Raw genomic sequence first — 101,129 nt, 5'->3', positions numbered from 1 at the left:
CTGCCCGGCGGGCGGCGTGGCCGTTCGGGGCCGTTCGGGGCCCGGGATGGAACGGGCGCTGCCCGGCGGGCGGCGTGGCCGTTCGGAGCCGTTCGGGGCCCGGGATGGAACGGGCGCTGCCCGGCGGGCGGCGTGGCCGTTCGGGGCCGTTCGGGGCCCGGGATGGAACGGGCGCTGCCCAGCGGGCGGCGCGGCCGTTCGGGATTTTCCTGCCCCGCCCCGCCCGGCCCCGCCCACACCGCCCCCGCCCCGTCAGGCCCCGCCCCGGCCCCGCCCTGCTCCCGCCCGGCCCGTCCCCGGCGCAGACGCCGCGCAGGCGCAGGGGCGCGCGGGCGCGGGCGGGGGCGTTGCGCAGGCGCAGTGCGGGGCTCGGTGTGCCCCTGGCGCGGCGGGCGCGGCGGCGGGGGCGGCGCGCGCTCCCGCTTCCGGTGAGGTGTCATGGCGGGCCCCGCGCGCTGAGGGCCCGCGACACCGACCCCGCCCGCGCGCTCCCGCCGCTCCCCGGGCGGGCGGCGCCGGGCCATGGCGGCGCACAAGCCCGTGGAGTGGGTGCAGGCCGTGGTGAACCGCTTCGACGAGCAGGTAGCGGGGGCGGCGGCGCGTCCCCCTCGCCGGGCCGCGGGGAGGGCCGGGGGCGCGCGGCGGGGAGCGGCCCCGTTCCCCGGGCGGGGAAGGCCTCGGCAGCGCCGCCGCCGCCCGCCCGCGCCGGGGCCGAGGCCCGGGGCCGGCGCCCTTTGTGCCGGGCGGGCCCGGGGCGGGGCCGGCGCTGCCCTCACAGCCCGGGGCTCCCGCCGCACCGGGCTCCCGCCGCCGCCCGGCCGCTCCAGGTGCGGCGCGTCCGTCCTTGTGCCGGCGGCGGCCCTGAGGAGGGGCCTGGCTCCCCTCGCCGCTGCTCCCCCGCCTCTCCGAAGTGTCTCCGCTTTCCGTAGACGTTCGTGTGGAATTGCCGTCCTTGCTTTCCATCCTCTGGCTCTCCAGGGCAGGGAGAGCCTGGAGAGCGGGTCGGGGCGGGCCGGAGGCGCTGCGGCCGCGGTGCTGCCCATGGCCCCGGTGCAAGGGCGATGTCGGTGTGCGGCCCCGGCCCCGCGGGCACGGCTCCGAGCCGTGAGCTGTCCCGCTTGCTATTGCAGTGATGGGCATTTACATCTTGCAAAAGTCAGCGCTCGTAGTTTGGAGAAGGATTTTCTGAATGGAAGGAAGAGGGATTTGTTGGCCTTTGGGTTTATATTTCCCTGATCCAGCAGCAGGAAGTGCTTACCGGGATTAGGTGGGTGACTCCCAGTGGGGCTAAGCTCGGTGCTTACGCTCCATCTCCATCCCTACTCCCGAGGTGCTTTCCTGGAGTGGTGTCCCTCCCTTGGGGCTCAGTGATCAGCTCCTGTGATGTCTCTCTCGTTTTGCCACACTGTGAGTGCAGCCTTTGTGTCACAGGAGGCTCAGCTCTGGGAGACCCTGCTTGGTGTAAATCCATCAAAAACTGGAGCTGCTTCTCCAGGCTGAGCCCTGTTGTGTGCTGCATCTGTCCCTCAGTGCTGCTGGCCTTCAGCAGCCTGCAGGGACATGTGGCCTGCTGCAGGAAAAACAAACTGTTTCTTCTTACGTTTATGTGAGGTTTATTTTGAAGAGGAAAACATCACACTTTGTCTTTTGGCGTTATCATGAGGCAGATTTTTGCAATACATTATAGACATATTTGCACAGTTACCTTATTCTCCCCCTTGTCTTGAGTTGTAGATTGGTTTTTCCATAAGCTGAGAAAACACAGGATTGATTATTCTCCCAGTAATGCAAGAAGATACTTCTTGATGTGCTGGTGCTAAAAGGCTTTCTCATCTTCTTTGTTGTGTATGCTGTGGAATGGGGCTTGCCAGCATCTGTTAGGAATTACCAACTTCTTAGAAGAGAATTATCTTTCTGTACTTTCTGTGGCCTGGTTACGGGTAGGTGTAGGGGAGGAATCCTCTCTGGGCAGGGAGGAAGCCGTTGTGATTCCTGAGATGCTGAAATAGAGGAGTTACAGCGATAATGTGCATCAAATCCATCGCTGTCAGTCACAGCTGTGGTGTCTTACCAAAGCACACTGAATTTATGCACTATATTTCAGTGGTGTTCATGCGGTGAGGGTTTGCCTGAGGGCAGGAGCTCTGGGCTCAGCCCTGCCTGGCATGTCACAGTGGTGGAGTGAGGAGGGGGAGAGGGGCAGCTCAGCTCTGTTGTGTTTTGGCTTCTCTGCACAGGGGAAGACAACGCTTCTCCAGGGTTTCTCCCTTCCTTTGCAGAGAAGGAAAGTGTAACCATCCTTCTTGCAAATTTACAGATGTAGACAGGCTTTTCATTCATTTGCTGAGTGCTTGAATTCATTTTAGAAAAGATGAAACAGCAAGCTGAGAGGATGCTAATGGGTATTGAAAACAAGGGAAATCAGGGCAAACCAGTCTGCTCTGCTCTGCTCTTGTTTATTGTTATAAATGCTGCTTTAACCAAAATCTGCCTTTGTGTGTACGATTCTCTTCTCTGGGCCTGGGGGGACTGGCAAGCAGAGTTGTGTGAGTTAACCAGCGCCTGGCTCACGGAATCAATCCCTGGAGCTCCTGGCAGTGCTGCCCCGTGCTCCATGAGCCCTGGCCTGCTGCAGGGCTGTCCTGGGGCCGCCCCAGCCTTCAGCTGCTGCAGAAGGAGCTGTTCCTGGGCCCTGTGAGGCCCGGCCACACTGACAGGGAGCGCGGGGAGCTCTCAGCAGGGCCTGCACAGAATACTGCTTATTGCATTTTTCACAACTTGGGGTGGGCAGGGTGAAATTAGACTGCAGCAGCACAAAGAGCCTGGGAGTTTGTGGAGTTCCCTGTGATTTCAGACGTAGCCAGGGCTTTGGAAAATAAAATTCTCTGGTTTTCCTATGGAAATATTCACTTCCGGTTTTGTGTGTAGTGTTTTCATGGTGCTTTAAGTGTGTTACAGTGCGAAATCACAGGAGGGATGGCGCAGCACTGGGATGGTTGTGAGCATAGCTGGAGGAGTCAGACTGCCCAATCTACATCTAGATTGGTTTGAAACTCTCAATGTAATAAAAGGCATTAATCCTTTATAACCTTGTGGCCGTGGTGGTTGTGGTGGAGTGCCCACCGTGGAAGTGTTCAGGGAATGCCTGGCTGCGGCTCTGTGCTGGTGACAAGGTGGGGATCAGTCACAGCTTGGATTCAGTGGTCTCAGAGGTCTCCTCCAGCATTAGTGATTCTGCCATGCTTCAAAGAAAGGAGACTCTTGTTCTGTGGATTTTGGTTTAGGCTTCCCATTTGCACTTCAGGGGGTGTGATGGCTCTCAGTTAAGAAAGTGCATAAAAACTGGAAGCCAGTGTGATGTTCCATCCTCCCTTTAATTAAGAGGTATTAAATGAAAACAAATATTCCCTCCTCCTGTTGATTTTTCCCCACATTGTTTGAAACCTGTTCATAACCAGAGACCCGCAAAAGCCGCGGCTGCAGGTGCCGGCCCTGGTTGTCCTCGTGGCTCCTTGGGAGATCTCCGGTGGGCTGTGTGCTGGGGTGTTTCTGTGCTGTGCTGGGCACAGGGTGCGGCCCGGGAGGCGCTCCGTGTGTGCGTGGGGCGGATTTCCCCAGGCCTGGGGCTGGGGCAGGCCGAGCCTGCCTGTGCTGGGATGGCTCTCAGAGCGTGTGCCCGCAGGTGTTACCTGGCTGCTGGAAGTGTCCAGGTGATCCTGGCCCTTCCTCACCTCACACGCTGTTTGTGTTGGCAGGGTGGGTGAATACGGGATTGGTCACAGCACCAGCTTCGCCTTCTGACACTGCTTCATTTTTACAGCAATGTAGGGAAAAACTGTGAGAGTCGTGTGTTCCTGGGAAGGCTGAGCCGGGAGCTGCTGTGCTAGGGGTGTGTTCAGGGCGGGGAGGAAGGTGCCTCTTGGTTTTGAGGGCTCTGTGTCTGGTTCTGGCAGTGCTGGTGCTGTGGGGATTTTCTGTCGCCAGCACACGTGTGTTGTATGGGCTGCTGAAAAGCTCCAAGAAATTGTTTGGAAGGATGAACTGCGGTGGGTTTGGGGGCTGTTAAGGACAGCACATGGGATTTTTTCCTGCGTGTTTTGTGTTTCTCCAGACTGCTAAGCACAGACTAAGTGGAGGTGATTTAATGAACTTTGTGTTCGTTAGTTACAAGTGATAAAGCAAAATCCATGGCTCAGTGTGGCTTTTCTCAACAGCCTGAGTGCACAGCGTACAGACACTCAGCCTGTCAGTGGTGGTAGTTCCAAACCAGTGTCCATGGTCATTTAACAAAAGATTGGACCTTCTTACAGCAGACTAGAGGATACCTGAAGCAGGTGCAACTCACTTCACAGGCTTGAAAAACACCTTTTCTGAATAAATAGTGTCTGTGACTAGGGCAGCATTCCTCAAACTGAACGTGTTTGGCTAAAAGTAAAACAACCCCAAACACAATCAATCTCTTTTTTCCTTTCTCCATGTCAAAGATTTACAGTTTGGTGGCTGAAAAGGTTCCAGATTTCATCTGCCCGTTTTGTCTTTGTCCAGTGCATGAGACGAGGCAGGCCTGAGCCCCAAATGCCGTTGTTCCCTGTTCCCCGTGGTGTGTTTGGGCCCTGGAGGGGCTGTGAGGGTGCTCCGAGGCTGTGGGCACCCCGGTGGGGCTGTCGCTGCCCAGCGCAGCTCCGGCCTCGCTGGCAGTGCTGCCAGCAGCTGGGCTGGGCTCGGAGCAGGCCATGTGCTCAGAGCTTCAACCCCCAGTTATATTTTAGCTTGGTGCTCTGATTCCTGGTTCTAATTCAAATAGCTCTACAGGAAACCGTTTGTCAGTATTTCTTTTTTCTAAAATAAAATCAAAGTCAATGGAAGTAAAATTTCAGCTTCCCCCCCCCCCCCCCCAACGTTTAGATTAATGGTATTTGTAGAGGAGTAAAGTAGATTCTCTTTAGTCACTCAGCACTGGCACTGCATTCTTTGAGGGGAAATAAAGTGTTCCAGCGTGTCAGAGAGCACAAAGAAAAGAGCTGAGAAATAAAAAATCCCAAAATAACACCGCTAATATTTCCTTTTTGTATAGTTTCCTATTTTAAAATGATAGTATAAAAAGCAGTTTTACTTCTAGGTGACCTTGTTGTAGTGGCTGTTGTGGCAGGAAGCTCCAGAAGTGTGTAATGTGCTGTTTCTCTGGCATGGGAGTACACAGAACTAGATCTATGACACACTTTCTTTGAGAGGCTCTTCTCAAGCGTTTTAGCACTCAGTGGTACTGAGCTTTGCTGCTGCTGTCAGCACAGAGACTTGAAAATCCCAATAAAAAGTACTAGCAATAGTGAAATTTTGAATTAAATGTATCTATCATCCACCAATGACTTCCAAAAATGTATTGTAAAAATAACATCTGCCAGTGCAAACAAAGCTTGAGTCATAAATGCTGTTTATTCTGCTCTTCCAGGGGTAAAACCAGCACATTGGAGCTCCTCGTGCTGCTGTAAAGCCCTGCAGCCCAACGTGCCAGGGCATCCAGACTGGGCTGGGAATGAGCTGGACTGCCCATGGAGGTGGTGCTGGGGGTGTCTTTGCCGGCAGAGAATGAGCCCTGTCCTGGAGAGCCTTCCCTGGGAGCAGCCCTGGCTGCTGAGCTCCTGGAGCCCGGAGCCAGGGCTCCTCAGGGCCTGCTGCAGCTCCTCGGGGTGTTTGCTGTGACTGCAGTGCCAGCTGTGGGGCCAGGGCTGGTCAGGGCCTGCTGCCGCCCCTCGGGGGGTGTGTGTGTGTGTGCCCAGAGTGCCAGGACCATCTTTTTTCTGCAGTAACAGTGAGCCATTCTCTTAGGAAAGGCCCAGCCAATGTCCAAAGGGGTCCTGGTCCATGGTACCAAAAGAATTGAGCTTGAACCCAGAGCGCGGCTCAGCTTGTCCAGAGCGGGAGTGACCCCGTGGCCTCAGGGCGGGATGCTGTGTCAGTGCCCTGCTCCCTGCCGGGGGACAGCTGGGTCAGGCACGCTGCCCTCAGAACTGTTGGACACAGGTGACAAAGGTGCTCCAGCTCATCTTTGCACTTTGTCTTGGGGCGCTTGGACTTTCCCCAGCCCGTGTGTCAGGTGGCTGCAGGCCCGGTGGGGAAGGGTGCCCCTCAGAGCCCTCGCCCTGGCAGGTGCCTCCTAAGGCACTTTGCAGCTCTAAAGCTGATTGTAATTCCTTGGAATCCTCCTTTTACCCTCTCTGCAATTCTCTCTCTCTGCTAATCTCTTGTAATGCACAGATACTACACCATGGCATTTCCATTGAGCTCTTGCTGTCTGTCAGAGTACACCTTTATCCACAACTCTGATCAAAATGGGTTAAAACTCGTAGTAGCAATTCAACCTATGGATAGGGAATCCCAAGGTCACACTTTAAAATACAACTGGCATAAACGTTCTTGTATTTGTTTGCTTTTAAAAAACCGAGATCCCGAGTGGAAGGCTTGTTTGTGCAGAGTGGCATCCCAGAGGAGGGGCAGGCAGGGGAGTGGGTGTGTGCCTGGGAAGTGACTCCGTTGTGACCCCTGAAGAATTTGGGTACGGCGGGAAACAAAGTGCCCAGTGTTCACACAGCAGCAGGAGCATCTCGGGCCGCGCAGTCGCTCTGAGTCTTCTCTTTCTGGGCAAAGTTGGGTCTGGCTCTGGTTTTCACCACTGGATGTTGGCCAGGGACAGGTAACGTGGGGCTCACAGGCGCTCCAGGCATGTTTGAGGATGAGATTTGGCACTGGGAGTGTTTGTGGGGACCCCGGGGGGCTGCAGGGTTCCTCCTTGGCCAGTCCTGTCCTGGCGGAGCAGGGGACACACCTGGGACAGCTGCTGCCCTCAGCTCACCTGCTCTGTGAGTGTCTGGGCTTCTCCTCCCCTCGGCTCCCAAGATGCATTCTTTTCTTGCAGGTATTAGCCTTGGAAGGTCTTTGGTCTTTAATAAGCCCATTTTTAAAATAAAGACTCTTTTCTCAGAATTCTGTCTTGTATTTTTCTGCTCCTTTTGATGGCTTTGGCATTCAGGTTGTAGAGAATTCATCACGAAGTAGAGGTTTAGTTTCAGTTCAGGAAAAGGGACAGGTGAACTTAAGCACTTTGTTTTATAGGTGACTGATGGAAAGATGAATGTCGAGAGGATGGAATAATGTGTTCAGTGTTGTCTCTTGTAGAACGTTTTTCAAGGTGGTTTCTGGTGTGTCACGAGTTTTTAACCCATCTTTAAAGCTGGAAATTTCAGTGTGCAAAACCTTATAACAGTTTTCTCTTGCAGCTTCCAATAAAGGCTTGCCAGCAGAATACCCACACCAAAGTCAGCACGGAGCACAACAAGGAATGTCTCATCAACATTTCCAAGTACAAGTTTTCCCTGGTCATCAGTGGTCTCACCAATATCTTAAAAAATGTTAATAACATGGTGAGTTTTCTAATTCTGCATTGTTTGGTGATTTTTTTCAAATAGTTGTTACCTATTTGTATTGTACAGTCTGCAGAGAATTACTTGAAATTTAGTCAAATTGTTGATTTCCTTTTACACTTACTTATTTTCTGTTCTGAAGTTCACCAGTAGCATCCATCAGAACCATGTTCCACAGAAAGGCATTGGGATTTTGGGGCAGGGAAAGGATTTAAAACTTGGGCTGTTTGAATTTCCCAGGCTGCTTGGGTGTTTCACTGTGTGCCTGTGTATATAAAATAGATGTATTTTTAACAAGCAGATGAATTTCAGTCAGAACCTTTGTCATGAGAAAGGTTTAGTTCGTTGAGTTTTGAATCCATGTAATTTGGGATAATTTGGAAGCTCCCCAAACAGGTAACAGGCCTGGCCAGGCTCTGACAGCCCTTTTTTAATGCTTTTAGAGACATTCTTTGGAGAGAGCCCTTGGCTGTCGCTTGTACAGCGATGTGCATCTGCTGGAGCTGCACAGGACTGATAAAATGAGAAAATAGGTTGCCCTGCTGCTAGGGATTTTCGGCTGCTTAAAGCTACCTGTAATCCCTTTGGAGAGAGAATTGATTTTAATTAAACTCTACAGGCGTGAGGGAACATGTTGATGTGCAAGATGATTGGCTGATAAATGAGAAAACTGTACAGTTCAAAGAAGTTTGTGTGTGTGATACAGAGCTTTAGAGAGGGAAGACCTAGCTAAAAGTGTCAATTAAAAAGTCAACTTTTGCCCTGAGAATGTTTGTCACGTGTGATGGCCTGAGCTGCTGTGGGCATCAGCAATAACTGGGGAGGATTTCTGTAGCTGAAACAAGCAAGAGACGCTCAGTTATAATGGTCCTGGTCTCAGAAAGTCTCAGCTGACGCCTGGGCTGAGGTGAGCCACCCCTGCTGTGGGGTAAAATGAACTTCCCTGGTGCTCTGTCTGTGGGCAGTTGGCCCTGTGTGTTTGTGGCTGAGCTTTTCCTGCTTTATTTTGCTGTCTGAGTGTTGCTGGAGCCAGTGGCTGGGGGCTGGCTGACACACCCCGGGGAATCCTGCCTTCCTCCCGTGCCTGCAGTGGGCATCCTGCGCAGGACTGGGGAAGAGTCAGCAGTAATTGATGCCAAAAGAGCTTCTGGAAAGGTGCAACTGCATCTCTGAGCAGCCCGTGGAGGTGAGGGGCTGCGGGGCACCTCCAGTCTGACTTGGCAGGGATGTTTGCTCCTCGCTGCGTTTGGCACTGCAGACTGGACAGAGAGATTTCTTTGGTGATAAGGTTTTAATTCCTGTTTTAATCTGATTCTTTGCCGGCTTTATGTCTAAACTCCAAGCCAGAGCAGTAGAGGAGCCATAATTTGCTGTGCCACTTTGCTGCTTCACTTTCACGCGTTACAAGTCAAATATCTGTGTCTCAGATGAACCCATATCCTTTCTACTTCTAGAGAATATTTGGAGAAACTGCTGAAAAGAATTTATATCTATCTCAGCTGATTATCTTGGATACACTGGAAAAATGTCTGGCAGGGGTAAGTGGGCTTGCATAAGCAATTCGAATTGGAATCCAGTGGGTTGGAGAACACAGGTTAAATGCTTGTGTATCTGTAGTTACTGGTACTAAAAACTCATCAGATTTAGAGCAAAGTAGGATTAATGCCATTTGAAAAATACTAAAACCTCCTATAAGTGAAGTAGTTGATGTAACCGATGCATTAACAATTTGGAGGGTGCTTTTTATTGCCTAAAATTAATGATCTTTTTTCATGTTGAAAGCAGCAGAGAATTCAGTACAAATTTTTCATTTTGTGCTGCTTAGTTCTCTGCATACAGCGCTGAATTTTCTTTAACTGTCTTCAAGCTTTCATTTGTTGAAGTAATTTTCCATGTGCTTTTACATACAGCAGAAACCTTGCTGCCACTGCTCTGGAGATGATTTCTGCAGGTGTTTCCTAGATTACATTAGTTAAGCGTGTCCAGGTCTCCACTGGGAGTCCAGGCCTGAGGTTTCCAGTCCGAGCTGCTGCGAGGCAGTTTGCTGCTCCCTTTGGGAGGAGACTGGTGCTGCTTGTACAGCTTACTGTGCTGGGCTGGAATTGCAGAGCCAGACTTCACTGAGAGTGAGACTTGCAGTGGTTTATTCTTTTAACAAGAACGGGGTTTTATTTTTAAGCTATATTCAATTTCCAGCTTTTACAGCTGAGGGAAACACTTCTCTTTGTCTTTAATGCATTGAGTCAAAACCCCAGAGTTTTAACTCCAGAATTCACTTATTTTTAAGTTCTTCTTCTATGCATAATATTTGAAACAGTGGTTTTCCTGATAGATCATCATATTTAAATAGCCTGAAATTGTGCTGAATGTTTCTTGCTCTGTCACTTCAGACGAGAGCAGTGTGAGGCAGAATATGTTAAATGAGAGTGAGCCAAAGCTCTGTACAAAGCGTGTTGTGTTCTGTGGTATCTTCAGATGAATTTCTTGCTCAATGTTTCATCAAGTTCTCATGGCAACAGGACTCAGATCAACTAAGTGGGAGTCTCTGAAACTTCCCAATTCCCTATGGAAAATTCATTGGTAGAATTTTAGAAAGCTTTAGTGCTGACCCTTCTGTTAAAAGTTGCTCTTAGTAGAGCAAAGTTGCACTTCGAATTCTTTTGTAAATAGTTTCCTTATGTCTCACACTGTGCAAACTGGCAAAAATTAGATTTTTCTTTTGCAGGGAAATTAAGTCATTTTTGACTCGTATAGAGCAATTCCTGGTAAGAGCGAGGGAGAAGCACCTTTTTCGGGTTCATTTTTTAATACAAAATACTCGCTGTCAAAATATGGCCACCAAGCCCCTACCCAGAGGGAGGTGAGGGTGGGCTTTGCCCCTTAGCCCTCAGTGCCGTCCTGATCCTCGACACAGAGCAGCAGTCATCAGAGCCAAGTGTGTGCTGCTCCACAGGGTGGTTTGCTGTTCTCCTGGATGCTGGGTGGCATTGCCCAGCCTGGTGTGCCGCGTTTCTCAGCTGGAGCTGTGGGGTGGTTTGGCTGCTGTGGGCACGGACCTCTCTGTGCAGGTGGGGAGGTTGGGCCCAGGCCCTGCTGGGGGCTCCCGGCTCTGCCTGCCCAGCAGAGCTGAGGGGAGCACTGTTCGTTCGTTTGTTTGTTTGTTTGCAGCAACCCAAGGACACCCTGCGCCTGGACGAGACCATGCTGGTGAAGCAGCTGCTGCCCGAGATCTGCCACTTCATCCACACCTACCGCGAGGGCAACCAGCACGCGGCCGAGCTGCGCAGCTGCGCCTCGGGCGTGCTCTTCTCGCTCAGCTGCAACAACTTCAACGCCGTCTTCAGCCGCATCTCCACCAGGTGGGACAGCCCTGGGCACGGGCTCTGTGCTGCTGCCTGCAGCCCCCCGCGCAGGGACGGCACCTGCGCTGCTGCCTGCAGCCTCAGTCTGCCACGAGCTGCAGGCTGTTCAGAGGAGCCAATGCTTTAAATGCTCTTTAACGGGGTAGTTTTCAAGTGGAATGCCCTCAACCTTGCACAGTTTTACTTGGGGTTCAGGTTATGAAATGAGCTTGTTTCAGCCCCATCCTGGGTTACTGCTGCCTGCATTTATTGCTTTTTAAAGCTGCTTTCACAAGGACCAGTGAAAATAGTGAATGAAAATAATGCAGTGGAAAAAGTTGAATAAGTTCTTGCGGGTGTAAGGTGTCTTGGGGAAAAAAAAAGGATGCTGAAGCTAATGGTTGTATCCATTTAGTTACAAATTTGGAATGAAAATTGGTGATTGTCCACAGCTCTGCTGGAGCCCCATGGTTGTTTTCCTGCTCGGAAGCTTTTATGTTAAATCTGTCTTATGCCTGAAGGGGACAAACAACTGGGCTGTTTGTTAGTTGTTGGAAAAGACTCATTTGTCTTCTGACTGACTTGAGTTTCACAGCACATTTACTGTAAAAATAACTGGATTTTCTGCTTTTCTAGGTAAGAATGGAGACAGGCCCAAAATTTCCATCTATTCTTTGCTCTTTTTGCCCTGTTCCAGATCCTTCTGATGCTTCAGCATTTGTCAGTCCACTAGAGTGGTGTGCTAAGCTTTTTACTACTGAGATACTTTCATGTTTTTTGAAAGGTGCTTGAAGTAGCTTAGCTCTTGTCACACAGTGTTGCAGTTGACATATTTCTTCATTTATTAGAAGTGGAGCTTGGGCAGCCTTACGGGGTCATATGGCTGTGAGTGAGCCAATTGAATTGAAACAAAGATTTATATTTTCCTCATATATTTATGTATCTCTCTGGAAAATGTTAATGTTTTAGAAATCAGTCTAAAATGATTGAGTAATTTGAAATTGAAAGTATTTTCAGAGTTGTTACAGAGCCTTTGATAACTTCTATTTCAAGAACATAGACTTGGCAGCCGGCATGGGGGATATGGTGTTACTCTGTAGGTTGATTGTGTTTTGTTGCTTATGGAAATGGAAACAATTTATTTTGCTCCTTTTATTGGGAGCATTTTTCAGTTGAAATTTTCTGAGAATCTTTGAATCTAGTCCCTGGATCGGTGTGTATTTGTGTGCCTGTAGCGTGGTTTGTTCCCCTAGTCCAAAGCCCTCCTCAGCATCCCTTTGAGCTGGAGCAGAGTGCTTTTCCCCTAACCTGTTTTCCCTGCAGATGACTTCTAGAGCAGCAGTTAAATGTTTGACCAATTGTTGCTGGTCTCCACAGGGGTCAGCCTGCTGCCAGTCAGCACTGCTGATCCCTGACCTGGGTTTCCTGTTCAGGCTTATTTCTGGCCCTTGCACAGCAGCTGGGGGACTTCAGGCACGGAAAGCACAGCAGTGGGGACCTTCCCATTCCCAGGGAGGGCTGTTCAGTTTCCCTGGCGCTGAAGACACGAAGAACTGCTTTTGTGTCTAGTACTAGAAATGACATTCCGTGTCTGAAGCACATCTGTAGCCTTGGAAGGAGCCGCGGCAGTCCCGAGTTTGTGGGAGCAGATGCTGCAGTGGTCAGTGGCTTGGTGTCTGGGAGGTGCTGAGGAGATTCTCTGAGACACCAGTGTGAGAGATGCTGTTGTGTTTAAACTGGTGTGATTAAACTTCGTCCTGCGTGCTCAGGGCAGAGAAACGCGGGCCAAGAATGGTTGTAGCTCACTGCAGTGATATCCAGTACCATCAGTCCCTGCTGTTCTCTCCGAGCTTACCTGGGGCAGGACCTGCTGTGGAGGAGCAGCAGCCTGAAGGTGTCAGGAGTCCGTGACCTTCATGTTTAGTTGAAAAGATGACAAGGTCACTGCCACAGGAGAGTGGGTAACAGGAGGGCTTAGCCAAATCTCGGGCACAGTCAATCCACAGCACGTACTGGCACCTTGTAAGACTCCTCACTGGTTTTCTAGCTCCATTTCCAGTATGAGGATGGCACGAGACTGTCATATTAAGTCTTAATCGTGCAGGATCTTCTCTTTCTAGATGGGGAAGTGTTTTTCCCAGATGATGGAACATTCCCCTGCTGTTGAAGTGCATAGTCTCACAGGTGTGCTCATACCTGTCTGACAGGATCTGATGGAAAAGTTCATGTACTTTGTGTATTTTTAGGTTGCAGGAGCTGACTGTTTGTTCAGAAGATAATGCTGATGTTCATGATATTGAACTTTTACAGTACATCAGTGTGGATTGTTCCAAACTCAAGCGACTCTTACAAGGTATGATCTGAGCCTGTGTTGTGAAATCTTTCCATTTGAGTCTGGTTAGTCAGAGATGACACCGTGCAATTGATATATCTGAGTTTCATTGCTCTGTTTTACTCCAAACAGTCATGTATTTACTGAAGTATTTAAAAATAGTTGAGTACTATTAAAACATTGATTTGAGAATTGCTTTGCACTTCAAATGTCTTGTATAACCTGTGTTGGTTTTAGAACAAGTTTCTGTTCTAAATGCAGAAATGTTTTATCTTTACAGAGACTGTATTCAAGTTTAAAGCCCTTAAGAAAGTAGCTCAGTTAGCTGTTATCAACAGTCTTGAGAAGGTGAGTGTTCAAAACTTCCCTTTCATGGCTTGTTTGCAGACTTCCTTCTGGTTTAGGAGTAGTTGCAATTCATAATTCACTATAAAATAAAAATTGCTGCCTCCGTTCGTGCACATATATTTACAAGAAATTCTGAGTGATTAGATATAAGGATCAAACCTCTCTTTGTTTAAATGTGTAATTCAGTAAAATTGTTGAAGCTCTGGACTGTAAAGGTGTTTCCCATTGTCTGCAGGCATTTTGGAACTGGGTGGAAAACTATCCTGATGAATTCACAAAGCTGTACCAAACCCCCCAGACTGACATGGCTGGTAAGGCATAACACATGACAGTGTTCAAGGTTGGTTTCTCAGACATCCCCAAGTGCATTCACTTGCATTTTGTGCTCTCTTTGCTCCTCGTGAAGCCTGCAAATAAATAAATTTCTGTCAGCCTTTGTCAGGGCAGGCAAGGATATGTTCCTGTCTCTTTTCTTTCCTGACTCCCCTCTTAAAAGAGATTCATTTTGTGCGTCACAACACAAAAAAATAAACGCCAAAAGATGGAGACTCTTTAAATGTATATTTTTCATCTTGATACAGGGTAAAAACTTAGAGAACATCACCTTTACTTGTCTCTAGTGAAAAAGAGAGGAGAATTTATATTTTCAGGTAAACCATGTCTTTAACTGGGTTGAGACCATTTGATCCCCAGTAGCATGTCAGTAATGTGCAAACCAGAACTTTCCTTCTGTGTAGGTGGAACTATCCCTCCGCTCTTTTATACCTGTTCTTTACCTCTTCGTAGTCAAAACTGGTATTGAACTCGGGCTTATGTTTTATGCAGATTGTGCTGAGAAGTTGTTTGATTTAGTGGATGGCTTTGCTGAAAGCACAAAACGTAAAGCAGCAGTGTGGCCACTGCAGATCATCCTCCTGGTCCTGTGTCCAGAGATAATCCAAGATATAGCAAAGGATGTGGTAGAGGAAACTAAAATGAACAAGGTAAGAGAAGGAGCTGAATTCTGGCTCTGGTTTTTAGAGTATGCTTGGTTTTGCTGATTCTGTATTTTGGGAATGTTTAATTTTGTCTTTGCTCCTTATAGAGCACGTTGCAATTCCATATGTAAATTTATGCACTTTTTTTGAGTTCTCACCTTACACATGTTCTTTTACTGTCAGTAATTCATACGGATAGTATGTCCCAAACAATGTTATTTCAGAACTTCTCCATCTCCTTGGAGATTCGAATCTCTGTGCTGTGATTTCCTCTGCCTCCCCCCGCAGCAAAGGGCTGTGCTGAGGTTCTGGGGTCTGTAGCCCCCCTACAGTTACAGCACCTGCAGCAGCACCTGCTGCTTTGGTGTGGCTGCAGCATCGGGGCTGAGAGTGAACAGCCCAGCCCTTGTGCTGTTCTGACTGCCCCCGGTCAGTCAAAGGGAGGGTCTTCAATAATGACAGGGTTTCTCCAGAGTGCTGCATCCAGGGGGCTTTTGCCATCACAGTGTCTGGTTACAGCTGTGCCTGGTTTGAATTCTGCAGAAGCTGTTCCTGGACAATCTCAGGAAGGCCCTGGCAGGACACAGTGGGAGCAGGCAGCTGACTGAAAGTGCTGCTATTGCTTGTGTTAAACTGTGCAAAGCATCTACGTACATCAACTGGGAAGATAATTCCGTCATTTTCCTGCTAGTGCAGTCCATGGTAGTAGATCTTAAGGTAAGAATGTCTGTTTCCTAACTGCAGTGAAGAAATTTGAAATAATGGAGTGAAGTCTGAGTTTCTTCTTAGTTGAATACCATTGGTTTTCAATGGAAAGTTTTGTATTAAAAGTAGCCAAGAGTAACCGTGGTATCTGATTTATATGTTTATATTTTTCTGAATTGTATAGAATTTGCTGTTTAACCCAAGCAAACCTTTTTCAAGAGGCAATCAAAATGCAGATGTAGACCTGATGATTGACTGCTTGGTTTCCTGCTTCCGCATAAATCCTCACAATAACCAACACTTCAAGGTAAGAACAGTGCTTCTGGTAAGTCATTCTCTACATGCTATTGACGACCTGTCAGTTATAAAAGCTGTGCTAACAGCAGCTTGAAGCTCATAAATGAGTTCAACTGTATAAATATCCCTTAGTAATAAATCCCTGCATGTTTTGATAAATCTTTTCACAGCTGATTAGGCTTCTCTTGTTCAGATTTGACAGCTTTGTCAATTTAATAAAAAGGCTTCAGAATGTTTTTCAGGGTGATAAGAAAGATGGCAAAGACAAAGATATTCCTAAGTGGCTTTTATGTTTTTTTATTGTAGATCTGCTTGGCACAGAATTCCCCATCAACATTTCATTATGTGCTGGTAAATTCACTCCACCGAATCATCACAAATGTAAGTTCTGGCAGTATTTCATCAGTGTCTGGGGCTTCTGTTCAGATCAGTATCTGCTTAGTAAATACCGCTGGGATAGCAGACCAAATCTTGTGAGTGCAGAACATCTCAGCGTTGGTGCCTGTTCAGGAGACAGAGTGATGTCGTGAGCAGCTAGGTTGGAATCGTTGCTTCAGTTGCAGCCTGTTTAAATGTTACATGTTTGATAATGAGCATGCAGAATGATGATGGGCAGACTGGTAAGAGTGTGCCGAGCACTCAGGGTGAGGGTTGGGTACACTCACTGTCACAGACCCAGGGCTCAGGGTGTGTAGAGCACTCAGGGAGGGCTGTGTGTCACAGCCATGGCTCAGGGTGTGCGGAGCACTCAGGTGAGGTTTGTGTACACCCAGTGTCACCGAGCCATTGCTCAGGGTGTGCAGAGCACTCAGAGAGGGCTGTGTGTCACAGACCCAGGGCTCAGGGTGTGCGGAGCACTCGGGAAGGGCTGTGTGTCACAGACCCAGGGCTCAGGGTGTGCGGAGCACTCGGGAAGGGCTCTGTGTCACAGCCATGGCTCAGGGTGTGCGGAGCACTCGGGAAGGGCTGTGTGTCACAGACCCAGGGCTCAGGGTGTGCGGAGCACTCAGAGAGGGCTGTGTGTCACAGACCCAGGGCTCAGGGTGTGCGGAGCACTCAGAGAGGGCTGTGTGTCACAGACCCAGGGCTCAGGGTGTGCGGAGCACTCGGGAAGGGCTGTGTGTCACAGCCATGGCTCAGGGTGTGCGGAGCACTCAGAGAGGGCTGTGTGTCACAGACCCAGGGCTCAGGGTGTGCGGAGCACTCAGAGAGGGCTGTGTGTCACAGACCCAGGGCTCAGGGTGTGCGGAGCACTCGGGAAGGGCTGTGTGTCACAGCCATGGCTCAGGGTGTGCGGAGCACTCAGAGAGGGCTGTGTGTCACAGACCCAGGGCTCAGGGTGTGCAGAGCACTCAGAGAGGGCTGTGTGTCACAGACCCAGGGCTCAGGGTGTGCGGAGCACTCAGAGAGGGCTGTGTGTCACAGACCCAGGGCTCAGGGTGTGCGGAGCACTCGGGAAGGGCTCTGTGTCGCAGACCCAGGGCTCAGGCTCAGCGCTGCCCTTGCCTTGCAGTCAGCCCTGGACTGGTGGCCGCGCATCGACGCCGTGTACTGCCACGCCGTGGAGCTGCGCAGCATGTTCAGCGACACCCTGCACCGCGCCATGCAGGGCTGCGGGGCGCACCCCACCATCCGCATGACCCCGGTAAGCCTGGGCCCTCCTGCCCTCCCGGGCCCAGCCCGGCCCTCCTCTTCATCACTTTGCCCTGCAGACACGGGGGGGAAGAAGGTGGTGGTGCACAGAGCAGCAGGGAGCCAGCCGTGCTCTGCAGCCCTGCAGCGCTGGGGCATTGGCTCTTCCTAGGTCGCTGTCTCTCGGTTTTCCTGCTGCTTTTAAACTGGTGACACACAAGTATTTGTCCTGTAACTGTCCTCTGTGGCTAACTGTCCATTTTAAGCTTTCTGGCTCCGTGAATAGCCAGCTAACATGTCCATCCTTGCTTAATGTGAAAAACCAAAGCATTCTGTATGTGAAGATAATTGCTGAAAACTCTGATACTTTTACCACGATTGGCATCTTCGTTTGTCTTGCTTTATGTTGAGCAAGTTGACTGTTTGGTCTTGGTGACAGCAACAAAATAAAAGCTTTTTCAACCATTATGAAATACAGTCAATATTCTTGGCTGTTTTGGAGAAAGTCTTGAGTAAATTCAGATTTGTAGTTCATCCAAATTCTTCCACTAAGTCCACACACAGCTGTGTTGCTGCATTCTCCTCTGAGCATTCCTTGAGGACTTCTGCTGTGGCAAGTGATCTTGGTGGGTTGGTTTAGAAAGCCTAAAATGATATGTAAAAATTCTCCTGTTGGGCTTCTCAAAGGAGAGCAAATGAGCACAATGCTTTTGGTTGAAAGCTACTCCATGTTTAACTTGCTTTTCACCTGTGTGTATTCATCTGTTGGAGAATAGTTGCCCTGACAATACCCCTGCTCTGACTGGTGGTGCTTTGTCTTCTGCTTCTCACTTTCCCTGTGCCTGGCTGCTGTCGCCCACGTGGTCAGACGCCCGCCAGCCCCTGCTTTGCATGGCCCTGGGCCTCTGCTGCTGTAAGTATGACCCGTAACTACCGCAGAAAAGCCCTTCCTTGCGCTGACTTTTCTGTGCATAGTTACCCGCAGGGCCCGCAGCCCCCGCGCAGCCCCAGTGCAGCTCCTGCCCCCAGGACGGCGCTGGTGGTCCCGTGCCCAGCACGATGCTGCTCCCCGCTCCCCCTGCTCCGGTTTGGAACTGGCTGCCAGTTTCCAGCCTGAGCTCACTGCTGCTGAGCTCCTGCACGTGTGTCCCGTCTCGTGCTGTCTGTCAGTGTCCCGCTGCTGTTGGTCCCTGGTGCGCTGCACGGAGCCTGGCCTGCCTTTCTCACTGTCACTCTGTAGTTTGCATGGTGTGGAGGCAATTAGTGACTTCATAGAAACACGTCTCCTTTCACCACGTGCCTCTTCTGGAAATCCCTGAACTGGGGCAAACTAAGGCTTAGCACTGAGTTGCCTACCTCTGCCACTGTGCTGTCAGTTTCTTGATCAGATGCTTCATCTGGTAGGTTTTATTCCATATATTTGCACAATAACTAATTATTGAAATAACACGAGGTCTTAATTTCTTGTAGAATTTAATCATACAGTGTCATAGCTCATCAGTTACCTTGAAGGTGATTTCAGCCTAGGCTTTCTCCTTTTGTTCAAAACACTCAATTAGTTCACTGGTTTTTCTGCTGGAGGCAGATTATTTTTTATATTTAAGCGATGGCCTGTGTGCATTTTAGAACGAAAAGGTTCATTTTCCAGAAGTTGTTGGGGTGAACATGCAAACATCTGGCCTGGGGCTGTAGCAGAAAATAAAGGTATTACTTTGCCTTTGGAAAAAATTCCCTCTCATGTAGTCAGAACAAGCTGGAAATGTTTATTTTTATTTCTCTCAGACCAGAGAAGTACCCAGTAATTCTTTTTGGTCCTTTTTCTTTCGCCACAGTTTGTCTCTTTTTTGAAAAAAATTCTTATGTCCACACGCAGCTTACTGAAATAATTGTTAAGGGAACTTTAAAGATATAATAGTGTTTGCCTGTGAGAGAGGGGATTTTGAACTGGAAGGCTACGTGACTATACTGGAGTTTTGCATTCTTTAAAACTGTTTCTTGAATTATAGATGATAAAAGCAATACATTTCCTAAGATGTTTAATTATAACTGTTATGTTTGACTACCTTCCTGACAAGGACTGATTTTTTTCCTTCCATCAGAGCCTTACGTTTAAGGAGAAAATGACAAGCCTTAAATTTAAAGAAAAACCTACTGATTTGGAAACCAGAAGCTACAAGTTCTTGCTGTTGTCCTTGGTAAAACTGATCCATGCAGATCCAAAGCTTTTGCTGTGTGTAAGTAAATCCTGCTGTCATACTGTTCAGTCGTAGTGGAATTTACTTTGGAAGCTGCTAAATTTATAAAAATTAATGATCACCTGGCCATCTACTTACCTTTTTCTCTGGTTATGATGCTCCTGTGGTCTTAAAGGAATAAGAAGCTGTAAGAGACTTTACAGAATCAGAGCTACACAATGAGAGGGAGCATGAAGTTTGCAACTCTGAAGGGGAGGGTGGGGGAAGGAGAGGGGAATAGAAGAAAATTAAAATAAGGGGGTTGGAAATTAGTCATCATTTCAGTGAGTACTGTCTTAGATCTTCCATTTTCTCAGGTCTGTGATGGTTTAATATAAAAATATTCCAGTTCCGTCAGAGACGTGATGTGCAAGGCGTGTTACAGATTAAAAATAAAATGACAGATCCCGAAATCCCCCTAGCCGAGCAGCAGGAGTGCTGCAGTCGGGGTCAGCAGTGTGGTCAAGCCGGGCAAGGTGCTGCAGCTGAGGCTGTGTTGTGTGTTTGTGTGCAGAACCCCAGGAAGCAGGGCCCCGACTCGCAGGGCAGCACGGCCGAGCTGATCACGGGGCTGGTGCAGCTGGTGCCGCAGTCCAGCATGCCCGACATCGCCCAGGAGGCCATGGAGGTGAGGGCACAGCCAGGGCTCCGGGGGGACACTGCTGCTGCGCAGCCTCTCCTTCACAAACTGTCTGTCTGTCTGTCTGTCTGTGTGTGTGTGCTCAGCGGGGCTTTGGACACAAACACCAGGGGAAACTCTGGGTCTGCAGTATGAGCGTGAAGTGAAGACTAAAATGAAATGCTGCTGACACAGACTAACAATGAGCCCCTGCTCTTCTATGGGAAATGCTTTTTAAAGCTTCTGTTGTTCTTAAAGCAGTGTAATGAATAGGTGACTGCACCTGTTTGCCTGTGCTCAGACACTCTGTAAAGTTCTGCCTTCAAGTGAAACTCTCTTTGGCTTTAGGCCTTGCTGGTTCTGCACCAGTTGGACAGCATTGACTTGTGGAATCCTGATGCTCCCATAGAAACGTTCTGGGAAATCAGGTATGTAAATTAACCTATATAGTTGAGAAATAGCTGTTTTGATTTGTCTTCTCTTTTGAAATAGCTGTGAGCATTTTGGGAAAGCTTTGCAGCAGCAGGGAGTTCACGGTCTCTTCGGGCGGGGGGAGAACCCGTCACACCTGACACTAATTTGGACCCTTTGGCAGTTTTAACAGAGAGTGTGAGGCCTGACGGGATGTGAAGAAGGAACATCCCTAGATGTGTTCCTTCCAGAGCAGAGTTGACACGTTGTCAGAGCAGTGTAGGTACCTCGTGCTGCCCTGTCTGTGCTGTCTCTGTCCCGGGCAGAGCTGGAGCTCCGGGCCCGGCGCGGCTTCAGCTGCTCCAGCCACGGGCGCTGGGAAGGGTCCCAGGGGAGCTTGGCCTGTCCATGCACACTCACACCTCTCTGTTGTACTGCTGGAAGCCCAGGGTAGTGTTTGCACAGGGTGTTCATGCTGAGTGCCTATTGCTATGTGAAACGTAGTGCAATACCTTCAGAAGTGTTGGTGCTCCGGCAGAAGGCTGATGCTGAATTTCGTTTTGCTGCAGTTCACAAATGCTTTTTTATATCTGCAAGAAGCTTACGAGTCATCAGATGCTCAGCAGTACAGAAATCCTCAAGTGGCTGCGAGAGATTCTCATCTGTAGGAATAAATTTCTGCTAAAAAATAAAGTAAGTGAACATTACGATCTCCCTGTTAGGATCAGTAACATGAATTGTCCTCTCTTGTGTCACTTCCTTCATTTACCAGGTTATTTTTGATTGGAAGAGATTTAATAGCTACTCCTACACATTCTGTTCTCTGCTTTCCTCTCTCTGCTTTGTGAGGCACCTTGGTTAGAATTGGTAACCAAAGTTAGGTTTGGGATTTTTATTTTTTTTTCCTTCAGCTGCACAGGTTGCTGCACTTGCCTAGGAAATGAATGCTTCACAGAAACCTGTGCCTTGTGCCTCTTTGCCTAAAACAGGGAAATAGTCCCCAAGGTGAGAGAAAGGAAAGGCAGTTAATGGTAAAATACACATGTTCACGAACAAAGGAAGTTCCTTTTGGATCTCAGGTTCTTCTGAGTCCCAGAATTATGACTTGCTTCTTTCCGATACTCTTCAAGTATCAAATAATGTATTTCTTAAGGGGAGATATCAGTCTAAGGTGCCATTAGCACAGGAACTTGATAACACCCTGAGAGCAGCAGTGGAAAAAATACTGTGTAAATGTCCAAGAGCTTTCTGCCTTCCTCAGATTTATGCCTTTTACTCTTTTAAAGTATCAGTTGATATTCCTTTCCTCCCCTCTCTTTATAGCAATCAGATAGGAGTTCCTGCCACTTCCTCTTCCTTTATGATGTCTCTGGAAGTGGAACTAGTCAAATTTCTCTTGACCATGACGAAATGATACGCTGTGCTCCAGGGGCCACCCTGAGGAAAGGAAAGGGGAATTCTTCCATGGTAAGTAAGACATATTGATAGTAAATTTTAGCACTTGATAAAGAAACTGCGGGCAAGTAGAAATTAAATTACTTTTGGAGTAATTTTTGACAATGAAATTAATTATTTCTGAGGAGGAAAAGACGTGTATCCTAAATAATGTATGAATTTAATATGCTGGTTAACCATGATGTTTCAGACTTCACAAAGTCACATCTTTTCAGTTAAAATGTTGGCCAATATTTTTTGGTTAGGATTGCGAACAGCATCGTGACAGGATGTAAGAGCTCTGATCCTTTTTAGGATGGCTTGTTCCTACTAGAACAAAAGCAGTCTCGAGCACAGTTTGGCCGGGGCTGAATTTTCACAAGCCGTGTTCCCCAGCTGGGCGTTGTGTGTTTCCCAGGAAAGCACAGCCGGATGCAGCGGAACGCCCATCTGCCGCCAAGCCCAGACCAAGCTGGAAGTGGCCTTATACATGTTCCTGTGGAGCCCAGACATCGAGGCAGTCCTGGTGGCCATGTCCTGCTTCCGTCACCTCTGTGAGGAGGCCGACATCAGATGTGGAGTCGATGAGGTCTCGGTGCATAACTTTTTGCCAAACTACAACACCTTCATGGAGTTTGCGTCTGTGAGCAACATGATGTCAACAGGTGAGAGTCATGAGTCAGTTAACGTAACTTTGTACCTGGACAGAAGACTCTTACTTGTGTTTGAGTACTTTCAACAGGTCGAGGTTCTTGATTTCATGCTGCTCTGGCTTTCTTAATTATTGGAATTGCTATAAAGTGCAAGGAGTTTGGGCGACTGAGCTCAGGAGGATTTTACAGTTGTGCAACAAGAAGCTACCTTTCTAAAGACTTTAGGGGGATATGTTCCTCTTAATTCAGTAATTACTTTCAGAGATCACAAATTTGGCGTAGGTGTGTTTTCAAAAGCTGGGTTCAATGTTCTGTGCCCTTTGCAGGGAGAGCAGCTCTTCAGAAGAGGGTGATGGCGTTGCTGAGGCGCATTGAACACCCCACTGCAGGCAACACCGAGGTGAGCTAGCTTCTCACTGTATGTGCTCTGTGTGCGTATTAAAAAACCACTGAAATGTTGCTGCAGGTAGTTTGGAAGTTAAATCTTGATGTATCTTATCTTCTTTCAGGCCTGGGAGGATACACATGCAAAATGGGAACAAGCTACAAAACTAATCCTTAACTATCCAAAGACCAAAATGGAAGATGGACAGGTGACTATGAATTTTTCCATTGGCTCAACGTTTAGAAATTCAGAACAAGTCTTTGAGCTTCTTTGTCTTAAGGAATTTGAGTTTCACTGTGTGAGGCCCCCGTTGTCCCCCAGGTGACCGAGAGCCTGCACAAGACGATCGTGAAGCGGCGCATGTCGCACGTCAGCGGCGGCGGCTCCATCGACCTGTCGGACACGGAGTCCCTGCAGGAGTGGATCAACATGACGGGGTTCCTGTGTGCCCTGGGAGGCGTGTGCCTGCAGCACCGCAGCAGCGCGGGGCTGGCCACCTACAGCCCCCCCATGGGCCCCCTCAACGAGCGCAAGGGCTCCATGATCTCCATGGTCTCCACCGAGGGCAGCGTGGAGACCCCGGTCAGCAAATTCATCGACCGCCTGCTCACCCTGATGGTCTGCAACCACGAGAAGGTGGGGCTGCAGATCCGCACCAACATCAAGGACCTGGTGGGGCTGGAGCTCAGTCCAGCGCTTTATCCCATGCTCTTCAACAAGCTGAAGAACACCATCAGCAAGTTCTTTGATTCTCAAGGCCAGGTAAAGCGGTGATTCACGTTTGCGGGGTATTGTTGGCATTGGTGTCAGTCCTAACTTTCCCCCGTGTGACCAAAATGGATCCCTGTTTGTGTTCTGTGCACACCCCCTGTGAGCAGAGTGATCGTCACAGCACACGTTAGTGATTGTTGTGGTTGTGATTCTTTTAACGTTCTTGAATAGTGAGCTCTTGAGTGCAGAATCTGTGAGATTGTGTGTGGAATCCTTGGGGCTGGCAGTGTTCACACACTGAATCTTGACATGTATTGGAATTCTCTTGGCTTGGTGCTAACTAGAAAAGTGCTTGTCCGTGAGATTTTTGAAATGTTACAGTATATTGGGCAAATACCCTTTCTTTGGTTTTATGTGTAAAACAATTAACCAGAAATTTTCATCCCGTAGGTGTTGTTAACTGACACCAACACCCAATTTGTAGAGCAGACCATTGCTATAATGAAGAATTTGCTTGACAATCACACGGAAGGGAGCTCAGAGCACCTGGGACAGGCGAGCATTGAGACAATGATGCTGAATCTGGTTAGGTAAGGAGCCCTGTTGGCCTTCCTGTACACGGGAAGGTGTATGGGCGTGTGGTGTTCCACAGCGTGGCCCTGTTCCCGTTGGCATTCCTGGTTACCTTGCTGTACACTGATGTCCGTGGTTAAAAACCAGCTGAAGGGCAGGTTTCTGTTCAGTTTTACTCTGCTAGAAGGCTTCTTTGGCCAGAAGAAATCTGCTGCTGATGCAGGGGCTTTCTTGGCAGGGAGGAAGTGAAGTAGCATGGGGGATTTAATGAATCTTTTTGGTTTTTTCTTCAGGTATGTGCGAGTGCTTGGGAATCTGGTGCATGCCATTCAAATAAAAACAAAGCTCTGTCAGTTAGTAGAAGTAATGATGGAAAGGAGAGATGACCTTTCATTTTGTCAAGAAATGAAATTTAGGTAAGGATGGCATAACCTAACTGATAGGGTAGAGAACTGTGGACAAGCGTAGCTTTCTTTGGTTGTGTGGTTAAAAAAGAGACCAAACCCCTGTCACACCAGTATTCCTGGTACAGGGATAGCTCCCTTGTCTTTGTCTTCAGAATGATCATGAGCCTGGTTTATTAAATATTATTTAGTTTGTGGTGATACCGAACACATGTAACCATTTAATGTGTGATACAGACTGGTAAAAAACCCCAAGAAAGCTGAAACAGTCTCTTTATGTGTAACAGGAACAAAATGGTGGAATATTTGACAGACTGGGTAATGGGAACATCTAATCAAGCCACAGACGAGGATGTGAAGTGCTTGACAAGGTAAGGGGCACTCCTCACCTGGAGCAGCATTCCAGGTGGTGTCCATGGGTGAGCTGGCATGTTGGGCTTGCTACGACAATAATGATGTTAAGGAAAAGACAAAAATTGAAACTGAAGCTTTGGTGAGCGACAGCAGAACTGTATTTAATGTTTAGTCTTAAATGTCTTGGCTCCTTTTAATGCTTTCTCTAATTTAGAACCTCTAATTTAGTACCACAAGATGTAAGTGTTGTTTTCCTGATGGGCAGAACTTCAGTAGAATACATTTCTATTATTAAAAATGTTATTTTTCATCTGCAGGGAGAGCTATAAGCAAAAGTGACTTATGTTTTTTTTGTTAAATTTTATTTTTCAGAGATTTGGACCAGGCGAGTATGGAAGCAGTGGTGTCTCTGCTTGCTGGGCTTCCACTCCAGCCTGAAGAAGGAGATGGTGTTGAGTTGATGGAAGCAAAATCTCAATTATTTCTCAAGTAAATAGTGACATAACTACTTCTCTATGCAATCACACTAAAGGGAAGCCCTGTATGACATTTATTACAGACTGTGCTTTTCTTCCAGCAGAAATAATTTCATTATCCCAACAGGAATTCCTTCCCTCTTCTATGGCCCGTTTCAAAATCTCTGCCTTGTAGGTTTATGGCAACTTTTTCTTTTAGAAAATAATTAGAAAATTTGGCTTTGTTTCTGCTTAATGCAGATGTGTGTTTTCAGTCATGGCAGGGATTAGCTGGATTTGATACAGTATTTTATTTCTTTTTATCCACAAAACTTAAACTCCCTTTGAAGACATCTGTTGATAGAGGAGCACCAGTGTTGGGGAGAATGGGCGCACCAGGTTTGGGACTGAGGGAGGTTGTTGGAGCACAGTCCAGGTTTGGGCTGTGCTGTGAGGAGGCTCCTCGGTTCAGGAGTGAGGTTTGGGGGAGTTTGTTGTGTGATTGTTCCCACAGGTGAGGTTTTTGCCGGGTTTGTGGTGCACTGGCTGCCATGGTGGGGTTTTGGGGGGTCTGTTGTGCTGTATCTCCCGTGGGTGAGGTGTCTGGGGTCTGGTGTGCCTTATCTCCCGTGGGTGAGGTTTCTGGGGTCTGTTGTGCCTTATCTCCCATGGGTGAGGTTTCTGGGGTCTGTTGTGCCTTATCTCCCGTGGGTGAGGTGTCTGGGGTCTGTTGTGCCTTATCTCCCGTGGGTGAGGTTTCTGGGGTCTGTTGTGCCTTATCTCCCGTGGGTGAGGTTTCTGGGGTCTGTTGTGCTGTATCTCCCATGGGTGAGGTGTCTGGGGTCTGTTGTGCCTTATCTCCCATGGGTGAGGTTTCTGGGGTCTGTTGTGCCTTATCTCCCGTGGGTGAGGTTTCTGGGGTCTGTTGTGCTGTATCTCCCATGGGTGAGGTGTCTGGGGTCTGTTGTGCCTTATCTCCCATGGGTGAGGTGTCTGGGGTCTGTTGTGCCTTATCTCCCGTGGGTGAGGTTTCTGGGGTCTGTTGTGCCTTATCTCCCATGGGTGAGGTGTCTGGGGTCTGTTGTGCCTTATCTCCCATGGGTGAGGTTTCTGGGGTCTGGTGTGCCTTATCTCCCGTGGGTGAGGTGTCTGGGGTCTGTTGTGCCTTATCTCCCGTGGGTGAGGTTTCTGGGGTCTGTTGTGCTGTATCTCCCATGGGTGAGGTTTCTGGGGTCTGTTGTGCCTTATCTCCCGTGGGTGAGGTTTCTGGGGTCTGGTGTGCCTTATCTCCCGTGGGTGAGGTGTCTGGGGTCTGTTGTGCCTTATCTCCCGTGGGTGAGGTTTCTGGGGTCTGTTGTGCCGTATCTCCCATGGGTGAGGTGTCTGGGGTCTGTTGTGCCTTATCTCCCATGGGTGAGGTTTCTGGGGTCTGTTGTGCCTTATCTCCCGTGGGTGAGGTGTCTGGGGTCTGTTGTGCCTTATCTCCCGTGGGTGAGGTTTCTGGGGTCTGTTGTGCCTTATCTCCCGTGGGTGAGGTGTCTGGGGTCTGTTGTGCTGTATCTCCCATGGGTGAGGTTTCTGGGGTCTGTTGTGCCTTATCTCCCGTGGGTGAGGTGTCTGGGGTCTGGTGTGCCTTATCTCCCATGGGTGAGGTGTCTGGGGTCTGTTGTGCGGGGCTGGGCCCCTGTGACCACGGGGCTGTCGGCAGGTACTTCACGCTGTTCATGAACCTGCTGAACGACTGCAGCGAGGCGGAGGAGGACGGCGCGGCGGCGGGCGGGCGCAAGCGCGGCATGTCGCGCCGGCTGGCGTCGTTGCGGCACTGCACCGTGCTGGCCATGTCCAACCTGCTCAACGCCAACGTGGACAGCGGCCTCATGCACTCCATAGGTAACCGCCCCACCCACAGGCCTGTGCCCGCTGCCCTCGCATGCTCTTAGTGCTGCTGCCTTCTCCCCGCCAGGCTTGGGCTATCACAAGGACCTCCAGACTAGAGCCACGTTCATGGAAGTGCTCACCAAGATCCTGCAGCAGGGGACAGAGTTCGACACCTTGGCGGAAACGGTGCTGGCGGATCGCTTTGAGAGGCTGGTGGAGCTGGTGACCATGATGGGCGATCAGGGCGAGCTCCCCATTGCTATGGCTTTGGCCAACGTGGTGCCTTGTTCGCAGTGGGTGAGTTCGTTCGTGCCTTTCATTTCCTGCATTTTGTTAAAATAATGAGACTTGAAATAAAAAGTGTGACCACAGTCTGGTCCAGAGAGAACAGAGCTACCACTGACAGTAGCTAGCCTTTCTTAGTACGTTCTTTAAAAATCTCCTGAATCCAAGTTCAGATCTTGATGGTAAACTGCGTGTTAGTTAATGTCGAGAAATGATTTTATATACAGTTATTATAATAAATGCATCTGGGCTGGTATTTATTACAGGTGGTGTGTGCTGTGATGCAGACACACAATTGTATTTGTTCTAGATTTTAGCAAGATGAGTTGGGCTTTGTTGTACAGCAGAGTAACTGCTTGTCTGTCTGGATAACCATTATGACTTTGTAAGACTGGATTTCCTGAGGCAGATTTTTAGACAGGCAGTAGCATAGGAAACGTTTGCAGAGAGATTGTGTTTGTGTAATTTGACATTTACCTGCCAGAGCCCCTGGCAGATATAAAGCTTTATTGCAAAGTGCTTGGTGGTTTTGTCATAATATTGGGGTTTCATCCTTGCCGTGGCTCCTGCAAGGCAGATTAACACTTCCTCCTCCCCTTAAGGATGAGCTGGCTCGTGTCCTGGTCACACTCTTTGATTCCCGGCACCTGCTCTACCAGCTCCTCTGGAATATGTTCTCTAAGGAGGTCGAGTTGGCAGACTCCATGCAGACACTCTTCAGAGGAAACAGCTTGGCCAGTAAAATCATGACTTTCTGTTTTAAGGTACACTATCTCTTTTTTTTTTTCTCTGCTACAGATCTCTTCAATAGCAGGAAAGGTTTAGCAATATGAAAATACAAAGCTGCCAGTCTGTGGGGTTAAGCACTTGAGTAATGGGATTAGATAAAATCCACAGAGACTTGCCTTTGGGTCTCAGTTTGAGTTAGCCTCAGCTCTCATATCTGTTAAGTGTGGGGAGTTTTCTTTTTGTGTTTTAACATTTCATGAACTGAATCTTGTTGAAAACTCTCAGGCCCTTAAGAAGTAGGTGTCCCCCTGGCAGTAAACTTTTGCCTTTCTGACTAGTTCAATTATATGAGTGATTCTGGGCCAGTGCCAGGTGGAGGACTGTTCCTGGTAAATTCTGAGGTCTTGTTTGTGCTCCCGTTCCAGTTCAAAATGTTGTGCACAAACAGAGGTGAAGTGTGGAGTCAGTGCTCTGCAAAAGAATGTCTGCTGGTTAGCAGGGTTGTTATTTTTCTCTAGCTGGAAATTAACTAAAATACCTGTATAAACTGATCTTGGTTGTGTTCCAGAGGTGAGGGTATAAAATGCAAACCCGAATTTTACAGGAATTTGGCTTGTGCCAAAACAGATCAAGAGTTTTCAGGCTGTTGAGAGCTTCCACAAGTCTGCAGCGTTCCTGTGTCAATCTGGCCTCTGTCCTTGTTTCTCTGCACACAGGTCTATGGTGCTACATATTTGCAGAAGCTGCTGGAACCTTTGCTGCGGACTGTGATCACATCCCCTGAGTGGCAGCACGTCAGCTTTGAGGTGGATCCAACAAGGTTTGAGATTCAGGGCCAGCAGCGAATGTATTGATCTGTAAATGTGATTCCCACTCATTGAGTGTAATAGGATTCCTTTTTCCTTATTGCAGATATTTTCCTCATGCTTTCATCCTGTTACACCTCTCACTTTCCCAGACACGTTAATTGTCTCTGCAGCCCTCTTGCTCTGTTGCTTTAAATTATTTCTAACTCTTCATCTCTTTCGTAGCTTACCCAGTGATAGGCCTTCTAATTAATACTTTACCATCAGCTATCTGTGTCTACCTCAAAAATTCCTTTCAGATAAACCATAATGAGCTGATAATGCAGTTATCAGTTGGAATTGTGTATGCATGTGTTTGTATGAACGGGTCTGAGAGAATGCCACCTACAGCTGTCTGTTCATGACTGAGTTTTACATGACCTTTTATTTGTACCTTATGTGGTTTAAAGTAGCGACGGGAACTTTTGTGTACGAGATCAGAAGTATTTCCATAAGAAAAAGAGGAAATGAGGTTCTTACCAAGGCTGTAGGTGCAGCTTGTGTCGTGTTTGATTGCTGGTCATACATGTGTGGGTCTGTTTCAGGCTGGAGCCCACAGAAAGCCTTGAAGAGAACCAGCGGAGTCTCTTGCAAATGACAGACAAGTTTTTTCAGGCAATCATTAATTCCTCCTCGGAGTTCCCACCCCAGCTGCGCAGTGTGTGCCATTGTTTATACCAGGTATGCCTGCAGGGGTTGCCTGCCCCTCAGCTTTGGGGTTGGTGTGTGAAATGCCAGCGGTTTGGAGCTTGGTGCTAGCCACAGGGGGCGTCTCTAAAGACTCTTCTCAGAGAGTTTGTATAATGAGCAGTCTGAACGTGGGGCTAGGTGCTGTTCTAAGACTTGTGTTGGCAGTTAGGAGGTGTCCGAGGTACCCGGGTTCCCTGACCCCCATCCCCAGCTCCTCTGCTCTGTCCCGTGGCTGCTCAGCCCAGTGTCCTGCTGGACCTCCTTGTGTGTTTCTGATGGGTTCAGCTGCTGCTAAAGATCCAGGTAGTTCCCTTGGGCTCACTGGGAATACAGTTTCCAGTCCAGTTGGAGGACTGTCACAGAAATGCTGTGCCTGGTGGAATATTGGAACTGTGGTCTCAGTGAGGTGCCCTGGAAGAGCTGCTTCTGCCCTTTCAGCCATAGTCTGATTCAGGTTTAAGCAAATGGATTTTCTCCCCTGTGTGAGCTAATGATGAGTAACAAAAATCCCGTCCAGTCGCATTTGCACGGGGGTGATCGGGGCAACTGCTGCAATCCCAGACCGTGGGAGTGAGAACAGGGAAGGTGTGTTGGGACTGTTGTGGTCGGGGTTGTTCTGTGAGGCCTGCACTGAACCAGGTGTGCAGGTGCTGAGCCTGACAGCTCTGCAAAGGGCCTCTGAAGGCTTTGCTTTCTCTTCCTGACAGTGGCTGTGTTTGGGTTGGTGGCAGAGTGACTTGGGGGTTTGGGTCTTCTGATCAGGAAGTGAGGTGGGCAGGTTGGTCTCCTTCATGGCCACAGTGGCACAGACATCAACTAGAAGAATATTTGAGTGTTACTGAAAATACCACCCGCAGCCTTGGTTGTTCCTTCTGTTGGTGGATGTTACCTTCTCCCACACCTCTTCCCAGAGCTAGGTTTGTATGCTGTTCCCAGGCTGGATCAGGTTATTGCCATTTCACTGGTACAATGGTAGCAATTATTTCTGTGCAAACCGTTGGTAATTCCTTCATGAAATGGAATTTCTAAAATGTGCTCACCAGCAGGCATTCCCAGAGATCCTTCCATGGAAGCCTTTCCAAGTCTGTTGGCTTTACTCTTGCCTTTACTGTGTGTGGTAATAAGGGTAATTTGTTCCCAAAAGAGATGATTTACTGGCAGATATACAAGTGGTATTAACTGATATTTAGCTTCAATATTTACTACTTTGACTGTTTCTAGGAACAGCTAGATTTCTGTACAAGTGTTTGTTCATCACAAATAGTGTTAGTCATTCTGTCCTTAAAATTCCAGAGAGTTTTGAAGAGTGTGGCCTGACCTGAAAGAAAATAACCAAGGTCTGATTCGGAGGCATTAATCCATTTTTATCATAAGAACCAAATAGGTGATTTTTGTAAGATAACTTCCCTTTTAAAAAGGTGAGCGTGTTCCATCCCAAGCACTAGAGTGACAGTAAATGGGACTGAATTTTTTGGTGCTTTTTTCCTGCTTAGAGTTTGGAAGTGACTGTGTGCAAAGAATGCTCACCAGATGTGTTCTGTAAATGATCAGTAGCTAATTTTAATCACTGTAGCAACCTCACAGAAACAGTGTCTTTGGTTGGTTATTGGTGTCTTTGCTGGCTGGTGTTTCTGTTTTGGGAGCAGAGCCCAGTGAGTGTTTTCCTTTGGAAATATCAGTAACTGGCCACTGGGACAGATTCACCTGGCTCCTTACAGGTAATGTACGTTCAGGAGTGTGGCATGGGAACAAGCGTGCTCACGGTGACTCCTGCAGAGGACCTGTGCTGCCTCTTCCATAAACCCCCACAAACACACGTGGGTGTTCTTGTGGAAGCAGGGTGGGCGTTCTCCTGTCGCTGCAGAATCCCCGTGGGTGGAGTGTGTGTACAACTGCTCCAGAAGCCACTGGTGGCAAGGACACGGGGGAAGTTGGCAGAGGTGCCGCTGGTCAAATGTTGATAGGTCCTGCCCAGGTTTCAGTTCAGCTTGCCTAGCAGAGAGTTTTACTGGCTGCTTTGGGTTGGGGTGTTGGCTCTTCATTCTGTCCATCCTGGACGTGTGGCAGCTCCCTGCCAGTGCCAGGGTGTCCTGGGGAGGCGGCTGGGTGCTGCAGGCTGGCTGTCCCGGTGCTGGAAGTGTTGCTGCACCCCTGCCCGGGCACCAGGGGCCGGGGCTTTGCTCAGATCCTGCTGCAATAGGACAGGTTGGAGTCTTCTTGGGGGGTCCCTTTGCATCTCAGTGAAATGCAGAACTAAGCACAATCAAGTCAGATCTCCTGATTTGGAAATCTCTAATAAATCAACATAGACTGTGGCTTTTTTCTTCCGTTGTCCAGAGAGTGTTTTATGGCAGAGTTACCTCTTGCAGTGGTGATAAACGCTGATGGTTCACAGGTCTAACCAAATTGAAGGACACACAGAGAAACATTGGGAAGATTTAAAACTCTAAATTTAATTTAAAAACCGATATGTGTTTCGAAGGTGTAACACTACTATTTGTCCTGTTGAAATTATTTGGGGATGGTAAAATACTTTTGAAAGCTGAATACACCATTTAAGGCCCAAGATTGTGTATCATGAGCACACTGATGTGGTTTGACTTCTGATCTAGCCAGAAATAGTAGAAATGATTGAAATTCAACATTTGCTTGTTTTGTATTTAGTGCTTTGTAAATAAGATGTAATAAAACTGTGGAATAAAAACTCCATCATCAGTCTTTAGTTTATATATTTCATTTTCTGTTGGTTATGTTTGTTACATTTTACTGTGTAATTTATGTACAAGTCGACATTGGTTTTTTGTTGCTGTATGTAGTTGGTGCTGTGACTTGTTTGTGCTCATCTCTGTTCTGTAGGCAACTTGCCACTCTCTACTGAATAAAGCTACCGTAAAAGAAAAAAAGGAAAACAAAAAATCAGTAAGTTTGGAGACCTTTTTATTAGCCATTTCTTTCAAAGCACAACAGAAATCTTTTGCTGTTTGTTCAAAATATCTTCACTTCAGTCTATTTGACCTCACTGTAAAATCATTCTACTAATTCTGGCACAAAATAGCTTTCATTTCAATTAACACTGGAATTAAGTTAGATTTAAAATATTCTCTGTGTGCCTATTTGAGTAAATGAGACATTTTTAACATTACTGCTTAGTATTTAATATTCTGACTCTTCTAGCCTTGCCACCATCTTCAAATTAAAAAATTGTGGAAGAAAAATGTTTTCTTTGGTTTTGAGAAAATCTGGGTCTGTTGAGCTGCTTTAACACTCTGGCAGATAACCTGAGCTTGCATCCTGGGCAAAGAACAATTAATGTATTTGTGGGGTACTGGAAAGAGGCTCTGAAATGGGACTTACTGCTGACACATTTTCTTTTGTTTGCTTTGTGATTAAGTAAGAAAACCCCTACTTTAGCGCTTGTATTATTTCCTGAGAAAAGCAGGTTTTCCATTTTAAGTAACTTGCTGTGTTAGAGTTTAGATCCATGGGTTGCTTTAGAGTGTTGTCTTTAAAAGTTCAGACTTCTTTCTGTGGCAGTGACCTCAAAATATAAAGTATGAATCAACCAGGATGGAAATTTAGGCTTTTACTAAATACTCTCTTATTTTTGCTGTAACTGAGCAGAATAGTAATCACGTTTAAAACGCAAAAGCTGTGGGCAAAGCAGTGTTTTACAAGATAATATCAGAAATTGCATCACAAGGTAACTGACTGGAGTTGCTACTGAACCAAAGCGATCTTGGTGTATTTTGTACTAATGGCTTTGTCTGGTTTAAGCAGCATGATCTGAGATTGCATTAGTTCTGTTTTGAAGTCTTTTACTAAACTGGGATTTGTTTGGAGGATTTTTTTTTTATTTTGAACTATACAGGATAGTATCAAGTTCGCTGATTTTATTCTGTGAAAAGGAAGAATCTTACTCGTTTTGATTAACCAATTTTACTCATTGCAGTGTAGACGTACAGATATTGATGTTTTATAGAACCACGTGGTGCATATCTAAGAACTTTGTTTTTGTCTTCAAAGTTAAATGAAAGCTATCAAAAGAACAACTCTCCTCTTAGTAATGCATAGTTATTTCCTAAAAGAAAAGAGGTTACTTTTTTCCTTACAACATCTTCAGAATTATTTTTTTCCTGGATGGCAAAGGACAGTATTTTATATCTGCTCAGTGGTTTTACACAGCGTCTGTGCGGACAGAGGAGTGCTCTGGCCACTCAGCTCTGGCTCCTTCTGTGCTGCTGTGGACAGACGATGGTTGTGAAGGGTATTTCTGCAAATAGCTCCTCCTCACAAATTGCACATGACTCCTGAAGCTGCACAGCGGTGTTCCTGCTGGAGAGGCTCGTGCCTCAGCTGTGCAGTTGCAGACACGCAGACCAAAGGCCCACTAGGTGGGCGGTGTTCCCCGTGCTGGGGAGGGCAGTGCACACCTGAGTGTCCCTCCAGGGGCGCGGGGTCAGCTCTGAGCCGCGGCCAGGAGCTCTGGGAGCCTTGTCCCTGCCCAGGGAGCCGTGCAGCAGCTGTGGGAGGCCAGCTGTGTCTGAGCCGCGCTCCTTTCGCTCTTGTTCTGCGTCCCTGGGATGCAGGAGAGTCCCACTGCACCGTGCTGAGCGCGGCCGGTGTGGAAAGAGCGCTTAGGCTTGGCGTGCCGGGCGAGGCCGGGCAGGCGTGGCCCTGTGCCTGACCCGGGGCCGTTGTGTGTGGTTGCCCTGCACAGGTGGTGAGCCAGCGCTTCCCCCAGAACAGCATCGGGGCCGTGGGCAGCGCCATGTTCCTGCGCTTCATCAACCCCGCCATCGTGTCCCCGTACGAGGCCGGCATCCTGGACAAGAAACCCCCGCCCCGCATCGAGCGCGGCCTCAAGCTCATGTCCAAGGTCAGAAACTGCTTCACGTGCCCGTGCCTTACGTTCTGCTGCTTCAGCACTGCTCTGTGACCTGTGTGAGAGAACGGGGAAGGCGCGCTTTCCTGTAGCAGGCGTCGCGTTTGCTGGAAGTGCCGGGTCTGTGCTGTGTGAATGCATCGCGGCGTTGTTGGAGCTCTCGGCCGCGTAAGGATGGGGGCAGACACTTTGCCAAAGTGGTGGATGAGGGAGCAGAATTCCAGCCCTTCGCTTGAACTTCTAAGCTAACAAAGGGGCCGATGTTCCTGTGGGCACAGCGAGGGTAGCGGCAGCCAGCATCTAGCAAGTTCATCCCACTGCTAACGAAGGGATTTGGCCCGTCTTTAGTCACATTTGGTCATATTTCCTGTAAGAAGCCTTTTGAAAGGGTTTGATGATGGCATGCCATTTCTGTGGCCTGTGCATATTATCCATTGTAAAGGTTGAGAAATGATATTTTTCTTTAGGTAGGGGTGTGCTACTGCTTTTACTTACATAAGTTCCAGGAGAAATATTTAATAACTTGTGGTTTGAAAGATGATTTATTTTCCTAGCTTTAAGTTCATAAACAAATGAACTGGTTTTTAGTATTTAAGAGCATGAGAAACAAAAGGCTTTGGAAGTGAATGTATTTTAAATTATTTGACTGACTGGCCTTTTGTTGTGAAACCTCAAGACAACAAGTGAAAAGAAACTTGTTTCTGCCAGTTTAACTTCACTGGCAGAAATATTTGTGTCAATTACACAGTTAATGTACCAGTTAATACATGAAACCCTTGTGTGTGTTTGCCCTGGCTTTTTCCTTTAGATCCTTCAGAGTATTGCCAACCACGTGCTGTTTACAAAAGAGGAGCACATGCGGCCCTTCAATGACTTTGTGAAGAGCAATTTTGACGCAGCGCGAAGGTGAGGCCTGGGGTGAGGCCTGTGTGCAGGAGGAGCCCCCGGTGCCCCCAGCCCTCGGCTCCCCTCCCCAGGCTGATGTTTGTTCTGGGTTTGGATTGCAGGTTTTTCCTGGACATCGCCTCCGACTGCCCGGCCAGCGACACCGTCAACCACAGCCTGTCCTTCATCAGCGACGGCAACGTGCTGGCCCTGCACCGCCTGCTCTGGAACAACCAGGAGAAAATCGGCCAGTACCTGTCCAGCAACAGGTGGGGCTGCAGCCCTGGCACCAGGGGAAAGCTGTCAGGAAGCTGGCTTTGGCTGGAAGGGACCTCAGAGCTCATCCCATCCCACCCCTGCCATGGCAGGGACACCTCCCACTGTCCCAGGCTGCTCCAAGCCCTGCCCAGCCTGGCCTGGGACACTGCCAGGGACCCAGGGGCAGCCACAGCTGTGCCAGGGCCTGCCCGCCCTCCCAGGGAAGGATTTCTTCCTAATAGCCAATCTGAATCCCCCATCCCTCAGCTAAATGCGGCTAATACTTGGAATTACTCCCTTCTGTTGCTTCTGTTATTACTGAGACTATCAGTCACCATTGGTGGTTTCTCAGACTTCAGGAGAAAACAACCCAGTTTGCTCCAGTGGAGGAAGGGTAGTGGGAACTGCTGAGTGAGGAAGGGCTTTCCTGACAAAGAACACGTTGTTTGCAGGGACCACAAGGCTGTTGGACGACGACCTTTTGACAAGATGGCAACCCTCCTTGCCTACCTGGGGCCTCCTGAGCACAAACCTGTGGCAGATACACACTGGTCCAGCTTAAATCTCACTAGTTCCAAGTTTGAAGAGTTTATGACAAGGTAATGGGATTATTGTGGTGGGGACACACCATGTGGGTGTCTGGACTTTATCATGTGAGGAAGTGTCTGTAGTTCCTAAGACTCTGCTATCAAAACTCTTTCTGTTTTAAAGGGGAATATAAAAAGCTGAGTCTACATAAACCTTTTGGGTTTCTGAGTAGATTTTAATAAAAAGAACTAAACTGAGAACCAGAAATGCTGGTTACATGTGATTTAAGGAAGGCTCAGGGTTTTGTGAACTTAATACTTTTGTTCAGAAATGGAAGTAAAGAGGGTTTGGGATTTTTGAAATTTGTTTGAAAGGCAGTTGTGGAAGTTGATGTCGATGTATTGCTTTTTAGGCATCAGGTACATGAAAAAGAGGAGTTCAAAGCACTGAAAACATTAAATATTTTCTACCAAGCTGGGACATCCAAAGTTGGCAATCCTGTTTTCTACTACATCGCTCGGCGGTAAGAAACCTTTCCCCTTCCCGATCTGAAATGAGCCTGTCAATCAGAGTATCACGTGTGTGCAAGACACCCCAGCTTGGTGACACACAAAGGTCTGAAAATAGCTTATTTGTTAAAATTTGCTGACAGTATTTCTGAGTTGTTTCCTAAACCCAAACTGTCATTTTGTAGTGATTGCCCTCATGACAGGAGCCATTCCCAGAGGTGCTACGGAAAGGGGGATCCCTGTGCTCACCCCCAGCTGTGGTCAGAGGCAGCTCGGGGCGTTGGATGAGCTGCTGAAGCTGCTGGGTGTGCTGAGGGTGTGCTGGCAGCCCTGGGGAGGCTGGCTTGGCTCCGGGGCTGTGGGAGTGCTGCGGTCCAGGGTCACCCTGGGGTGCTGATGGTCATTGCGGGTGCACTTTGTGCCTCGGGGAGCTCAGCCCTGCCTGGGGCTGCCCTGGGGTTTGTGCTCTCTGGTGCCCGTGCTGCCGCTGGCATTGCCAGTGTCGTCGTGAGAGGATGTCATCAGTGCTGGCTCTTTGGATGGGGTGGGAGAACACAAGATGAGCAGCATCGCTTGTCTTATGTCCTGATTTTCTGTCTTGAAAAGCCACACAACAGTCTGTGAAACCTGCAGGCGTGCTCACAGAAGGGGCTGCCTCAAGGGCAGCCTGGATGCTTTTTCCCCCCCTTTAATTATTTTTTTTTTTAGCAAGATCCTAATGTTTAAGCCCCTTACACACACAGAATTAGAGGCAAAGGCAGTCTTTTGAATTCTCTTTAAAAAACTCGGTTTGCTTGCCACATTTTTCTTCTCCATTTTGTTCCGTTAGACACAATCTTATTTCATGTCAAGTCAAACAAAATGCCTGCATTGTTATCCTGCCTTGTTCAGACAAGAAATTAGGCATACAAATGTAGAGTAGTGATAACCCATCTGAAAAAGTGACTGTGCCTGGCAGTGATCCGAGGCATCCTTATGTATTCTGTGCAGACCTGACATGCAGTGTTTCCTTGCTTGCAGAGCAGGAAATGGTTATTTCATCTGCAGAGAAAGAATTTCTGCAAGTAAATCAAGACAAAAGTTTGCACCACGTGTTTGTTAGGCCTAACTCACCTCCCTTTCCTTTAAAAGCAGAAAAATTCATTTATCCAAAGGTGCCTCACTGGGCTAAACTGTCATGGTCCAGTCAGCCAAGTGTTCCTGCCTTCAGAGAGGGTGGGAAGGAGCAGATTTCTGACCATTTTATCCGGGTGTGGGATATTAATGAAAATATTCTTGTACTTCAACGTGAGCCTTGCTGCTAGGTGAGTTATTACCTTTGTTTTCAGCAGCTGCACTATTCAGTAATCCTGGCAGGGCTGCCTTTCAAACAGGCAGGAAGAGCTTTGCTCTGGGAGGATGCTCAGGCATCACCTCTTCTCATGGGCGTGTGGCCAAGTGGAGCTTACTTGGGGTGTTTGTCTTCTGGTTCTGAGCCAGATGTTGTGTTTTCAAGGTGTGAAATTTGGAAAAATTGCTTAGATTGCAGCTGCCAGGCTGTTAGAGGACTTGTAACAGGCCAGGGTTTTTTGGGGTTTGTTTTCTTTTCGCTTTTTTATTTTTTCTTTTGTTGTTGGTTTTTTTTTAACTTGAAGATCTTGTTGCTAAGGCATTGTTGAGTCATTTTACTGATATATCTGGATCAGTTTATGTCCTTCTGGTGCTGTGAAATTTAATTCCTTCTGTCATCTATCTTCACATTTTGTTTCCTGGGCAACAGCCCAGCTTCTGGAGCCGGTGCTCTTCTGTTTTTAATCCCTACCCAGTTACAAAAATGATCCATAAATCAAAAAATATTGATCCTGAACTGCTGCCATTAGGTTTTAAAGCTGATCCCAAACTAATTAATAGGAATAAAACCTCTGAGTTATTGCTGCAGACCACAGCAATCCCCACAGCAATTTTACCCTTTCGAGAGCAAGCACAGAGCTATTAGAGGTGTGCCAGCGCTTTTCTGGCTCTTTTGAAAATTGCCCTGCAATGGTAAATAGTTGTTTTGGATGCAGTTTCAGCGAGAGCAGGTTATTTGGTGTTTTGGAGGTCTGATGCGCAGCGTGTTTACAAACCCGGCGCTGGGCTCAGCTCAGGGAGGCTGCGCAGTTGCCCAGCAACAAGTGCTCGACTCCCACACTTGTGCCTCCTCCCTGCTGCCTTATCGACTCATTCGTATTCCAGAAAAATACCAGGAAGCCTAAATTCCAGCCTGCTTCGCTGCAAGCAGCCTGAGCGAGCGGCCCTGGTGCTGCAGCAGCTCGGCCGGGGTTTGGGGGAGCAGAGCCCCGAGCTGCCGGCTCACCCCGTACCCAGCTGCGGGTCTGGCACCCAGCTTCCAGTCCTGCCCGTGCTGTTGGAAAACCCCTGAGCCCCACATCCAGGCTTTTACTCGCCTGCTGAGGAGCTTGAAGGCTGGATAGCAGTCCTTGAGGGTGGGGGCTTGCCGTGTGGCCCGGACAAACTCTGGAAAGCAATGTTCTCCAGGTTGTCTCATCACGGGTGAAACGTTCTCAGAGCCTTTAAAATTGATTCCACGTAGGATATTTTAGTGCAATAGAATTTGGCATGCTGTCCCGGTTCTGCAGCAAAGACACATGCAGCATTTCCTGTAATTTCCTCAGATCAAGCAGTTTAGCCACAGCACCTCGCTTTGTGATGAGTCCTGCCTTGCAAGCCCAGCTGCTCCCACTGTGTGGGATGAGGTCACATGAGAGAGGCAGTTCTGGGAATTGCTGAGTTCTGAGCATGGGAAATAGGTTGGTGCTGTGCTACAGTCGGTCAGCACTTAGCTGACACGGGGGCTGTGCAAGGAGAGCAGCAGCAGGGGCTTCTTCAGTGTTTCTAAGTTCTAAAGGGTAGGAAGGGGAAGGATAGTCCCAGTGTTGTGATCATCTCATCAACTTACTGCTAAACAGTGTCAGAGATGCATCAGTATCTAAATAATGCAGTTTAATATAACCACAATTTCCCCCATAAGACATGACAGTGGAGCCAAATGTCTGCTTTGAACAGGTTTGTATAATACAATGCTGTCTATTCCTATTACTCTGCTCTTTGGAAAAGAATCACAGTCACTAGTTCAGTTCAATACAAACATAACTTTATTTTTACCTAAATGCCAATGAAATAACTGTACAAATCCATTGTGTAACGTTTACTGTTAGAAATTAAAACACGTTTCCGGTTATAGAAATACTGTTCACAATTGGAAAGTTGTCATTTCTCTGATACCAGTGGTTGTAAATGATCTACAGCCCCCACTGACACCTTAGGAGGGACAGGTAGAGGACTCCAGTCTCAGTTGTGAGGTTTTCTGGGTTTTGCAGCACCTTCATGCTACAATAACTGGAAATTAAATGGCCTGGAATGAATGGAAAACGTTGTATAAGATCTGTAATATTAAGTGGATAATACTTTTTCAATTAACTTGTTCTTCAGTTTTCATTTCATGCTGTTTGCAAAACTTCATCTGTAGTATATCAGGTACCTTTGCCATAATTTAAATAGTTTTCCTAGAGTGGAGAGAACCATGCGTGCAGCTGTTTCTACTGGCTGACGGTGCAGATGTTGAGGAGAAGAGCATCCATGCTGGCCCTTAGAAAGCAGGGATTTGGGCATGTTCAGTGCCATGGACTGCACTCATTCTCTTGGAAATCACAAGAGTCGGGATTGTTTCAATGACAGCTCACCAGCTAACTGCTCATTGGTTTGGTACATGACTTGTGTTGGGAATCGGCTGATATTCCATTTTGCTGGTAGTAGTTGCTACGTTCGGGCTGATTTGTGGTATTCTTTTTAGCAGAATAATATTAACAGGTCAGGATGTCACTTGACATAAAGTCAAGGAGTTCCAGGTCATTAATTTGGGTAGATCAGTCCTTGGTGTTTGACAGTGTCATGGCATTGAACATCTGGCATTTTTCTCTACTTTAATCTTTTTTTTTCTTCTTTTTTTTCTTTGTTTTAATATGGAGAGAGCACTAACTTGCCTGCGGTCTCTAAGTCAAGCCAGAGCAGAAGGATACCGGCCCCTACCACTGTCCCATGCTGGAAGTGGACCATGTTGCCATCTCAGCTTACACCCTCTTAGCAGACATGGCATTGCCATATTTAATTCCTAAATTCAAAACTGTTGTTCTTCATATTTAAGATACTCTAATACATATGAAGCAGACATAGATACACATGCTAGCGATTTTGCTCAGGAATAACTTCTGATTAGTGAAACAGTTCAGTTTAGTTCCTTTATTTTTTCCCTCTCTTTTGCATGTCATCATCACTTACAGAGAATCTGCGCTGCTATATTACAGGAATTGCTTACTGGCAGATCAAGCAAGACAATGCAGATATGATACAGGCCTTCTGTTTTTTTCCAGTTGTTCAATGACAAAATCATACATAAACCGGTACTTAAAATTCTGATATGTTTATTCTGTGCAAGTAAAAGGAAAAATTTAAATACAAAATAAGCACATTTTTAAAAACAAAATAATAGATTAGTTGTACTCAATTAAGACATATGAAAATAAGTAGCAGCTTAGTATCAAGACATTAGTGTGCGCGTCTTTAAGAACCGTTACTTTCTTTAGATCAGAGTCGGGGCTTTGAATTTCTTTCGTTGGTTGTTTCAGCTGGATGTGCGGAGCCCAGCTGCGCCCGCGGGAATCACTCAGTAATTCCCCCGGGCTGCAGCCCTCGGTGCACGGCCACGGCCAGGGCGTGCAGCAGCGGCAGCCACAGCAGCCCCACGTGCCAGCGGCCGGCGCGGGACGGCACGCGCGCGTCCGGGGCGCTCGGCGTGGCCTCCTCCTTCCTCAAGGCGGCCGTCGTGCTTTGAGGCATCTTGGAGAGGTTTGTTGGCATTCCGCTGGTGATGCTTAAAGTCACGGGAGTGGTGGAGGCCGCGGTGGCCGGCGCCAGGCTGGCGTTGCCCTCGCTGGAGGCCTGGAGGAGGATTGTGCGTGTGGCCGCGGCCTCCTGCGGGCCGGCGGGGGAGCGCGGCGCGGGCCGCTCCGTGCCGGGGAGCGGGCCCGGGGGCCGTTGGGTCACCAAGGGAGGCGCTTCCTTGGCTTTCAGCTGCTTGTGCGTTTTGGTCGCTTTGGTGGGCCGGGGCGCCGCGGCGGGAGCCTCCCTGTCCGCTGCCCCGGCGCCTCGGATCGTGGCGCTGGAGTCCGGGGCCGTGGGCAGGGCTGGCGCGGCGCCGGCCCGGGGCTGCTCGGCGCAGGGGACCCCCACCACTCGGGCAGCTGTGCCCTGCGCCCACTGCAGCACGTAGGGGATGGTTTGGTTATCGCTGCACGACCAGGGGTTGCTGTACAGAGTTATTACCTGCAGCTGGGAGAGCTGGTCGAAGGCTTTGTCGGGAATGTACGAGAACTTGTTGTTGTGCAGGTAGAGGCTTGTGAGGTGTTGCAGTCTCACCAGTGTTCCTGGGAGGATCTGGGACAAGAAGTTATTGGATAGATCCACCGTCTCTATGTTGTAGGGCATGTTGGTTGGAACTGTCCAAAGTTTGTTGCTGCTGAGATTGAGAAACTTGAGGCTGCTCAGTGTGTTGTTGATCAGGACGGCCCTTTCCACCATATTCCTGGAAACATCGAGCACTCTGAGATTCCACTGGTAAGCTGTGTCAAGTTTCTGAAGAACTTTAATGTTGTTGTTCGTGGCGTATAATTCCCATAAGGACTTGGGCAGGTGAGCAGGAACGTTCTTGAGCCAATTATTTGAAATATCAAGGGTCCTCAGATTGGTGAACCTCGTTAGCTGATGATCGAGATCTACAAACTGGTTAAAGGACAGATTTAAATATGTAAGGTTGTCTTGAAGTCCCTGGGGCAGTACAGTTAAGTTTCTGCCTGAACAGTCCACATTCCTGTCGTTTCCTGAGCACTTACAGCTAGGAGGACAGATACCCAAACCAGTGGGTATGAAAACCAGAAGGACCAGCAGACAGGTAGATGTGTTCAATATCTGGTATTCCATTGTTGCCTGGAAATAAATACACCAAAATGACACCCTTTAAATCCATGTAATACATTTTATCTCTGTATAAGGGTTGTCTTGGCAGTGGCCACTTGCAGGAGAAATTAAGTAAAAATATCAATAACCCCCTTTGTGGCACGGTCCTTTTTAGAATTGTTCAAGAGAGACTTCACAAAGCATCCCTTCAGCCTGTCATGTTGTCTGGCAGAATGAGACTTGTTTTTTTCATCTCCCTTTCCCCCTCCAGCTCAAATGAGGGCTTTCTTCCGAAAACGCAAGTCTCTTCCAAACGTTATACAATGTCTGCTTCTTGTTTTTAGTGATTTCAAGCCTATATTATGTTTGGAATAATGTGTTCATTTATAGAGGATGAAAAAATGGCTGTCAACTGGATCTTTGCAAATCTCTGCAGTAATGTAGCAGTCCCCCCCATCCAGGCACGCTGTTTGCTTAAGTAAATTGGTTAAAATACATCGTAGGAATTGAGCTTGAAACCCAAATTCCAGCGTTCATGCTAACATGCACCGTAGCGTTTTCCCCTCCTTACAGCGTTAATTACGGTCTCAAAGCTGGAAACACATGTTTAGAACCCGAGTTACCGTTTGTAAGAAATCTCTGACACTGCAGCAAATTTCTGGTGCAAGCATCTGTCACCAGCTCCTGATTCCGTTCCCGTTTCCGTCTCTGGTTTGGTAGCCGGATTTTGTCAGTAAAATCAAAAAGCACAAACTTACCGTGGTGTCCTGCAGTATCAGCACATCGTTTCTGTGATGGATTGGAGCTTAGAGGTCGCCTTGTTCTGGAGAGCAGCTCCAGAGGCTGCCGGGGGCTGTGCTTGTCTCAGCTGCATCGTACGGCTGCGCCCGGCTCCGCAACCACCTGATCCTCCGGGCACTGCAGAGCCGGCCCTGAGCCCTGCCAGGACCTGCCGGGGCCGGGAGTGCCCTGCTCCACAGCCCTGCTGTGCCCCGCTCCCTCCCGAGCCCTGCCGCGCACAGAGCCGGCTCCTGCACACACACACACACACGCACACGGCTCCCCCCGCACGCCCGCAGGCTCTGGCAGCTCGGCCACTCTCCACTTCATCTTTCTGTTGGGAAAGTCAGGTTAGCTTGGCTGCTTTTTGCCTGCCGTTCGCCTCTCCTCCTGTAACGGGGCTCAGTGTGGATTTAGGCTTTCTAGCTTCAGCTTTTTTTAAGCTACGCTGCCAGAATATATTTTTCATAGTTTTAAAGCACGCTGTTTTCTGCTCCTGGGATCAGGCTGTCGCTGTGTTGTCAGGTATAATATAGCTTGGCTTGTGGGATTTTACAGATTCCTACAGGAAATCGCCGTCTGATTTTCTCAAAGCGATACGAGAGTGAAAGTGTTCATAGAGCTGTTAATTTTAGCAGGGTGTCATGCAAACAAGCCTTACAAAAATCTTTGTGTAATTGTAATGCTGTTCTTTAGGCATTCCCAATTATACAGCTTATGTAAACAGTAAAGAAAATATATTTTCCTATGACTGTTGTATGTGCAGCAGCCTGGAATTGCATTTGGATAGCGTACTACTCTTTATCAGTGATAGTTTGAAAATTCCCAAGTTTATTGTGTGCAAATCTTTGTTCTGTGCTCCGTCCGCAAATCTGCCATTTTGCAGAGCTCTCACGGAAAGCCAGCTTCAGCGTCTAGCAGCTTCTTTATGTAAATATAAATATTCAATACTGGTTAAAAAAATAAATTCATTTACTTCTGTCAGCAGCCTGCTACTGCCCAGGTGTGCTGGTCCTCAGGGCCCAGCGAGGAGCACGTAAAGCCTTTGGACACTGGGATCTCAAAGGAGTGTTGGTGTTAGTAACTGAGTGCATTCTGTATCTAAGCAAATACTCAGGTGGGTTTTAAGTGACCAAAACATCTTTGGCTTAGAAAGCTTTATTCACATGTCCTGGAATTGTTTGCATTCACTTGCACAGCGCAGTGGAGCAAACCCCGGTGCGAAGCCGAGTCCCTCTGAGGCTGGGCCGCCTCTGACATCTCCACGTGTGTGCTACCTGTGCTGGCACACACAGCTGTGCCCTCTGCCTGCTGCAAGCTCTAGTTACCGCTGATCACTGGGCGCAGTTTGTGTTGTAGGCAGAAATTTGCCTCAGGCAGAAGCAGGTTGTTCTCCCTTGTGAAAGCTGAAGTTGGGAAACACCAAGGAAATGTCAGGGAAGTGCTGGGGCCTCACTGTTCTTGCCTGTGTCAACTTCTCCTTTTTTCATCTTTTTTTTTGAAAATTACTTGATTTAAGAAAGATGTGGAGTACTTTGGAAATTAATTTGGCAGTCTACCAAGGGTGTTCTGGCTGGGGCAGTGTTTGGTGGATCTGGATCAGCGGCCCGGGTGCTGAGGACCGCGGTTCCTGTGCTTCCACGGGAGGTGCCGAGTGCCCGCTGGGATCCGAGCGGGGCTCCTGGCTGGGTTCCCTGAGCCACTCCGGGGGCGGTGGCAGGTCAGGGCCCTCGCCTGGGGTGTCTGGGGGAGGACAGGGCTCCGCTGCAGGGTTGGCTGGCTCCGGGCCGGGGGCTGGGGCTGGGGCAGCGCCGGAGCAGCCCCCGGCCGGCGGCGGCGGCCCCTTCTCAGTGCTGGTTGTGTGCTGGGCTGCGTGCTCGGAGACGACGGCGTCCTCCTGCAAGTTTGGGCCTTGTTTCAGTCTCCAAGGCAGCATGGATAAGACTGAAGAACGCTTGGTCCCGTGGTCAGAGTCCGTGAAGAGGTCCGGGGTGTCCCCGTCCGTGAAGGGGGACCGGCCTGCCCAGTGGGACTCGGCCAGGGCAGGCCTCATGCAGCATTTCCACAGGAGAATCACGGTAACTGCCAGCACCATCCCGATCAAAATGATGCCAAGGATCAGAGCTGCCACCCAGCTGCCATCGCCGGCGCCCTCCTCCCCTGGGGAGGCCTGGGGTTCTGTAGCAGCCGGGGCTCTGTCAGGCTGGTATAAACTGGGCCCAGGTGTTTGCACTTGGTGGAGAGGGAGTTTGTCTGCTCTTGCACTCGTGGCCACGGTGCACAAGTGGATTTCAGTCGTGGCGGGGTAGTGAGGTGCTGCTGCAGAAAGGGAGCTCCAGATTTCCCCACAGAAGAGAACCAGCATGACCTGGTTGCTGGCCATTTCCCTCCAGCCTCTTTACAGGGGTCCTCTCCTATTGCAGAGAAGAAGTAAAACATGGTAACTTGCAAACTGTATTTCTGCACTTTGCTGCCACCAGAGAGTTCTGTGTTAACGCCATCATAGTGGAAATAATGCTCTCCCCAATATTTTCAAGCCTGTTCCCATCTGCATGGTCAGCAGGTTTGGCACTGACTTTAAAAATAACAGCAGATTTTCAACATTATTGATGGTATTAATAAAGTGGCTTGTTTGAAGGTGATGGCTTATTATCATCTTTTTTTGCCTTATCAGAAGAAGGCATTGGCAGAGCAGTCGTCCCAGGGTTTCAAAACAGCATTTATCAATCATGTAACTGGTTAGGGACTGGAACAAACTCTGCAGCATTGATAGTCAGGTTGGTCAGAAGTGAAGAAATGGCTTGTTGTGATATAAGCTGAGGCAGAAGTAAAAGGCTCTTTACAATTCTCTTAAACTTCTATTTCCTGTTCTCATATTTGTTCAGCATGGCAAAATATTTAAAAGTTTTCCAAGTACTGGTGCTATTATGACACAGCATTCTAATGGTAAAGTGTTTTATAAATAAATTCCTGCATGCAGATTGTGCAAATGTTGAGTTGTTGGCATGAAACAGACTTCTTTTTCCTGTACTGATTAGAGTTCAGCTCTCTAAATGTCTCCATCTGAAGCCAATGATACAAAATTCATCCCCTGCACAGCTCTTTTCCTTCTGAAGTCGCTTTCATGCAATTTGAGCTAATTCATTAGTTACTGTAGTGCTGGTCCTGTGAAGCTATTTCTAGGAAATTAATATGCATGAGTCTTTATGGGTTTACAAATACACAGAATTGAATTTTAAATGCAGCAGCGTAAACACACAGGAGCAGTAAGTTAATGACCATGCTCTAAACTCTGTCGGGTTGGTAACGGGTTAAAATGATTCAGTTCAGTTCTCATCCTGCTCCGCTCTATCCCAAAGTCCACTCAGTACTTGAAGTTGATCCTTACCTGTGCATTGATGTCCTGGGAGGCAGGCGCCGTCTGCCCGTGTTGTTCGGAGGCTCGGGAGGGCTGTGAGTGCCCGGAGCCACAGGGGTAAAATGGCTCTTTTCATGCAGAAGTTTGTGCAGAGAGGGAGGAAGTTGCCAACACCGGCAGGAAGCGTCTGCGCCGGGCAGCTTGGCGGCTCTTATCTCCCAGATCGTGTGTTCTGCAGGCAAACTGCTGCTGTGCTGGCCTCCTGGCTAAAGGTGCTTGTGGCTCTTGCCACGGGCACCTCTGTGTGTTCATGTGGAAATTCTCACATACCTGTTTGCCCCTCCTGGTAGGAGATAGTTACAGTTTCTTCTGTGTGAATCAAAACCCGCCGGTTTGGGCTGGATATGAGTTTGCTAGGGTAATTCAGTGGTGGGTTTGCTGTGCTCTCGGGATTATTCGTGGGAAACCACCCCTGGCTTCCTTGGTGAGTCATGGAAAGTTGTGGTCATGGGATGCTGGCTGCTTGCACATCCTCTGTTGTGTGGCTGCAGCGAGAGGCAGAGGGCAAAATCTGATTTCACCCTCAGCCCGTGCCTACTCGCTTGGTTGTTCCTCTGTGGACCAGGTGGGGACCTGCTGCCGTCCCTGGTGGAGGGCTGTGCTCTGAGCACTGCCTGTCCCTGTCTGTCCCCGTGCATGCCATGGAGTGTAACCCCAGCGGCTCCTTGGGGCTCCGTGAGCACTTTGCCTGCAAAGGCTGCGTGGCGGAAAGAAACCCACCCCAAATGTGTCCTGGTGGCATTTTGCAATTGTGTTCGGCCAGCAGCCACTGACAGATTGCTCTGCTGCCCTTCCTGTTGTGCCTCTGGCTGCCCTGCTTCTCTGTGTGACACTGCCTGCTCCTGCAGCAGCCACACATCCTGATCCCACACTCAACTACCTCAGTGTTTCTCTGATTTCTCTGTCTCTTTCCCGTTCTCTTCAGCCCTCATAATTGATTCCCAGTTCTCGGCTAAGCCTGCAAACCCCTTCCAGCTTCGTTTTCCTCACCACACAACCCAGCTCTGAGCCTGGCAGTGGCATTTTTTGAGCTCTGTCTGTCTCCTGGCTGCCACGGTGCTGTGCTCCTGCCTCTGCCCTGCCAGCCAAGTTGGTGGGTGATCTAGTGGAGCTGGGGTGGGGGTTCAGTCATCCTGGACCTCTCAAACTCCCACAGCCATCTTCTGTGTCACAGCTGTTGGTCACAGCTGCGCAGGATGTTTGGAGCTTTGGCACTGTGCAGTCTCAGCACTTGTAACCGCAGTGCAACAGAGCTTCTTCAGCCCAGGGAGCAGCCTGTGGAAAGCTGCTCACGTTTCCTTCACAGAGCAAAGCTCTGCTAAAGGAGAGCAGCCACAGGCACCTCCCTGGAACTACAGGAAGGCCAGGTCTCTGAGAATAAAGAAACTAAAAGTCGTTGTGGTTTGGAGGAATTCCTGGCATGTTCTGTTTGGTGTCGGGAGAAAGTGGAGTGTGTTTCCATGGTACAGGAAATGACAGCGAGTCATCAGGGACCTTTACTGAGCTCAGCCAGTGGTACGAGAATGAAACATTCCAAAATGCCTCGTCATATTTTTTTCTAAATTTTAAAAAATGCACTTAAAAAACAGTATCACGTAAGTCATTTAAAAACTGATATGGCAAGTTTATTGAAGATAACAAATACTACAAATGCTCTTATTCTAGCAAATACTACAAACTTCATCTATTCATCGGCAATGTCAAAACACAATAAATACTGTTCAAATCAGTCTGCTTCAAAAGTAATTAAGCTGGTTTAAGAAGTTCTTGGTGGAAAATCCAAAAGGGCATTTTGAGAGGGACTAGATCCTGGATTAGTGGTTGAATCAGAGTCGTGACTAATGTATGGTTTTCTTTAAAAGGCAATTTGGTTATGCCTGTGCAGCTTCTTAGTGTTCAGAGTGTTGGTGAGGCTGACAGTCTGTTCCTTGTTCCTCTGTGGTTTTGGGGCATGGGCCGATTCTCCCCTTTTGGTTTCTCCTGTTCAGCTCCTGTCACCCTGATTTCTGGTCAAAGGGGTAAAACCAGTCTTGACACTACTTACAGAAAGCAATTTAGCACAGTCTTGCTGCCTTCTGGATCCACATGTGGCTGCAGCATTCCCACTGGCATAAATGGGAAAACTCTGAAATCTGGATTTAGCTTTTCTGCTAGGGAGTTCTTGTTGTTACTTGAAATCCAAGTTTTTGTCTTACATTAATGGTGTAACAAAGGCAAAAGACGAATTTTCACCTGAGTGTGAACTAAATCTCAACTACAAAATTGGTTAAAATGGGTTTGTGTGACTGGGATGGTTCTTTGCTTTCTTGTTCGTTATCTGCTGCTTTGGTGAGCTTCTCGGTAGTTCCATCCTCAGATTTCCCTGTGTTCACAGCATCCAGCTCCTGCATTATCAGCTCGGTCCCACTTGCCTCCTTGGGCATCCTCTGCCACGTTCCTGCTGCCGTGGGCCATAAGCTGTTGGTGGCCAGGAGGTCACCGTTGCTCCTGGGCCTGCGCTTGCCCTGCTGGGCTCTTTTGAGGTAGGAGATTTTGTTGGCCACGACGACTGTGGACAGAAACAGGGAGGTGCAGATGAGCACAAGAACTGCTATGACAATGAAGCAAATCATTATGAGAGACTTATTGTCGTCACAGGTTTCTTTGGTCGTCGGGCTCTTGGGTTTGCTGCTTTTCCCCAATCCTCCCGTGCTGGAAACTGCACTTGGGGCAGGGGAAGTCGAATTTTGGGCCGTTGGGAAGGAGAAGGATGGCAGGGTGCTTTGCATTTCAAAAGTAGTCATTGGGCTGCTGAAATTGAGGCTCAGAGGAGAATTTGTGCTTGCTTCTGTCCTGTTCTGGCTCCCACTGAGGTTACGGCTGATGGGGCTCCAGATTTCTTCCCTGTGGTGAGGGTAACCTGTGTGGTCTGCACTCGTTTGCAGCCACAGGGAGAAGATGATCATGACAGGGAAGGTCAGGTGTGGGTTACTGCATCTCTTTGTCTTCATCTTCCTGTTGAGCCCCCTGCAGAAATACAAATTATGGCGCTAGTTTAGCAGATGCTGGTTCTTAGAGGTTTGGGTTGGACTTCTCAGGGGGTAGCAGGCTTCTTGGTGGAAAGCACATTCCCTCGTTTTGGGGGATAGGAGGACGAGTTCAAGCGGCCAGATTAGGAAAGAATGGGTTGGCTCAAACTGCTGGCAGTTTGAGTTTATAGAAAACGCTCAAAGATCAAAAAAGAGCATGGAGCAAAGAGAAAAAGAAAAGTGTTTCCTGCTGAGGGCTTCGTGATGTCAGGGCAGACGCTGGGAGTTCCTTCTCTCTGAGGCTGCCCACCCAGTCATCACTTCTGCTTTTACACAAAGGCCCTGTGGAGGTTACAGATCGTTGCCTGCTTCTCACCCCCTGAATTCCCCTGGGGCGGGCAGGGGAGCCCTGCAGGGAGCAGATGGGCAAGGGGAAAACTTGAACCCAAAATGTTCCTGTAAGTGACAGCAGTAACTTCATGGGAGTCGTGTGTAGTTCCTAGCACAGCTGTCTGGAGTACTCTAAATGCCCTGGGAAACCTTTGTTCTCTTATTTTTCTGCTTTTTTGTACAGAAAGCTCTTTATCACAAAGGTACCTCTGGTGGTTTTCTCCCGAACATTCTACAGATTGTGACATTTCCTTTAAAACACCACCGATAATTACGCAAATGAGAGTAACCATTCATTTCATATGTTCTGTTTCACGTTTGTGGGGCATTCAAGCCTGTACCTGTCGAATTTTTCTGGAGGGTAGGAATGTGAGAATGGGGTTGGTCTGATATGAAGGTGATAACCTCAAATTAACAGTGACAAGTCAGCCAAGCAGTGACCCAGGCAGTGCTGCTGCTTGGGCCGGGCTGCTCCTTCCAGGACCTTCCCAGGGCAGGCCTGTGTCCCACCAGTGCCTTTCTTCTGACCCTGGTAACTGATCCAAGTGTTTCCTTTGAGTGTTAAACGCTACAGAGTGGCCAAAAGTAATGCTGCTCATTTCCTGTTTGTTCTGGAATGAAATGTGTGTGTTGCCTGTAAAGGTAACAAGGTGTGTGTGTAAATGTGAAAAATGAGAGAAATCAGGGTCCTGGTGTGTGACCAGCTGAAGGGAAGGCAGGGATACACCTGCCTGCTGTAAGGGGATCTCTCCTTACACAACGAGGAAGCCACAAAAGATCTGTGTCTTTAATTTTGCAGTTCACCCATAACATAAAATTATTCTCCATCCTGAGCTTAATCCTGTTTGTTCAGTTTGAACTAGAAACCATCTTAGTCATGAACTGCAGCTCGGGTAGGATTTTTGTTTGTACATGGTAGAAGTCACCTGGATGATTCCTTGTAGCATACTTTGAAAAGGAAAGGAAAAGCAAACCCAGCACAGCTTGAGGTTTTTTTAACATTTCAGCTCTTTTGAGCAGAGCAGGCAGAGCCAGCACAACTACAGTGCAGAGTTCCTGTCCCTGGCCGGGCTGCAGCTCCCCGTGCCCCGGGCACACTGAGCCCAGTGTTCATTGTGGCCTTCCAGACCAGATGTGCTTTTCTTGAAATCAGTGGGCTCGTGCTGTGAGGGGCTGCTCCTGAAACCACGAGGGCGAAGGATCTGATCTTTAAAGAGAGGGTTTTCTTTTTAGTTCAACCCTTCGTGTCTGGGTACTGACAGGGTCTCAGCAAGATCTGCAGTGCAGGGACAACAGAGCCAAGTAGTGGCTGTCACTGTTAATTCCTTGGAGTCTGACTGTGAATAACCTTTAACATGATGACAAATACAGTTTATCAGCTTCAGTTGGAGATAACCATTTCTACAGTTTATCAGCTTCCCTGATTCACTTGGAGATGCCATTTCTACAGTTCGTTACTATTTTTAAATACTCAAACTTCTGCAAAAATACTTTTGCCTATCATTTTCTACAAAATGGAAGAAACTTTGAACTTAAAACAGGAGAAGGAAAATGTGTACTCACCTTGCCAAGATGTAGTCAATCGTGGATGTTTCAGCTGTTCAGTCCTTTGACAGTCAGGTTTCTTTGTGCATGTGTTTGCTCCTAGGATGCAAACCAGCATCAGTGCAGTGGGGAGGTACGGCAGTGCTGGTGTTTTTTAGGCAAAGCCGTAGCTGCAATGACATGTGGCTCTAAGTGGGGAACTAAAACCACAGTGATGACACACTTCCTTTGGGTAACAGCTATACCATGACACCTTGGGGGAAAAACACCAACTTGCCCAACTTAGCTCTCAGAACCACAGGAGGTGATGAGGGGAAAAGATCTCTTGTGCAGATAAATGTTCTGTGTTGTGTCTCCTGGGCTGTCCTGCACTCGGGTGCTGTCCCAAAACCCCTAAAGCTACACCTGTGCTTAGAGCATTTATCAGCTCTTCTGTAGCCTGTTGTTTGCCTTGGAAGAGTTGAGTTAATGACAGCTCAGAACAGTGACAGCTTTTTAAAAATACCTTACATTTTCACAAGCTGCTGATGAATTTATTTTTAATTAACTCTTCCTGCTAGAATTCAGTCTGCTGTGTGAACCCTGGAGACGTGGTTTAGGCAAATGCATTGCCCAGTCTCAAAATTCAGAGGGTCTTTAAGTGAGAAAAAATACTCTCAATTATGTGCATGTTTTTGAAAAGAGCTGTATCTGTAGGCCAATCCTCTGTGCTCCTCAGAGGACTGACCATTCTTAGAAACACCTGCAGGATGGAGTAACTGGAGTAGCTCTGGACCCTCTGCAAAAGTTGAGGTGTGGATGTTTGATTATTCTTAAGAATCCTGAGATAAATATCTTTTCCCACATACAGATACAGCTCTAATTTGAATCTGTAAGGCTGTTACAAGCTGGAGGCGCTTAGAGGTTGTGGGGCACTTCGGGATGAAGCTGCGCGCAGTCCAGGCCCCCTCGCTGTGGGCACTGCGCGTGGCTGGAGCGTGAGCGGTGCCTGGGCCGGCGTGGTGTCCCTGCTGTGCCAAGGGCCGGCCTGGCTGCTGGACAGGACTGGGGCTGCTCCTGCTGTGCCTGGGCACTCGGGGCTGTGTGCTGTGGGCCTCAGCCGTGACCCCGCCACGTCTCTCCTGTCTTACAGGTTCAAGACTGGTCAGATCAACGGGGATTTGCTGATCTACCACGTGCTGCTGACCCTGAAGCCATACTATGCAAAGCCATATGAAATCGTGGTGGACCTCACACACGCTGGCCCCAGTAATCGCTTTAAAACAGACTTTCTTTCTAAATGGTTTGTAGTTTTTCCAGGCTTTGCTTATGAAAATGTCGCAGCGGTTTTTATTTATAACTGTAACTCTTGGGTCAGAGAATACACCAAATACCATGAAAGACTCTTGACAGGTTTGAAAGGGAGCAAAAGGCTTGTTTTCATAGACTCTCCAGGGAAGCTGGCAGAGCACATCGAACACGACCAGCAGAAACTCCCAGCAGCTACCTTGGCTTTGGAGGAGGACTTGAAAGTGTTTCACAATGCTCTCAAACTGGCTCATAAAGACACCAAAGTTTCCATTAAAGTAAGTGCTTTTAATGCTCTTCCTAGTGATCTGTCACGTTTGTATAAGGATTGGAACGTGATGTTACTGTCTGGTAATTCTCCTCCCTTGTCTCGAGGAGAAAGCCCAACATTCTAGTATGCCCCATTAGGAAGAACGAGGTTTCATACATCCATCTTTCCTGGAAGTAGAAGTGTGAGGCTTTTCCCTCTGTGTGGCTGCCGAGAGGTGCTGAGGCAGTTTTCTCTCCTGTGCCCAAGGTTGGCTCGACAGCGGTGCAGGTGACGTCGGCCGAGCGCACGCGAGTTCTGGGCCAGACTGTGTTCCTCAATGACATCTACTACGCCTCCGAGATCGAGGAGATCTGCCTGGTGGACGAGAACCAGTTCACCCTGACCATTGCCAACCAGGGCACGCCGCTCACCTTCATGCACCAGGAGTGTGAGGCCATCGTCAGGTCCATCATCCACATCCGCACGCGCTGGGAGCTGTCGCAGCCCGACTCCATCCCCCAGCACACCAAGATCCGGCCCAAGGACGTGCCTGGGACGCTGCTCAACATCGCCCTGCTCAACCTGGGCAGCTCCGACCCCAGCCTGCGGTACTGAGCTCTGCCCCTGCTGCTCCCGGCCCTCTCAGGGGCCTGCCCTCGCCTGCCTCGCTCACAGGAACCCTCTCTGCAGCAAAGCTGTCCTGCTGCCACCGCTGCTCGTAAAATGCGGTGTTTAATAAATCAGGATTGAGTTTCTGTGAGTGAGGACGGGCACACACTGTCAGAGGAAGTGAAGGCGTGAGGGAGTCTTAATTCCTCTTTGCGAGGAGGCTTAGTTCCGCTTTGCGCTCTGTGCTGTTGGGTGCATGCAAGGTCCATGGTGTTGAGCTCCTTGTTTAAGAACATGGGAGCTGTAGCCCTTAGAGCAGTTTGTGACTTGTGTCAGAACAGGCTCCCCCGGGCTGGCTGCTGACCAGGGGCACCCCTGGGCTCCGGGCAGGCTCTCCCCCAGCACCTCAGTACACCTGGAGGGATTTAGAATTTCCCTGAACTCCAGGCTGTTCTGACAAGTCCAGACCAAAGCCCTTCAAACATACCCTGTCACCTTCTCAGAAATTGTTCAGAGCACGTGAAGGAATAATTTCCTCTGTTTCTCCAAGGAAATTCTCTTTTTTCCCCAATTGTTACCAGTCCAGGGGAAAAAGATTTAGATGTAATTTCTCCTACAGCAGCACTGAACTGATTTTTGCGATGTCAGTACTGTGGTGTATAACATGTATATGTTCGAAAGTGCAAGAAAACTCTAACAAATCACATTGTTTGCTTCGTTACAGGTCTGCTGCCTATAATCTTCTATGTGCCTTAACCTGTACCTTTAATTTAAAGATTGAGGGCCAGTTACTGGAAACTTCAGGTCTGTGTATTCCTGCCAACAACACACTCTTTATTGTGTCTATCAGTAAGACTCTTGCAGCAAACGAGCCACACCTCACCTTGGAGTTCTTGGAGGAGTGCATTTCAGGATTTAGCAAATCCAGTAAGTAACTCCATTCTTGTTAGTGCCAACCATGAATAACGTGAGGAGATTCTAATCTCTGAAAAGATTTTAGATCTAGCTTAGTCAGCTGAGCTTCCTCATCGGCCCTGTTGCTGTCTCCTTGTGCCGTGCCCTTTGGAAGCTCCTCTGTTCGCCCGGTGTTCTTTGCTCAGCCCGGACAGCGGTTACTGTGGGCACTAAAACTGGAAGGAAGAGGGCTGAGGGAGAGTTCTTTGTGAGGAGGCAGCGGTGGCTGTCGTTGCAGGCATTGAGCTGAAGCACCTGTGCCTGGAGTACATGACCCCCTGGCTGTCCAACCTGGTGCGCTTCTGCAAGCACAACGACGACGCCAAGCGCCAGCGCGTCACGGCCATCCTGGACAAGCTCATCACCATGACCATCAACGAGAAGCAGATGTACCCTTCCATCCAGGCCAAGATCTGGGGCAGCCTGGGACAGGTACGAGCTCTGCGCCGTTTGGAAACACACACGTGTTTTCTTGCACTTCCAATCGGGTTTGTTCTTGCTGGGGTCAGCGTTTTATAAACAGTTACACCTTGAAGTGGAGAATAAAAATAGTGCTAAATTATAGTTCCTAGTTCTAGATCACTGGTAGTAAAGCCTTACGAAATTCAGCTTAATGCTTCTGAAATTTACATGGGGCTTTTTGCCAGAAGGGTAACGAGACACTAAAATGGATGCTTCAGTTTGTGACAATCGTGCGTCTTGAGCCAAAGAAATGAACGATTGCTCTTGGAAGGGTGGTTCGCTGTGGAAAAGCAAAGTTACTCAGACTGGTAAGAAAGGATTCTTTTTCTGTGTCAGATAACAGATCTCCTGGATGTAGTGCTGGACAGTTTCATCAAAACCAGTGCCACGGGGGGCCTGGGCTCCATCAAAGCTGAGGTGATGGCAGACACAGCTGTAGCACTGGCCTCTGGCAATGTCAAACTGGTGTCAAGCAAAGTGAGTTCCCTCCTTGCCTTCATTTCCTTTTACAGAATAATTTCAACTTACTTACTGGTGTGACGCTGAGATGCTTTCTGGTAACTCAGGACAGGCAACAATGCAAAACCCATGATAAAATAGGTTCCAAGCCATAGAGTAATTTCAGTGTTAAGTGTTGATGGTTTTTACTGAAGCTTTGAGCGGTGCCCCCCGTTTGAGTGGAACAAAACGGCTGCTTTCTTTTCAGGTGATTGGGAGGATGTGTAAAATCATTGACAAGACCTGTCTGTCCCCCACGCCCACGCTGGAGCAGCACCTGATGTGGGATGACATTGCCATTCTGGCCCGGTACATGCTCATGCTCTCCTTCAACAACTCCCTGGACGTGGCAGCTCACCTGCCCTACCTCTTCCACGTGGTGACTCTGCTGGTGGCCACGGGGCCCCTTTCCCTCAGAGCTTCCACTCATGGGCTCGTCATCAACATCATTCACTCTCTTTGCACTTGTTCACAGCTTCACTTCAGTGGTGAGCTTTTTTGGATTTTCAATGAAGCTGATTGCTCCTTAATTTGTTTAACAAATATTTGAGTTGTCTTTCTCTGCAAACTATTCCGAGAGTTTGAAAATAGTGGGTTGTAGTTGAGCGTGAATACAAATCAGAATGAGGATATGATCAACAAGAAATGAGTGTGGAATTAAAAAATATCTTACTTAGAGCAGGTGCGTAATGTAAATTGTTTGTATAATGGGTTTTAGAAAAAGAGAAGAAAGTACCAGTGATTTTCTGGTAAGGCAGAGGAGAAAATACATCTGTGCTAAAACTGGCTCGTGTGCATCTTGTGAAGGGTTGCATAATGTGGTAACAAAAACACCAATTACATAAGGGAATTGTGAAGTTACAGTGTCAAAACAGGTATTTTGTCTGCTGTTGTATTTTAGCAGTCCTAAAATAGTTGGTATTTGCAATCTGGCATTTCTTAGCCCAGAAGCACAGTGTAAAACCAGGCTGAATTTTGTGCAGAAGAAAAAAAATGAAAATTGCTGTGGCCTTGTCTTTTTTTAAGTGTCTGAAGTCTCATTTTGTGTCTGTAGATATCAGCAGGGAGAGTGGGTGCACACACACACGCAGAGGTGTCTGTGTGTGTCTGAGCCTTCTGCTCACACGGTGGGTTTGAAGCGCACTGAAATCAGCGGAAAGGTCAGAACTGTGAAGGTATTCAGTGCCAGAGCAGGGCCATCATCTTCTCCTGCTTTAGGTGTCCCTCTTCATGTGCGTGCCAAAGCCAAAAGCAGAGGCTGCTGCAGTTTGAACTTGAACTTGTGTCGGTATTTCAGAGCAGGAGCACTCTGGGTTTCCATTTTCTGAACCACTGTGAGGAGAGCACACAGAGCCACAACTTTAGGCACGTTCCTCTGTAGCAGTCTCTGGAATCCGTTCCTCGTGCCAGGTTGCAGCAGCCAGGGCAGGGGAGCAGAGCTGGGCAGCAGCAGAGGGAGCAGGGTTGGAACCGCTTGGCTCCTGGTGTCCCTGCGGGGGAAAACGGGGGTTTGAACTTCCCTGGCGTAAATCTAACGGGTGCAACTTTATTCAACAGAGGAGACCAAGCAAGTTTTGAGGCTGAGCTTGACTGAGTTCTCCCTGCCCAAGTTTTATTTGCTGTTCGGGATCAGCAAGGTGAAGTCGGCGGCGGTGATCGCGTTCCGCTCCAGCTACCGCGACAGGTCCTTCTCGCCCGGCTCCTACGAGCGCGAGACCTTCGCCCTCACCTCGCTGGAGACGGTCACCGAGGCCCTGCTGGAGATCATGGAGGTGCGTGGGACGGGGGGACCCTGGGGGACGGGGAGAGACCCCTGGGGGACGGGGAGAGACCCCTGGGGGACGGGGAGAGACCCCTGGGGGACAGGGAGAGACCCCTGGGGGACAGGGGGGACCCTGGGGGATGGGGAGAGACCCCTGGGGGACAGGGAGAGACCCCTGAGGGACAGGGAGTGACCCCTGGGGGACAGGGAGAGACCCCTGGGGGATGGGGAGAGACCCCTGGGGGACAGGGAGAGACCCCTGGGGGACAGGGAGAGACCCCTGGGGGACAGGGAGAGACCCCTGGGGGACGGGGAGAGACCCCTGGGGGATAGGGAGAGACCCCTGGGGGACGGGGAGAGACCCCTGGGGGATAGGGAGAGACCCCTGGGGGACGGGGAGAGACCCCTGGGGGATAGGGAGAGACCCCTGGGGGACGGGGAGAGACCCCTGGGGGATAGGGAGAGACCCCTGGGGGATGGGGAGAGACCCCTGAGGGACAGGGAGTGACCCCTGGGGGACAGGGAGTGACCCCTGGGGGATAGGGAGAGACCCCTGGGGGATGGGGAGAGACCCCTGAGGGACAGGGAGTGACCCCTGGGGGACAGGGAGTGACCCCTGGGGGACATGCAGCAGGTGCAGGGGATGTGCCTCCTCCAGCTGATTTCTGAGAGCCAGCCTTCTGCACATTCCCAGTTGTACAAATAAATTTTCTCCATGCTCCATCTGTTCAAACAATCTAATTCTCCGTAGGCTTGTATGAGGGACATTCCCACGTGCAAGTGGCTGGACCAGTGGACTGAACTAGCTCAAAAGTAAGTCCTGGACTTCAAACCCTGAGCCCTGCCTCTGCAGTGCGCCCAGAGATCTCATCTTTTTGTTCTCTATGTTTTTTGTTGTCTGTATGCTGTTGAATGCAGTGTGCTCTGTTCCTTCACAGGTTTGCATTCCAGTACAACCCCTCCCTGCAGCCAAGAGCACTGGTTGTCTTTGGCTGTATAAGTAAGCGAGTGTCTCATGGACAAATAAAACAAATAATCCGAATTCTCAGCAAGGTACGTGGGTCTGTCTCTTTTCCTTTGTGACTCATAGTTATTTTCAGCTTTATCTTCCCATCAAATACAGAACTTGGCATAATTTTAGGATAAATGGTTTTTTTCAAGCGTATTCCTAACTGATTGGAAATACACTTCCCATAGGCCAAGCTTCTGAATTCAAATTGATTTGATAACTTCTGAATTTAAATTGAATGACTTTCATCACTGCTGTGACTCCTGGAGCATCAGTTGGTCTCAGTATTGAGTTTAGAACTCCTGGCACAGGTGGATCCAGCAGTCAGTATGTGAATAAAAGAGAAATTTTCTGTTAAGGCATTTACCAGCATGCACATGATTCACAGCTTCCTTTTTCTTAAAGGAAGTGAATGACCTAATGTGTTGTAAGTAAATATAGTAAAGAGCTGATTTGTATCAGAAAACTTGACGGCAATGTTCCATCCTTCTAAAGCAGGTTGTGGTCCACAGCAAGTGAGCAATGTACTAAATATGTATCCTTTAAGCATTCCATTAGAGTTTTATAGACACAAACTTTAATTGAAGAGTGTCTAAATGGTAGAAGAGCTTTTCTCCAGCACTTACAACCCCCTGCAGCCTGATAGTTAGGATACATGTTGTGCAGCAACACATTTATTTCTGCTGTCTAAATCTCCTTTTGCAAGTTTGTGAGACTTGGTTTAAAATGCACTCAGGCTTTGTGAGTAATTGAGAAAAACAGTTATTGTGCAGAGCTTTGATCTTCTTTTTACAAAGCAAAATGTAATTATGGCTGTATTTTTAATTGCTCTCTTTTTTTCAAAAAGGGACTTGAGAGCTGTTTAAAAGGTCCTGATAATTATAATAGCCAAGTTCTAATAGAAGCCACAGTTATAGCCCTCACCAAGCTGCAGCCTCTCCTTAACAAGGTAAATCGCTGGCTCTCTGAATGAACAGAGAATGTCTTTTGTAAATTACGGTTGTGGGTATAATCTCAGAAATACAAGCTCAGTATTAGGGGGTTTCTGAAGCTGACACTCCACTGTGACTCAGGCATGGAAGGAGCACATATGGGAAGTGTGGCAGACTGTGGGACCAGTGCAAAGGCTTGAGCAGTGCTGGGGAATGTTCTGTTCTGCTTCCCGGAGAGGGGCCCTGGCAGTTGGGCAGAGGCTGTGCCCGGGCTGTGCCCGTTCCTGCGCCAGGCTCCAGTGCCGCCCTCGGCTGCGTGTGCTGTGCCCTGCCTGCCGGGGCCGGGGGCTGTGTGTGCCACGTGTGGGGAGCGCTCCTTCGGCCACGGGGTCACTGCCAGGCTCCTGGCTGAGAGCCCCCCGGGGGCACGGCACGGCAAAGAGCCTCCTGCGGCTCCTGTGGTGGACGAAACTTGTGCTGGAAAAGCTCTGCTCCAGGGACCCAGGAGGTGTTGAGTGCCCGTTCCTCCTGCGTGTGGGTCTGATTTTGATGAGGAAGTGCCTGGCCAGTTCTGTGTGCAGAGCTGCAGTTCATGCCCACATGGAGAGCAGAGCCTTTTCTGGGCAGGCTGGCACGGGGCAGGGCGGGTCTGACACTGTGAGCAAGGGAGGGATGTCGGTGAGGAGCAATGGCTTGGCAGGTGCAGACAAGGCTTGGAGTTAATTTCCTTTCTGCTGTTGACCTGTGAAGTGCATGAACAGGTCCATGTGAGCGTCTGTTCCCCTGGCATGGATGTGGCTGAGGACAAAACCTGCTGCCAGGGGGGCAAAGCCTCCCCTCCGTGCTGGTCGTCCCTGGGCTGCAGGGGCTGACTCTGACGTGCCGTGGTGGCTCTTCCTCTCCCTGCAGGACTCCCCGATGCACAAGGCTCTGTTCTGGGTGGCCATGGCCGTGCTGCAGCTGGACGAGGTGAACCTGTACTCGGCAGGGACAGCCCTGCTGGAGCAGAACCTGCACACCCTGGACAGCCTGCGTGTGTTCAACGACAAGGTGAGACACAGCCTTTGCTCCTGGCAGCGGTCACAGCTGAGAGAAAAGGGGAAAACCCACCTTTGTCCTTGGGAGCACTTGTTAAACAGTTAAACCCGAATTCGTGTTTGAAACTGTTTCACTTGGGTGATGCCCACAGGCAAACGTGGAGAGCAGCTGTCATTACTTGTTTGAAACTGGAACAGAAATGTGCAGATGTGATCTGTGAGAAAGGGCTGGATGCTTTCCTGCAGCCTCTAAAAGAACTGTTCTGTCACTTAAACAAAAAACCCAACAAACCTGAGATGTCCTGAGTAACTTCCAGTGAGGCGCTCTTGTGTTTTGTTTTTGTGGGTCAGAGCCCAGAAGAAGTGTTCATGGAGATCAGGAGACCACTCGAATGGCACTGCAAGCAGATGGATCATTTTGTTGGGCTGAATTTCAACTCCAACTTTAACTTTGCACTCGTGGGACATCTCCTGAAAGGTAAGAGTGCATACTGCTCCTTGTTTGAGATGGGAATAAAAACAAGTCAGGGGATAAAGGGGCCACACGGGGTGGTGGATTTTGAGTAACTTGGATTACAGAGTAGATAGAGAATTAAACACTCTTGGACTAAAGGACTTCACCAGATTTCCTTTAGACATCTCCTGTGAAGGTCTTTGGCGCTGCTGCTGAAAGTTCTGAAACTGTCACAGGGTGCAGAGCTTCATTTGCTGCAGTCTTTTATTTCTTCCTCCAAGAATGTCTCTCCCTGTTTGCCTGTGCTCAGGCTCGCTGGGTTTTTAGAAGACTGATTTGTGAGATAACAGATACAGTGCATGCACAGACATTTGAAATGGTGCCGTTTTGAGGGGAGGCAGAAAGAATTAGTCTTAAATGTAGCACTTCTGGTAGCACTGTGCTCTCTTCCCCTTGAGGTGGAATGTCTGAGAACGTGCTGGACAGTATTGATAAATGCTTTCAAATCATTAGTGCTTCATAAATACGGATTCCAAAGTTAAATACAGTCTTCTGTTTGTTAGGGTACAGGCATCCTTCCCCTACCACTGTAGCAAGAACAGTGAGGATTTTGCACACACTCCTTGCTCTGGTTAACAAACACAGGAACTGTGACAAGTTTGAGGTGAACACCCAGAGCGTGGCTTACCTGGCAGGTAATGAACCAAACCTCCTTTCCAGGTTGGGCTGACTGAAAAGGAGGGGATTATTGTGGAATTCCTTCAGGTTCAGATTGTTAAAATTGTACCAGCACAAAGAAAACTTGTGAGTGGTGAACGGGGGTGTGAGCAGGGTGGACACATCAGGAAGGCCTTTTGGGGACTGGGTGTTTTGCCAGCACACCACATCCTCTGCAGCTTTGGGGTGTCTTCAGGGAGGCTGGAGGCTTCTTGCTGTAAATACTCCACTGTGTGCCTGACAGCGTTCAAGTTTCCAGTGGTCTGGACATAGAAATGGTGACATGTGAGGGCCAACTTGTGAATCGTGTCATTGTAGCTGGATGGGAAACAGAATTCTTTTTAAATGATCTGCTTTTAATCTGTACGTTTCCCAAGGTGTAACTGCAGCTCAGTGGCGTTGATGTACGTGTACAGTGATGTGTGTAAGAAGCGCAGATGGATGGAATATTGTTTACATTGTTCAGTGTGTTCCTGCTGTGGAAAGCTTCCCCTGCCTTGCCTTTGTTTGCCCTGCAGCCCTGCTGACGGTGTCTGAGGAGGTGCGGAGCCGCTGCAGCCTCAAGCACAGGAAGTCTCTGCTGCTGACGGACGTGTCAATGGAGAATGTTCCCATGGATACATACCCCATCCCTCACAGTGACACTAGCTATCGGTTGGTTGTCTCACTTTTAGAGAAGTTGCCCACACTGCAAAGCCTGTTTCCTTTAGTGGGTGAGCTGTGCTGAGAGCTGAGCCCCACGGGCAGCACTGAGTCCGTGGGCTCTGGTGGCTCCTGAGCAATTTGCTCCTTACGCTGGGATCAGGAATCACAGAGAGATTTGGATGTGCAGTTTGTACAGGTTTAATTTTCAGAGCCTAACTGCTCTGGAGGCTGTTAAAGCTTTTGTTAAAATCTTTCTACAAGACCTGATTTAATCTCATTTATATTTTAGAAGAACATTTTGTTTGTCCTTTTAAGAGCTCCAGGGCATGTGCCTGTCTGTGCCACTGGGAAAGCTTGACACCTTGTTACAGCCTGTGTGCAGCCAGAGGGATCAGCCAGGAAATCAACTGGAAGTGCCATGGAGAGCCTGTGTCCTCCACAGGGAGCACTTCACTCATGATCTCTCCTTTTAGCGTTGAGATTGGAGTAGCTGATTACTAAATATATTCCATCCTGCCCAGCAGGCTGATCTGCTTGTGTTCTTTTCATTGCTTTATTTTTTATCTCTGGAGCATCACATTCACATCAGATTGTTTGTTTTCACTAGCTCAGACATCTTTGCAAGCAAAGTAATGACTATTTATTATTCTGTGTTTCGGGGAAATTAATCAGGTAGGAGAGATGGGTTTATGAAAGGATAGTTTGGCTTCTTGAAAGACCTCTGCCTAAATAGCACAGTTTTAAGATTTTCTTAATTGACTTTCTCTGCACTTTCAGGACACTAAAGGAACACCAGCCCTGGTCATCCCCCAAGGGGTCAGACAGACACCTGGCTGCCAGTTACCCAACAGTGGGACAGATCAGCCCTCGCACCCGGAAATCCATGAGCTTGGACATGGGGCAGCCTTCACAAGCCAACACTAAAAAGCTTCTAGGTTATTAACATAACTAATTTATTGGTCTGTCTACAGAATACCCTGGGAAGCGGTACTGGAGAACATTGTTCTTGTGTTAGTTCTGGCTTTAAGGGCTTATTCCTGATTGAGAGGAATAAGTGCAGTTTCTGCAAAATGCAAATTTCAGGGCGCTGGGCAGTTAAAGAGGACTCAGTTCTTGTGGTCGTGAAGGGGGGCAGCGAGAGTGATGCTCAAAATGTGCATGTTGAAGTGGAGAAAAAAGATATTGCAGGTCCTGAAGATTCCTAGTGCCAGTTTTGTGCTCCCAGCCCTTTGAGCAAACCCAGGAGGTGGATTTTTAGCTGCTCCATTGAGTGCTCTGGCTGGGGCTGGAGGAGATGGTCCCAGAACATGGTAGATGTGTGTAAACAATCTGATTCCTACTCATGGCTTCTCAGTGCATCGCGTTGACAACAAACCCGTGTGTCAGAGGAACACGCTGAGTCGCTTTGCAGAACTTGTGGAAGCCCTTTGGCATTACACAGGTGGAAGAAGAGGGGCATTTCCTTCATTCCAGCCCTTTCCTGCTTCCTTTTCAGTAACCACGTCCTGGCATGTGTATTCCGTGTGGGGGCCAGGAGTCCATGGCATGCCCCCTGACTAATTGCATGCTCCCTCCTGTGTATTGTGAAGCACTTTGGAAGCTGTGATGGAGAGCGGCATGGTGTGATCGTACTTTCTGTCCCATCCCTGAAAATGCTGAAAAGGTCCCCAGATTCCTGTCAACACACGGTAGATAGGGGACTAGCTTGGCCAGAAATTCAGAAGAAGTTAGAATATGGATTTAGGTTTAATGTTTTTAATTGCCTGATAAATTGTTTTTAGGTACAAGGAAAAGTTTTGACCATTTGATATCGGACACAAAGGCTCCTAAAAGGCAAGACATGGAATCTGGAATCACAACGCCTCCCAAAATGAGGAGAGTAGCCGAAAATGATTATGAAATGGGTGAGACACAGGACTAACATTTTAAGAATAATACTAATTATAAACACTTTGTATATCTATACAAAGGACTATTTCTAAATTCAGTGTTTATTTACCAAGGTTGCTCCAAGGTAAGGGAGAAGCACCTCTCTTAGCAATGGCTTCTGCAGGGTGCAGCCTTCCTATCTCTGGCAGCTGCACTGGAGCTGCTCAGTTTACAGGTGCAGAGTCAGAGGCAGCTCTAAAGGACTGCATATAGGAGTGCAGTGAAATAAATAGCATTTGGCCTTCAGCAATGAAATAAATAGCATTTGGCCTTCTATAAGTCAACAAGCCCCAGGTGCAAATTCCTGCAGGAGATGGAACGTGAGCTGATGCCTGGAATGCCTCTCTTCATCTTCTCCCCCATCTGCTTCCTGTGCCCCCACCCCCAATTGCAATGCAAGACCAGGGTTCTTCTCTTGGATCTGCCTGACCCTAAATTTGGTACTGACACCCCTGGGCCTGTATTTCACTGAAGAGGAAATTGGGGTTTTTGTTTGCCATCCGATAACAACACATCCCATGTAGTGGTCCAGTGCTGCTGCACCTCAGCGCAGTCGTTGCTTTGACCTTTGTGACGAGGCCGGTGAGCTCTGAGGTTTGCACACGACTGACTCTGGTGTGCAGAACCTGATTCTGTCTTGCTTTGGGTTTATTTTGCTCTGGATGAGTTGCTCTTTTTTATCTGGCAGAAACCCAGAGAATATCACCACAGCAACACCCACACCTCCGGAAAGTTTCCGTTTCCGAGTCAAACGTCCTCCTGGATGAAGAAGTTCTGACTGACCCAAAAATTCAAGCACTGCTGCTTACAGTTCTTGTAAGCTTTCTTCTGTGTGTTGTCTGCTATTTTCTGATGTCCTTTTATCTCCCAGCAAAACAAACATGTTCCTTGGAGTTTTTCCTGGCCGAGTTTATGACAAACTATTTTGTATAATAAAAGATTATTAATACATCATAGTTTAAAACAAATTAGCATGATTGGAATCCCAGCATCATTCAGTTTAAAAGTCATTAACTAGTAATAGAGGTGCAGTCTGATAGCACTTTCTGCAGCTGTACCACCGCAGTTCCCACTCCAGGTACGATTTCAGAGAGACTCGGTTGTGTAATAAGCGGATGAGATGAGTTTATTGGCAAAACACAAGTTGTTGCCAACTGGTTCAGTTGTTTCTCAGCAGAGACATAAATCAGTCTTTTCTAGTGCTGCTCTCTGCTACTCAGAAATGTTAAACCCTTTAAGCAAGGCTGTAGCCACCCAGGTGCACTAATGGCTCCTTCCCTGCCAGGCCACGCTGGTGAAATACACCACGGACGAGTTCGACCAGCGCATCCTCTACGAGTATTTAGCAGAAGCCAGCGTTGTCTTCCCAAAGGTCTTTCCTGTTGTGTGAGTACCTGAAGTTCTGCTTACAGTAACTCTGTACCTGGCTCCTCTTCAGAGCTCTCTGGTCCAGGACAAGCATCTGCAAGGCACTTGCTTGTGTGGAGGTTCCAGGCTGCAGTCTGTCCGTGCTGGTTGATTTTAATTTGTGCCCCGGGTGTTTCAGAGCTGATTTAAAGCCTAGTGCAGGTGCTCTTTGGATGATTCTTTAGACACCTGCTGTAGTTTTGCTGGAGTGAGTATGTGCAAAGGAAACCAAGCTGTCAGACGTTAAGGTGAGCAGATGTTCACAAACTGACCTGAGCACATCATTAGCATCCTTATGGAACAGAGCTGGGAATTGTGTTCTGAAATCACTGCAGGGGTGGAAATCCCACCTGGGCTGCTGAATGCTGAAGTCAGTTGGGAACTGCAGGTTTATTTTATTTAATGACCAAAAACTAAGCCACTTCTCCTTTCTTCAGGCATAATTTATTGGATTCCAAGATCAATACCCTTTTATCGCTGTGCCAGGATCCAAACTTGCTGAATCCAATTCATGGGATTGTGCAGAGTGTTGTCTACCATGAGGAGTCTCCACCCCAATACCAAACGTCCTATCTACAGAGTAAATATTTTTCCTGTTTAAAAAAAATGCGCTGTACTGGGGGCAGTGTGTTGTTCTCTGTCAGGTGAGGGCTGGGCTTTCATGGTGGTGTTCCATTTGCTGTTGCAGGTTTTGGATTTAATGGGCTCTGGAGGTTTGCTGGCCCCTTCTCCAAGGTAAGAGCTCTGTGGGTTTGGGCTGTTTGGCCTTTCTGGGACACGTTGGTGCTGCAGCAAGGGTGCTCCTGAGGAGCATCATTCTCCTGTGAGTGAGCAGAGAGTGTCAGGGGCACCTCCGGGGCTAAAAGCAGCCCTGGGCCTGCAGCAGCTGCTGTGATGGATGAGTTACCAAGCAGCCAGGTGTGTGAGTGCAGCTTTTCCTGCTCCCAGGTCACTTCATTGCATGTGTCTGACAGGGTAGGGGGTTAATTTGATAACAGTGATGATTCCACGAGGCTAAATTTCATGTTGGAGCAGAGCCAGGGGAGTCCAGCCATCCCAAAGGAGGTGGCCCAGGTGTGGGGCTGGGGCAGGGGCTCTGCAGCCCCTTTTGCTGCCCCTGGGCTCCCACACACTGAGGTCACCCTGACACCTTAACATCAGAGTTTTGCAGGCAAAACTATGGGAGAGTGAGCTCTGGAGCAAAGCTCAAACTGACAGGAAAGTACTAAGGAAAGAGCAATCTTTTTTCCCCCCATCTCCCACAGCAAACCCAAATCCCAGACTATGCTGAGCTCATAGTGAAGTTCCTTGATGCCTTGATTGACACATACTTGCCTGGAATTGATGAGGAAACCAGTGAAGAATCTCTCCTGACCCCCACGTCTCCGTACCCTCCGGCGGTGCAGAGCCAGCTCAGCATCACTGCAAACCTCAACCTCTCCAACTCCATGACCTCACTTGCCACTTCCCAGCACTCCCCAGGTCAGTGCCTCTTCTGGAACCATCTGTGTGGGGAAATGTGGGAATCTCCTGGTTTAGGAGCCTCATTGGCTCTGTGGATGTGTGTGTGTCAAACATTGTGGAGTCAAATGAATATTAAACTGTTCCTGAGCTGTTACGCTGTTGGTTCAGATCCTGGATTTTATCCAGCACAAAAACTGTCTCCCAAGTCACTCCATGTGAAGGGAAGAGAACTAAGGGCATCAGAACAGCGGCACTTACAGGTGGAACATGTGCCCTGCAGGGGATCCCTGGCTCACAGGCACTGGGATGGTTTGTTCAGCGTGCAGAGGAGTAAGGCTGGGCAGTTGAATGATTTGGGAGCAGCCCTTGCTGGCAGTGTGGAAGGACATTCTGGGCAGCATCTTCCTGTTTGGAACACAGCATCGGTGGCAGCTCCAGCAGTTGTTTCCAAGGATGAGGTGACGGTGCTGGATTGGGCTCTGTGCAAGGGAAAGAAACATTTTGCTCTGTAAATGTCCTCCTTCCTTCTGCCCCACTTTCCATTCCCTCTTCCTTTACAAGCTGAGAGGAAGGAATTAATCCAGCTCGTCAGACATTCCTTCCAAGTGCTGTGCAAACAGATGGCTTTTGTCAAAGGCTGGTTAAGAGTCTCCACAAACAGTTGGCAACTAGGGAACTTGTTCAGGTTAATAGTGAGTCTGAAACAACGGCCTGCTGGCACTCTGAGCACTGTTTGCTTGGAAATTAAATTTAAAACACCAGTGTGAAGGCCACGTGTTCAGCAGCACTCAGTTAAAAGAAACATTTTCAGCCAAATGAGGGGGTTTTTTTATTATGGCTACAAATACTAAGTTGCAGATACATGAAAAATTCATTTCCTGCATCTGGAAACAACTAGGCGGGATCATTGTTTATAAATGTTTTGTCTGTCACCATCTCTGTTCCTTTTCCTCCCCTTCCCTGTCTCATGGACATTATTCACTTACGTTTATTTCTTTCATTCTGTGTCTGTGAAGCTTCTCTGCCTTGCTCTAAGTCTGCAGTTTTCATGCAGCTGCCTCATCCAGGTACTCTCTTCTTTCATCATATTTGCACGAAATGCTGCTTGAGCTGCGTTAGGGCCAGGCTGTGGCATGAGCAGCAGTTTCTGACACGGGAATGGCTTCAGCAAGCGCTCAGCTGGTGCGTTTTCTTGGGGAGTGCCGATAATACCTGGTGGTAGAGCAGGCAAAGTCACCCATGGCCCTGAGAACAAATGTGGTAACAGACAAGTGGATGCTTACTGTGGAAATCACTGTGCTGCACGTGTGAAGCTGAAATGAACTGTTCGGTGTGAGCTCTAGATTCACTAGGACTCGGCTCTGACTGCAGGGTGAACAGACACGAGTTCCTTGGTCTAAACTGCGGCAGATAGTGGGGCAGTAAATCAGGAGCTGCACACTTCTGCATTTCTGCGTTGTGTGGAGAAGTAAGAGAAAGCTGCAGAAGAGGGTTTTTTGCTCATGCCCATGGGTTGTCCCTGTCCTCAGCACAGTTTGGGGGTTTTGTGCTGCCGCCTGCACAAGGAGAAGTAGGTGCAGCCTCTGGCTGGAGCCCTCACGTTGTCCCTGTGCTGAGTGTGGAGGGTGTTCTTTGTTTTCACTAATGCCAACACCAATCAACCTCTTCCACATAATTATGGATATGTCACTTACAATAGCAGAACTTTGTTCTAACCTTTGTATTTGCTGTCAGACATCCTAATTTTTGCTGCTGATTGTAGCTGTATCCTCTTGCATAAACCACCTGCCTGCTCTTCGTTGCTGGTGCTGCACCTGTCCCAGGGGTGTGAATGAAGTGTTGGTGGACACTGAGTGGCAGCTGGAGAGGCTGCTGCAGGGGGTTAACTGACAGCGGTGTCAGCACAAAGAGCAGCAGCGGCTGGGGAGCACTCTGCCCCAAGGCCAGCTCTGGGCTCTGGGGCTGCAGTGACAGTGCCCAAAGCCACTGCCGGGGGCTCCAGTGCCGGGCATTGGGTGCTGCTGTCGTGTCAGCGTGGGCTCTGCACCAAAGCTCTTCACTTTTGAGCTTTGTTTGATCTGAGACTTAGCCAAGTGTAACAGAGTCTTGCTCTGCAGGACCTTGTCCTGCACAGGACGTGCAAAGCCTCTCAGAAGGGTCTACGTTTGTGGGCACAAACGTGTCTGGTGCCATCCTCATCCTGAGCCCCACAAGCCTCTTCTGCCACTGGTGGGGCTGAACTCAGCAGTCAGAGTTCTCATGAAAAATCCCTGCCCCGGTTTCTCTGTGCCTGTCTCCTGTCAAGACCCTCCTTAGGAAACTTGTTTCTTTACTCATTAAGAGTCAGTTTGGTGGTTTGTTTTATGTTTTTCTCCTTCCTTCACGTAAGCAGACTTTAGTTTTCAGCAGGACAGCCGAGTTTTCTTGGGTTTACTCTCCCTTTGCCCTCCGCCGGCCCCACAGGCTGGAGGGCAGGGGCGAGCGGCTCTGCAGCCCTTGCCTGCCGCAGATCCCATTTGATCCTTTCCAGGCCGGTCCCGGCGGTGGCGGGCGGGCTGTTGGGTGGCGTGGGGCTCCGGGGAACCCGGCCCCGGGATCAGCGCTCCGCTTGTGTCTCCGCAGGGATCGACAAGGAGAACGTGGAGCTCTCGCCCACCGCCGGCCACGCCAACAGCGGGAGGATGCGCCACGGCTCCGCCAGCCAAGTGCAGAAGCAGCGAAGCGCCGGCAGCTTCAAGCGTCACAGCATCAAAAAGATCGTGTGATTGTCACTTTTTAATTTTCTTTTTTATTTTTGGACCTGACTGACACGCGCGGCCCCTCGCGAAGGGCCCTCCACCGGGTGTGATGCTGCACTTGATCTGTACAGTTCCCATCCCGTCAGCCGCGTTGCCAGATGATCAACTCCTGACCCACTGCCTGAGTTAACGCCTTCATTCCCCCCGCGGTTGGTCTCAGCCGGTGTTCAGAACCACGGTGTGCCCCGCGGGAGGCCGCAGTTCTGGAGCGCTGCAGAGCCGCCTCTGGTTCGAATCCAAAGCCATTCCCCAGCCCCGCCCTGTCTGCTCTGGCCTCAGGTGTTCCTGCTAAGGGAAGGGTTGATCCTTCACCCTGTTTGCACGCCTCAAGGTAGTAGTGGCTTCCTGAGCCGGGGAAGTTTCTCTAACCCTGGTTTTAATCCAAACCTATAAGATTTTAGCTGTGTACTTTTTTTTACCACACTGAGAAGAAGTTCACGATAGCTGCAGTAGAAGGAGCTTAACAGAAGTGGTGGTATTAGGTTAAATTTCAGGTAATTAGCAATAAAGGGGAGAGGAAAAGGAGGCTGCAGGAGTCCCTCATTCCCCAGACCAAGCTTCACACACTTGGACTGTACATGGACCAGACTGGACAAACTGGCTTTTTTCCCAGAGCTTTTTTTGTTTGGTTGGTTTTTGTTTTGTTTGGTTTTTTGGGTTGTTTTTTTTTTGCTGTACTTTATCTGCCCTGAGGAAGTTGTACGGAGGGAAATCTCTGGGAGCTGACCCTCGGGCTGTCATTGTAGCACCTGCTTTAGTTCTGCCCTTCCCAACAACGCACACCTGCGAGAGCTCCTGGCAGAATATCCAGTGGGGAATGGAGTGGAAATGGGATGGGTTCATTCCCAGCTCTGGAGGATCGTGTGTGGCAAAGCTGCCCCTGTGCTGCCCGAGCAGGGACAGAAACAGCCCCGTCTGCTCAAGGTACATGCATTTAGATGAACCGACACTGTGTCCAATCGCAGGGACGCCTGGCCGTGGCGCAGTCACTCCCGGGGCTGGGGTTGGGGCTGGCACAAACCTGAGCTGCCCTCGCTGTCAGGGCTGGGGACGGGCCCGCGCCGCTGTGCTGGCCAGGGAGGAGCTCCCGGTGCTGCCGCCGCGGGTCCTGGTGCCGCCGCTCTGGGTCCCGGTGTTGCTGCTCTGGGTCCCGGTGCCGCCGCTCTGGGTCCCGGTGCCGGTGCCCCGCGGGCACAGGCGGGGTGTCTGAGTTGGGGCGAGCTGGAGTTCAGGCAGGGGCTGTGTCCCTGGGGGCTCACACAGCTCCTGCTCAGAATCAGATCTCCTTCCCAGTTTCAGATGCCTCTGCTGTGGTAGGAGTTAACAATCCTTCAGTGGCTTTAAAGGAAAAAACAAGTATATCCATTAGGTAAAAGCCAGTCCTGCAGTGCAATCGTTAGTGGCTTTCAGTAAATCAAACTCCACAGCTAAATTATTAGAGAATGGTACAATTAAGGATTCCAATTTATTGCTATAGCACATAATTCCCATGTATCCACACAGTAACAATGTAACATTTATGTAAATAAAAATACCTTTATTGTATTGATTCATAAAATAACAATTTCTTTAATTTGTTTACAGTCCTGGAAAAACTATGAACACAAACTTCATATGCAAATAGCTTGCCAAAACAAGAGGAAAAGTTAGAATTAGCAGTCATGGAATAAACAGGATAGAAAGATGAAGTGGTGCAATTAACCAAATTCCCTCACTCGGGTGGTGCAGGCGCCAGGGCAGGAACGTGGTCACTGATGACACAGTGGGCTCTGAGCAGGGCCCTGAGGCTGAGCTGGGCTCAGGGACAGAGCAGGGGCTCAAGCCTTGGGTTTGGGGTCCCCAGGTTAGAAACCGTTGTCATCCCACAACTCAGACTGTGAGGAGCCACCCCTGGTGTCACTGGAGTTTGCACTGGCTTGTGCCCAGTCGAGCTGGTTCCAGCCCTTCCCGTTTTGCTGAGGACAAGGAATTGTAGAAGCCTGAGGATTTGTATGTAGGAGGACAACAAGAATCTCTTGTAAAGGTGGTGTGCTGTTTTCAGTTGTTTCTCGTGTGAGCAGGTCTCCTGCAAACAGGAACAGGATTTCCAGAGGAACTGCCTGACTGATGTTGTTTGGGCAGAGAGCAAGCCCTTCACTGTTCTGCATCACCCATGTCAGAAGTGTCCCTCCATCAGAACTGCTGTGTTCCCTGCAGCACAGAGATGTGGGAGCAGAGGGGACAGGGATGAAAGCCACCATCCCTGTGAGAACCACTCCAGGCTCTCAGTCCCAGCTGAAAAATCTAGTCTCTTCATGAAGTCAGTGAACAAAACTGAATTTCCTCTTTCCTGGAAGGAGGGAGCCAGTTGGAGTTTTCCCTGTATGAGAGGTTCAGTGAGAGGGCCTGGACTCTGGCAGAGCAGAGGTGTCAGACACCTGTGTCAGGTAACGAGTGAATTGGGGTGTAAGGACTGCTGGATGGCCAAGGTTTCATTTGGGATCGTGTGTGCTGTGATAGACAAGAAGGTTGTGTCCTAGTACTGGTGCTTGGGAAGCTTGTGCTTGGCTCCCAGGGAACCATGGCCTTTGTGTAATGATTAAAATCCCATCAGTAATTAGTTGTTGAGTGCCTTACTGTCACTGTTTCGCTCTCCTGCTCCCTCCAGCAGCCGCTGCTGGGATTTGCCTCTTTTTCTTTCTCACATCCTCCTTCCTTTGTTCTTCCCCCGTTTGAGCACTCTCCATCCCATCCCATCCCATCCCTGGGAGCTCTGCCCCCATCCCGGGCTGCTCCATCCTTTGTGCACCTGCTGCTCTGTTCTCTGGTGACCAGCAGGTTGTTGCTGGTGACAGTGTGGGGGTGAGCCCTGACCTGACACACAGGAGCCCCATCCCAGGGTCCCCAGGGCTCTGGGCAACCCACGGGCCACTGGCGGAGGCTGCTGCTCCAGGCTCTGCTGCAGGGCTGGAGCTGCAGCCCCGGAGTCCCTGTGCTCTGACATGAAAACTTAAAATTCAGAAAAGTCCAATTGGAACACGTGGACCACGTAACGCCCTCCTGGGGAGCGTGTGTGACCCCCCTGGCTCAGAGCCCGTTCCCTGCCCCGCACTGACCACAGCCCAGTACTGTAAAGACAATTCACATTCTGTTTGTGTTTGTATTTTCCCTGACTTAAAGATAACTCAGTAGTATTTGAATAGTGCATAACCTACCTGTAACGATGCCGATGTTTCTGCTTTACCGTGCATGAGGTTTCCCAGGACAGGGAACATTTCACTGAGTCTCGTGGGCTGAGCCCCCGGCGCGTGCCAGGCCTGGCTCTGACCCGGGTTGTAGGTTTTAGGGCTTTTCCTGTTTCATTCTAAGGTTAATTTTTTCCGAAGTCACAAAGCACGTCCTATTGTTATGCAACGAACCACAGACAGTCACTCAGAGTGTTGGTCCCACCTTTTTTTTTATGCAGTATATTCACCTGTAAATAGTTTTTGTGTAAAATTTGACAGAAAAGTATATTTACTACACTGTAAATACATGTGACAATATATTGTATTATTTTGCTTTTTTTGTAAAGCAGTTAGTTGCTGTATATGTATAACATACAAATTTGATTATTCTAGTGTTAGTAACTGTTAACTACTCCTCCTCCCTCCTGCTGGTGCGTTCCATCATTTAAACCAGAAGCTGTGTCCAACACACTCACCCTGTGTATGATCTCACCGCTTCCATCCAGCCTGGGCTGCCAGGGGTTTCCGTGCTCCCAGTCCCGGTGCTGCTGTCAGCCCAGGGTGTGAGCCTGGAGAGCCGCTGGCCCCAGCGCTGCCGGGAGCTGTGGGTCACACTGGTGGAAACCTGGTCTCAGATAATTATTGTTCACCCCATTCTCCCCTCATGTATGTACTTCCCCCTTTTTTTTTGAAGTAAAATGTAAATTCAACCTGCTCCCAGTTGTTCGAAGGTCATTCCCGGGGACTGTGGGGTAAAGGTGGTGGACACTGGTGTCCTCTCTCTCCGTTGGGACAAGTTTGGGTGGGTTCTTTGGGGCTGAACCAAGGGATCCAGTCCAGTTCCAGAGCCCAACCCTCCACTTTCTCTGGGGAAAATTAAGATTCCAGTTAAAATCCAGTGTCTGGAGTTTGTCTTCCCAGACTGGTGCTGCTCTGGGTGTGGGATCCTGCACAGATCTGAGATTGCCTGCGGTGACTGAGGAAGAAGAAAGCCCATTGTCATGAATTCCATGTCACTTCAATAAGATTATCATAACTGAATAATAAATCAGAATATTTCTTTTTAAAATGTAAATTTAATATTGTAATAAAACAGCTGCTTGGTCTTTAAAGAACAATTCAGTATAATTTGTCTATTTGAGCTTTTCTTTGCCTAGAAGCTTGAGGTTTCAGCTGTCAGGCAACTTCTCTGACAAATGATTAATCACATCTATTTTTCTTCTAGGGGGATACATTACTTCCCCATTAAAAATGTATAAGTACTTATATTCTGCCTTTGTGAATCGTAAAGGATGTAAAGACACATTAAAGTGTGACTGCATTGACTTCTTCTGAGAAATCTTATTGTTCCTGCACAGTGAACAGACAGACCTGCAGACACCTGGACAGGTGATTCCTGTCGTGCCCCTGGTGCCAGCTGGGGCTGCAGGAGTGGAAGAGCAGCAGTGTGTGAACTGCTAAATTTCATTTTCTTTACTTTAGAGGAAATGTTCCTTAGTTCTGAGTTGGACTTGGAGTGGGAGCCAGGCAGGAGCCAGCTCCCGAGCAGCACCTGCTCAACCACTGCTGTCAAAAACATTCCTGAAGTTCCTCTTTCGGACACTGGAGCCTCCCTGCTGAGATCACAAAAACACTGTAGCTACAGGGAGGGAATGAAAGGAGAGTTTTGTTTTAGTTATGTATGCAGTTGGAAAAACTGTATTTTGGGGGAAATTGCACTGTTGGAGCAGGCAATTCTGTCAAAATCTCTGCCCAGCTGATGCTGCGGAAAGGAAAATAATAAAGTAAAAGTGCAGAACTTACTTGAACTTGGGGAATGAATTCTCTTCTGGAGCTAAAAACTGCACAAGGAGGAAGAGAAAGAAAGTTGTTGATGGCTGAGCACAGGATGGCTCAGAGCTGCTGGTGAAGGTGGCCCAGCACTGTCCCAGGTGAGATGGGCGATACCTGTTCCCTCAGGTCCTCTCATAGGATTGGATTCTGCTTGGTCCCTTCTGCCATTACCAAATGTGTGTCCCTTAGGCCCCCCTAAGGACAGGGGACACAACCCCTGAACTCAGTTCCAAGTAATGGATGAGCCACCTGTGTCACACAGCTGCCAAGGCCACCCTGCTGCAGCTGTGCGGTGCTGGGTCCCTCTCAGGGCAGTGAAATGCCTTTCCCACTCCCCGAGTTAGGATTTGCAGGTGTGAATCCTCTGTGCCTTGCAACAGGGGCTCTTCAGCTGGCTACTCCTCTGGTTAACAAGCTCTTAAATGAAAATCACTCCCAGGCTTGTGTGGGTGGAAAGGGTTTAAAAACAACTCCCATTATGTGACTTGTTCAAGTAAGTATGGGTTTGTTCTTCAAAGGAATCATGAAAAAGCCTCTGACGACGGAGCTTCTGGGATATTTAAATGACGGTGCTATAAATAGCCAGGAGTAACTATATGCTCAAGAAAATCCCCCTGAACTATTAAATTGTATTTTAAGTTTTTTTTTCTCATAGCACGCTGTCCTTCAGACAAACTGGAAATATCTGTTCTGCTGCTTCCACCCCCAGTTAGGTACTGGGAGAGCAAGGTCTGCCCAGGAGAGCTGGCTGTGCAGCAAGACAGGGCACAAACGCTGAAGAGCTGCTCCTCTAGCCCTCCTCCTCCTCCTCTCCTGGGGCTGTGAGGAAATGGGGGAATGAAAAGGCCAGGTCCACAGGAGGTTTCAGCAGTTCTGGTCCCCACGTGTGTCTGACACAGGCTGTGGCTGTGACCTTGACAAATCCCTGAATGTTAGACCACCAGGCACTGTAAATGCTGGCATTGCCCAACACCAACAGCCAAGGGTGGCTGTCGGTTGGGAAGTCTTTAACGGACAAATTTCTGAGATCCTCAGATTAGGGACATCAAAAGGGCAAAGTCCCAACACGGACGTATTTTTCCACTTCACGTATGGCTCAATTTGTAGTTTTAAAATGGGTGTTTAGTATTAATTCCCAACTGCTCTAAACAAAAAGATAAGAGGCAAATCAGGAACTTCTCTACAGAAAAATACTTCCACAAATCAGTGATTTAGGAAGGACAATCCTGCTCATGACTGTGATTTCTCCAAGTTACTCATTTACACTCTCACACACCAACTGCCTGCTGCCGGCACGTGTCAATGAACAACAGGCAGGTTTGACTTGAGCCAGCCTGGTGAGCACAGCACTGAACTGCCCCTGTGGCTGCATTACCTGCTGCAGAGCATGCTGCTCACAGCCAGGTGAGCTCTGGGAGCTGCTCCCTGTTCCTGCCCCACAACATTTCTCCCTGGCCTCCTGCTTCCCTCTGATTTTGCTGCTAAAGTTCCAAAAGATGAACAAGCAGCTGAAGTTGTTCTACTGAGAAATCCAGAGCCACCTGTCCCCACAAAGGTCCAGTGACAAATGCAGCAGTCTCCTCAGAAGCCCTGAAGCAGCAGAGCATCCTGTGCCCTCCAACCTGCCCGGCTGCAGCACCCACACCTGGCTCCTGCCGCTCCATGTGCTTCCACACAACCCTGCTGGATTATTTGGAGAGAACACATCACTCCCAAACAACACTTCCCACGCAGACCCAGGGTGGATGCCAACCCCCTCCGGGTGCCACAGTAACACAGAATAATTCCCAGTGATGCCCCACAAAGGTCAGCACAGACTCTTCCCAAGACCTGCCTGCTGCTTGGGCTGCTCCTGCCGCACCCTGGGGCCTTTCCCTCCCTCACCAGCCTCCTCTGGAAATTCCCAGCCGCCTTAGGAGAGCATCGATGATTTCCCAGTCTCCTGCAAGTGCCTTGCCCACAGCTGTCCTGGAATCTGCTGCCACACAGGCCACAGAGCTGGCAGTGCCAGCACTGACCAGCCATGCTTCCCTACTGTGTATCCTCCCCAGAACCTCAGGGCTTCCTTGGGACAGAGAAATCATTTACACACCGGATCTTCTGCAAGGATGCCAAAAACCCTGGGGGGAAATGTCACAAGTCTTACACAATAACATGAAAAGTCTCTATTAATTCCAACTTGCTGCTGCTGTAGCTGAGCAATAACCTTGCCTGAACACAGATTTGCATTTCTCATTCTAGTTCAGCCTTGTAGTTCCAATCCATTGCTGTAGCTTCTGGCTAATATTCGCTCACTAATGTGTCACCACCAGCCAAACATTTGTGTAAAACTCTGTCTAAAGCTCAGATTCACCTGCTCGCGTGTCTGGCCGTGTCAGCAGGCAATGAGGCGCTCTGGCTCCGAGGCCGAGCCCGACGGTCCCAGCAGAACACAGGGCAGGCGGAGGGTGCTGCAGCAGCCTTGAGCAGCAGTGACAAGAGCCATTCCCCGCGATTTGTGGAGCTGCCCAAGGCCCGACCGGGGCACCCGGCAGAAACCCCGGGAGCAGGCAGGAGCGGGGCTACGGGGACCCGCGGGGCTGTGGGAAACAAACCCCCATCGGGGCAGCGGCCGGGAGAGGCCCGGCATGAGGGACACGGCGGGAGTGGGCCGGGCTGGGCCTCGGCGGCCCCACCGGGCCTGGCAGCGCTGTCCCGCGACCACCGCGGGAGACGGAGGAGGTGAAGAAGGCGGTGCGTCCGGACTCCCCCCGAGCTTCGGCCGCGGGAGCGATCCCGCCCCTCACGGAGCCGGGGAGCGATCCCGCCCCTCACGGAGCCCGGGGAGCGATCCCGCCCCTCACGGAGCCGGGGAGCGATCCCGCCCCTCTCGGAGCCCGGGGAGCGATCCCGCCCCTCTCGGAGCCCGGGGAGCGATCCCGCCCCTCTCGGAGCCCGGGGAGCGATGCCGCCCCTCACGGAGCCGGGGAGCGATCCCGCCCCTCCCGGAGGCCGGGAGGAATCCCGGGAGCGATCCCGCCCCTCTCGGAGCCCCGGAGGAATCCCGGGAGCGATCCCGCCCCTCTCGGAGCCCCGGAGGAATCCCGGGAGCGATCCCGCCCCTCACGGAGCCCCGGCCCGGCCCCCTCAGGGCACGGGGCGGGGCCGCGCGCGCGCGGGGCTCTCGCGGCGCTCTCGCGAGAGGGGCGGGGCGGGGCGGGGCGGTGTCGCTGCATGTCCGAGCCGGGCGGCCCGGCCGGGGGCACGTGGGGCGGCACCGGCACCGCTCCGGACCGGGCCCGGCACCGCTCCGGGCTCCGCCGCGGCTCCGGAACATCCGTAAGTACCGCCCTGGGCCGCCGCCCGCCCGCTGCCGGAGCGGCGGGGCCCGCGGCTGTCGGCGGCGGCGCTGCGGGGCGCGCTGAGGGTGCTCCCCGGCCGTGCCGCCCCGGGCCCCGCGCGGGCCGTGGCGGGAGCGCTCCCGCACCGCCCAAGGTCAGCGCTCCGGGCCCGCCGTGACCGCGGGGCCCTGGGCTGGCGCCGGCCGTGACCGCGGGGCCCTGGGCTGGGGCCGGCCGTGCCGGGGCCGTGCGGGGCGGGATGCGGGCGGTGAGGGCCGGTCCGCGCCCCGCCGTGCGTTCCTCTCGCGGTCTCCCGGCCGGAGCAGCCGCGTCGGTTCCCCCGTGCTGAGGGGAGCGCTGCGTCCGCGGCTCCTGACGTGAGGGCGGGAGATGGCACGGCCGGTGCAGACTCGCCGTGGAGATGAAGGCACCTTGTGCTGTCTGCTCCGTGTCTGGTCTGGCGAGCCTTGCCTGTGTTATGGTAATGACCGTAAAAACTGTTATTAGCAAGACTTCTAATGTGCCCTAGTGACTCCTTTTGTTTGTAAGCCAGCGTGGAATACAGGTGGGAGCAAAGGAATTAAATTATATTGCTACTGAGGAAGTGAAGCTGTAGCCTTGCTTTCCTGAGAGAATCCGTGTTGTTTGCTCTCTCCTTTTCTGCTTCCCCCCGATGGAAGCACGGGAGGTCTAAGTTACTCCTGTTCCAGAACTGGGCACCTTGGTCTGAGCCTGGCCGAGTTCCTTGCTGCAGTCCAGTACCTCCGCGAGGCACTGACACAGGATGGACAGGCATCTCAGCGAGGGCATCCTCCTCATGGCAGTTATCCGGAACAGCAGGAAACGGCCCCAAAAGCTGCGTTTGGCAGCAGCCCACCTGCGGGATGGCAGAAATCGTGCCCGATTTCCTGTGTGCCAGGGCTGTGCCGCACCTGCCGAGCGCTGCCGGGCGCTGTGGACTTTGTCTCAGGTGAAGGGAAGCGGCTGTTGCTGGGGAAGGCGCAGCGCTGGTGTAACTTGGCTTTCCGCCGTTGGCTTTGTGGCTGTGAATGATCCACCGGGCGCGGACAGGCGGAGCGGCCGGCGGGAGGGCAGCGCAGCGCCCGGGCAGCGGCGGGGAGAGCAGCTCAGCAGGGCCCGCTCCTCTGCCGGGAGCGCCGTCCGGATCCTGTCATCTCCTCCTTCCTTAACGAGCTTCTTGTGTGAGGTGAAGGACCGTGCAGGCGCCTGCTGGCCTGCTGTACCTGTCACCTGGCGGTGCCCGTGGACCTGCGGTTCTGGAACAGGGCGGCACAGCCTCACTGTGTGTGTCTCGTTCTCGATTCCCTGGTGTGCTCCCACGTGCTGCACAGTGCAAAGGCGCTGGAGGGAATGACAACTCTCGAGTAAGCGAGGAGGAGGGAGAGGCCTGTAAAGCTTGAGCAGTGCTCGAAGGAGGATAGAATCCACTGGAATCCATTCATGCATCGATTCCTGTCCTGGTCTTGCTCACCTGACAGTCCCTCACCTTCTGCCTAAGTCTTTCATTGAGTCTTGAAGGACTTTTAAAAGCTCTCATGGGGTTTATGCAGGTCAGTCTCTCACCACAGTCGTAGCAGTGTCTTCCACAACAGGCTGTTTGCTCTCAGACATGAAGCGTTGTATGTTGGGGCTGCAGGGTCTGTGTGGATGGCACTGCGGAACTCAGATGTGTGTGTTAGTAGCTGTTTCTTACTTGGGAGTGCTCTCCTTATTCACCTGTGGTTCAGAAACCCATCCTAGAGACCAGATTCCTTCTTAAAGCACGCTGGAGTTGCTTTGAGATACTAATACTGAAAACTGCGAAGTGCCTAGAAAGCCTTGGCTTTAACCTAGACACTCCACAATGCCTGAAATGAGGGGACAGGAGTTCTCTCACTGCCCAGGGCGTGAGGTGACAGGAGCTGCAGGTGGATCCACCACGGTTTGTCTGTTCCTGGAGGTGCAGACTGCCTGTGGAGTTAACTGTGACAGGAGTTTGCTGCAGGAGTGCAGCCAGAGCTCTCAGAGCCAGCAGCAGTTCGATTTGTGATGGCTGAGACTGTCTCTTCGCTTTGAGAACATTGCAGGCTGGCTGCAGGGGCATTGGAGAGCAAGTGCACTTCTGCAGGAGCAGTTATCTGAAGAGCATAATGCCTTTAAAGCAACATAGCCCACTTATCTGTGCCTCTCATCCTTCATGTGCTCTTAACGGGTGTGAAAAAATGATTTAAGGTATTTCTAGCGTCCAGGGAGCCTGTAACAGGATCAGGGCTGGTATCCCAGTTGCCCATAGCAACATCTAGAGCTAATAAAAAGCATTAATTACAGCATTAATTACTTATAATTGTTTCATGTTTCAGATCTAATGATTAGCCTTTTTAAAATCCTGATTTCTAACTGCAGTGCTTCTGTGGAGCTCTTAATGCAAATGACTGGTTAGACTTCATGAAGTGATGATTAACTTCAGGCAGCCATGCTCACATAGTCAGAAAAAGCTATTTTATTCAGCAGGTGTTTAATATTTCCTGGAAGTTGAAGCTGTTGCATTTGTTTCTCATGGGGTTTGCTAGAAGGGGAGATATTTGCATGTCCCAAACTGCTTTTTCAAATGTTCTGTCTTCAGCTGGTTCGCTGTACGTTTTTTTTATATGTGCATTCTGGTCCTGCATTTTGTCAGCTGGAAGCTGACTGGGTTTTGGGGTCCTGTACATTACTGCTAGCAGAGATGAATATTTCATAAAAGATCATTTAAAATCATTCTTGAGCAGACAAATCACTGCTGCAGACCTGTCCTGGTCGGGGTTGCCTTTGACCTCTGCTGCCACCTGGCACTGAGGATGAGAAACTTGCCATGTGCTGTGGCTGGTTTTTGACTCTGGGTATAAATAGCAGCAGCTCCTGGCAAAAGTTCATGATTTTCATGTGCCTCTGGTATCAGAGGCCTTAGCTTTGCTTGGGAATGAACCTGGGAGTTGGGAATTTTGTCTGGGACAATGACTGCGGTGTATATTCCCATAAATGTCAGGGCTCTGACCCTGTGCTTTCCTGTTCCTTAAAGAAGAGCCTCTTTTGTTACAAACTTGGGCTTGTATTTGATTTCTTGTTCAAATGCAGGGTTAGGAAGGATTCCTTGGTGTTCAGGCGTGCAGGAGAAACGAGCACATCCCTTCCCTTAAGTATTTCAAGTTGAGGGTGGGCTCCCATCTCTCCAGACAGAATACCAGTCTTCCATTCCATGTTTCCCCCAGCTCCATGTGACTGTAGGAAGGCCACTTGATCTGTGTCCTGGCCTTCCCTTTGGAGAAAAGCTGAGGAGAGGAGCAGCCTGTGCTGTGCTGTGTGTGAGAGCTGCCCCTCGAGTGCTTTGGGCAGGGCTCAGGGGAGCTGGGGTGCTGTGGGTCGCAGTGATGTGATCTCCCTGGTCAGGCTGGAGTGTGCTGTGCCACTCCTCATAGCCATTGTTGCTGCACACAAGTGTCTTCCTGCTCATTCCCCATGAGCTGATTCACTCAGCTCTCAGTGAAGCCTTGGCTGTTCCCTCTCAGCACAGGTGGATTCAGGGCACCCTCCTCACGGATGTTTGCTGTCTTCCCTCTCTGGGTGCTTCTGCACTTTTGCCACAAGGCTTCCAACCAGCCTGCAGTGCCTTTTGCTTTCCTGCCTCAGCCTAGCCCAGCTCTTGTTTTGGGAAGCTGTTTGTCAAGGTCTGGTGACTGTGCCCAGCAAACATCCCGTGAGCAGAGCCGCTGCTGCTCCCCACGTACCTGGAGCTCTGTTTGGTCTTTGCTGCTCTGGCTCCTGCAGCCCTATCAGCGTGTTTGCTGGAAACTCCCCGCTCTGTCTCCTTGAAAATTCGAGCTTGTTTTTTGGCTCCTGTGCAGAGTGTATTGGAAGCCCTCGGTTAGTTTAGTCTCTGCTCTGTGGAAGTTGATAGAGATGCCAGGCATCTGACTCAGGTGGCTGCTTTTAAGTTGTCATATGTAAGCTGTACATGTAGTGGCTACTGCACTGCCTTACCCGCAGCAAGGGCTGCATTGGCTTCCTTATGTAGAAGCAAACACAAAAGGCTGAGTGTTGGATGTGTTTATTCTGAAATTCTGGAAATTACTTTGTTCTGTTCTCCAGCCCGAGTGAAAATGCAGAAAGAATGAAAGATGATAAAACTTCTCCAAATCCAGACTTTTGCACTGTGTTGATGGGTTATAAAGGTAATAACAGCTGCGCTGCCTGTACTGTGGGGGTACAGGTAAAGTGGTGCAGAAGCAGTTTTTGAAGTTTGCTGAACTCTCTGAAAGACTTTTCTGGGAAAGTGGAGAAAAAGCTCTCTTGCCTCCCTCTGCAGTAGAGAGGATTCACAGGGAGACACTAACTTGGGTGAGGAAACTATAAATAATGGAACAACTGGAGCAGGGAGGTAATAAGATATCCAGAGCAGTATGGAGCTTGATAACTTGATAGGGTTAATGTTAATTACAAACTGTTCATTTCTGCAGAGCAGGAGCACTCAAGGCCCTGCCTGAGTCCAGGAGAGCAGTGCTGAGGGTTGCTGAGGGTCAGTGTTTGTGTCCCTGTGAGCTTCTTGATAATTTCTGAAACATCTATAAAAAAAACAAAAACCCTACAGGTTGGCCAAGCTGATGCTTTTATTGTAAAGCTCTGAGTGTGGAAATGAACAGGAACTGTTCTGAGTCCTGCTTTGGTCCAAAGGCTGCTGCAGGAGCTGTGCTGGGCCAGGCTTGGGCTGCTGAGTGGGAGAAAACACACAGAACCAACAATCAGTGTGGCAGCTCCAGCTGCGAGGGGGGACTGAGCTCTTGTAGGAACAGCACTGATGCTGATTACACTGAAAGCAGTTTTTATCTCAGAGATAAAAGACAGCCTGGTGTTAGTGGTGTTTCTTGTTCCAAAGCACCATTTAATTCTACATCAACCAGCTTTTTCAGCCTTTTATTTAAGGCACAGTTTATAATTTTGCAAATAGGAGACTGCTGGTTCTTAAATATTCTAAGGTTGTGAAGTGGCTTCAGCGGTGGTTTTCATTTGGGGGGGAGCCTGTTTCTTGGGTTCATAGCCCATGTTCACTGGGCTGTGGAAAGGTGGTGTTGCTTAAGGGGTGTCTCTTGCTGTTCTAGTCTTTCACTGCTACTGTTTGAAGCAGAAATTGCTGCAGAGCACTTGCCTTTAATTAGTTAAGTACAGAGAGACTTCCCTGTTGGCTTCTTTTAAAGCGAGTGCCACCCAGTTTGAGATCTTGTTGGCCTGGCTCCTACCTGTCTCAGGGTGTTTGCAGCTCCTGAGTCACTCTGTCTGAGCTCCTGGCTCTGGGTGTGATGGGGGCACTCCACGCTGGCGGGGAGAGGACTGTGCAATCCGGTGGCCAAGCGACACCCTGGTGATCCTGGGTGTGTGATGCAGGGGCTGGCAGGCTGCTGTGGCTTCACAGCTCCCTCCTGTAAGCTCAGGCCCGGGGCTGCTGCTGACCTGCACGGGAGAAAACCCCCTGTGCTCTGCAGCTGGAACAGCTGGGAGCACGTGCTGCAGCAGGACCTGGCAGGAGGTCCCTCCCTTGTGGATGTTCTGCCTCCTTCATCTTGTATGAAGCACAAAGAAGCTGCAGTTAGATAATGCAGTGCCACGTGCCAGTTCAGCTTTCGATGAAAATATGCCTCATGCCCAGGGTGGGTTATGTAAGTCCTTACGTCTGTCTCAGTGCAGCAATTTTTCTTATTTTAATCTTACCAGTAGGGCCTCCAGTTCCTTAGGTTTTTGTTAACTCCTGTTCTTATGCCTCCTATAAGGCAGAGCATGTGCTACCAGTTATTTTTAGCATGGAAAAATTTAAGAGCCCACGTGGTCCCATTTCGTTTGAACCCTGCCAGCCTGTCCAGTTCTCTTTCACCCAGATAGTATTTATTTCCCAAGTGCTGCCTCCCTAACTACAGGGCTCCTCAGGAGGCTTCTTGGCCTTGCTGCTGAAGCTGCATCTCCAGTTTGCTCTGTGATCCTTTCGGACGGGCTTTAATTGCAGCCTTGATTCCCACAGCTCTCAGGGTTTGGAAACTCTCCAGTGCAGGGGCAGAGGGAAGCGGAGCAGCCAGGACCGGCCGAGGGTACGTCCCTGCGGAGCATGGGGGCTCAGTCACTTGGGAGTCGTCCTGGCCTCTCTCCTGGCGGAGGCTCGAAGCAGCTCACCTCCAGAACAGACCTCCTGGTGTGCAGAAAACCCTGAAATTCTGAGCAAGTGCTCGCTGAACTCCTCTCGGACCTGGAGAATGAATGATCTGGCGTCCCCGGGAACCTCGTGCTGCAAACATTTCTGACCTTATAAGGCTGTCAGTGCTGAGGGCTCTGTGTCCTGGCTGGGAAACAAGGTGGCCTAGAACTGCTCTGGGACCCTAATGTAAACGAGTAGAGTAAATTGGCTGCCCTTGGCTTTTTTCTCAGGTAGGTAATGTGTGCGTTCTTTCTTGTCTTCATCTCCTTGCTCTTTACCAGCAGTTTTCCGTAAATCAAGTCAGGACACAGACTTGGAGAGCTGACTGACCCCGCTGTCCCCTTGGTGCCTCGATCTCAGCCTGACGTGCGGTGGGAATTATTTAGCAGGCTGGAGAAGTCCCATGCTCTGGCTGCTCTTGCCCATGATCCAAGGTGTGACATTTAGGCCAGATTCCCGGCGTGCCAGGGGGAAGTGGAAGTGGCTGGTGCTGGGCTGAGCACATACAGTGTGTGAGCTCCGCACTATTTTTGGTGCAGGACTGTTGGGGCCCTGCTTCTTGGGAATGGTGCTGGAGATGCAGTGTTTTCTGGGGGCTCTGGCTCCTGCAGGCTGCTCCTCTTCTGTCCAGAGCCTCTGGAGCTGCTGCATTTCCCAGCTGGCTCCTCCTGCCCGGAGAGGGAGAGCATGGGGCGTGCTGGGCTGGGCTCCCTCCTGCTTGGCAGTGCTTGAGGGCATGTGATTTGACAAGTTGCCATTTTCTGTCCTGCTGCTGGCAGGAAAATCGCAGGCTTTCCTCCCCCAACACGTTACAATGATCCCGTTGCCACCGCAGCCCTGAGCTGGCTGTCACATTGGCGGCAGGGAGAAGGCTTGGTTGCACTGGGACAGGCTGGGAAGTGGCTGTGGGCTTTGGGAGCTCTCCTGGGGGGGAAGTGGGGGTGGAGCAGTGTCACAGCCCTTGGGATGGGCAGGTTTGACCCGCTGTCCTCAGGCATCACGCGCAGTGACCAGCATAGCAAGGTCTGGCCGCAGAGCCTTCCTGCCAGGTCTTTGTAAGGAGATGTTTGTTGGTGCTGAGCTGTTCCCCAGCCAACCCGGCACTCCGGGATGTCTGCTGGCCTCCTGTGCAGAGCCACTGCCTTTCAGCCTGCTCCAGCTGATGGGAGGATGTGCAATTCCATTTGACATGATCCTGGTGGTGATGCAGCTCTGGCAAAAATAATAAATCAAAAACATGGGGTCAAATGAGCACTGCAAGGAGCCGTCAGCTAATCCAGCAGTCCCCACTCATCCAGGTATCACAGAGGAGTGGATATCTTTATCCTAAGTGATGATACTGTTCAGAATGACTCACAAAACTGTTTTGTCTGCCAGACTTCAGGACAGGCTTGTCCCTCTGGGGCATCCTGCGACTGTCTCCCTGTGCTGCAGAGCTGTGTGGGACTATGGTTTGGACAGTTAGTGCAACTTAGTAGGGAATCAGATAATAATAGGGCTGTCTGTTTAATTGGGAATGCTTGCTGGGAATGGACTTATGTGAGCTACTTTAATTTGGGTTTGTAGTACGCCTGGGAGACAGCTTGTAGGGTAGTTCTGCATTAATTACAACAACTTGGGCACGCAGCAGATGAGCACTCTCAGCTCACAATGTGCCATTGTGCTGGGCAGCATAAAGGGGGACCTTTTGTCTTGGGAATGTACGGGCTTCACCCTTTCCATTTGCCAGCTTCCAAACACAGAACAGCCACAGTATTGCATAGGTTTGTTGGTTTTTTAATTCCAAGATCCCAGATGTTGCCATTAACAGAGGATTCACCCTCAGCAGTGAGCCCTGCTCCCTGAATGCACACAGCCAGCTGGGAGTAACTGGGATTTAGTTGCTTCTTAGTTATTTAGTTTATTTAATCAGATACAAATGTCTGATGAAGACACGAGTCTCCCGTGTAGAACAACCTATGTGCCTTATTTGTGATGGACTGGGACTATTGCTGAACTTAAATTGTGTCTGCAGCTGACCTTTCATTTGGGATTGAACCAGCAATTTTCTAGTCCCTGCCTTTGCCGTTAGCTCATTCATTTGTGTGCCTCAGTGCCTGGGCCCTGCAGGAAGCCAGGCAGGGTCTGAGCTGGCGTGGGTGAAGTTGTGTGGAGGCTCCCGTGGAACAGAGAGCGTGGCTGGAGGAGGTGAGAAATCTGGGATGAATGTGAAATTATCTGAGGCTCTGACACTGGGTTTGAGCCCGAGGGAGGCATGGTTTTGTCCCTCAGCTAGAATGTCATCAGCTCCTTGTGGAGATTGTGGCCTGAAGGAGTGTTGTACTGGGGGCTGTGGTTGGGGTGTTAGTCCTGATAACAGAAGGGGCTTTTTTGTTGAGACACACTGAGCATCAGGCCAACTGCCTTGGCTGTCCTCTCTTGTCATAGAAATACTATGCTTCTAAAGAGGAACCAGATAATGCTCTTTTCCAGTGGGTGGCTCACATTTCTGAGACTTTGCTATCTCCTGAAAACAATCTTTATTTTTGTTGCTTGCTGGCGAGAGTCTTGAGGGCTGTTTGGATTAAAGCCTGTCTGTGTGAGCACCCTCAGACACGTGGTGTTTTGCTTTAATTCCTGTGCGGTGAAAATATAAACTGTAAGTGCTTTGCAGCAAGGCTGTTTGGGATGTGGTAGCTGTTCAGCTTCGCATTCCAGTTGCAGACGTTCCTTAAGGAAAAGGAAAGGCATGGCAGCCCTGCCTCGTGTGACCCAGGTGAGGCCTGCCAGTGAAGGAGCACAACTGGCTGTCCAGGTGGGCAAGAGGTGACAGGCCTTGCAGAGGAAGAGGGAGAGCTGTCAGCTTGCGAGTCAGGGGAGTGGCAGCTGTCAGTGTAGTGGGTTTGGATGCAGAATAAACTTTGGAGCTGCGTTCCTAAGGCTCTACAGAAGTTTGTGTTGTCAGAGTCCAGAGCCCTGGGGAATGGGGTGCTGCCTTTCAGGGGGAGAGCTGGGGGAGCCCTGCTGTGTGCCCGGCCTGTGCCATGGAATGCTGTGGTCCAGCTGGGCTGTGAGCCCAGCCCGCTGCTGGAGGCACCTGCTGTGCTGGGGGCAGGACTGACCTGCACAGCTGTGAGGCAGCGGAAGCGAGGGGAAATTAAGTGCAGAGGTGAGGAAGGGTGAAATCATGGAGTATAACGGTGAGACATGTCCAGATATCCCTAGTCTTGGATAAGGATCTTGTTCTGTGCTGTGCTGGCAGAGCAGAGATGTGAATTTCTAGAGCAGCTGGAAAACAAGCCTGACCATGCTAACAGCAGTAGCTGAAGGCGGTTACGGGGCCTCAGCCTTCCTGTCACCTTCCCTGTGACCATTGTAACGTGGTTTCTGTTTCCCCTAGGTGTAACTGCTGACGCTCTGGAAGATGGCTCTGCGCTTCCGCAACTTCGTCCCGTACGCCATTCCTGGAGTGCTGGCACTTCTCAGCTGCTGGTGGATCTATTCCTGGAGAAAAAAGCACTCGGGCTATCGCAACAAGCAAGCCATAGCCATTGAAAGGGAGCAGCAGGAGGAAGTGTCAGAGAGCGATTTGCGTCCCAAGCCAGAAGCATGCGTTCCCCAAAGACTGCCTCTCCTGTCGGGAGAGGAGTGCCTGGAGAAGCCAGCCCTGACCTCCCTGCTGCCCGCGGGGCTGACGACGCCCTCTCTCCTGTGCCCAGCTCACGAGAGGCCGGATCCCTCACGGCACCTCCCAGGCCTGGCAGCGACAGCTGGGCCCAGCGCCCTGCAGGACGACAGCGAAAAGCTGGAATCGATAGGATCCCGAGAGGGCGGCGGTGTCCCTGCTCGTGCCTCGCTCCCTCTGCCTGCTGAGAGCACCGAGTGTCAGCAGAGCACAGGGACAAACCAAGGCCGGCAGCCCCCCCTGACACGGGAGTCTTCAGGAGTCAGGCAGGACATCAGCAACACGGAGCAGTCGGATGAGTCTTCGTTTAAGCCCCCTAGGGAAAAGCAGATGCCAGGAGTTGTGCAGTCAGATACTGGCTCTGTGGCAGCCTGTTGCTTGGGATCGGAGACAGAAGCCAATGCCCCACTAGCCTTTCTCTACAAAGCTGAAGTTGTATCAGGTCACGAGGATTCTGCAGCGAGTGTGTTACCAGGGAGTTTGGACTCTGCCTGTCCAAAGCAGTCCGGGGAAGAAGAGATGTCCGAGTCAATCCCTGATACTACACCAGTGTCTCAGAAGGACACACAGCCAGAAGGAGATGAGCTGGAAAGAGAGAAGATTGAGGGAGTGAGTTTGGAGAAGGAAGTTGAGAAAATTGAGCAAGTAGCGATACAGATCATTTCCAAGGTCATCTTGGCAGCAACTGAGGAAGTGCTGTCGGGTTCTGCAGGCGATGCATCCCCTTGGCTCTGCCAGGCCGCTGCCAGCCAAGCTGAGGCTCCTCTGGGGATGGAGGGTGTTGCTGCCCCTGGCCAGGTGCTTGTGCAGGGAGCCGCAGCAGCCGATGAGAGCGTGCCTGTGGGCGCAGAGGGGCGGGGTGTGACAGACTGCTCATCACACGGCTGTTGGGCCAGCCCTGCTCAGGACAACACAGAGGACTGTCAGGTGAAGAGCCAGGCGTGCAGGGAGCCCCAAGGAGTTGATCGGACTCATGTGGAGAACTCCCTGGAAAAGTCACCTTTGGCCATGGAGGACTCTGGGTATGGCTCACACACACCCGGGGGTGGGTCGAGCCTAGAGGAGCCCCTGCAGAGCACGGTGCTGTCTGTCACATCAGAGCAGCACTCGGACTCACTGAGCACATCCTCAGCCCCAGACACGTCTGCTGAGCACAGCTTGGTGCCAGGGGAGACCCCCTCTGCCCCGGGGCTGCCCCAGGGCAGCACGGAGCCCTACAGCAATGGCATCCTGAAGGAGGAAGGGCCAGACCTGAGTCAGGAGTGCAGCAGCGCGCCAGGGACGGATGGAGATCACTCGGAAGGTAAGGGGCTGGAAAATCCTCCTGCAAAAAACGTGAACAAGCATTGCTGGGGAGCACCTTGCAGGTGTGAGACCTCGTAGCAGTGGTTTCTGGTGACCTCTGGAAGCCCTGGGTGCTTGCCCCTGTGCTGACAGGAAGGTGAGGCATGTTCTGAGGTACTGCTGGAGGAGCCAGAGCAGAGCTCTGATGAATTGTGATAAAATCAGCTGGTTGCAGAGCAATTACCCTGAAGCCTTTTTGTTCAGAGGGGCAGGTGCATGCCAAGAAATCCCAACAGGGAGCAATATTCATGGAGTTCCCCCATCTGTCTGTGTTGCTTTTCCCTTGTAGATGCTGGATGATGTGTGCCTGGCACGGTACACGCAAAGCTGTCTGAGCAAACGTTAGCCTGTGTGACCTTGGGGATGGATGTTAAAATCCTTTGTAGGACCCTGTGGTGCCAACAGCCCTTAATGACAGGGGATGTCTCTGGTAATTGCTACAAAGCAGTTGGAACACTGCTTGTTGCAAGGCGTGGGGGTTGAGTTTGCCAGCAGTGAAGGATTGAACCCACAGAACGTTTTCACTAGTGAGAGGAACCCCAGGAGGAGAATGGTATTGCCTTGTTGTGAATGCTGGTGGAACAGGAAGGTCCAGGAGGGAGTTGTGGCACTGAGACAATGAGGCTGGGGAAAGGGGAATACAGCAGGTAAAGCTGATAAGGTGGCAGTGTTGGACAACAGATCACCCAGCTGACCTTCACATCCAGGCTGGGAGTTTTAAATCTTCCCTTTGCCTACAGAGCCCATGCCAACAGCTGCTCCCTTGGCCTTTCTCAGCCTCAGTGCTGGGTTGCCCATTGAGATGTGGCAAATGTGAAGCAGCTGTTGGGTTCATTTTTCTCTTTGGTCTCTCACTGGGTGTTCTGAATACTTGCAAGTAAGGATCTTCGTCCTTCTGCTTGTTAATGGGGTGGAAGGACCAAGCTCGTGTGACACTGGCTGTGCCTGAGATCTGGCCAGGAGGAGGCTGTTGGAGTTTGTCCCTTTCCCAGGTAGAAATGTTCCTGGTATCCTGATGGTTTGGGAACAAAATACACTTCGGCTCTTGCCCTTGTTTCTTCAAATACAGGGCAAATGTGGGCAAAAGGCTGCCCCCTACCATGCCTCCTGGCGGGCATACCTGGCACTGGGGTCACTCTGCAGCCCTTCCCTTTGGGGTGGGAGCGTAAGTGTGGGTCGTGGGGGCTGTCTGAATGCCTGTGCCTGTCTTGTAGGTTCAGATGTAAATAGCGTGGATTTTGTGGACAGCGGCAGTGCCATGAGGAAGACAGTGGCTCGCCAGAATGCAAAGCTGGAAGGAGGATCCAGCAAGCCAGACTTCGTTATCTGGGAAATCGAGGTCCCAAAGGTAACCAGCTGCTGGCCTGCTCACCATCCTGCCCTGCCCTGCCCAGCCACCTCCTGGTCCTCCCAGTCTGGTGCTGGCTCTGTGCCGTCCCTGGGAGATCAGCAGCAAGTCCAGGAGGACTGGAGTGTTCTGCTCCCGCTAGGACTCACAGGAGTGAAGAGCCAGTGCACAGCTGTAAGCAAGCAGCACTCCAGGGCCACACCCAGGGGAATGGTGCTTGTTGAACTTGTTATTCCCCATCACCTTCCATCCAGGCTGGGAGTCCAATGCTTTGAAAGCATCCAGGAGGCTTTGAGGGTGCACAGGTATTACGAGCAGGGGATTATCAAAATGAGCTGTGCTTACTGGTCTGGACCCATCCCAGACCAGCTGAACTCTGCACTGGTCCAGCACGGCCTTGTATTTCTCCTGCCTGTGATAGAGGAGCTGATAACGTGGGTGGTGTAAGCCGCAGAGAACAGGGATGTTTGATCTGCCTTTCTCTTCCTGACTCTTGCTGTCTTGTCCCTTTCTTGAAGGAATTAGTTGGCCGCTTGATCGGCAAACAAGGGAGGTTTATGAGCTACCTGAGGCAAGCGTCTGGTGCCAAAATTTACGTCTCCACGCTACCTTATTTCCGTGACTCCCAAGTCTGTCACATCGAAGGTGAGTGGAGTGTGTCTCTATTCATGGTCTAATGTGTTTCTTGGGGGGCTTAATTCGGTGAGCAAGGAATTTAAATGGATTTAGTGGCCTCTGAGTCCAGTGCTTTTCAAAACTCCTCTGGGCAGCCTGTTAAAACTTAGGCTGTTGAGGTAGTGCAGGAGGATCCTGGCAGTTGTATTTCTTCAGGTGACAGGACCGGAGGTGTCCTCAGCGTGTCCACGCTACAGACTCCCCATGGGATTTTTGTCTTCCAGGGACCTCGCACCAAGTAGAGAAAGTCCTGAGCCTGATTGGCAAGAAGTTCAAAGAGCTGTGTCTCACCAACATCTACACCCTCCCTCCGCCCATGCCGCTGCCGCTTCACTCCCTGCTCGTGTCCGCCTGGGTGAGTCCCGCCTCGGGCTGGGCTGGGGCTGGAGCTTGCCTTGCCAGGGACACTCACGACAGCTTTTCCTCCCCGCGGCAGCTGTTCCTCCCCGACGGAGTCACTGTGGAGGTGGTGGTGGCACACCAGGTGGACGCGGGGCACATGTTCCTGCAGCAGCACACGCACCCCACCTTCCACGTGCTGCGCAGCCTCGACCAGCAGATGTTCGCCTGCTACTCTCAGCCCGAAATTCCAACCCTGCCCACTCCTGTGGAAGGCAAGTCGTGGATGCTCGCACGTTGTTCTGTTTGAGAAAGTTCTGGGCTCCTGTGCAGACCTGTTGTCCCTGAGTCAGGCGTGGGAAGTTCCCAGTGGATGAGGATGTGATAGCTCACGTGTCATCTCATCCTTAAGCTGCTGCCAGAGTCCAGATGTTGCTCTGCTCTCCCTTACCCTGCTCATCCCTGGAGTCCCTCCCGAGCCACGTAGCTGCCTGTTGAAATTCAGAGTGAGATCAAGGCTGTCTCAGCTTATTTCCAATCAACCTGGCAGCTGGGGTATTTCTGCTGACAAAGTGTGGAGCTGCTCCCACACCTTCATAGTGTCACTGTGTCCATGTCTGCACCTGGTGTGAAGTGAGGGATGCATCCCATGGAAAGGGGTTGTGTATTCCTTTGTGGAGACTGACCTTGCTGTTTCTGCCCCAAAGCTGGAAGGGAACTGTGTACTGGGGCAGGGCATCTTGCTTGTGGCAGACAGAACTGAGAGTAAAACTCACCAGTTCAGTGTCTCAGCTGCAGGCCTGGTGTGCTGGGGCTGTGGGGGGGTGTTGGAGGAAGCTGGAAGCAGCCTAAGAAATGCTCTTGGTTCTCCATAGATAACTGAGCAGCGCTGCTCATGCCTGAAGTGCTGGTTTTTGGAAATGCACTTATCCTGAGCCTTCCTTCTCTGTGCTCTGGTGTTTTGCAGTTGGTATTATCTGTGCAGCTCCAGGCCTGGATGGGGCATGGCTCCGGGCTCAAGTCATCAGCTACTTTGAGGAGACCGATGAAGTGGAGCTCAAATACGTGGACTATGGAGGATATGATAAAGTGAAGGTTGACACACTCAGGCAAATCAGGTCCGTAGATCCTCTCCCATGGCCTGAGGCCGTGTCTGGCTCAAATCCTCATCAGAGGAGTCCGTAGAGTTTGAATTTTAAAAGGTTTTTCCACAGCTGAAGTGGGAGCTGGTGGAAAGGTTCAGCTCAGCAATGAGTGTGGGTTTTTGGGAGCACAAGAAGCTCCTGCAAGGCTTTTTTGAAGGGAAGGGAGAGGAAATGGCAGCTTCTGCCACTTCATTGTGGAAACTGAGGAAAAGGATGCCTTCAGGAGGCCTTGAAGTGCAATTGATTGATGAGCCAGGAATAAGCTCCTGATTCTTGATGCTCCAGCCCCACTGTCTGGGACAGCTGTGTTGGATCAGGGGTTTCTTACACAAGCCCACTAAATATTTGATTGTGCCCCAGAGCTGAGGGACAGGCAGCACACCCTCCCTGATGGAGGTGGGTTTTGCTCAGAGCCTGAACCAGCTTGGCTTGTTAATCAGACAATTTATTGCTGCTCTTAGATTGCTGGGAGAATTGTCTGATTTTTTTTTTTGTTTGACTGTCATTAATTTAAAACTGAATGCCTTTAAGAGCAATTTGATTAATCAATGTCACATTGAAGAATGTAGGAGCGATTTAAAGCCCTGTTCTTACTCTGATCCTCTTTTCTTTAAGGTCTGATTTTTTAACACTACCTTTCCAAGGAGCAGAAGTTTTACTTGACAATGTGGTGCCACTTCCAGGTAATGGAGCTCTTGATGTACTGTTGGCCCTTCTCCTGCAGGTTTCCATGGATGCAAGATGTGTCCAAGCCATGATCCTGTCTAAACCTTCTACCTCCTATTGCCAGCGTAGCCTCCGACGTGACAGGAGGAAGGATTGGAAAAATTGTATTGTATTCTTCTAAATGTGCTAGCGTGGCATCACCTGTCAGAATCCAGGGGAAAGATGATGAATGTCCAGGCTGTTTCCTGCTTGGAGGAGAGAATGAATTACTGTCCTAAGCAGCGTGTTGGCAGGACTGGCAGGGTGTAGGTGCAGTAGCTGTAACTGCTCTAATTCTTCTGTCAGAGGGCTCCTGTAAATGCAAACTTAGTTTTTAATCTGCAGACAAATACCTGACGTTTTCCTCCTGAAATGACTGATTTGTAGAGTTCTGTGTTTAAATTGCCAAGTCTGCAACGGGAGAATGTCAGTCGCTGCCTAGGAACACTTTGGTTTGCCTTTTTTGTCCTGGACTCTGCTCAGGCGCTGGGCACCTGTGCTGCAGACACTTTGGGTGCCCTCTGTGCAGGGTCAGCAAAGCCCCGAGGGCCCTGAGCTTAGTTTATTGAGGATCAAAACACCGGTGGCAGCTCCAAGGTGCTGCAGAAATGTGCTTTGCTGTGTTTAAAGCCTCCTGATTCATCAGCTACTTGTGTTCACGCGACCGTGGCTGGCGGCCGTAGGAAGCTCTTCATCCCCTTCCTGCAGAACCAACAGCTCCAGGATCAGCTGGCCAGGAGGGTTCTCAGGCCCAATGTCTGTAGGAGGACAGAGAATATCAGCTCAGTAGTCCTTTCTGGCCTGGAAAGCCTGTGACAGACCTCACTTGCTTCCTCTGCTCTCCTTTTCCCACAGATGAGGATCACTTTTCCCCGGAAGCCGACGCCGCTGTCAGTGAGATGACCAGAGGTGCTGTCCTCGTGGCACAGGTACAGCACGTGTCTGGAGAAGTCTTGTTGCTGGTGGCCCTGCTGGTGTCCACTGCCCTGCGCTCTGTTACATAAAACCCAAAGCCAGAGCCTGGCTCCTGGGAAGTCCTGGGGCTGGGAATTTCCATCAGCACTGCTTGGGGCTGGGAAGGGATGAGTATTCCCTCTTGTTGCTGATGCAGGCAGGGGGAAGGGAACATGCATGGGTTTACAGAGCACGACAGGGCCTGGTGTCCATCGGATTTGGGGTCCCCTGGGTCTGCACTGCTCTGCCAGTCCTCACTGGTTCTCCACCCTGGACATGGGGCTGGCCAGAGGCAGCACTGGGACGTTGGTGATGTCCCAGAGACTTTTGCAGGCAGCACCTGCTCACAGTCCAAAGTGCTTCTGGTAGTGGCTGTAGCTGTCCATGCAAGTGAATTGGGGCCGGAATTGCTGCACACTCATGTTTTTCTGTGTTCCCAGGTCACAAATTATGACAGTGTCACAGGGCTGCCACTGATACAGCTGTGGAACTTGATGGGAGATGAGGTGGGTATATTGGTAAATGTGCTGAAAACTCCTTAATCGTAAACCTTTTTTGTTGTTGATTAGGAACTTGCAGAGCCTATGTTTGTTGCTGTGGCTTGTTCACTTACCTACTCTTTGGGTTTTCTCCCCCTCCCTTTAGGTGGTGTCAATAAACAGGACTCTGGTGGAAAGAGGGTTTGCTCGGTGGCTCGACTACTAGCAGTGTCCTAGATGCCTTGACAACTCTTTCTGCAGAGAAAAAAACAAAAGACAAAATCTTGTTTTGCACTGTTACAATTCGGTTTGGCAACTTCCCCCCGAGGAGACCCCGTTCACACCTGCCTGCGGAGTTTTGTGGTCCATTGAAACTTGTTTTGCTCAACTGTTACCATTTCACTAGAACAGATACCTCATCTCCAGAAAGGGGGTGTTCAAAGCCATAATGACAGATACTGTAGCTTTAAAGCAAAAAAAAAAAAATCCTCCCTGGCCTCTGGTCAAAATTTAAAGGGAAAAAAATCTAAAAGCCTTGGGGGTGGCTCAAGGCAAAGGCCCCCGAAACAGTTTGGGCTGTGTCGTGCCCCACGAACTCGGTGTCTGCTTTTCCCAAAAGTTACATTGGTTGTCCCCTTTTTAACAGGCCCTGCCTATGGAATTAATGAATGTTATTAAGGGATTTAATGTTCAGTTATGGATTTTCCTGTGTTGTGCCAGTAACCTGCACAAACAGCATCCATCTTGTGTCTTCCTTGCACCGGGAGGTGGAGGAGTCGCGTTCCCGTGTCTCGCTGCAATCGTGGATTTTAGGCTTGATCTGCTCTCCCTGCAGGGGCTTGGAGTGCAGGATGTTACCACTACAGTTTTTGCTCTGAAATGTCTTGTATTTAAAGAAAAGAAACTGCTTGCCAAGCCCAATTGTAGTTTATATTTTTCTAGCCGTGCAAGTCTGTAAATATATATAAAAAAATATCATTGTAATATTTTGTACAAGAAAAACACTGGAAACAAAGGGAACTTTACAGAAACTTTTTCACACCAAAATGTCCTATATAGGTAGAACTGGTATGGAGTGCATTAGGGTAGCCAAATGATTTGGAGCACCCAAATGTTGGGAGTGTTTCAGCTCTGCTGTATGAGGATCAGTGTCCCCTTAGGTTGCTGTCTGGTTGGAATTGTGATCGCTGCATCCTTTGCTATGTTGCTGTACAGATCTGTTTAAAAAAAAAAAAAGTAACAACTTGGCATTACTCTTGCAGTGGTGTTCTCTCTCAATTTTTTTTCTGTTGCTCCTTTTTAGATTTCTATTACGTATTTAAAATTTTGCTCAAGTAATTTAAGCTGACTTAATGCTCTTAAAGACATGCCCTCTAATGTGTATCGTTTTAGATGTGGATTGAACTGGGATTTATTGCTGGCAGAGAAGACACTTGCCAGAAATTGTTGATGTAGTCAGTCCTCAGAAGCTGCTTCAGGTGATTCAAGGGTGTGCTCACGTCCTGTGAGCAGACACACCAGGGCATCACACATTTGGACAGTGGCCTACACCGGCCTTCAGTCCAATCCCCTCTGCTAGGGAATGGTTATATCCTTTCTTGGAGCTCTCTCCTATTCGGCGCTCTGATTTAATGTTCATGTTTGCAGTAACATCCAAGGAAAACTAAATTGGGTAACTCAGATCTATAAAAAATTATATCCTTTTGAAATGTTTCTTTCCATTTCAATTAAAGCTCGAATTTTAAGCCGTCTTAGTGAAACTGTGATGAATTAAGAGCCTTCCTTCCCTGCTTCCATTAGAGCAGCCCTGGGCTCCTTGCTCTGCACCCATGGGGTGGATGTGTTGCTGCTTACTGTTCATGGCAAAGTTTGACTTGTCTGAATGTCAGTGTTTTCCCCTCTTTGAGAGGTGTCAAAGTCAGGAATCTACAACAGGGATGGGGAGCTCTGCCAGTGGCAGCTCTGTGTTTTCCCCTGGCTCTGCACTGTGCAAGAACATCCTGTTCCCTATTTGTGTTGAGAGCTGCCTGGTTTTTAAACTGCAGTAAAATAGAACATTGCAGGGAGAGAGGAACTGAAACAAGGAGGTGTTGGCAGGTAACAGATACGCAGCTCTTTCTTCTTTTAAATCACAACTCTCAGCCTATACAGGAACAGAAATGGGGGGGCTGTTTTAGGTTTGGGTTTTCTTTTATAGCATGGACAAAAGTGAGTGGATTTGCTGAGATGGGGAGGGGTGTAGTGAACATGGACTGCTTGGAAAAGGCACGGGTCCAAGGCGGCCCAGGGGAGGTTGTGGCAGTGGTGCTTTGTGCCCTGTCACACCCTGACGAGGCTGTGTTGGGTTTGGAGCGGGTTGTGCTGCTCGCAAATCCGTCAGTGGCCCCCAGGCAGCTCTGTAATCCTTGGCTCAGGCCTAGGCTGAGCACGGGCACGTGGAGCTGAGCTGTCCCACGGGCTGCTTTGACTGAAGCCCTTCAAAGGGGCTTTTCCCTTTGGGAAGTGGTGGTTTTATTACGGGTGAAATGAATGAGATCTCTGGAGATGCTTCATTTATAACCTCCTGGAGAGCTTCCACGGGCTGCACGGCACACTCCAGTGCTTCCTGGGAGGCCTCCTCCCCGTGGCTGCTGCCCCTTGTCCTCCTGCCCGGGGTGGAGGAGCAGGAGCCCATCCCAGATCCTCTGCAGTGCCAGGGCTGCTCCTTTGGCAGAGCCTGGAGCTGATTTCCCTTTGGCACGTTGATTTCAAGGCTCCTCAGGGAGGGAGGAGGGCAGAGTTTCTGGAGCAGATGGAGGGTAAGGGAGCCCCTGTCTGACACTGACAGGAGGAGCAGCTCAGCTCCTCACCTGCCACAGGTGCAGCCTGGAGCCTGGCTCAGCACATCCCTGGTGCTTCACTGGCAGAGGTTTTTTCCTAACAAGAAAGGAAAGCAAGGTGCAAGCTGTATTCTCCCTTCCATTCTATTGGAATCCACGGGGTCCCACCTTGGTGCTGTCCCTGGGAAGCTGGTGTGTAACTGCTGGGCAAGAATTAGAGGACACGTGTCTTGCCTTCGGTTCATGGCCTCAGGGGCTGTGCTTTGGCTTCAGTCACCTCTGCTTCCTCCCCCTTCTTTCCCCACCCCATTAAAAACCACAAACCAACCAGCAATGATAGAGGAATCTCTCACTGGCTGCATTGGGCAACAGGGGTGAGGATGGCAGCTGGAGGAGAGAGCGGGGGCTCTTTGCCGGAGGAGCTGTCAGAGCAGCTTTGCCCTGACACCCGCCGCTCCCAGCTCCTCACACAGACACTCCCCCGGGCTGCTGCGGGGGCATTTGAGGCCGTTTGTCCTTCTGACCTTCACGGCTTCCCGTGGCGCGATGTCCCACAGCGTCATTACCTGTGAGTGGGAAGAGTGCTTCCTGTTTGTTTTCTAAATTGCCCCCAGGCCTCCCCGGCTCATCCCGGTGCCCGGGACGGTGAGTAACGGCCCTGCTGTGGCTCGTCCGCGCTGCCCCGGGTTTGCAGCCTCCTCCGCTGGCCCTGAGCCCTGCGCCCTCGGCAGCCCCGCAGGGCCTCTGCTGAGGTGAACACGTGCTGGAAGCTTTCCTCCTCCTGAACCGGGGCTGTGAAGCTGCTCAACGTGCCCACTGTGAGTTTTGGTGTCTGAAGGGAGGGTTGGATGTTTCTTACAACACTCTCAACCCTCGTGGAAAGCAGGAGAAGGCAATGGGAGCTGTGCTGTGCCATCGCCGAGGTTTTAACCTTCCCCTGGCCGAGGGATCAGAGGGACTCTGGCTTGTGTACTTCACGTCCCAGCTTCAAAACCCTGCGCGTTGCCTGGGGGCTGTCACTCTTTTTTTGTGCCCTGACTGCAGTTTGGATTCAAGAAGGCTGAAGAGACATTTCACGCTGTTTCAAGTGAGGTGCCCTCGTTTCTGGATAGCAGCACTCTCAGTAATCCGTGGCTCCGGGTTTCTCTGCTCTGGGTTGTCTCTTGCTCTGTAAGTGCACCTGAAGCACTTCCCCGGCCCTCGAGTACCGTTCTCGTTCACAGCCGTGAGTGGCAGCATGAGCATCTCCCGCCTCTGTCACGTCTCCCTGAGCTCTGCCGGCTGCAGGGACGCTCCCTGGCTGCTCCACCATCTCCCACTGCTCCAGCCCCCCATTCTCCCCAGCTTTCCTGTCCCCGGGGGGGGGGATGCTCAGGGGGGATTCTGGGGAGCCCAGCCCTAAGGGAGACACACGCTCATCACTGCAAAAGTTGTTTTGTCAGAGCAGGAAGAAATGTTTGGCTGCCTTGTCAAGCCTGTGGCTCTAATTCTGCTCTAGGACAGCGACACAGCTGCTTTTCTGCGGCACAAACCAAGGTGTCACATGCAGGATGGGCTGAGGGATGGCAGAGTGAGCCGCTCCAAGTGTCCGGCCCTGTCCCCAGGGCAGGAAAGACGCCACACGTGATGAGGAAAGAGTCGCAGCGGAGGAAAGTTTCTTCGCTTTTTTTGGATCTGCCCTGTCCCCTTCACACCCGCGGCCCCGGCGCCGATGCCGCCCGTTCCTGAGGAGAGCAGCAGCCCCGGCTGCGGGGAGGAGGAGGAGGAGGAGGAGGAGGAGGAGGAGGAGGAAGGGCCCGGTGCCCGCACGGAGCAGCAGATGGCACTCGAGCTCCAGCCCAGCCCCGCTCCGCCGCGCCGGGAGACGCGGCCGCTCGCAGTCCTTGCAGGGAGGTGTTCCGTGCCGGCCGCCCGCTGCGGCTCCGGGACCTCCATTTACATGCCTGGGCTGTTCCTCCGTGCTCGCAGGTCCAGATCGGATCTCTGCTGGGGCAGGTTTGTCCTTACACGGCGTCTGGATGTGAGATGATAAAGAGAGAGTGTAACTTTTCACTCGCAGCGACCGAGCCCTAATTTCCTTGGATGCGTTTTGTGATCGTGGCGTGCCTTTCCCTCAGAGCTGCCTCAGAACACACAAACGAGTTCATTTATTTTTTTTTTTCTCAAATAAGAGCATTTTGTCCCCACAGCCAAAACGAAGTGAGCTGGTTGTCCTCACACTGCAAATGGACTTGTGAGTGCAGAAAGCGAAAAGCAAAGCTCAGTGTGATTGCTACAGAGGCAGCAGCCCGAGCGGTGTCAGTGAGTCAGGGAAGAGCGTTCCTGCGGAGGCGATCGCGGTGTGTGCAGGTGGGGCAGGGACGTCCCCTGGCTGAGGAGCTCGGGCTCCCCGTGGTGTCCCAGCACTGCTGCTGCTCCTGGCCGAGCTCCGGCACCCCAGGGCTGGCTGCAGCACAGCTGACCTTCCAAGCACACAGGCCCTGCCCCTGGGTTCAGACCGTGCTCATTCTCCTCTGGCCCCCCGGGACCCTTGACAGTGGCACAAGCCCCCGGAGGTGCCACAGCCGGTGTCGGGCTCTGTTTGCCCAGGTTTGCCCTTGAACAGGCCGAGATACCCCTTCACACCCACACCCCAGCCCCCGGCTGAGCCTGCTGGGACCCCTGCTATTGAAAACGGGGGGAAAGCACTTGTGAGCCCCCACGCGTGAGACCCACACAAATCCAGGGACTTTTGTCAGCAGCGTGACCTCTCGGGCAGCGTTCTGGCTCTGCAGTGAAGGGGTGCCCCCGTTCTTGCCCTCGCCTGACTCCTCTGTAATGGAAGGGCTAAATGCTTATTACTTTTTTTGTAGCCTTTTCCACTTGCCAATCAAACGTGTCTGGTTGGGGTTTGTTTTGTTTCCGTGTTGCTGGGGCTGTGCAGGACGCTCCATCTCACTGTAATTATGGTTCCATCATTGTCTTGG

General features: G+C 50.0%; 5 protein-coding genes and 1 long non-coding RNA gene across 7 annotated transcripts; 2 read left to right on the top strand and 4 right to left on the bottom strand.

Annotated features, from left to right (window-relative positions):
• The first annotated feature begins 438 nt into the window (after positions 1-438).
• Positions 439-74,039, top strand: NF1 (neurofibromin 1). The gene is made up of 58 exons (XM_066201917.1): positions 439-582; positions 7,275-7,418; positions 8,873-8,956; positions 10,587-10,777; positions 13,006-13,112; positions 13,372-13,439; positions 13,675-13,750; positions 14,265-14,422; positions 14,960-15,133; positions 15,306-15,428; positions 15,725-15,799; positions 16,932-17,063; positions 19,150-19,284; positions 19,799-19,912; positions 20,252-20,331; positions 20,884-21,007; positions 21,638-21,781; positions 22,167-22,413; positions 22,728-22,801; positions 22,911-22,994; positions 23,108-23,548; positions 23,948-24,087; positions 24,364-24,486; positions 24,762-24,845; positions 25,201-25,317; positions 26,992-27,173; positions 27,247-27,458; positions 28,049-28,210; positions 28,892-28,995; positions 29,566-29,701; positions 32,567-32,629; positions 34,428-34,586; positions 35,401-35,498; positions 35,600-35,746; positions 36,188-36,334; positions 36,676-36,786; positions 53,037-53,469; positions 53,709-54,049; positions 54,775-54,977; positions 55,243-55,436; positions 55,803-55,943; positions 56,173-56,452; positions 57,522-57,736; positions 58,478-58,539; positions 58,665-58,779; positions 59,583-59,684; positions 60,577-60,717; positions 61,056-61,182; positions 61,722-61,853; positions 62,394-62,529; positions 63,298-63,455; positions 64,302-64,424; positions 65,138-65,265; positions 65,735-65,835; positions 66,294-66,436; positions 66,545-66,591; positions 67,122-67,338; positions 69,943-74,039. Exons 1-58 carry the CDS (start codon positions 523-525, stop codon positions 70,083-70,085), a joined length of 8,502 nt encoding a protein of 2,833 aa, XP_066058014.1. The 5' UTR covers positions 439-522; the 3' UTR covers positions 70,086-74,039.
• On the bottom strand, positions 41,067-44,182 carry OMG (oligodendrocyte myelin glycoprotein). The gene is made up of 2 exons (XM_066201964.1): positions 43,522-44,182; positions 41,067-42,793 (listed from the first exon to the last, which is right to left on the bottom strand). The coding sequence occupies exon 2, from the start codon at positions 42,785-42,787 to the stop codon at positions 41,471-41,473; it is 1,317 nt and encodes a 438-aa protein (XP_066058061.1). The 5' UTR covers positions 42,788-42,793; positions 43,522-44,182; the 3' UTR covers positions 41,067-41,470.
• EVI2B (ecotropic viral integration site 2B) lies at positions 44,596-47,022 on the bottom strand. The gene is made up of 2 exons (XM_066201965.1): positions 46,932-47,022; positions 44,596-45,957 (listed from the first exon to the last, which is right to left on the bottom strand). The coding sequence occupies exon 2, from the start codon at positions 45,924-45,926 to the stop codon at positions 45,099-45,101; it is 828 nt and encodes a 275-aa protein (XP_066058062.1). The 5' UTR covers positions 45,927-45,957; positions 46,932-47,022; the 3' UTR covers positions 44,596-45,098.
• EVI2A (ecotropic viral integration site 2A) lies at positions 48,568-52,135 on the bottom strand. The gene is made up of 2 exons (XM_066202120.1): positions 51,923-52,135; positions 48,568-49,967 (listed from the first exon to the last, which is right to left on the bottom strand). The coding sequence occupies exon 2, from the start codon at positions 49,949-49,951 to the stop codon at positions 49,205-49,207; it is 747 nt and encodes a 248-aa protein (XP_066058217.1). The 5' UTR covers positions 49,952-49,967; positions 51,923-52,135; the 3' UTR covers positions 48,568-49,204.
• Positions 74,040-74,120: 81 nt separating the features above from the next.
• On the bottom strand, positions 74,121-75,427 carry LOC136299922 (uncharacterized). Its single transcript, XR_010723595.1, has 3 exons — positions 75,272-75,427; positions 75,128-75,165; positions 74,121-74,963 (listed from the first exon to the last, which is right to left on the bottom strand). It is a non-coding gene; the product is annotated as an uncharacterized lncRNA (long non-coding RNA).
• Positions 75,428-78,370: 2,943 nt separating this feature from the next.
• AKAP1 (A-kinase anchoring protein 1) lies at positions 78,371-96,605 on the top strand. 2 transcript variants are annotated; one of them, XM_066201872.1, is made up of 11 exons: positions 78,371-78,475; positions 88,071-89,658; positions 90,914-91,047; positions 91,566-91,692; positions 91,947-92,077; positions 92,159-92,336; positions 93,029-93,179; positions 93,822-93,889; positions 94,767-94,840; positions 95,306-95,371; positions 95,511-96,605. In XM_066201872.1, the coding sequence occupies exons 2-11, from the start codon at positions 88,095-88,097 to the stop codon at positions 95,568-95,570; spliced, it is 2,553 nt and encodes an 850-aa protein (XP_066057969.1). In that variant the 5' UTR covers positions 78,371-78,475; positions 88,071-88,094; the 3' UTR covers positions 95,571-96,605. The 2 variants fall into 2 exon arrangements, with proteins under 2 accessions (XP_066057969.1, XP_066057968.1); XM_066201871.1 differs by lacking the exon at positions 78,371-78,475 and adding an exon at positions 84,379-84,921.
• The last annotated feature ends 4,524 nt before the right edge of the window (positions 96,606-101,129 follow it).

The sequence above is a fragment of the Chamaea fasciata genome, unplaced genomic scaffold, assembly GCF_029207755.1.
Source record: "Chamaea fasciata isolate MVZ Bird 193981 ecotype frontalis unplaced genomic scaffold, bChaFas1.0.hap1 SCAF_21, whole genome shotgun sequence".
Classification (NCBI taxonomy): Eukaryota; Metazoa; Chordata; class Aves; order Passeriformes; family Sylviidae; genus Chamaea; species Chamaea fasciata.
This window is presented reverse-complemented; position numbering and strand designations above follow the sequence as displayed.

Coding starts and splice junctions, on each gene's coding strand:
- AKAP1 (XM_066201872.1), top strand. CDS start 88,095: ATGGCTCTGCGCTTCCGCAACTTCGTCCCGTACGCCATTCCTGGAGTG. Junction 93,180..93,821: donor GACACACTCAGGCAAATCAG/GTCCGTAGATCC, acceptor CTTTTCTTTAAG/GTCTGATTTTTTAACACTAC. Junction 95,372..95,510: donor GGAACTTGATGGGAGATGAG/GTGGGTATATTG, acceptor CCCTCCCTTTAG/GTGGTGTCAATAAACAGGAC.
- NF1 (XM_066201917.1), top strand. CDS start 523: ATGGCGGCGCACAAGCCCGTGGAGTGGGTGCAGGCCGTGGTGAACCGC. Junction 13,113..13,371: donor ACTCAAGCGACTCTTACAAG/GTATGATCTGAG, acceptor TTATCTTTACAG/AGACTGTATTCAAGTTTAAA. Junction 21,008..21,637: donor AATTTCTGCTAAAAAATAAA/GTAAGTGAACAT, acceptor CTCTCTTTATAG/CAATCAGATAGGAGTTCCTG.
- EVI2A (XM_066202120.1), bottom strand. CDS start 49,951: ATGAAGACAAAGAGATGCAGTAACCCACACCTGACCTTCCCTGTCATG.
- EVI2B (XM_066201965.1), bottom strand. CDS start 45,926: ATGGCCAGCAACCAGGTCATGCTGGTTCTCTTCTGTGGGGAAATCTGG.
- OMG (XM_066201964.1), bottom strand. CDS start 42,787: ATGGAATACCAGATATTGAACACATCTACCTGTCTGCTGGTCCTTCTG.